Below are 144,179 nucleotides of genomic sequence, written 5' to 3'. Positions count from 1 at the left end.
TTGCTAAAACTTGCCCAAAATCCGAGCTTGGAAGTCAAAAAAAATGACCAAACTCGGACTGCTGGACATTAAATCTGTCCAGAAATTTTCGGTACTGTTCACGCGGGGCACTGTTCATGCGCGTGAGGTCACTGTTCACTGTTCACCCGCGCGGGTACTGTTCACTGCTGCAGAAAATACAGCAGCTTTTAAAAAATTTGCAGCACAGCCATTTTTCACTAAAATGGCTCTAACTCCATCATACGAACTCGGAATTAGACGATTCTTGTTCCTATGAGTTAAAAATAATAATACGAACACAACCCTTCAATCGAAACTCAATTCGGAGCTCGTTTTCCCAGTTCAATACCCATTTCGCTCGTTAAACAATTAACTCACATTTCACGTCAAAAACCCAATCGCGACCCGATGAAATTAAACCAAAATTTCCAGATCAGTCCTATAATTCATGATTTAAATTTTGGAAGTCTAGAAATCAAATTTGGATCTCTAGAACTAAAAATGAACCTTTAGATCATTACATTTATGCTCAAAACGGCAAAAAGCTTCCAAAAATGACCTGTTGGGCATCCGAAACACACCCGAGGCCCCCGGGACCCCAACCAATAATACCAACCAGTCCCAAAATACATTAAGGACTTGATCGAGGCCTCAAATCACATCAAACAACGCTAAAATCATGAATCAACCTCCAATCCAAGTTTTATGAACTTTAGAATTTCCAACTTCTATTTCCGATGCCGAAACCTATCAAATCACGTCCGATTGACTTCAAATTTTGCACACAAGTCCAAAATGACATAACGAAGCTACAGAAATTCTCGGAATTCCATTTCGACCGTCGGATCAAAATTTCACCTATCAACCGGAAATCGCCAAAATACTAACTTCGCCAAAATGAGCTAATTTCTTCACCGGACCTCCAAAATTAATTCCGATTGCGCTCCTAGGCCTTAAATCATCCCCCGAAACTAACCGAATCATCGGAATTCAATTCCGAGCCCTCTAACTCACAAGTCAACGTCCGGTTGACTTTTCCAAACTAATTCTTCCTTAAAGAGACTAATTGTCCCATTTCATACCAAACTCGATCCGAATTGACTCAAATTCACCAAGTACACATATTGAAACATGAATAAGCATTTAACGGGGAATACGGGACGAAAATACAGGAAACGACGGTTCGGGTAGTTACATTCTCCCCAACTAAGACAAACGCTCATCCTCGAGCGAGTTAAGAAACATACCTGGAGTTTCAAATAGGTGCGGGTACCTGCTCCGCATCTCCTGCTCGGTCTCCCAAGTATCCTCCTCCACGGGCCGACCCCTCCACTGTACTTTCACTGATGCTATATCTTTTGATCTCAATTTTTGAACCTGTCGACTCAAAATAGCCACTGGCTCCACATTATAAGTCAAATTTTCATCTAACTGTACTGTACTGAAATCTAAAATATGAGACGGGTCCCCAATGTACTTCTGGAGCATGGACACATGGAATACCGGATGAACACCCAACAATCTAGGCGGCAAAGCAAGCTCGTAAGCCACCTCTCCAATCCTCCTAAGTACCTCAAATGGTCCAATAAACCGCGGACTCAACTTCCCTTTCTTTTCGAACCTCATAACACCCTTCATCGGCGAAACCTTCAGCAAAACCTTCTCGCCCTCCATAAATGACACATCTCGGACCTTCCGGTCCGCATAACTCTTCTGACGCGACTGAGCTGTGCGAAGTCTTTTCCTGAATCACCTTCACCTTTTCTAAGGCATCCTGGACCAAATCTGTCCCCAACAACCTAGCCTCACCGGGCTCAAACCAACCCACTGGAGTTCTACACCGCCTCCCATATAAGGCCTCATACGGTGCCATCTGAATACTGGACTGATAGATGTTGTTGTAGGCAAACTCTGCAAGTGGTAAAAATTCAACCCAAGAACCTCCAAAATCAATCACGCAGGCACGCAACATATTCTCCAATATTTGAATAGTACGCTCGGACTGTCCGTCCGTCTGAGGATGAAATGCTGAACTCAACTCCACCTGAGTGCCCAACTCGTGCTTAAAAGTCCTCCAAAACTGAGAAGTGAACTGAGTACCTCTATCCGAAATAATAGTAACTGGAACACCATGCAATCGCACAATCTCCTGAATAAAGATCCTAGCCAGCCGCTCCGTAGAATATGTGGTACACACCGGAATGAAATGCGCTAACTTGGTCAGCCTATCCACAACGACCCAAATCGAATCAAAATTCTTCAAAGCCGAGGAAGGCCACTCACGAAATCCATAGTAACTCTCTCCCATTTCCACTCAGGAATAATTATCTGCTAAAGCAAACCGCCCCGTCTCCGATGCTCATATTTCACCTGCTGACAGTTGAGACACCGAGCCACATATCCCACAATGTCTTTCCTCATTCTCCTCCACCAGTAATGCTGTCTCAAGTCCTGATACATCTTCGCAACACCCGGATGGATGTTATATCGCGAACTGTGGGCCTCCTCAAGAATCAAATCTCTAAGCCCATCAACATCGGGCACACAAATACGGCCCTGCATTCTCAATACGCCATCATCACCTATAGTCACATCTTTGGCATTATCATGCTGAACTATGTCCTTAAGGACAAGCAAATGCAGATCATCATACTGGTGCTCTCTGATGTGATCACATAAGGAAGATCGAGAAACCACACTAGCCAATACCCGACTAGGCTCAGAAATATCTAACCGCACCAACTGATTGGACAAGGTCTGAACATCAACTGCAAGAGGCCTCTCCCCAACTGGGATGTAATCCAAACTCCCCATACTGACTGCCTTTCGGCTCAACGCATCGGCCACTACATTGGCCTTTCCCGGATGATATAGAATGGTAATATCATAGTCTTTAAGTAACTCAAGCCATCTCCGCTGCCTCAAATTAAGATCTTTTTGTTTAAATAAATGCTGAAGACTGCGATGATCAGTGAATACCTCACAAGATACGCCATATAAATAGTGCCTCCAAATTTTTAAGGCATGAACTATAGCAGCCAACTCCAAATCATGAACAGGGTAGTTCTTCTCATGGGGCTTCAACTGACGAGAAGCATAAGCAATAACTCTACCCTCCTGCATTAGCACACAACCAATCCCAACTCTGGAAGCATCACAATATACCGTGTATGAACCTGTAGCTGATGGTAACACCAACACTGGAGCTGTGGTCAGAAGTGCCTTGAGCTTCTGAAAGCTCTCCTCACACTCGCCGGACCATACAAATGGGGCACCTTTCTGAGTCAACTTGGTCAAAGGCGATGCAATAGAAGAAAACCCCTGAACAAATCGGCGATAATAGCCTGCTAGCCCAAGAAAACTCCGAATCTCTGTGACTGAGGACGGTCTAGACCAACTCTGCACTGCTTCTATCTTCCTTGGATCAACTTGTATACCCTCGCTGGACACTATGTATCCCAAAAATGCCACATAACTTAGCCAAAATTCACATTTGGAGAATTTTGCATAAAGCTTCTCCTCTCTCAATCTCTGCAACACTACACGCAAATGTTGGGCATGCTCCTCCTGGCAACGTGAGTACACCAGGATATCATCAATGAATACAATAACAAATGCATCCAGATAAGGCTGAAATATACTGTTCATCAAATGCATGAACGCTGCTGGGGCATTGGTCAGCCCGAAAGACATAACCCAAAATTCATAGTGACCATATCTAGTCCTGAAGGCAGTCTTGGGAATATCCGACTCCCTGATTTTCAACTGGTGATAGCCCGAACGGAGATCAATCTTAGAAAATACCCTCGCTCCCTGAAGCTGATCAAATAAGTCATCAATGTGAGGCAAAGGATACTTGTTCTTCACTGTTACCTTATTCAACTGCCTATAATCAATGCACATTCTCATTGTGCCATCTTTCTTCTTAACAAATAAAACAGGTGCACCCCACGGGGACACGCTAGGCCGAATGAACCCCTTATCTAGGAGTTCCTGAAGCTGCTCCTTCAATTCTTTCAGCTCTACTGGTGCCATACGATATGGCAGAATAGAAATGGGCTGAGTGCCCGGCACTAAGTCAATGCCAAAATCAATATCCCTGTCCAGCGGCATGCCCGGCAGGTCTGCAGGAAATACGTCAGGAAAGTCCCTCACAACTGGGATAGAATCAATACTAGGAGTCTCAGCTCCAACATCCCGCACAAAAGCCAGATATGATAGATAACCCTTCCCAACCATACGCTGGGCTTTCAAGAAAGAAATTACTCTGCTAGAGACATAATCAGTCATGCCACGCCACTCGATCCTCGGAACACCCGGAATAGCCAAAGTAGCTGTCTTAGCATGACAGTCTAGAATAGCATGATATGGAGATAACCAATCCATGCCTAGAATAATATCAAAATATACCATGCTCAACAACAGTAGATCAACTCGGGTCTCCAGACCCCCAATAATCATAGCACATGACCGATACACACGGTCCAGAACAATAGTATCGCCCACCGGGGTAGATACATGAACAGATAAAGAAAGAAACTCCAGGGGCTTACCCAAATAATGAGCAAAATATGAGGACACATAAGAATAGGTGGAACCGGGATCGAATAATACAAAGGCATCTCTGTGGCAGACTGGAACAATTCCTATAATGACATCATCTGAAGCAATAGCATCTGTCCTTCCTGGAATAGCATAAAAATGGGCCCGGCCACCGCCTAATCGACCTTAAATCTCCGTAAGCCATAACTGACTCACCAACACGCCTCAAACTGGAACCAATATAGCACATAACCGTGCAATTGACTTAATTAATAGCAAACTCCCCAACTTGGCTCAAAGCCATAGATCAAAACACACTCAATAATTCACAACGCATATACTCTATTGTTGCCGTAATACCATAGTGAGATTAAATTCACTCCTTCATAAGCTTGTGGAAACACGAATCATCTAGAATTTTAACTCTTCTGCAATTCTTGCATTCACTCACACAACAGTTAAGCCCACTCTTTAGGAGGCCCAATTTAGATTTCAATGCATATTCTTCACTTGTAAATGAGATCTTCTAATAGACAACATAAGGATCGCACCACCTTAGGACACTCCTCAGGAGATAACCCACTTGCTTCACCTCCAATTAACATTTTTGTATACCTTCCACCATCATTCACATTACACAATCAATTAGTCTTCTTGAGTCTAAACTCATACCGTAACATGAAATTTACTTCACTCCAAATAGGAGACATGAAAAGATTCTTCACGCGCCCATAACTCGGGGCTACACATCAGATCACAATGAAAATCAAACACTTAATAGTTCATGTATTATCCTGATGCCCTTCCTCGTCACCTCCAAGTCATATAGATGTATCTCGCAGTACTAACATACTCATCACGTGGCTATCCAACCATCATTCCCACTAATAGGGACAATACCGGACATATAATTTCAAAACTCTTGCTCGCACAATCAGCACTTCGGTGCTCAAGCCATAGGCAAGGATCCAGCCTCAAGTCCTCCAGACTGGCCTAACATCAAACTCATAGCGATTACGTCTCGCCCTTCGTCCGGGGAATTACAAGCCATCAAGGCACATCTAATACTGAGCGCTCGTTCGCGCATACGAACATGTGGATGGAATTGTAAGAGTTACTTTTTTTCCAGCTGAATCAAGGACGCACGATAAGAATTCAAGAATATGAAGTTTTCCTAAAGGTTCTGCAGCCTCTCGAGGATAAATACAGACGTCTCTGAACCGATCCGCGAGACTCTACTAAACCTGCTCATGACTCGCTAGACCTAGTAACCTAAGCTCTGATACCAACTTGTCACGACCCAAAATCCCAACCCGGTCGTGATGGCGCCTCTCGTGAGGACAAGGCCAACCAATCAACAAAACAGTACATCTCTTTATAATTACTTAGCAGGAATAAGTCTAAATCATGGGCAATATAATCTTAAATGCGAAATAAACGTGATAGAACAAGGAAAACCCTCCCAACTCAGCCCGAAATCGGGGTGTCACAAGTCATGAGCTACTACAGAGTTTACTAATATTTTACAAAGTCTGGAATTATCATAAATAACAAAGATAAGGGAGAAAACGGGGCTGCGGACATCAACAGCTACCTCGTTACTCCTAGTCACCGCCTGGTCTGGAAAGAATCAGCGCTCAGGAGCGAACTCAGCTTTGCCTGTATCTGCACACATGGTGCAGGGAGTAATGTGAGTACTCCGACCCAGTGAGTAATAAAAATAAATAACGACTAAAGACATGAAATCTCATAAGGCACAATATAGCGCTATCCCGCGCAGTAAAATCAGTTATACAGTAAAATAGTGAGTATCAGATAATTCTTCTTTTAAAACAGTAAAGAGAAATAATCTTGTCACGGCCCAAATCCCGGTCGTGATGGCGCCCGGCATACTACTAGGCAAGCCCGACCATTATTCAACACTTAACCCAATTTATCAAAAATAGCGGAAAGAAATATCAATTAAGCAAGATTAAAGTATTGAAGAATTTAACAAAATACACAATATAATCTCACTAGGACCCCGTGTCACGAATTTGAGCCTCTAGAATACAGAATATCATCCTAATACATGGTATATCCAAAGTCTGATAATGCGGAAATAAAGAGATAGGATAGGAGGGAGAAGATCAATGGCTTCGAACGCCGTGCAGCTACCTCGATACTCCAAGAAGCTGGATCTGCTGATCAACTGGATCTATTGAGCCTGAGACTGCCTTGGATCTGCACACAAGGTGCAGGGAGTAAAGTGAGTACTCCGACCCAGAGAGTAATAAAAGTAACTACAGTCCGAAGATAAGAAAATCCAGTAAATACACAAAGTAAGCTAAAATCCAAATATACAGCAACATATGGAACTGAGCAGCTAAACAATAGTATAAATAGAAATCCATGAATGCAATGCAATGCATATGATGGTACATTCCAGTACCCACTGCGGCGTGCAGCCCGAGCCATCCATATTTATTTATCGTCGACGACGCTCACTGGGGGTGTGTACAGACTCCGGAGGGGCTCCTACAGCCCAAGCGCAATATCTTGGTCAGTCATTGTTACCTGACCGGTCAACCATTGTTACCTGACCAATTTATATCATACAGTGCCATTGTTACCACTGTTCAAGTATATCATCCAGTGTCATTGTTACCATTATTTCAAGTATATCACACAGTGTCATTGTTACCACTGTTTCAAGTATATCACACAGTGTCATTGTTACCACTGTTTCAAGTATATCACACAGTGTCATTGTTACCACTGTTTCAAGTCACTTTATAATCAGTCCAGAAAATAATATAATAAGCCCCTTGGGCATTTACAAAACAGAAGTTTCCAGCCCGGAATACATTTAAAAATATCATTTAAGTTTTCAACACTTAGAATTATGGCTGAGTTTGCAAAACAGCATTTAAAACCTTTGACTGAAATTATATGATATGCAAATCATGCTAAGTAGTAATATCAATCCTCGAAGGATTTTACAAATCGGCACAAGGCCCCAAACATGGCATCAAGCCCAGTAATATCAATGAAGTATGTGTATCAATCACCAATATAGTATAAACATCACACGGGATGGACCAAGTCACAATCCCCAATAGTATCCGACCCCACACTCACCATGTAGTGCGTGTCACGCCTCAATATAGCGTTACGATGTGAAAGTCCGGGGTTTCAAACCCTCAGAACAGCATTTACATCTATTACTCACCTCTAACCGGCCGTAGACTAGTCCGCAATACCCTTTCCTCTTGAATCGACCTCTTCGCACGTCGAATCTAGTCAAAACCACAACGAATACGTCACAATAGGCTAAGGGAATACAACCCAATCGAAAAGACTCGAAAAATGTCGAAAATCCCGAAATTAGCAAAACCCGAGCCCCGGGCCCACTTCTCGAAAAATTACGAAAGTCACATCACCGGATTCCTCGTCTCTCCACGAGTCCGTACATATAAAATTTACCAAAATCGAAGTTCATTTGACCCCTCAAATCACCAAATCTTATTTTCAAATCCCTAGGCCTAAATCCTCAAATTTTCTACAATTTTCATGCTCAAATCCATACATAATTGATGTACTTAACTCAAAATAGGTGGGGATAACTTACCTTCACATTGATGATAAAAATCCCCTCTTGAAGCTCCCCAAAAATCGTCCATACTTTGAAGAAATGAAGAAAAGTGAGCTAAATCCGTGTATAAAAGAATTTGTCTGTGCTTCGTCGAGTTGTACCTTGCACTTGTGCTATACAAGTTGTACATCCTATTAAAATTGTTCCTTGTCGGACACCTTCTGTTTAAACACCCATAACGTCTTGTATAAATATCCAAATGACAAACGGTTTGAATATTTAGAAACTAGACTCAAATATCTTTAATTTGATAGGTTGTACACCACATAACTCTTTATATATACCGAGATATGAGCTTCTAAAGTGCATTGTAAATTCTGCCGAAATTGCTCCAGCAGCCCTTTTCGATCCATCGTAACTTTCTGAGATTATATCCAAATCATGAATGGTTTAACTTTCCGAAAACTAGAATATATGGGCTAGAACTTTTGTGTTTTGCACTTTTTTTGATTTCATATAGATTACAAGATATGAGCTTCCAAACTGGACTACTCGCAGCAGAATTTCTGCAATTTTCTGCAATTTTTCCTAAGTCCGAAATCACTCCGAGACACCTCCGAAACACTCCCGAGCCCTCGGGGCTCCAAACCAAATATGAACACTGACTCTAAAACATCACACAAACTTGCTCGAGCGATCAAATCGCCAAAATAACATCAAAATCAATGATTTGAGCCTTAAATCCAATAATTCTTTCAAATTTCATAAACTTTCAAATTTTCCAATTTAAGGCCGAAACCTGTCAAACAACGTCCGTTTGTAACCAAACTTTACAGGAAGCGCTTAACCAACATATATGACCTGTACCGGGCGTCGGAACCAAAATACGAGCCCGATACCATTACTTTCTGATCAAATTTCATTTTCATTTTCCTTAAACATTTTCAGAAAACAATTTCACGAAAAAATTCATTTCTCGGGCCTGGGACCTCGGAATTCGATTCCGGAAACACGTTCAACTCCCATATTTTTCTATGGACCTTTCGAGACCGAAAAAATCAAGGGTCCGGGTCCGTTTACCAAAAATGTTGACCAAAGTCAACTTTAACAATATTAAATATCAAAATTCTTCAAATTTTTCACATAATTCATATATTTCAACACAAAAATATTCCGGACACACTCCTAAGTCCCAAATAACCTAACGAAGCTATCCAAACCATAAAATTCGCATTTCGAATCCGATATCAAAATTTCCACTTCCGGCCAAATTTTCTCAAAAACCTTCAATTTTCCCTCTTTAGCCGAACGGCTCCAAAATGACCTACGGACCTCCGAATTCACTTCCGATCGCGCTCCCAAATCCAGAATCACCATACGGAGCTACTCCCAGTCTCGGAATCCCAAACGGACATCAATAACACTGAAATGCATTTTAAACCAAACTGATGCAATTTCTTCTAAAATGCTATCTTCCACAATAGGCGCCAAAACGCTCCCGGGTTATCCAAAACCCGATCCGGGCATACGCCCAAGTCCGAAATCATCATACGAACCTGCTGGAACCTTCAGATCCCAATTCCGAGGTCGTTTACTCAAAATTCCAATCCTAGTTCATTTCTTCAATTTTAAGCTTTCAAAATGAGAATTTCCATTTAGATTTGATTCCAAACTTCCTGAATTTTAATTCTAACCATACACACAAGTCAATATACCTGAGATGAAGCCGCTCTTGGCCTCAAACTGCTGAATGACGCGCCGGAGCTCAAAACGACCGGTCGGGTCGTTACAATCTCCCCCACTTAAACATACGTTCGTCCTCGAACGTGCTGAGAACTACACTGAAGTAGTCTGAAATAACTTGTTTAACATATCATGCACCTTCCCATGCTACCACTACTCCGTTGAGCACATTAGCTCGATAATTCTGTAGATATACTTATTTATTCAAGCAAATAAGCCATTAGGCCCAATTCCAACATCCTGAATTTCCCTGCCAAGCCTGTTTCCATCATACGACCACCATATCAATCTCCACACGCTGTACCCAAACATGACTGCATAACTTTGCTGAATTCACACTTTGCATCACTTTACTCATAGAACCACAATAACATTCTTTAAACATAATAGTCGGAATTCCATGAATCTGATGCTCCCATTGCATCTCATGATCTATACAGGTCTTGCTCTAGTTTATTTTATTATTATTATTATTTTTTACACCGATACGACTGAAGAGATGTGTCGAAATTCACAACCAACTGCTGAATCAACAATTCATTGGATCTACACTCCAACAAGTTCCATTACCTTGTCCCAAACCAAAGAATGAACTTTGCTCTATAATATACTTCATATAATCAGTTTGCACTGACCCCAAATCTAGTAACCTCGTCTCACCCAGTACGAACTGATCAGGCAATAAGCTACCTCAGACATAATCAAAAATCCCACAAGACACCACAATGTGCCAGTATGCTATCAATTCGAACATGATACAAAAGGAAGGCGAACTCTAGAAGGAACTACTCAACTCGCACACTAACATAGACTTCCTCAGAAAACAGGGAAACAAAACACACAAAAGCAAATATGGGCACTGAACTAAACATCGCATTGTTGCGGCATGCAACCCGATCCAAACAACATACCCATGGCGGTGTGCCACCCGATCCATATATAGAACTCACATAAGGAAATATACGTTGAGCTGAAAAGCTCATCACATCAAAACACCGGATATCGGTCATAAACACACTAAGGTGCATAATACCATTCCCAAGGAAACATATAGCTCTATAGGCTACAAACTCAAGCACAACTGAGGTGCGATACATGATCTAAGTCTCAAGAGCCATCCTGCTCATATAATATCACCGCTGAGCAGAACCTCAACACAAAAGGAATTTACCAAGTCGTCTCACAACTCATACGGCACAATATATCTTTACATGAATTAACTGACCACGAAATAAGACCGCGACTATCCTTCCATAAAGAGCGCATTGCTGAAATAAACACAACTGGCCTGACGTAAGGCTCACTTCCACATTTAAATCTATCCACCGACCTCAAGTCGATCCTGATCGTGCCAAGCTAGGCCAATAATCTTTCACAGGTCCATAACCCAATAAATAGAGTGCCCTCTAGGAATAAATTCTCAAATGGATGATATTACCAAAATCCTCATACTTGGTTTAAATTTCTAATTAATCAAGTGACTACATGTCACACTTATACAATATTCCAGTGGGACAAGCTCCCACCATCTTTCGAAATAATTAACGGGTCTGCACATCCAAACCACCGGCTGCACTAACGCTGAAAAGCGATCAAGAATTCCTAACCAGGATGCAAAGCCTTTCTCACAGAACACCGACCTCAGGTGATACTGACGTCAATACCCATCTTAGTCGAAACACTGAAACTCATATACTGCTCATCCGAGATCGTGACATTACAGTCATTGACCAAACTGCAACATTGGTCCTTACTTCAAATTCCATACCACTCACTGCACCTCACGTGCCAATATACGATAGACGCAATTTCCATCACAACTCTTGAACCGCCGATAGGCTAATACTTCATCACATAAGACCTTCCATTTAACTCACTTCAGGAGAACTATAGCAACATACATGCGAATTCTCATAACCGTCGAATATGCCAATCTCTAAGTAGTGGTCCAAGCCGCCATAACCCTTTCCGGGATCCGCCTACTCATAACAGGCCCTAACAGAAGAATGATTCAGAATAACATCAATCACTACGGCCGACAAGCCTCACACGCACCGCCACAAATCACATGCATAACTCGATCATGCTGAACGAACCGATCACTGACACCAATATGCCAACTCAACTATGGCTAATCAATCTACTTCCTTCCAGTTTATCCTTGATTGCCTTAGAAATAATAATATCTCCCTTCAACACCTAACTTATTCCAACCGCACTCACCCCGAGTGACCTTAAATCATGAGACCATGCTGTCTCAAAAACCATGACCATTTCATGTCTCTCAATGCTACACCGCAAGTCAAAACATCATAGAACATTCTGTGTCTTTCTTCATAAGCTGCTTCAAAAGCTTGACTCTTAATTGTACTTATAGACTCAGAATCATCAGGCACCACACTCTGCCTCTTGAATTCACTAGGACCGCTATTGAGAGCCACCCAGCTCTGACTTGGCCCCGAATGTAACCAACTCTACTGAATTTTATAACATATGAATACCATCTCGATAAAGCACCCAACGGAATCACTTCCCTCGAAGCCTGCACCTATACGAGGCATAAATCATGAATCTTCCCTCAAGTCTAAATATGAGCCAATAAGGCTAACCATAGCATGCATCCAACAATTCATTTACTCAAATTACCACTCATGGTCCTTTTCCGTAGCTGCAATAACCCACCAATACGCCAATAACCAGAATTCACGCAGGTAATAAACCGTGCAATCAGCTAATCAACAGCAAGCTCCCCAACTTGGCTCGAAGCCATAGATCACAACACATATACTCTATTGTTGTCGTAATATCATGGTGAGATTAAACTCACTCCATCATAAGCTCGTGGAAACACGAATCATCTGGAATTTTAACTCTTCTGCAATTCTTGCATTTACTCACACAACAGTTAAGCCCACTCTCTAGGCGACCAATTTTTTTTTTTACTAAGTCCTAAATTTTTCAAAAATTTCGGCAGAGCCTCCTTTGTAATTGGTCCTATCCACCTGCCAGAGAATCACCAAAACCATCCTAACAACACATCCACAACTTGACAAAGCATCACAATGCATATCAATTACATAAATCTAAATTGATACATGGACATGCGTTGCACCTATTTGAATCATAACACATAGAAAATACCCTTCAACCCTCCATTATTGGGCTATTCAACCAAGTAGGAACATATTCTTTCTTTAATATTTTCGACCTTCAAGGTGGTCTCCTTGACTCAACGATTTCGTCATAATACATTTACGGAAGCGATCTCAGCTCCCAGACTTATCTAACTAGGAGACACGAAAAATATTCTTCACGCGCCCATAACTCGGGCTACTCAACAGATCACAATAAGAAACGAATCACTTAACAGTTCATCTACTATCCAGTAGGCTTCTTCGCCACTACCAAGTCGTACAAATACACCTCGCAACACTAACATACTCATCACGTGGATATCCAACCGCCATTCCGGCTAACAAGGACAATAATGAACATATGAGTTCAAAACACTTGCTCACAAAATCAGCACCTCGGTGCTCAAGCCATTGGCAAAGATTTGGCCTCAAGTCCTCCAGACTGGTCTAACTTCAAACTCACAGAGATTACACCTCGCCCCTCGATTGGGGAATCAAAGCCATCGAGACACATCTGATACTAAGCGCCCGTTGGTGCATACGATCACACGGAAGGAATTTCAAAAGTTTCTTTTCAAGCTGAATCAAGGACGCACGATAAGAATTCAAGAATGTGAAGTTTCCTAAAGGTTTCGAGGATAAGTACAGACGTCTCCGTACCGATCCGCGAGACTCTACTAAACCGGCTCATGACTCGGGAGACCAAGTAACCTAGGCTCTGATTCCAACTTGTCACGACCCAAATCCCGGTCGTGATGGCGCCCAACACACTACTAGGCAAGCCCAGCCATTATTCAACACTTAACCCAATTTATCAAAAATAGCGGAAAGAAATATCAATTAAGCAAGATTAAAGTACTGAAGAATTTAACAAAATACATAATATAATCTCACTAGGACCCCGTGTCACGAATTTGAGCCTCTAGAATACAGAATATCATCCTAATACATGGTATATCCAAAGTCTGATAATGCGGAAATAAAGAGATAGGATAGGAGGGAGAAGATCAATGGCTGCGAACGCCGTGCAGCTACCTCGATACTCCCAGAAGCCGGATCTGCTGATCAACTGGATCTACTGAGCCTGAGACTGCCTTGGATATGCACACAAGGTGCAGGGAGTAAAGTGAGTACTCCGACCCAGTGAGTAATAAAAGTAACTATAGTCCGAAGATAAGAAAATCCAGTAAATACACAAAGTAAGCTAAAATCCAAATATACAGCAACATATGGAACTGAGCAGCTAAACAACAGTATAAATAGAAATCCATGAATGCAATGCAATGCATATGATGGTACATTCCAGTACCCACTGCGGCGTGCAGCCCTAGCCATCCATATTTATTTATCGTCGACGGCGCTCACTGGGGGTGTGTACAGACTCCGGAGGGGCTCCTACAACCCAAGCACAATATCTTGGTCAGTCATTGTTACCTGACCGGTCAGCCATTGTTACCTGACCAATTTATATCATACAATGCCATTGTTACCACTGTTCAAGTATATCATCCAGTGTCATTGTTACCACTATTTCAAGTATATCACACAGTGTCATTGTTACCACTGTTTCAAGTATATCACACAGTGTCATTGTTACCACTGTTTCAAGTCACTTTATAATCAGTACAGAAAATAATATAATAAGCCCCTTGGGCATTTACAAAAAAGAAGTTTCCAGCCGGAATACATTTAAAAATATCATTTAAGTTTTCAACACTTAGAATTATGGCTGAGTTTGCAAAACAGCATTTAAAACCTTGGACTGAAATTAAATGATATGCAAATCATGCTAAGCAGTAATATCAATCCTCGAAGGATTTTACAAATCGGCACAAGGCCCCAAACATGGCATCAAGCCCAGTAATATCAATGAAGTATGTGTATCAATCACCAGTATAGTATAAACATCACACGGGATGGACCAAGTCACAATCCCCAATAGTATCCGACCCCGCACTCGCCATGGAGTGCATGTCACGCCTCGATATAGCGTTACGATGTGAAAGTCCGGGGTATCAAACCCTCAGAACAGCATTTACATCTATTACTCACCTCTAACCGCCCGTAGACTAGTCCGCAATGCCCTTTTCTCTTGAATCGACCTCTTCGCGCGTCGAATCTAGTCAAAACCACAACGAATACGTCACAATAGGCTAAGGGAATACAACCCAATCGAAAAGACTCGAAAAATGTCGAAAATCCCGAAATTAGCAAAACCCGAGCCCCGGGCCCACTTCTCGAAAAATTACAAAAGTCACATCACCGGATTCCTCGTCTCGCTACGAGTCCGTACATATAAAATTTACCAAAATCGGAGTTCATTTGACCCCTCAAATCACCAAATCTTATTTTCAAATCCCTAGGCCTAAATCCTCAATTTTTCTACAATTTTCATGCTCAAATCCATACATAATTGATGTACTTAACTCAAAATAGGTGGGGATAACTTACCTTCACATTGATGATGAAAATCCCCTCTTGAAGCTCCCCAAAAATCGTCCATACTTTGAAGAAATGAAGAAAAGTGAGCTAAATCCGTGTATAAAAGAATTTGTCTGTGCTTCGTCGAGTTGTACCTTGCACTTGTGCTATACAAGTTGTACATCCTATTAAAATTGTTCCTTGTCGGACACCTTCTGTTTAAACATCCATAACGTCTTGTATAAATATCCAAATGATAAAAGGTTTGAAGATTTAGAAACTAGACTCAAATATCTTTAATTTGATAGGTTGTACACCACATAACTCTTTATATATCCCGAGATATGAGCTTCTAAAGTGTATTGTAAATTCTGCCGAAATTGCTCCAGCAGCCCTTTTCGATCCATCGTAACTTTCTGAGATGATATCCAAATCGTGAATGGTTTAACTTACCGAATACTAGAATGTATGTGCTACAACTTTTGTGTTTTGCACTTTTTCTGATTTCATATATATTACAAGATATGAGCTTCCAAACTGGACTACTCGCAGCAGAATTTCTGCAATTTTCTGCAATTTTTCCCAAGTCCGAAATCACTCCGAGACACCTCCGAAACACTCCCGAGCCCTCGGGGCTCCAAACCAAATATGAACACTGACTCTAAAACATCACACAAACTTGCTCGAGCGATCAAATCGCCAAAATAACATCAAAATCAATGATTTGAGCTTTAAATCCAAGAATTCTTTCAAATTTCATAAACTTTCAAATTTTCCAATTTAAGGTCGAAACCCGTCAAACAACGTCCGTTTGTAACCAAACTTTACAGGAAGCGCTTAACCAACATATATGACCTGTACCGGGCGTCGGAACCAAAATACGAGCCCGATACTATTACTTTCTGATCAAATTTCATTTTCATTTTCCTTAAACATTTTCAGAAAACAATTTCACGAAAAAATTCATTTCTCGGGCCTGGGACCTCGGAATTTGATTCCGGAAACACGTTCAACTCCCATATTTTTATATGGACCTTTCAAGACCAAAAATCATGGGTCCGGGTCCGTTTACCAAAAATGTTGACCAAAGTCAAGTTACCAATATTAAATATCAAAATTCTTCAATTTTTTCACATAATTCATATATTTCAACACAAAAATATTCCGGACACACGCCTAAGTCCCAAATAACCTAACGAAGCTATCCAAACCATAAAATTCTCATTTCAAATCCGATATCAAAATTTCCACTTCCGGCCAAATTTTCTCAAAAACCTTCAATTTTCCCTCTTTAGCCGAACGGCTCCAAAATGACCTACGGACCTCCGAATTCACTTCCGATCGCGCTCCCAAATCCAGAATCACCATACGGAGCTACTCCCAGTCTCGGAGTCCCAAACGGACATCAATAACACTGAAATGCATTTTAAACCAAACTGATGCAATTTCTTCTAAAATGCTATCTTCCACAATAGGCGCCAAAACGCTCCCGGGTTATCCAAAACCCGATCCGAGCATACGCCCAAGTCCGAAATCATCATACGAACCTACTGGAACCTTCGGATCCCAATTCCGAGGTCGTTTACTCAAAATTCCAATCCTAGTTCATTTCTTCAATTTTAAGCTTTCAAAATGAGAATTTCTATTTAGATTTGACTCCAAACTTCCTGAATTTTAATTCTGACCATACACACAAGTCAATATACCTGAGATGAAGTCGTTCATGGCCTCAAACTGCTGAATGACGTGCTGGAGCTCAAAACGACCGGTCGGGTCGTTACAAATTTCCAGAGAAAGGATAAATCAAAAGCTTGCCCCTCGGGCTCAATATGTAAATCTCAGTATTGTATCAGCCCCTCGGGCTCACTCCCAACTCACCAGCACACAATATCAGCCCCTCGGGCTCACTCCCAACTCACCACACACAAGCAACGGCCTCTCGGGCCCACTCCCAACTCTCCTGGGTACCCTGCGCTCACTGGGGGTGTGTATAGACTCCGGAGGGGCTCCTACAGCCCAAGCGCAATATCAATAGGCCTGAAAGCCTTCACACATCACACACGAGGCCTAAAAGCCTCCTCATATAACACTCGAGGCCTGAAAGCCTCCTCACATCACTCAACATTTCCTCACGTATGGCCCTCGGCCTCAATCAGTCCAGAAAATAATCATAAGCCTCTTGGGCATCAGTAAAACAATAGTGCTCAGCCCAACAGCATATAAATATCATTAAATCTCGAGTTGAGTATAAATGTAGATGAGTTCACAAAATAATATAATTCAATTGGACTGAGTTCAAATAATATTTCAATTCGTGAGGAAAATAGTGATGTAAATTCACAAAAGATTTCAAATAACTGGCACGAAGCCCAAATATGGCAATAAGCCCAATCATAGTGAAAAACAATAAATCTTTATCAATTATGCGGTAAAAATATCAACTGGGATGGACCAAGTCACAATCCCCAATAATAAATGACCCCGCGCTCGTCATACAATGCGTGTCTCATCTCAACATAGCAGTATGTTGTTCAATCCGGGGTTTCAAACCCTCAGTGCATCATTTAAAATCATTACTCACCTCAAGACGGTCCAACGTCTACTCCGCTATGCCCTTGCCTCTCGAATTTACCTCTTCGCGTGTCGAATCTGGTCAAAACCACAACGAATACATTACAATAGGCTAAGGGAATATAACCCAATCGAAAAGACTCGAAAAATATCGAAATTCACGAAATTCGCAAAACCCGATTCCCGGGCCCACTTCTCAAAAAATTACGAAAGTCACATCACCGGATTCCTCGTCTCGCCACGAGTCCATACATATAAAATTTACCAAAATCGGAGTTCAAATGACCCCTCAAATCTTCAAATCTTATTTTCAAATCCCTAAGCCTAAATCTTCAATTTACTCCTCAAAAACATGTAATCTAGTCGGATTATTCGATGATAATTCAATATTATGGAGTAGAAATAATCACAAGTGACTTACCTCAAGATTTCCCAAGACTTCTTGCTAAAAATCGCCCAAAATCCGAGCTTGGAAGTCAAAAAAAATGACCAAACTCGGACGGCTGGACATTATATCTGTCCAGAAATTTTCGGTACTGTTCACGTGGGGCACTGTTCATGCGCGTGAGGTCACTGTTCACTGTTCACCCGCGCGGGTACTGTTCATTGCTGCAGAAAATACAGCAGCTTTTAAGAAATTTGCAGCACAACCATTTTTCACTAAAATGGCTCTAAGTCCATCATACGAACTCGGAATTAGACGATTCTTGTTCCTATGAGTCAGAAATAATAATACGAACACAACCCTTCAATCAAAACTCAATGCGGAGCTCGTTTTACCAGTTCAATACCCATTTCGCTCGTTAAACAATTAACTCACATTTCACGTCAAAAACCCAATCCCGACTTGATGAAATTAAACCAAAATTTCCAGATCAGTCCTATAATTCATAATTTAAATTCTGGAAGTCTTAAAATCAAATTTGGATCTCTAGAACTAAAAATGAACCTTTAGATCATTACATTTATGCTCAAAACGACAAAAATCTTCCAAAAATGACCCGTTGGGCATCTGAAACACACCCGAGGCCCCCGGGACCCCGACCAATAATACCAACCAGTCCCAAAATACATTACGGACTTGCTCGAGGCCTCAAATCACATCAAACAATGCTAAAATCATGAATCAACCTCCAATCCAAGTTTTATGAACTTTAGAATTTCCAACTTCTATTTCCGATGCCGAAACTTATCAAATCACGTCCGATTGACTTCAAATTTTGCACACAAGTACAAAATGACATAACGAAGCTACAGAAATTCTCAGAATTCCATTTCGACCGTCGGATCAAAATTTCACCTATCAATCGGAAATCGCCAAAATACTAACTTCGCCAAAATGAGCTAATTTCTTCACCGGACCTCCAAAATTAATTCTGATTGCGCTCCTAGGCCTTAAATAATCCCCCGAAACTAACCGAATCATCGGAATTCAATTCCGAGACCTCTAACTCACAAGTCAACGTCCGATTGACTTTTCCAAACTAATTCTTCCTTAAAGAGACTAATTGTCCCATTTCATACCAAACTCGATCCGAATTGACTCAAATTCACCAAGTACACATGTTGAAACATGAATAAGCATTTAACGGGGAATACGGGACGAAAATACAGGAAACGACGGTTCGGGTCATTACAAAATGTTTCCCATAGATGTCATTGATATGTCATCTCCTATTTTTGCCTCGAAATTTTTTGCAAGATTTTTCTTTATTTCCTCGAAGTATGAAGCGAGGATTTCTTTCTTGGATATAACTCCTTTTTTCATTTGGATCTTTCTGGTAACTTGTTGGAAGGGGCTTATTTCATTTTCATCAATATTCGTTTTCTCTTGTTTGACATAGATTTCAATTTTGTCCTGGATTTGCTGGATTAATTCTTCGTCAAATAATTTTCCTTGCTGATTTGTTTGAACTAATTTGGTCCAGAACTTGTTATAAACAATTCTTTGAAGGCAAGGAATTCCTTCACTAGTATAACCAGTTTCGACATCCCATTTCATTATCCAGGGAACTGAAAATTCTATAAGAAATACATAGCAGCAATACCATCGTAAAAGATATTATCTTTTTGTAAGGAAATAATTTTGGGAGATATGTCTACCCATTGAGTATATAAACTCTTAAACAAAGGAGGAAGTATTTCTAATGATAGACCATATAATTTCCACCAATTTGGAATATGTTGAATGTTCATATTGGAACAGAGCTTAATGAACCATGAGTATCTCCTATTAGGATTCTCATAAAGAAAAGTTTTATTAAAACTTTGAACATAGTCCCAATAATTAAATTTGACTGAGACTTTTTGATCAGGATGAGTGTATTCGATCCTTAAGGGTACTAATACCCCATTCATCTGAAGGTATTACCTTCTTAATAATAATCTTTGAAAAACTATAAATTTTCCTGGTGTTCGCAGGATAATAATGCTGAATTTCAGCTGATCCTGTTGTTGCGAGTATAATCTCATAGTGCATCCTGTATTTATAAGCAGGAGTAGCGTATGACGCTGTATCAAAATACCTAGCCATTAATTGCCAAGGGTTATCCTTCCATTTAAGATCGGATTGTTCCAAAAGAATTATTAACTCTTTTGTGTCCTTTCGGTTATAAACCTCAAGGTTCTCATACTATCCTCTGATATGACTGAGGAGTAGGTTGGTATATTTGATGATGTATCTTCATCTTTCCTGGATTTTATAAAATCCATGAACTCCTTGTATAAAGGATGGTCGGTATTACCTCCTGTTATATTAACAGCAATTAGTTTATGGTTTCCCATTTGGGCGAGAATATTATTCCCTCTACCATCGGTAGATGCCCTTCCTCTTCCCCTTTGTCGAGGAGGTCTGTATGTAGGCCTCATAATCTGTGGAGCAAAAGAGAGAACTATCAGTTCAAGTATTCTCTTGTAAGAAAATCAGGAAGGGTATTATCAGACCCTTTTTTGTATATTATTTCAAAATCAAAAGGAGCTAATAAAGCTTGCCACCTTGCAAACATTTGTTTGGAAATATCATGTTTAAAATCTTTATCAAAGATAAACTTTGCAGCTTGATAATCAGTTTTAATCAAAAATTTCTGATTGCATAAATCAGTTTGGAATTTCATCACAAATTTAACTATAGCAAGAATTTCTTTAGCTATAGTCGCATAATTCTTCTGGGATTCATTCCATTTTCCAGAATAAAATTGAACAAGATATTCTTGTTTATCTAATAGAGAACATTACTTCAATATCCCACCATAACCAATATTAGAGGCATCAGTTTCTACAACCTTTCCCCAAGTGGGATTAGTTAGAGTCAAACAAGGAAGGTTATTAACCTTCTTCTTTATTCTCTTGACTGATTCAGTATGTCTATCAGTTCAAGCCTTTGGGTTCTTCTTTAATATATCATAAAGAAGAGCAGTATCCTTTATAAAAGGAGAAATATAAATCAAGCTCCCTAGAAATCGTTGAAGCTGGGTCTTATCAGTAATATTATTAGGGAATTTAGAAGCAAACTCAATACTTTTATTAATGGGAATAATTCTACCCTTTTCGATATTATGACCGAGAAATCTAACATTGTTTTGAAAAATCATCATTTTTGGTTTGGATATAACTAAACCATTTTGGATAATAATTTTTCTAAACAAATCAAGGTGTTTAAAATGAGACTCAATATTTTTTGAAAATACTAAGATATCATCAATATAAACAATTATGAAATCCGTATAAGGAAGGAAGATATCATTCACGATTTTTTGAAATTCGGAAGGTGCATTTTTCAATCCAAAGGGTATCACATTCCATTCATACTGACCCATTGGAACATTGAAAGCAGTTTTATACTTATCCAATTCAGATATTTGAATTTGCCAATAACCTGATTTTAAATCAAATTTCGAAAATATGATGGCATCATGGAGTCTGTCTAATAAATCCTTTTTATTAGGAATAGGGTATCTGATCCATTTTAACACCTTATTAAGAGGTTTGTAATTAATAACTAATCTAGGAACTCCTCTTTCCTGTTCAGCATGCTTATTAACATAAAAAGCAGTACAAGACTATTTGGACTTTGAGGGTCTAATCAAACCCTTATGCTGTAAGGAATCAATTTTTTTTTGCACAACTCCAAATAATTGGAGTTCATTTGACAAGGCCGAGCCTTTGTTGGGATATTATCCTCAGAAAAGTCTTCTTCATAAGGAAGACTTATGATATGCTTTTTCCTACTCCAAAATTAATTTGGATGGTCACCACAGATAGAAGCAGAAAATTGGTTTTTAAGAAAATCAATTTTTTCTACCAATTTAGGATTTTTTTTTAATCATGTTCAATAATGATGGACCAAATCTCATTTTTCAAAAATCAATTTGATTGACTTTAGAAGAAATTTTATCGAAAATAATTTTATTTAGAAATCTTTGGATTGGTTGAGTTATAAACTCAAAAGTAATACTATTACCATTATAGATACCAGTAAAAAAATTTGTATCCCAATGTGAAAAAGACATCAATTTGTGGAAAAATGGGACACCTAGTATTACATCACGGTCAATATCTTTTACCAAAATAAAACTTTCTGGTATACAAATATTTTGTTGGCAAATATAAGCTTTAGGTAATTTATATAAAATACTCATTTGACCACCGCTGGCATTCTTTAAATGGTGGGTAGTTTTATGAAAATATCTGGAGGGTATTACTCCTTTTACACAACTCAAATATACTCCACTATCAAATAAAGCAACAAACTCTTTTTTGAAATTATAATCGATCGAAAGAGTTATTTTTATTAAAAACTTGAGTGGTAAAATATTGAATTTTCTGCAAAAATTCATCTTCAGAAAAATCCATGGCTGCTAGTAAAGTATTTGCAGTAGCTTCTTCCGAAGAACTTGTGACAGTATTTGTCTCAGTAATCTTGAAACTGAGGTTTTTGTCAGAATTTTCTAATTTGAAAATTCTTTCATCTAAGGCTACATATGAAGCCTTTAATTCCGAGATTTCTTTCTTGAGATAATGTATCTCAGTACTTAAATCTTGGACAATAGCCATCCTTTCAAGCTGAAATTTATTTTTCACCATCTTTCTGATTTCAGACATGGTGTAAGGTCTTTTTTGAGATGGAATTTCTTCCATCTCTGTTCCTATTTCTGAGCTCATAGGAAGTTTATCAATGATTTGGGACCTTAATTCAGGGTCCTTAATAACCCTTAATAATTCCCACATGTTATCATTGGTCAAGACATTGATTTTCAAGTCTGTGAACTGGGAATAAATATTATAGAGATCATTATCAGTGTTACAACACTGTTTTGAGCATTGTCCTCTATCAGAGGATTCTTTCTCATCATTAGAAGATGAGATACAATCTTCTTCTTGGAGGACTCGTAAGTCTTCACTTGTTGAAGAATTTTATTCATCTTTGTCAGATATTTCAGGTGAAGAGTATAAAAGAATCTTATATAACGATTCTTTGATATTATCATCTAAATCAAGGTCTTTGATTTTATCTTTGATCTTGCAATCTTTTGCATAATGGCCTATATGTACACATTTATAGCAGGCCTGAGGGATTTTTGATTTGATATAACCCTTTTTGGCTTTATGAAAAGCCTTTCTTTTCTGGGTTCATTCATAACGTTTCATACGTTTTTCAGGCGAACCCTTTTTCCTCTTGAAATCCTTTTTCTTATGGGATTTCTTCCTATTATAAGGTATGTCAATGGCGAATTGTTAACAGAATTCGCCTAATTGCTCTCTCTTAGTGAGACGATGTTTCTTAATTTGTTGGTTTAGCTTAATCTCATTATACAGAGCTAAACCTTCCTGAGTGCATACACTAAAGAGTTTACCATATGAGTAAGTATCATAATTGATACTCATCCTTGTGCCTCTAAGGACCTTTCAAATCCTTTCAGCAAATAAGGGAGGGAGTCCATCTATGAATTTAGACTTCCAATGAGTACTATTACTCTCTGGTAATTTCATCACTCTGGATAAGAAAATATCTTTATACCATCTAAAAGATGTGAGGGTTTTACACCTCAGATTCTGGAGCATCGTTCTAATGGTCTCACTATTATCAGACCATCTTCCAGAGAAGTGTTCGATGATATTCATGACTAAAGAATAGACTGAATTTTGGATAGTCTTATCTTCTTCGGTCTTAGTCGCATTCATTATTTGAAAGCGTTGGTCATGGGTATTATAGATTAACACTACACTAAGTATTAGTGCATTAGCTAAAATTATATCGAATATAGCATATATATATATATATAACCAAAATAGAAAAAAAAGTTATTTATTTATTTTTTTAGAAATAGCGACCAACTTTGGTCGCTATTTTGGTCAAATAGTCAAAAGTAGCGACCAATGTTAGTCGCTATTTTGGTCAAATAGTCAAAACTTAATTAGCTACCAAAATAGCGACCAACGTTGGTCGTTCTTTTGTAAATCCAGACTAAAAAACGGGTCCCCCCCACACACACATTCTCTTATTTTCTTCCCAAAATTTCCCCAAATTCTCTCTCAACACATTCCCCTCCCCTTCTCTATTTCCCTCCCACAAATCAATTCCCTACCCCGCGCCACCACTGTGACCGCCTGAGCCACCGCCGGAGCCGCCGCTGCCACCGGTGCCACTGCCCCTTTCTCTCCTTCTCCACCTAAAAAAAAACTAGGTTTGAATTATAACCTTGAATCTTTGTTATTTCTAGTTTTTGTTTTACTTATTTCTATATTGTAGTTTAAGGATATGAATTAGTGTTTAAATTCTTTGAACATTGTATTTTATTAAGGATTAGGGTTTAGGTCTTATTTTAGTTAGCTTTGTTAATTAATTTTATTAACTAATTAGTTTAATTAGTGTTGAATTTAGTTTAGTTAGATTTGAATTATACTTTGTATTCTCTTGATAGTTTAGTTAGAATCTAGGGTTTAGTTTATGTAATGGAAGTTTAGTTTATAAATTGAAATTTTAGTTTATAAATTGAAATTTTTGTGTATGAATTGAACTTTTAGGATATGAATTAAACTTTTTGTGTATGAATTGAACTTTTGAGATATGAGTTGAACCTTTAGGATATGAATTGGACTTTTAGTTTATATATAGGAATTTTAGTTTATAAATTGAAATTTTATGATATGAATTAAAATTTTGTGGATATGAGTTGAACCTTTAGGATATGAATTGAAATTTTTATGTATGAATTGAACTTTTGAGATATGAGTTGAACCTTTAGGATATGAATTGGACTTTTAGTTTATGTATTGGAATTTTAGTTCTTAAATTGAAATTTTAGGATATGAATTGAACTTTTGTGGATATGAGTTGAACCTTTAGGATATGAATTGAACCTTTAGGATATGAATTGAAATTTTTGTGTATGAATTGAACTTTTGAGATATGAGTTGAACCTTTAGGATATGAATTGGACTTTTAGTTTATGTATTGGAATTTTAGTTTATAAATTAAAATTTTAGGATATGAATTGAACTTTTGTGGATATGAGTTGAACCTTTAGGATATAAATTGAAATTTTTGTGTATGAATTGAACTTTTAAGATATGAGTTGAACTTTTAGGATATGAATTGGAATTTTAGTTTATGTATTGGAATTTTAGTTTATAAATTGAAAGTTTAGGATATGAATTGAACTTTTGTGGATATGAGTTGAACCTTTAGGATATGAATTGAACCTTTAGGATATGAATTGGACTTTTAGTTTATGAATTGGACTTTTAGTTTATGTATTGAAATTTTAGTTTATAAATTGAAATTTTTGTGTATGAATTGAACTTTTGTGGATATGAGTTGAACCTTTAGGATATGAATTGAACCTTTAGGATATGAATTGGACTTTTAGTTTATGAATTGGACTTTTAGTTTATGTATTGGAATTTTAGTTTATAAATTGAAATTTTAGGATATGAATTGAACTTTTGTGGATATGAATGGAACCTTTAGGATATGAATTGAACTTTTAGGATATGAATTGAAATTTTTTGTGTATGAATTGAACTTTTGTGGATATGAGTTGAACCTTTAGGATATGAATTGCAATTTTTGTGTATGAATTGAACTTTTGTGGATATGAGTTGAACATTTAGGATATGAATTAAAAAATTTATGTATGAATTAAACTTTTAGGATATGAATTGAGCCTTTAGGATATGAATTGGACTTTTAGTTTATGTATTGAAATTTTAGTTTATGTATTGGGATTTTAGTTTATAAATTGAAATTTTAGAATATGAATTGAACTTTTGTGGATATGAGTTGAACCTTTAGGATATGAATTGAACTTTTAGGATATGAATTGAAATTTTTGTGTATGAATTGAACTTTTGTGGATATGAGTTGAACCTTTAGGATATGAATTGCAATTTTTGTGTATGAATTGAACTTTTGTGGATACGAGTTGAACCTTTAGGATCTAAGTTGAACCTTTAGGATATGAATTGGCCTTTTAGTTTATGTATTGGAATTTTAGTTGATAAATTGAAATTTTAGGATATGAATTGACATTTTGTTGATATGATGAACCTTTAGGATATGAATTGAAATTTTTGTGTATGAATTGAACTTTTAGGATATGAATTGAGCCTTTAGGATATGAGTTGGACTTTTAGTTTATGTATTGGAATTTTAGTTTATAAATTGAAATTTTAGGATATGAATTGAACTTTTGTGGATATGAGTTGAACCTTTAGGATATGAATTGAACATTTAGGATATGAATTGAAATTTTTGTGTATGAATTGAACTTTTAGGATATGAATTGGACTTTTAATTTATGTATTGGAATTTTAGTTTATAAATTAAAATTTTAGGATATGAATTGAACTTTTGTGGATATGAGTTGAACCTTTCGGATATGAATTGAACCTTTAGGATATGAATTGAAATTTTTGTGTATGAATTGAAATTTTAGGATATTAATTTAGCCTTTAGGATATGAATTGGACTTTTATTTATGTATTGGAATTTTAGTTTATAAATTGAAATTTTAGGATATGAATTGAACTTTTGTGGATATGAGTTGAACCTTTAAGATATGAATTGAACCTTTAGGATATGAATTGAAATATTTGTGTATGAATTGAACTTTTAAGATATGAGTTGAACCTTTAGGATATGAATTGGAATTTTAGTTTATGTATTGGAATTTTAGTTTATAAATTGAAAGTTTAGGATATGAATTGAACCTTTGTGGATATGAGTTGAACCTTTAGGATATGAATTGAACCTTTAGGATATGAATTGGACTTTTAGTTTATGAATTGGACTTTTAGTTTATGTATTGAAATTTTAGTTTATAAATTGAAATTTTTGTGTATGAATTGAACTTTTGTGGATATGAGTTGAACCTTTAGGATATGAATTGAACCTTTAGGATATGAATTGGACTTTTAGTTTATGAATTGGACTTTTAGTTTATGTATTGGAATTTTAGTTTATAAATTAAAATTTTTGTATATGAATTGAACTTTTGTGGATATGAGTTGAGCCTTTAGGATATGAATTGGCCTTTTAGTTTATGTATTGGAATTTTAGTTGATAAATTGAAATTTTAGGATATGAATTGACATTTTGTTGATATGATGAACCTTTAGGATATGAATTGAAATTTTTGTGTATGAATTGAACTTTTAGGATATGAATTGAGCCTTTAGGATATGAGTTGGACTTTTAGTTTATGTATTGGAATTTTAGTTTATAAATTGAAAGTTTAGGATATGAATTGAACCTTTGTGGATATGAGTTGAACCTTTAGGATATGAATTGAACCTTTAGGATATGAATTGGACTTTTAGTTTATGAATTGGACTTTTAGTTTATGTATTGAAATTTTAGTTTATAAATTGAAATTTTTGTGTATGAATTGAACTTTTGTGGATATGAGTTGAACCTTTAGGATATGAATTGAACCTTTAGGATATGAATTGGACTTTTAGTTTATGAATTGGACTTTTAGTTTATGTATTGGAATTTTAGTTTATAAATTAAAATTTTTGTATATGAATTGAACTTTTGTGGATATGAATTGAGCCTTTAGGATATGAATTGGCCTTTTAGTTTATGTATTGGAATTTTAGTTGATAAATTGAAATTTTAGGATATGAATTGACATTTTGTTGATATGATGAACCTTTAGGATATGAATTGAAATTTTTGTGTATGAATTGAACTTTTAGGATATGAATTGAGCCTTTAGGATATGAGTTGGACTTTTAGTTTATGTATTGGAATTTTAGTTTATAAATTGAAATTTTAGGATATGAATTGAACTTTTGTGGATATGAGTTGAACCTTTCGGATATGAATTGAACCTTTAGGATATGAATTGAAATTTTTGTGTATGAATTGAAATTTTAGGATATTAATTTAGCCTTTAGGATATGAATTGGACTTTTATTTATGTATTGGAATTTTAGTTTATAAATTGAAATTTTAGGATATGAATTGAACTTTTGTGGATATGAGTTGAACCTTTAAGATATGAATTGAACCTTTAGGATATGAATTGAAATATTTGTGTATGAATTGAACTTTTAAGATATGAGTTGAACCTTTAGGATATGAATTGGAATTTTAGTTTATGTATTGGAATTTTAGTTTACAAATTGAAAGTTTAGGATATGAATTGAACCTTTGTGGATATGAGTTGAACCTTTAGGATATGAATTGAACCTTTAGGATATGAATTGGACTTTTAGTTTATGAATTGGACTTTTAGTTTATGTATTGAAATTTTAGTTTATAAATTGAAATTTTTGTGTATGAATTGAACTTTTGTGGATATGAGTTGAACCTTTAGGATATGAATTGAACCTTTAGGATATGAATTGGACTTTTAGTTTATGAATTGGACTTTTAGTTTATGTATTGGAATTTTAGTTTATAAATTAAAATTTAAGGATATGAATTGAACTTTTGTGGATATGAGTTGAACCTTTAGGATATGAATTGAACTTTTAGGATATGAATTGAAATTTTTGTGTATGAATTGAACTTTGAGGATATGAATTGAGCCTTTAGGATATGAATTGGACTTTTAGTTTATGTATTGGAATTTTAGTTTATAAATTAAAATTTTAGGATATGAATTGAACTTTTGTGGATATGAGTTGAACCTTTAGGATATGAATTGAACCTTTAGGATATGAATTGAAATTTTTGTGTATGAATTGAACTTTTAGGATATGAATTTAGCCTTTAGGATATGAATTAGACTTTTATTTATGTATTGGAATTTTAGTTTATAAATTGAAATTTTAGGATATGAATTGAACTTTTGTGGATATGAGTTGAACCTTTAAGATATGAATTGAACCTTTAGGATATGAATTGAAATATTTGTGTATGAATTGAACTTTTAGGATATGAATTTAGCCTTTAGGATATGAATTAGACTTTTATTTATATATTAGAATTTTAGTTTATAAATTGAAATTTTAGGATATGAATTGAACTTTTGTGGATATGAGTTGAACCTTTAAGATATGAATTGAACCTTTAGGATATGAATTGAAATATTTGTGTATGAATTGAACTTTTAAGATATGAGTTGAACCTTTAGGATATGAATTGGAATTTTAGTTTATGTATTGGAATTTTAGTTTATAAATTGAAAGTTTAGGATATGAATTGAACTTTTGTGGATATGAGTTGAACCTTTAGGATATGAATTGAACCTTTAGGATATGAATTGGACTTTTAGTTTATGAATTGGACTTTTAGTTTATGTATTGAAATTTTAGTTTATAAATTGAAATTTTTGTGTATGAATTGAACTTTTGTGGATATGAGTTGAACCTTTAGGATATGAATTGAACCTTTAGGATATGAATTGGACTTTTAGTTTATGAATTGGACTTTTAGTTTATGTATTGGAATTTTAGTTTATAAATTGAAATTTTAGGATATGAATTGAACTTTTGTGGATATGAGTTGAACCTTTAGGATATGAATTGAACTTTTAGGATATGAATTGAAATTTTTGTGTATGAATTGAACTTTTGTGGATATGAGTTGAACCTTTAGGATATGAATTGAAATTTTTGTGTATGAATTGAACTTTTGTGGATATGAGTTGAATATTTAGGATATGAATCAAAAATTTTATGTATGAATTAAACTTTTAGGATATGAATTGAGCCTTTAGGATATGAATTGGACTTTTAGTTTATGTATTGGAATTTTAGTTTATGTATTGGAATTTTAGTTTATAAATTGAAATTTTAGGATATGAATTGAACTTTTGTGGATATGAGTTGAACCTTTAGGATATGAATTGAACTTTTAGGATATGAATTGAAATTTTTGTGTATGAATTGAACTTTTATGGATATGAGTTGAACCTTTAGGATATGAATTGCAATTTTTGTGTATGAATTGAACTTTTGTGGATACGAGTTGAACCTTTAGGATCTAAGTTGAACCTTTAGGATATGAATTGGCCTTTTAGTTTATGTATTGGAATTTTAGTTGATAAATTGAAATTTTAGGATATGAATTGACATTTTGTTGATATGATGAACCTTTAGGATATGAATTGAAATTTTTGTGTATGAATTGAACTTTTAGGATATGAATTGAGCCTTTAGGATATGAGTTGGACTTTTAGTTTATGTATTGGAATTTTAGTTTATAAATTGAAATTTTAGGATATGAATTGAACTTTTGTGGATATGAGTTGAACCTTTAGGATATGAATTGAACATTTAGGATATGAATTGAAATTTTTGTGTATGAATTGAACTTTTAGGATATGAATTTTTCCTTTAGGATATGAATTGGACTTTTAGTTTATGTATTGGAATTTTAGTTTATAAATTAAAATTTTAGGATATGAATTGAACTTTTGTGGATATGAGTTGAACCTTTAGGATATGAATTGAACCTTTAGGATATGAATTGAAATTTTTGTGTATGAATTGAACTTTTAGGATATGAATTTAGCCTTTAGGATATGAATTTGACTTTTATTTATGTATTGGAATTTTAGTTTATAAATTGAAATTTTAGGATATGAATTGAACTTTTGTAGATATGAGTTGAACCTTTAAGATATGAATTGAACCTTTAGGATATGAATTGAAATTTTTGTGTATGAATTGAACTTTTAGGATATGAATTGAGCCTTTAGGATATGAATTGGACTTTTAGTTTATGTATTGGAATTTTAGTTTATAAATTGAAATTTTAGGATATGAATTGAACTTTTGTGGATATGAGTTGAACATTTATGATATGAATTAAAAAATTTATTTATGAATTAAACTTTTAGGATATGAATTGAGCCTTTAGGATATGAATTGGACTTTTACTTTATGTATTGGAATTTTAATTTATAAATTGAAATTTTAGGATATGAATTGAACTTTTGTGGATATGAGTTGAACCTTTAGGATATGAATTGAACCTTTAGGATATGAATTGGACTTTTAATTTATGTATTGGAATTTTAGTTTATAAATTTAAATTTTTGTGTATGAATTGAACTTTTAGGGTATTAATTGAACATTTAGGATATGAATTGAACATTTTTATGTATGAATTGAACTTTTAGGATATGAATTGAGCCTTTAGGAAATAAATTAAAATTTTGTGGATATGAATTGAAATTTAGGATTGCGGGAGGATTTTGTTGAAGGGGTTGATGGCTTTATTATACATGCAATGGAACTTCCACCAAGAATAACGTAGATACAGTACCTGGCAGAGTGGTTCTTTAATTGTTGTTCTCATTAGCGACAATGATAATGAGAAGGCAATGTCATGTGTTTCAAACAGTGATGGTGTAGGTAGGAATTTAACATTTCCTAAGCAGATAAAAGAAGAGGTTATAGAGGAATTCTCTACTTCATTTTCCAAGAGGAAAATAAGTTTAATTGAGAGTGAGAAGGTTGATGGTAATGGAAAGTTGTCCGTTGCTCATGGAAGCTCCCATAAAACGGGGATCATAAGATTTTGTGATGACAAAGACAAAAGGAAGTTTTATTCTCAACTTTCTTCCAAGTCTGATCCGTAAAAGCTTAATAGGATTGGTGATATTTCTTCAGATTCAGACAATGATTTGAGTGAAAAAAGTATGGAGATGCTAATCAAACGAATTAAAGGTAAAACGCTTCTCTAAGGAAGAGAAGTTTGGAGAAATCTGCTGCCTATAAAGTGCACATATCACGTTCATGCAGAGTTCAACATCCTTCTCTTCCAAGAAAAACGTTTTACCTTTAATTCTTTTGATAGAATTTCCATACTTTTGTCACTCAAATCATTGTCTGAATCCGAAGAAATATCACCAATCCAATTAAGCTTGTACGGATCAGACTTGGAAAAAAGTTGAGAATAAAACTTCCTTTCGTCTTTGTCATCACAGAGTCTTATGATCCCCGTTTTATATGAACTGTCATGAACAACAGACAACTTTTCATTACCATCAACCTTGTCACTCTCAATTAAACTTCTTTTCCTCTTGAAAAATGAAGTAGAGAATTCCTCTATCACGACCCAAAATCCATTAAGGGTCATGATGGCGCCGGACACCGCTGTCAGGCAAGCCAACCAAATTACTTAATTTAAATTCCAATTTTTGGTATTGTTTAAAATCATTTTTCTTTATACATTAAATAACGAATAATAAAATTTACAGAAATAACCATGAAGTCTTTAACAAAACTTAACACTTAATAATCCAAAAATCGTCCCAGAACCCGGTGTCACAAGTGCATGAGCATTTCTAGGAAATAATGTAATACAACAATCATCCGGAATACAATATTGGACAGAAATAAATACAGAAATTTGAAAGAGGCTCTGCTGCCTGTGGGTCGCCTTGAGAAGTGCATCTCACCTAAGTCTCTGTATCAACCATGCTGTCATGCCCCCTAGGCCACTAGAGACGCATGTGCCTGTGCAACAAAAATGCACAGAAGTGTAGTATGAGTACGAAACAACGTGTACCCAATGAGTATCCCATCTAATCTCGAAGAAGTAGAGACGAGAGGTCGACTTCGACACTTACTAGTGGTCCAATAAGGATGTATTATTAATGCGAATAATCAAGGATTTATTAAGAATGACAGTGATTTCAAGTAAGTCATGAACAAGTGAAAGCTCCTTTTTATATTAAAAGTCTCTGGATTCATAATCCAATAGCTTCCAATTATCTCAAGTCAGGGAGAGCAAATATCAATCTCAAATAATCTCAAGGCAAACAATACAGCATGCGCAAATCATGCCGAGGACGTACGACCCACTCCAACAAAAATGTAAACTGTGCACTGCCGAGGGTCGAACGGCTCGAACCATAGATGCATCTATTACCCCGCTCGCGAACTATCCTTTGACGCGGTCAACATAAAATAAATAAATACCCTGCTCACGAATAATACATGCGATGCAGGCACACATCGAAATACATGCTCAAACAGCCAATTAAGGATTTATCAAGGAACATTTATCCAAATAAAAGCCAATCCTCTTTTAAAAATTTAAGAAAAGAAGTTTAATCCTTTTAGAAATTCATTTACTAATTCAATGTGATTTAAGCAATTCAAGTTGTCAATAAGTTTACAATTAATCCAAGTATAGGATACTTTTGGGTCCTAAACTACCCAGAAAATAGCATAATAGTAGCTACGCACGGACTCTCGTCACCTCGTGCGTACGTAGCCCCCACAAATAGGAGCACTTAACCAATTAACTCATCTATGAGGATAATTCCCTCTTACAAGGTTAGAAATGAGACTCACCTCGCTCTGGAGATCCATAACCGGCATTCCACGCTCATCCGAAGACTTAAATCGACGCACAATGCTCCACAACTAGCCAATGATTATACAAATCCATTAAGATATGCTAATGTACTCATTATAATCCAATTTATAACAATTCCTAACCCCGATCGAAAAATTGACAAAAACGCCCTCGGGCCTATGTGCCCGGATTTCGAAATTTTTCGAAGAAAAAGTTTACCCATGAACTCACGAACTCAAATATATAATTTTCTCTTAATTCTATACCCAAAATCGTGGTTAAATTCCAAGAATATAAATTCTAGGTCTTTCTACCAAAACCCCCATATTTCTACCAATTTACATGCTAAAATCCATACATAATTGATGTATTTAACTCAAGATGGATGGGATTAGCTTACCTTATCGCTGTTGATGAAAATCCCACTTGAAGATCTCCCAAAAATCGCCCAAGCCAAGAAAATATGAGAGAAAATGGCCAAATCCCGATTTTTTTAAAATACCTCTCTGCCTCCAGCTCTTTCCGCACCTGCGGTCCCCCTACCGCTTCTGCGGTTCCTCAGGTGCGAGCCAATCCACCGCTTTTGCGGTTCTTCCCCAGGCTCCCATTTTCCGCTTCTAGTCCCGCAGATGCAATTTTGCTTCTGCGGCCAAACGACAGCATCTGCGGTCCCAACTCTCTTTTGCCAAATCCGCATCTGCGACTACTAGGCCGCTTCTACGGTTCCGCACCTGCGGCCCAATTCTCGCAGGGTACGGTTATGACAGCAACCAGCTACTTCAGCCTTCCAAAAATTCCATTTCTGATCCATTAACCATCCGGAATCCACCCGAGGCCCCTGTGACCCTAACCAATCATACCAACCAGTCCCAAAACACGTTACAGACTTGCTCGAGGCCTCAAATCATATCAAACAACGCTAAAATCATGAATCGACCTCCAATCCAAGCTTTATGAACTTTAGAATTTCAAACTTCGACTTTCGATGTTTAAACCTATCAAATCATGTCTGATTGACCCCAAATTATGCACACAAGTCAGATTTGACATTACGAATCTACTCCAACTTCCGGAATCGGAATCCGACCCCTATATCAAAAAGTCCACTTCCGGTCATATTTGACATTGCGAACCTACTCCAACTTCCGGAATCGGAATCCGACCCCGATTTCAAAAAGTCCACTTCCAGTCAAACTTCTCAAAAACCTTCAAATTCCTATCTTTAGCCAAATGACTTCAAGATGACCTACGGACCTCCGAATTCACCTTCGATCGCGCTCCCAACTCCAGAATCACCATACGGAGTTACTCCCAGACTCGGAATCCCAAACGGACATTGATAACACGGATATGCACTTCAAGCCAAACTTATGAAATTTCTTCTAAAATGCTAACTTCCACAATAGGTGCCAAAATGCTCCCCAGATCATCCAAAACCCGATCCGAGCAAATGCCCAAGTCTGAAATCATCATACGAACCTGCTGGAACCTTCAGATCCCAATTCTGAGGTCGTTTACTCTGAAATACAATCTTAGTTAATTCCTTCAACTTTAAGCTTCTGAAATGAGAATTCCCTTTCCAAATCAACTCTGAACTTCCCGAAATTCAATTCCGACCCTACGTACAAGTCATAATGCCTAAAATGAAGCTTCTCATGGCCACAGAATGCTGAACGACGTGCTAGAGCTCAAAACGACCATTCGGGTCGTTACATTCTCTCCCACTTAAACATACGTTCATCCTCGAACGTGCTCAGAACTACACTGAAGTAGTCTGAAATCACTGCTTAACACCTCATGTACCTTCCCGTGCTACCACAACCCATTTGAGCACATTAACTCGATAAATTTTGAGATATTCTCTTTCATTCAAGCAAATAAGCCTTAGAGCCCAATTCCAACATCCGAAATTCTATGCCAGAACTGCTTCCAACATACGCTCACCATAACAATGACTACACGCAGTACCAAAACACGACTGCATACCTTAGCTGAATTCACCCCTTGTACCATTTTACTCATAGGACCACAATAACATTCTCTGAGCATAGTAGTCAAAATTCCACGAATTTGATGCTCACAACGCACCTCCGGATATACATAGTTCCTACTCTAACTCTTTCAATATCGCCACGATGGAAGATAGGCGTAGAAATTTATAACCAGTTGCCGAATCAACAAATCATCGGGTATATAATCCTGACAAGAACCCTCACCTCATTCTGAACCAAATAATGATCTTTGCTCCTTAATATATTCCATGTAATCAGATTGCACTGATCATAAATACAATAGTCTCGCCTCACCCAGTACGAACTGTTCAGGCAATAAGTCGTCCCGGACATGATCAATAAGTCTGATATAATGCCACAATGTGCCAATAGGCTACTAATTAGAGTGTGGTACAAAAGGAAAATGAACTCCGAAAGGAAATTCAGTTGCCCCGCTCGCGGATCATACATGCGACGTAGTCAACATACTAAACAGACACCCTGCTCGCGAATCATACATGCGACGCAGGCACATAGTTAATATGAGCTTTCCTCAGAAAATAGGAAACAAACGCATAAAATCAGATATAGGGAACTGTATTGAACATCACACTGTTGCGGCGCGCAACCCGATCCAAATAGCGTAACCATGGCAGCGTGCCACCCGATCCACACAACACAACCATGGCGGCGTGCCACCCGATCTAAATAACATACCCATGGTGGCGTGCCACCCGATCCACACGTAGAACTCACATAAGGAGATGCACATCGAGCTAGATTGCTCATTTCAATGAACTACCGAATATCGGTCACCAGCACACTAAGTACATAATTCCATCCCTGGGGAGACATATAGCGCCATAAGCCACAAAACTCGAGCACAACTGAGGTGCGATATACGATCTGAATCTCAAAGCCATCCTGCTCACATAACATCATTTCTACGCGGAATCTCAACACCTAAGAAATTCACCAAGCCGTCTCACAACTCGCACGGCGCAATACATCATTACATGAAATAGCTGACGACAAAATAACATCCACATCTGAATACTCATCCATAAGGAGTGCTATGCTAAAATGAACACATTCGGCCTGATATACGGCCCATATTCATATTTAAATCCATCTACAGACCTTAAGTAGATCCGGATCATACCGGACTAGGTCCATAATTCTTCATGGGGTCCATAATAACCCATGTTTCCTCATAAAACATAAGAATAACAATCATAACTAGAGTAATCCTCCACAGTCCACAACCCAATAACCGAGTGCCCTCCAGGCACCAATTCTCAAATTAACGGCATCACTAAAATCTTCATGCTTGGTTTAACTTTTCCATCAATCCAGTGGCTACATGCCACACTTATATAACCTTCCTGTGGGGAACGCTCCCACAAACTTTCGTAACAGATAACAGGTCTGAACATCAAAACTATCGGTCGTACTAACGCTGAAAAGCAATCTTAACCAGGATGCAAAGCATTTTCACGAAACACCGATCTCAGTTGACGTTGAAGACAATGCTAGCTTACTCTAAACATTCAAATCCCTTTCCTGCTCATCCGAGCTCATGACAACTTTGTCAAAACTGAATCGTAATCTTGATACTCACTTTCAAATTTCCATGCCGCTCACTGCACCTAACAAGCCAATATGCGATAGTACAAGAATTTCATCATAGCTCCTGAACCACTAATAGATTAACACTTCATCATATAAAAAAAACTTTTCACTTAACTCACTTTAGGAGAACATAGCAAAACACAGGTGAATTCTCATAATCGTGGAATGTGCAAATCTCTAGGTAGTGGTCCAAGCCACTATAGCCCTTCCGGGATCTGCCTACACATAACAGGCCATAACAGTGAAATACTTCTGAATAAAATCAATTACGGCGGCCGACAAGCCTCACATGTACCGTCACAAATCACTTGCATAACTCGATAACGCTGAAGGAACTGATCACCGCCAGCAATATGCCATTCAACTATGGCTAACCAATCTATCCTCTTTCAATTTACCCTGATTGCCTTAGAAATAATCATAACACCATACAACATATAGTACACCCCATCTCCACTCATCCCGAGTGACCATGAATCACGAGACCATGCTATCTCAAATCCCACAAACCATTTCATACCTTCCTTGTGCACACATTCGCACCCTCAACTGATATGCCCATTCTGCTAATCCTTATACGAATCCAAAGCCTTTTTCTCATTTTCCTTCCAAATGCTGCACTGCACGCCAAAACATCATAGAACATTCTGGGCCTTGTCTCATAAGCTGCTACAAAGCTTGATTCTTAACTGTACCTATAGGCTCGAAATCATTAGGTACTATAATTTAACCTTTGAATTTACTAAGACCATTGTTGAGAACCACCCGCTCTGACTTGGTCCCGAATATAATCAATTCCATGAATCTTCTAGCACATGAACACCCTCTCGACGAAACACCTGGCAGAATCACTTCCCTTGGAACCCGCATCTATACAAAGCACAAATCCTGAATCCTTCCTCTAAGTTTGAACATGAGCCAACAAGGCCAACCATAGACCCCTTTAACAATTTCCTGCTCAAATTACCACTTATGGTCTTTTCCCGTAGTTGAAATAACCCATCAACATGCTAATAACCAGAAACCTCGCAAGTAGTTAACCATGCAACCCAATCATAGGTGGTAGGACTCTCCCACTTAGTTCGAAGACACAATTACACAACTCTGGAATTCACCAAGATTCTTAAACTTTTATTGCCATAACCTTGCACAATCAACCGCCAAAATTCTCGGAATCCTTCTGTAAAACCCCTTTTTATACTCTGAATCATCAACCACATTTGCACGACCGATCTCTTTGCTGAATAACCAATAGAATTCTTTGCAGAAGCCTCGCTAACCACGCGACCGCTAACCTGCTCACAGGGAATAACCCACCTATAGAAATCACTTTCCGACATCTCCCAACGCTGCTGCACGGGGTACACTCACTACGACATCAATAACCCATCCTGAGTCCGAGCTCACTCTCTAGCTGCACAAGTTCATTCACCCCTCGTGGACATCGCTTAAATATGCGGCAACATCCTTCTTTATTTCAAGCAGCGTCTTTTCGTTATATCAAACCTCCTGCCGCATAATAGCCCCTGCTCCAAATCAAATCTGTAGGCAACAATCACCAATCTCTAAAATTCCTAATTCATTCCAAACTCTCCTCAAGGCGCGTGGTCATCCTACCACCAAGCCCATATGCAACTCCGCCACTCTCCCACTTTGGTGGAACTCACCCCTTTAATCGACTACTCGACCTTCGCTCATTATACCTGGTCTTCTAGGAATTTTAACCACCACTGAACATTTCCCATATGTCCTTCCTCATGCTTTGATGCTCCGTTATTGCCTTAGACCAAAATTTAACTTGGTAGTGTTTGAACCAATAGACCGCTACTCACTTTTAAACCCTTCCGAGGATCATCTTTCTCGAACTGTCGACATTAAGAACATTGATTCAATCCTAAACCACCGCACCCCGCGATATCTAACAGTCGTCTCTCCAATACCATTTCACAATATTCTACCCAAAGGGCGAATTGCAGAAGTTCACATCACCAGCGAACCTAGTACATTCCATAAGGACAACAACGCTTCATCATAGAAAGAAAACTCCACCACACTCGCAAATACCAAGTCTCGTTACTCCATCAACCCAAATCGAAACGTTCTTAGTCTGATTGCCTTTCCCCTGCCGGGAATAAAATACCGAATCTCTGGATCGTGCACTGAGTAAACCTCCCCTCAAGTCATTCACTGCCCCGACACGTAGGCAAACATCCTACCATCATAACAACACCACAGAACAATCGTTCATAGGAATCATGGCAACTTGTGCCTAGCCTCAGAGCTCTCAGGAGTACCGCTACTGAGCTGAAACAATAGAATATCCTTCCATAAGCGACGATATTAGCTCAAACAGCCCTATAGGGAGAAACACCCCACACCATATTCGCAGTACCATTACAAATCCTTAAATTCTCGATTTATAACTAGCGGTTCACGTCGCATAAGATTGAGTAGAAAGGAAAACAATGGCGTAAGCCTTAAGGAATCAAATCGCACGATAAGGAATCAAGAAAGGAAGTACTCCTAACAACCCTGTAGCCTTCCGAAGATAAGTACAGACGTCTCCGTACCGATCCGCAAAACTCTACTAGACTTGCTCATGACTCATGAGACCTAAGGGAACCTAGTGCTTTGATACCATGTTGTCACGACCAAAAATCATTTAAGAGTCAAGATGGCGTCGGACACCGCTGTCAGGCAAGCCAACCAAATTACTTAATTTAAATTCTAATTTTTGGTATTGTTTAAAATAATTTTTCTTTATACATTAAATAACAAATAATAAAATTTACAGAAATAACCATGAAGTCTTTAACAAAACTTAACACTTAATAATCCAAAAATCCTCCCAGAACCCGGTGTCACAAGTGCATGAGTAATTTCTAGGAAATAATGTAATACAACAATCGTCCGGAATACAATATTGGACAGAAATAAATACAGAAATTTGAAAGAGGCTCTGCTGGCTGCGGGTCGCCTTAAGAAGTGCAGCTCACCTAAGTCTTCGTATCAACCATGCTGTCATGCCCCGTAGTCCACTAGAGACGCATGTGCCTGTGCAACAAAAATGCATAGAAGTGTAGTATGAGTACGAAACAACATGTACCCAATGAGTATCCCGTCTAATCTCGAAGAAGTAGAGACGAGAGGTCGACTTCGACACTTACTAGTGGTCCAATAAGGATGTATTATTAATGCGAATAATCAAGGATTTATTAAGAATGACAGTGATTTCAAGTAAGTCATGAATAGGTGAAAGCTTCTTTTTATATTAAAAGTCTCTAGATTGATAATCCAATAGTTTCCAATTATCTCAAGTCGGGGAGAGCAAATATCAATCTCAAATCATCTCAAGGAAAACAATACAAGCATGCGCAAATCATGCCGAGGACGTATGACCCGCTCCAACAGAAATGTAAAATGTGCACTGCCGAGGGTCGAACGGCTCGAACCATAGATGCACCACTCGCGAACTATCCTGCAACACGGTCAACATAAAATAAACAAATTCCCTGCTCGCGAATCATACATGCGACGCAGGCACACATCGAAATACATGCTCAAATAGCCAATTAAGGATTTATCGAGGAACATTTATCCAAATAAAAGCCAATCCTCTTTTAACAATTTAAGAAAAGAAGTTTAATCCTTTTAGAAATTCAGTTACTAATTCAATGTGATTTAAGCAATTCAAGCTGTCAATAAGTTTACAATTAATCCAAGTACAAGATACTTTTGGGTCCTGGATTACCCAGACAATAGCATAATAGTAGCTATGCACTTACTCTCGTCACCTCGTGCATACGTAGCCCCCACAAATAGGAGCACATAACCAATTAACTCACATATGGGGACAATTCCCTCTTACAAGGTTAGAAGGGAGACTCACCTTGCTCCGGAGATCCATAACCAGCATTCCACGCTCCTCCGAAGACTTAAATCGACGCACAATGCTCCAAACTAGCCAATGATTATACAAATTCATTAAGATATGCTAAGGTACTCATTATAATGCAATTTATAACAATTTCTAACCCCGATCGAAAAGTTGACAAAAATGCCCTCGGGCCCACGTGCCCGGATTCCAAAAAATTTCGAAGAAAAAGTTTACCCATGAACTCACGAACTCAAATATATGATTTTCCTTTAATTCCATACCCAAAATCGTGGTTAAATTTCAAGAATATAAATTCTAGGTCTTTCTACCAAAAACCCCATATTTCTACCAATACATGCTAAAATCCATACATAATCGATGTATTTAACTCAAGATGGATGGGATTAGCTTACCTTATCGTTGTTGATGAAAATCCCACTTGAAGCTCTCCCAAAAATCGCCGAAGCCAAGAAAATATGAGAGAAAATGGCCAAATCCCCATTTTTTTAAAACACCTCTCTGCCTCCAGCTCTTCCGCACCTGTGGTCCACCTACCGCTTCTGCGGTTCCGCAGGTGCGAGCCAATTCACCGCTTATGCGGTTCTTCCCCAGGCTCCCATTTTCCGCTTTTGCACTTCTAGTCCCGCAGATGCGGTTTCGCTTCTGCGGCCAAACGACCGCATCTGTGGTCCCAGCTCTCTTTTGCCAAATCCGCATTTGCAACTACTGGGCCGCTTCTACGGTTCCGCACTTGCGGCCCAATTCTCGCAGGTGCGGTTATGACAGCAACCAACAACTTCAGCATTCCAAAAATTCCATTTCCTATTCTTTAACCATCCGGAATCCACCCGAGGCCCCCGGGACCCCAACCAATCATACCAACCAGTCCCAAAACACGTTACGAACTTGCTCGAGGCCTCAAATCATATCAAACAATGCCAAAATCATGAATCGACCTCCAATCCAAGCTTTATGAACTTTAGAATTTCAAACTTCAACTTTTGATGTTTAAACCTATCAAATCATGTCCAATTGACCCCAAATTTTGCACACAAGTCATAATTGACATTAGGACCTACTCCAAAATCCGGAATCGGAATCCGGCCCCGATATCAAAAAGTCCACTTCCGGTCAAACTTTTCAAAAATCTTCAAATTCCTATCTTTAGCCAAATGACTTCAAGATGACCTACGGACCTCCGAATTCACCTCCGATCGCGCTCCTAACTCCAGAATCACCATACGGAGCTACTCCCAAACTTGGAATCCCAAACGGACATTGATAACATAGATATGCACTTCAAGCCAAACTTATGAAATTTCTTCCAAAATGCTAACTTCCACAATAGGTGCCAAAACGCTCCCCGGGTCATCCAAAACCCGATCCGGGTATACGATCAAGTCCAAAATTATCATACGAACCTGCTGGAACCTTCAGATCCTGATTCCGAGGTCATTTATTCTGAAATCTAATCTTAGTCAATTCCTTCAACTTTAAGCTTCCGAAGTGAGAATTCCCTTTCCAAATCAACTCTGAACTTCCCGAAATTCAATTCCGACCCTGCGAACAAGTCATAATACCTGAAATGAAGCTGATCATGGCCTCAGACTACTGAACGATGCGCTAGAGCTCAAAACGACCGATCGGGTCGTTACATCCTCTATAACCTCTTCTTTTATCTGCTTAGGAAATGTTAAATTCCTACTTACACCATCACTGTTTGAAACATATGTCATTGCCTTCTCATCATCATTGTCGCTAATGAGAACAACATTTGATCAAAGACACACCCTGTCAGGTATTATATTCAAGTTATTCTCTGTATCTAAGTTCATCCCGAGTAATAGTACCACGAGGATAATCACCAAAGCCACCAGACAGCTTTATGATGCCAATGAAGCAAGATGAGCTATTCAATAATACTCTTATTATAAAGAAGAAGAAAGAGACTGATCTAGAAAGGTGGGTCGAGGGCCGAGCCTCGACTATACATGTATGTTTTTTGCTTTTCATTAAGTATTTTGATATACTTTTGTATAAATTTTGAAATACTAATTCAATGTAATTTTTGTTATAGGTTTGCTTCACAACTGACGTGGAGGAATTCATACGCAGTCATCCACCTAATGAGTCGGGCGAGGAAATCCAACTTTCGGATGAGGATGCTGAAAGAACACTCCTTGAGTACTTTATATACTTTGAACTAGACAATAGAACCGGTTTTTGAATGGGCTTGTAATAAGCATTAACTTAGTTTTGTTAGCTTAATGTGTTAGTTGTATTAAACTTTATACTTTGTTGGTTTTAATGTTGTTGTTGTTGTTGTGTTGTTGTTGTTGCTTGTAATAGGGAATTTGGTATGCTGGCAGGTGGTGTAGTTGCCAAAACAGGCAGTTTCTGCCAAAATTATACCCAAAAAAGCGACAAACTTTGGTTGCTTTTCTTATTAAAAAAATATTTTTTGGGCAATAGCGACCAAGGTTGGTCGCTAATTACCCCAGATTTCTTAAAAAGCGACCAACTTTGGTCGCTATTCTATTAAAAAAAATAATTTCTGGAAAATATGTTTAAAAATAATTAAATTCTTGCAATTAGCGACCAATTTTGGTCGCTTATGTTTAAAAAAAATATTAAAAAAAGCGACCAACTTTGGTCGCTATTTTCCAAATTTTAAAATATAATATTTGGTTTACAGACCAAAGTTGGTCGCTATATTTTGATTAATAATAAATAAATAAATAAATAAACGTAATTTAAATATAGAGACTAACTTTGGTCGCTAAATTTAAATTATTAAAATACTAAAGCGACCAAAGTTGGTCTCTATATTTAAAACCAGAAATATTTGGTCTCTAAGGTAAAGCGACCAGCAAAATAGTGACCAAGCCAGTTTGGATGCTTTTTGGTCGCTTTTTGACCTATAAGCAACCAACTTTGGTTGCTTTTTGTGATCGCTTTTTTCCGAATTTCTAGTAGTGTGAGCAGATAACAGTGGAAGCATACCTCTTTTGTTTTAGTGTGGCGTGATGTGTCGAGGCGTGACGTCAGCATGTCGTGGAGGAGGCGGGATGGATGCCCGGATGTAGGGTTGATGCCTCTCTCGATTGAAATGGGATAGTTGGTCCCTTCGACCATCGTTGCGTCGATCTCTCCTTGTTTCGGTTTGGACCGATGTTAACCGTTGGATCGGACCATTTAGGTCATCCTTGTCTGCCCTTACTTCGGCGCAATAGGCATTATGGATTTCTTTCCACGTGGTGGGGGGGACTTCATGAGTCTACTTAGCAGCTTCTTGATTGTTTTTGACCCATTTCTATTTAACCCATTTTGGAAGGCTACTACCGCCATCCCTTCTGATACATCTGGTAAGCTCATTCTTACCTTATTGAATCGGGCTAGGAAATCCCGAAGCCCTTCACCTGTCGTCTGCCTGATGGTGAAGATGTCATTTACCCCGGCCTCCGCATTTTTCGCTCCCGTGTGAGCGGGGACAAATTTGTCTGCCATTTCTTCGAACAGTGATATTGATCGTGCGGGTAGTTGGGAATATCATATCAGCGCTCCCCCTGTCAGAGTTTCGCCGAACTTTTTCAACAGCACCGATGGCACCTGTTTTTTCGATAGATCATTGCCTTTTACTGTAGTGACGTAGTGGATTATGTGATCTTCCGGATCCGTGGTGCCATCATATATTTTCAAATATGGCGACATTTTGAAGGTTTTCGGAATAGAGTGGGGAGCCGCCCCTTCACTATATGGTTGTTCGACAAATTGGCCTACATCATGTTTTGGTAGCAGCTTCGGAGCGCCTGGTATTTTATCGACCCTTTCCTGATGCTCCTTCATCTGATCGTGGAGGGTTTTGTTCTCGTTTTCCATCTCTTCCATTTTCTTTAAGATGGCCGTAAGCGCATCGTTACCTACATCAATGACAGTATGAGTGTTACCTGTTCGTGGAGTTTCTGGCTCATCGACGACATTTGCGGTTTCTGTGGGTATTGTGCCTCCAATATCCCTTTGAGCAGGTTTGTCGAGTATGTTGCTCAAGATGTTTGTCAACCACTCTTCTAATAGCCTTTTCACAGCCGGTGGTGCTTCTCCTGCTGCGGATGTTGAGGTTTCTCTCTCGCGCGAGACAGTCACGCCTTCGTGTGGGGGAGGGGGAGAGGTGAGATCTCTCCCTCAGGTGTAGCACTTGGCGTTGCGTTTTCATTGTCTTCCCTACCTGCTTTGTTGAGGGAATCCAGAAGGTTGTTCGTGGCACCTACTATTGCCTTTAATCTTGCTTCTCCCTTTCCTGCCATTGTTGGCCTTTGCGAGGCTAAGAAGAGGTGATTTTTTCTTTCAAGGATCTAGACGAAACTAAGATCTCAGCTATAGAAATCTCCACAGACGACGCCAAATTGTTTGACTCAAAAGATATTGGAACCTTTTTGAATAAATCAATCAAAGAAAATGAAGGGGTAAATCTTAGCTAAGTATAATAATCTTTAGAACAAAAGGTATACAAGGTGAATACTGGGGGTAATATTTCTTGACCTTATCAAGATGAATCATCAAACAATAATGGTATTAATCGTTTATGTAAGCAAGTGTTACAGAGAGTGTTCTTAGTTGGAAAACCCGAAGAAGGCCCTTACAAGGTTGTTTTTACGCTATATATATAAGGGACAAACTCCTTTTAAGCCCCGAAAGACAAATCATAGAGAATATTCGAAAGAATATTCCTAATGCCCCCTAATGGACCTACACTACTGTGAAAGTCGTACAGTCTCTTGCTTGCTTGTCTATCATCCCTGCAGGATGTCGAGCTACGAGGATCTCGTCGCTTGTCGTATTCATCAACGGTCGTGGTCGTCCAAATTTGGACCCATACAGATATCAATGTTAGATCAAAATAATCTCTTGATCATTTCTTCATGGGTTGAAGAATAGAGTTGGCCGTTAATTTTCTTATGTTATTATTCACCTATTCTATTAAAAAATAATGACTTCTTTTCCCTTTTGTCAACTTAAAACATAAAAGTAATAACGCTTTCCTCGTAACTTTTTGTCGTTTATAATTAATATGCAAACATTCCTGGCCAAGCCAAATTAACACTTTGTAACTTTACATCCAGATATGGATACCATAAAAGATGAGACATTAATAGAAATAATCGTCGTTAGCGGCTAAAACAATCAAAGTTTATGTTGATGAGGTAGAAAAACTAGGACAGAAATGGCAAGTGTTCGCCTAAGAAAATCCACCCAAAAGAACCGGTCATTTTCTTGTGTAATTGGTCACGTAAAGGGAAAAAAAACATATGAGATTAGAAAGATTTGTGGTGTAGCATGAGAATTATGAAAACCACAAGATTTCCTACGTAGTAGGGTTCATACTTGTCTATATATAGAATGAAGTTTCCCTTAAGTTGAATTTCATAGCTGCCTAGCCTACCTTACATGTAAATAAAATGGATCGGTCAAGTAAAAAGGGGTCCAAATTGGCCTGTTGTTTCCCTGTTATCCTTGACCGATCCATGAAAAGCAGCTTCAAGCTATCTAAGAGTTCTTCTTCTGATAAGCTCAATAAAAGCAAGAGCTCTATCTGTAAGCTTCTTTCCCTATTCCTTTAAATTTGAAATTTCATCTTCATTTTTATATTCATAACATAGATGCATGTTTTGGGTTCTCAGTTGAAAGAATGAGTTCTGAAATATATATTTAATTTTATCTATATTTTTTATTTTTTTTGCATATATATAAAAATAGAACTAATTCTACCACAAAACACTAGGTTTTATCGAATCTGCGAACCCATTGCTAGATTGGCCAGTGCTTGACATCAATGTACTCATTCATGTGTTGTGTTCTTAAATTTTCCATGCTTAAGCAAACCGTATAGCGAGGGTGTCGACGGGATTTTGATCTATATATAACGAAAGAACGACATGGTTATCTCGTGAGTCAATAATATACATTCTCTCATAGGCGATTAGAGTCACCAGATTCACAAAGAATATAATCTTATTATATGTATACAATTCAAATGCTTTTCTTCATGTGTATATATCGAGCTAAAAGCAATATGTTAAGTTCCACATACAGAGCAGTTTGCCCTAGATTCGCCTCTATTAACATTCTCACATACTCATGTTTGCATCAAATGCATATATCTTGTTAGTGAATATTGTGTGTATCTTTAACATTATTGTAACATCTCTCCAAATTTTAGGTTCACCAACATCTCTATCCATGAAGAAAAGGGACCAGGAAAACAATCACCTGGTTGTTTGTTTCGGGGAGTTGTTGATTGACTTCGTTCCTACTGTATCTGAAGTTTCACTTGCAGAAGCGCCTGGTTTTAAGAAAGCTCCTGGTGGAGCTCCAGCTAATGTTGCAGTTGGTATAGCAAGATTAGGAGGTTCTTCCGCCTTTATTGGCAAGGTACTATATATTATAGTCACGTAAAGAATTTTTACACTTCAATATATTTTTACATGTTGTAACTGTCGTATTATCTAAGTTTTGTTTTTGGTTAAAAAGATCATAACAAAATACAGGGTCGATAACGACCAATATATTCCTAGAACTATCACTTAAACAAAATTTTCATTTGATGCATGCATTTGAACTTGTATTAAATTTTCCTCTGCATTTCATTTCTGTTGCAGGTGGGTGCAGATGAATTTGGTTATATGTTATCTGATATATTAAAACAGAACCATGTCGACAATTCTGGCATGCGTTTCGATACCCATGCAAGGACAGCATTAGCATTTGTCACTTTGAGAGCAGATGGTGAGAGAGAATTCATGTTTTTCCGCAATCCAAGTGCTGATATGCTTCTTACAGAGGCAGAGCTGGACAAAGATCTCATTCAAAAGGTAAATAAACATGCTTTTATTTTGCTAAAAAACTGATCACAAAAATGTTTTATTTTTTCTTTTCTTAATATTTGCAGGCAAGAATATTTCACTATGGGTCAATCTCTTTGATTGCGGAACCGTGTAGGTCAGCTCATCTTGCAGCCATGGAGATTGCCAAAAAAGCAGGCTGCATTCTCTCTTATGACCCAAATCTAAGGTTGCCCTTATGGCCATCCGCAGATGCTGCTCGTAAAGGCATCTTGAGCATTTGGGACCAAGCCGATGTTATTAAGGTACTTAATTTTTATGTACGGACAATATAAAAAGTTACATTACTTGATAAAAACACTTAAATATATAAACGTAACAATGTTGAGTATTAAAGTTATATATACATTCCGGGTTGACGTTTTTTGTTTTGATTCGACATGAAAATTGTAGGTAAGCGAAGACGAAATCACATTCTTAACAGATGGTGAGGACGCCTACGATGACAATGTGGTGATGACTAAGCTTTTCCGCCCTAACCTTAAGCTTTTGCTGGTAACCGAAGGTGGAGAAGGTTGCAGATACTATACTAAGGTATAGTGTAACCTTAAGTTTGTTTATTTTCTTATTATACAGGAAATGTTTTGGTTTGATTTCTAGAAAATACTTCAATTTTCTGGTCCAACCAGTTCTTCTTTTTAAAATTTAACAAATGGAAATTAATTTTTTTCCACTTTTTCATTTAATTTTGAAAACTAACGAGCTAGATAACTTATTGCAGAATTTTCATGGGAGAGTGAATGGCATTAAAGTAACAGCAGTTGATACCACAGGAGCAGGTGATGCATTTGTTGGTGGACTTCTCAACAGTATGGCCTCAGATCCAGACATTTATCAGGTAACAGTCCGACTCTTATAATTTCTTTTGTATTATCAGTGTATATAAATTATATTCTAATATTCAATCCTTATAAATGAAAGTTAAGTTTGTAATTGTCTTTTAATTTTTGGTTACAGGATGAGAAGAAGCTAAGGAATGCACTCCTTTTTGCCAATGGATGTGGAGCTATAACTGTAACAGAAAAAGGAGCAATTCCTGCGTTGCCAACAAAAGAAGCAGTGCTTAAAATCTTGGATGGTGCCACATCAAATCAAATTTCCCCCACCCACTGAAAAGCTTCCTTATTCCCACCCCTTCTATGACTAGTACTTGTGTAAAAATTATCATATATTCTGGAATTTAGTCCATTGCTATCCCGGTAACAAAAGCAAATATAATTTTTTTTTATATATATTACGGGGTGCACCTACTAATTATTGCGGAAGCCAAATGTATATAGTGTGAATGAGTCACAACTACTATACCAAAATTTATGGCAGCCACTAAATAATAAATAAGACAATAAAACAACAATAAAAGGAACACCAGAATTTATGAGGTTCGGCCAATTTTGCCTACTTCCTCGGACACAACCAATATTTTATTCCACTCCAAAAATACAAGTGAAATAATACTAAAGAGAGAAGATACAAATGCCTTAAGAAGATAAGAAGGCAAATGAGAGGTGTGTTTAAATATTAAACATTAGCCCTCCTTTTATAAGGGAAAAATCCCAACAACTTTTCTCCCCAACCGATGTGGGAGTTTGACAACTTCAACAAATCTTCACCTTGGCAAAATTCCACATCTTCAATTTTCTCTTAATAACAAATTTTGGTTGTGTCTTCATCCTCAATCTTCAATGTTCAACAATGTTGATCAAATCCAAACAATGTTGAAACTTGACCGCAGTCACCACTTTTGTCAGCATATCAGCAGGATTCTCTGTAGTATGAATTTTCTTCACCGTGACTCCACCTTCTTTTATGATTTCTCGTACGAAATGATACCGAACATCTATGTGCTTCGTCCTTGCATGATAAACTTGGTTCTTCGCTAATTAAATAGCACTTTGACTATCAGAAAAAAAATGTGATACTTTTTTGTTCAACACCAAGCTCCTTTAGCAATCCTTGAAGCCAAATTGCTTCCTTCACAGCCTCTGTAATAGCCATATACTCTGCCTCTGTTGTAGACAAAGCAACTGTTGACTGCAAAGTAGACTTCCAACTAACTGGTGCCTTTGCAAAAGTAAACACATAACCAGTAGTTGATCTTCGTTTGTCCAGATCACCCGCAAAATCTGAGTCACAATATCCAACTACAGACTGATTGTCTTCCTGCTCAAAAACTAACCCGACATCTACAGTATTATGAATATACCGTAGAATCCACTTCACAGCTTGCCAATGCTCCTTCCCTGGATTGTGCATATATCTGCTAATAACTCCAACAGCTTGTGAAATGTCAGGCCTTGTGCAAACCATTGCATACATCAAGCTACCAACAACATTTGCGTATGGTACCTTTGACATATACTCTCGTTCAGCTTCATCCATTGGCGACATAGTAGTACTTAGCTTAAAATGGGAAGCAAGTGGAGTACTAACTGGCTTAGTCTTGTCATCTATGCCAAAACGTTGAAGTACTCTCTTCAAATATTCCTTTTGAGATAAACAGAGTTTCTTTGAACGTCTATCTCTAATTATCTCCATGCCAAGAATTTTCTTTGCCTCACCCAAATCCTTCATCTCGAACTCCTTCTTCAGTTGAATCTTCAACTTATCAATTTCTTCCGAATTCTTGGAAGCTATCAACATATCATCAACATATAGGAGAAGATATACAAAGGAACCATCTTTAAGCTTGTGCAAATACACACAATGATCGTATTTGCTTCTCTTGTACCCTTGCCGCAACATAAACTCGTCAAATCGCTTGTACCATTGTCTAGAAGATTGTTTCAATCCGTACAATGATTTTTCAAGTTTGCACACCATATTTTCTTTTCCAGCAACTTTGAATCCTTCTGGCTGAGTCATGTAGATTTCCTCCTCCAAGTTTCCATGTAAAAATGCAGTTTTTACATCCATCTAAACTAGTTCCAAATCCAACTGTGATACCAAAGCCAACATAATTCTAATGGAGGAATGTTTTACAACTGGAGAAAACACTTCATTGTAATCAATTCCCTCCTTTTGAGCATATCCTTTGGCCACCAATCTTGCTTTGTAGCGAACATCTTCTTGGTTAGGAAATCCTTCTTTCTTTGCAAATACCCATTTGCACCCAATTGCTTTCTTTCCCTTCGGGAGATTGGCCAATCTCCATGTATGATTCTGATGAAGGGACTGTATTTCATCATTCATGGCAATCCTCCACTTATCTTCTTCTGAACTTTGGACAGCATCTTTATAAGTGGTAGGAACATCATCAGCTACAATTGAGGTTGCACAAGCAACTGTCTCTATGAGACGAACAGGTTTCGTTATTGTTCCTTTTTGGCCTGCTGGTTGCTACTGATTCAAGTTGTTGTTGAGATTCCTGAGTTGGAATCTCCCTCTCTACTGGCTCTTCTTCCAGAGGATAATCTTCATTTGTTTCCTCCTCTGCTTCTTGTGTAGGAAAAATAAATTTTCCCTCAAACTCCACCTGCTTAGAAGCACCCTCATTTTGTTTGGTATCTTCTGTTACCTTATTTACCATAGCAGATTCATCAAAGGTAACATCCCTGCTGAATATTACTTTCTTTGTCATAGGACACCATAAGCGATATCCTTTGACTCCAGAAGTAATCCCCATAAAAATAGCCTTTTTTTGCTCTTGGATCCAATTTTGACTCTGTCACATGATAATATGCAGTTGAGCCAAACACGTGCAAAGAGTCATAATCTACAACAGGCTTTCCATACCATTTTTCAAATGGTGTCTTGCCATCAATAACAGTAGATGGTAGACGATTAATGAGGTGGCATGCATATGTAATTGCCTCAGCCTAAAATTCTTTGCCCAAGCCAGCATTGGACAACATACATCGTACCTTCTTCAGCAAGGTCTGGTTCATACGTTCTGCCACTCCATTCTGTTGTGGTGTATGTCTGACAGTGAAGTGTCGGACGATGCCATCATTTTCACAGACCTTATTGAAATGATCATTTTTGTATTCACCTCCATTATCTGTGCGAATACACTTGATCCTCCTGCCTGTTTGATTCTCCACCATCGTCTTCCATTTGAGAAAAATTCCCAGCACTTCATCTTTGCTTTTCATTGTATACACCCACACTCTTCGGGAAAAATCATCAACAAAGGTTACAAAATAGTGCTTCCCACCCAATGAAGGTGTTTTGGAAGGACCCCAAACATCAGAGTGTACATAATCCAAAATGCCTTTAGTATTATGGATCGCTGTACCAAATTTAACCCTTGTCTGTTTCCCTTTGACACAATGCTCACAAAACTCCAAGTTGCAAGTCTTTACTCCTTTTAACAATCCTTGATCTGATAGAGTTTTCAAGGATTTTCCTCCAGCATGTCCCAAGCGCATGTGCCATAGCTTGGTTGCTTCTGCCTCTTTGCCGTCACTGGATGCCACTGTCGCTGTCCCAATAACTGTACTACCACGATAACGGTACACAATCATATTATTGTTCTTCCGATTAGCCTTCATTACAACTAGTGCAACGGAGCATACTTTCGTCACTCCATTTTCTACAATGATTTTGAACCCTTTTGATTCTAGGGCTCCCACTGAGATGAGATTCTTCTTCAAATCCGGTACATATCGAACATCTGTTAATATTCTGATCATTCCATCATGGTTCCTTAATCATATTGAACCAATGCCATATAAGGTAAGAGGACTGTTATCCGCTGTGTGGACGACTCCATATTCTCCTTCTTGAAAATCCATGAACCAGTCCCTATTGGGACACATATGATAGCTACAAGCCGAGTTCATCAACCATATGTCTGATGATGTTGATGGCTTTGTTGTAACTAATGAGAAGTCTGAATCATCACCATCACCTACATTTGAATCCATAATGGCCTTTCCATTGTTATGTTTGGCCTTATTCTTCAACTTCGGACAATCTTTCTTCCAGTGTCCCTTTTCTCGACAAAAGACACATTCATTTTTGTTGGGTTTAGATCTTGACTTGGATCTTCCCTTCTTTGTCCTCATTTGATTTTGAGGATGACCCCTCACAACCGGTGCTTCTCCTTCTCCGCCCTTCTGTTTTTCTCCCTTTCTTTGTTCATAGCTGTACAAAGCCGAACAACTTCTCTGAGAGAAATTTCATCATTCCCATGGAGTAGAGTAGTTTCAAGGTGCTCGTACTCATCAGGAAGTGACTCCAACAACATCAAGGCCAAGTCACCATCATCAAAAGTTGCATCCATATTTTGCAAATTTGTGACCAACTTATTGAAACTGGTGATATGTTCATTCATCGTGGTACCAGGAACATAGGTGAAGCGAAACAGTCTCTTCTTCATGTATAATTTATTTTGACTGTTTTTCTTCAAAAATTTATCCTCCAGTGCTTTCCATAATTTACTTGCAGAAGTTTCCTTTGTGTATGGATATTTCTGCTCTCTAGCAAGGTAGGATCGAATGGTACCGCAAGTAACACGGTTGATAATTCTCCAATCTTCTTCTCCAATAACATCTGGTCTCTTTTCTTCAATAGCAAGATCCAGCCCTTGTTGAAAAAGGACATCTAGAACCTCACCTTGCCACATCCCAAAATGTCCTAACCCATCAAAAATTTCTACCGCAAATTTCGCATTTGACACAATTCTTGTCATAAGCGAAGATGTCAATGATGACGTATTGTTGACACTTGATGTAGATTCTTCTTGTTTATTGTCTCACATCTTTGACACAAATATTATTTAATAGCTGACGACACAAATCAAGATTATTTCCTTTTCTGGTGTGGAAGATCAGACTAAGCTGCAACCACAGAGCATACTCAGACAGAACCTTGACTCAGTTACCAAGATAAATCTTTTCTGATATGGAAGATCAGACTATGCTGCAATCACATAGCATACTTAGACAGTACCTTGGCTCTGATACCAATTGTTGCGAAAGCCAAATGTATATAGTGTGAATGAGTCACAACTACTATACCAAAATTTATGGCAGCCACTAAATAATAAATAAGACAATAAAGCAACAATAAAAGGAACACCAGAATTTACGAGGTTCGGCCAATTTTGCCTACTTCCTCGGACACAACCAATATTTTATTCCACTCCAAAAATACAAGTGAAATAATACTAAAGAGAGAAGATACAAATGCCTTAAGAAGATAAGAAGGCAAATGAGAGGTGTGTTTAAATCCTAAATATTAGGCCTCCTTTTATAAGGGAAAAATCCCAACAATTTTTCTCCCCAACCGATGTGGGAGTTTGACAACTTCAACACTAATTTTAACTTATGGATTTGTATTTTGCGTGTAGATATTTATACCCGAACGTCAGATCATTTGATAGGATGGTGAACATAATAAAATACGGTTCACCTCTCAATTATTTTGTATGTTATATGGCCCAGGACAAGGTAGCACTTGTAATATTTCGGCATGTGATGCATTTTATTTGGGTGGTGAATCCTTTCGTGTGAGGAAAATCATGTGAACTCTATTTAACTGCATGAAAGATTTCCAACCAAATCAAAAACACTGATAAGCAACATCTATTTTGTCTTAATCCAATAGTAGTTGGAGTTGGCTACGTAAATCCTCAACACCTAACACGGTAACAACATATAAGATATTTACTACCAAATGGTCATAGAAATTTACTACACAGCGAAATGTGTCATTTAAATTGAAATAGATGAAATAACATTTATTTTCTGGAAATAAAATGCCCTCCAAATGGTTCTTTCTAGTCAGAAATTAATATCTGAAAACAAGTTTTCAAATTCGTAATGGTGTTGGGGAGTTGTATAGAGAGTATTAAATGAACTGTCGTATACATCCAAGTAAAAAACAGAATATATTAGGAGTAATTAAAGTACCATCAGCAGCGCACCAAGAGAAAATTAAAACTACTCATGAGTTGGAGGACTATTTCACAACTTATTATTACATATGGATTTAACGGATATACACCGACGATATAAAGAATTTTTACACTATCAGTGTACTTTAACCCAAACATTATGTATGTATAACTGCATAAGAGGGACAATTCTCTTATCAATTCTGTAGGGGGCGCTTTGTTCTGCATTCTGGTAGTCCAATAAATAATTCAGTCTCAACATCCGATTTTTCACTACCTTCTACTGAAAGTGAAAGGTCTTCTCCCTGATCTTCTCCACTTGACGCTTTTGGCTGTTCAAGATCACCACACTAAAACAAAAGGGCAAGGCAATTATATAGTTTCCTTTTCTCAAATAATTAAACTGTGAAGAAGGAAACAATCTTGAAGCTGTCTGTAAAGGAATAGTAAAAATGGGCATTTGAGTATTTTCAATACGTTCCCTATGTAAACCTATAGGGTATTCAATTTAAAATAACCAGGGGTGGATATATTGAGTAATATATGGAGTCAGATAAACTCAGTAGCTTCGGCTTAGACTTTGTATGTGTTAAAAATCCACTAAATAAGTTGTGATAGAATCCCGAACTCTAACACATAAAGTTCATATCGTGAATTCGTCTATGGCTTTGAGATAACCATTAGAAAACCATATGAATTACAGTACTTCATAGGAAGGCCCTTTGAAGATCTTTTGGCACAGAGAGTTGGTCATGTTTGACTAAAGAAAAGCTATATTTTTATCAATCTTAATAAAAATAATTCTCGAGAAATATTTTTCATGCGAGAAATTTACCTACCATGTTCATACTAAAGTAAGAAATCATACTAATAATTAATCTTTGTTGTATAGAATTGAAAGGACTCCTACATAAGGTGTTTTGATCCATACAACAGTAGTTTTCTTGATCTCCTTCTTACTTTTAAAAGGTTCCATCTTTTAGTATTCTAAACATTCAGGCTGAGGGAAAGAAAAAGTACCTTCTCCAATAACATTGCATTTTCGGATGAAAGGTCTTTCACCTGGATTTAAGAGACAGAAAAGCATGAGGCAAACAATTATAGTACTAATATAAATTCTTCAAGTAGTAGCATTGCTTGAAATAAGTGATGCTGTGCAAAAACGCGCTATGTGCTATTAAACTTTGTTTTTCGGTTCTTATTATCCCTATCGCTGCTATTACATTTTGTGCACAAATAGTGTATAGAATTTTAAAACAGTCTAGTAAAAATCATATTATTACATTGAAATAGATTAATAGCAAGCTGGCTATAACTTAAACTCCTGCTACTTTTATAATTTATATATACATGAGGTTCATGGGAATTGCAGCTTGAAACAAATCATGAGTCACTGTGACCTTACATTTTCTTTCAATCTCCCAATCTGTTCCCTAAAGACTTCCATCTGAGTACAAACAAGAAAAGGATATGTCAAGTTTTGCTGAGCTATATATACAGGTATAGAGAGATAGATATATTGCTAACACACTACGTGATTGTAGTATGTTTGCATTTTGTCTTAGAATAGACCACTGCATGATGTTTTATGAATAAACCTTTCTTGCACGGATAACGTTGAGACTCCGTTCCAACTGACGCTCTATCTGTTGTATTTCTTCAAGGCTGCAAGATCCTAAACCTTCTCCCAAGAGCTTCCTAATGGAAATGGAATTTATGTTGGAAGGACTTCAAAGTACATACTGGAAGTTGTTTTTTTGATATAACAAAAGTCATTTTTCATGAAAAATATTTCCTGAAAGATATTTTCTCATTCTTGATCGGTTAGTAGAAAATATTTTAAAAACATGCTATTAATTAAAGATTAATAGTAATGACATTAGCAAATTGAGAAGTGTCTTGGTGAAATTTGTGAGTATACTAAAGGTTAATAATTAACAACGTCTAAGTGTTAAAGTGTTAGTTGAACAAGTAACATGAACTTAAAAATTAAGGTAGTTGTTAAAAAAAAAAAAAAAGAGAGTTACGCCCATAAGTGGCGGAAGTTATTTTATCCCTTTTGATGAAAAATATCTTCATTAATAATCAAACACAAGTTTTCTTGAAAAATAACTTCTATCATACCAAACACACAAATAAAACAACTTCTAGCTAGAGTAGGAGGAAACCTTTTAGATGTTTCAAGAAGCTCAATCTTCTTCATCAAGGTGGTTGTTTCATGCTTCAAATTCTGCATTATTATATAATGTACGCTGAATCATTAGAAAGTTTTGTAAGACAACAGCAACAATAACGACCAGTAAAATTTCACAAGACATTAATATCAGTTCATCTCATGAGAAGACATTAAAGAAAGACCAAAACCTGCATATTATTCTGTTCCACAGGTGGTATTTCTCCCCGAACATCTTCATTATGCTTCCGGTAACGCTCCATAATCTCCTGCATGCTGCATTTCTCCAGAAAAACACTAACACAATCAGCTTCTTTTTACCTTTTATGTGGTATTTGGCCGTTCCTACATCCTTGCACATACTCGTACCAGATACATACCCATAACCAAACCCGTGTAACATAACTAGAGGCAACTCTTCTTGTTGGCAAGGATTGGATATATGTATTACGTGACGACGACGACAACAACAACATACCCAGTATTATTCCACATCGTGGGGTCTGAGGAGGATAGTATGTACGCAGATCTTACCCCTACCTTATGAGGATATAGGTGAAGGGAGGCAAAATGAAAATAACCATGGCCATAAAGCAATCACAAACTCGTGCAAGCCAAACTATTATCTTTTTCTTTTTCCTCCAATATTTTCATCCCTTCTTCTTTTTTTTTTTTTTGGAGGGGATGGGGATGGGGTGGGGGAGGAGATGAGGGGAAGTTCAATTAAATTACTAGTCCCCGTCACGGTGCTCCAACATTGAACGCTTCATAGTAGCATATAAAGTTATTTCAAGAAAAGTGATCAATAAACATGAATGCTTGTACACGTTGTAATCCATGTCTATATACACACATACAAACCAAGTTTTTTCCTTTCTATTTTTCATGCGGGACTTTGTTTACACATCCAACACGGGCCTGGTCCCGATTTTGGGTCGGACCAGGCTGCCATTAAGGGGTCGGGTTTGGGTGGGAAGTCTGTCCGACCCTGCCCTCGTACCCGATTTTGGGTGTTATTCAAGCGGTACTGACATGAGTCATTTTTCATAAAAATTGTATTATTCTTGTTGAAGTAAATATTGAACTTTCTAAAATGGACAAAGTTTTTAAAAGATATTTCAATCTTCAAACTTCAATTGATAATAATAACATCATAAATATAAATTCAAATTTCAAAGCTTATAAGTTTCAAAGTGCAAATGTGGTTTTTCTTATTTAATTGACTTAAAAAAATAAAGAGAAGCATAAAATTAAAGTCTGGACGATTTTATGCTGTAGTAACCTTTGCTTCTTTGTTCTGGCTTCTGATCCAATTCAATCTCTGATCCTATAGGGCCTCCTACTTTATCTCTCACATGTGGGTGCTTGTGACGCAAGTAGGGGTGTAAATGGATATTCGAAAACCGATCGAACCGTATCGTATCGAACCGATTTTTAGGTTTCCTTTTAAGAAATCATAGGTTTTTATATAAATCTATAACTGCACCGATAATTAGGGTAGGTTTTCTATTTTATAAAAATAAACCGAAAAATAACCGAACCTTACCGAATAAATTTTACACGTGAAAAATATATTTATTTGGTAAGTTTAAAAATAATAATGCACTAAATTTTCTTTCGGCCTTGGAATTATGAAAACTATTACAAGCCAACAAGTAATTAAACTCAAACTACTAATTCCTAAAACTTATTATGCTACTTCTACTTAAACTAAATTATTTCAAGTCTCTTTATTAGCAAGACACAAAGTATTTTATCGATTATGAGTAGCAAACTACAATGTATTGAATATGTTTTCTTTCATATAATTTAGATTTATCTGTTTGAATATTTTATCTTCTATAGACTTTATTCTTGAGTCTCATCTTGGTATATCTTTCAACTCGTGTGATTTATATTTTTTTTGCCTTTATTTGATTTCTTTTACATTGTTGTAGAATAGTTGATGGATCTATATTCTAGCCATCTTTTTTTTTTTAAATTCATCACCCTTTAAACAGTAAAAATGTCTAGAGAGTTTTGCTAAATCCTATAAAAACTTATGTTATTGCATTCTACTTCTACTAGTGAATTTTATATAATATTTAAAAAAATACCGAAAATTAACCGAACCGTATCGATACCGAAGAGAAACCGACATGATTGGGACGGCTTCGAAAAGTCTAATTTTAGTTATACATAATAGAATAACCGAAAAAATGGTATGATACAAATTTTATAAAATAAATATCCAAACCGAACCATTGACACCCCTAGACGCAAGTATTGAATAAGACGACCCGTCCCCTCTCTATTATTTTTGTCTTTGTGTACAAAGTTTATATTGAACCGTAATTGTATCTATTCAATCTAAATAATTCCATACATGACTTGTTGTTGCTCGGACCAAGACACACGAGGAGGACTATCTATTATGCAAATTATTTTTTGAAAGAAATTTAAATGTGTGTGAGAGAGAGAAAGAGCGAGAGAGAGAAAGAGCGAGAGAGATAGTAAGTAGAAGTATGAACATAAAGAAAGATTATGAGTATTTAATTATTTTATAAACTTCAAAGCTAAAACTAAAATTTAGGGGGGGGGGTATTGGGAGGCCATTTTAGTCTCTTTTTAAGCTAATAGTCAAATTGCAGAAATGACCGTTGGCCAACGATCAGAAAATGGCTATGTTTTCTTATAGCAAAGGTTGATATCTTATTTATTTTAAATAAATACCCTTTTAAATAAACATATTATATAGCTACCTTTTGATTTTTATAAGCACCAGTGATCACTATTTCCCGTTTCCCCCAATCTCAAATAGTTGCACCGCCCAAACATCTCATTCCTCCCTTCTTTGAGATATTCCATTTATCTTTTTCTTTCTTTCTTTCGTTTTATTCTTTTTCCCAACTTTTCTTTCTGTCAAGACTTAGATGAAGCCGCAATTTTCTATGTCAAAGTCAAGATCAAGATGAAGATTTAGTGGTTGAAGAGTCTGTTTAGAAATCAATGTCTTATGTTTCGTATCAATGTCGAAATCTGGCATAGGGTAAATTGGGGCTGACAATGGAGGTTCGAAATCTGCTATCGACGAGATGACATTAGGGTTATTCTTGAATAAAGAAGACGGAGTTTGGGGCTGAGCAACTTGAAGAGTCTGTTACCTTTTTTCGTTGTATTTCAATGTATCTCGCTATATTTTATGTATTTCATTATATTCATTGTCTTCTTTTTTCATTATATTTCAATGTATCTCGTTGTATTCCATGTATTTCATTGTATTCATTGTCTCGCTATATTCCATCAATATATTCATGTGTTTTTTTAATTAATATTATTTATGTATTTTATGTATTCAGATTTATAATTGTGTTTGTTGAGTTATATTAGGAGTCTATTGTGTTAATTGATTCACTTTTCGCTTAAAAACAACTGAATAAACCGCGAATTGCACTATTTACGTTATTGCTTTCACAAATACATATCGTGAATACAGTCGAATACAATAATCTGTCTAGCTGTAATCCCCTGTTTCACGCCGTGAATACAGTCGAATACAATAATCTGTCTAGCTGTAATCCCCTATTTCACGCCGAGAAATGCTACTGTATTCATGAATACAGTAGCTTAAATACATCGAATACACTCTAAAAAACCTGAAAACATAGCTATAGGAAGTAATATAGTAAATGGTAGCTACAACTAGCTAATAACCACTAAAACATAGTGGTTTCTGAAAGTTTTTCTATAATATACAGATCGTAACGGGCTGAGCCGTGCCCGAGCACATGCCCAACCGGCCATTTGAATTTGGGTTTTGACAGGGCCAAACTGCTCCAAACATGGGACAACCCGGCCCAATTGACAGGTTTATTTCAAACTACCAAGAAAGGAGCTCAAACCATGATTTACTATCCCTAGAAAATGAAGATTATCACGGACAACCTTGTTGCACCTCCCGATCTAGTTTAGAAGATGACTTGATTCTCTACATACTTTGATGTTTAGGGCCTTAATAAGATACCCTAGTTGTCTCAGTGACATCTCAGGCAGAGCCTATCAAACTTACAGATCATCATATGCTTCTATATATTAAGTCCTAAATATCGTTAATGTCACTGAATAAACCATTGCTAGTCAAAATAAAACGAGTCAAGAAGAGGGTTTTCTAATCAATATCAATAAGGGAGGAATAAAGGAGGTCCTGGAAAAGGTGGACGTGGTTTTCATGGTCAGCAACATCAACAAACATCCACAATCCAATGCTAAGTATGTAACAAGTTTGGTCATTGCTGCAAATTGTTACCATAGGGTTTTATCATGCCTTTCAAGTCGGAAACAAGCAATAACTCATAGAATTTATTGCACAAGTTGATCCTTTTTGGTCAGATTCAGGTGCTAGGACCAAATCATAAATGGTCTCAACAATATAAACATTGGCGGATATTCTAGTGCTAAAATTTCATGTAGGGAATGGCACAATTCTAAAAAAAGCTCACAGTGGTGATTTTACTTTGCCTACTTCTTTTCGACCCTGCTCAATAGTAAATAGTTTACGTATTCCCAAGTATACAAAGAAATTTGTTAAGAGTGGCTCAGTTTACTGTTGGTAACAATGTTTAATTTGAATTTCATCCTCATGTTTGCTTTGTGAAGGATCAAGCAACACAGAAGGTTCTATTGCAAAGGACATGAGTAAGTCCGGCTAAGCCTATTCTGCTCAACATCAAGGTCTTCGTACGTCATAATCTTCCATAGATTTATGGCGTAGTCGTTTTGGACCCTTCGATAAACATTGTTAGACATGTAGTGAATAGACATTATTTACATGTCTTTAGAATTTCAAGTAAGTATTTGTTCTTCTTACCATTATGGCAAAATTCACAATTACCTTTCTCTAGATTTAGTTTATTCAGATGCATTGGGTCCTACCCTTATCTTGCATGCTATAAATTTCATTAGTATGCTTCATTTTGTTGATGATTTTAGAAAATACACTTGGCTCTATCCTATTAAGCCCAAACGCAAAATTCATACATGTCTTTCTTTAGTTTAGGAATCAGGTATTGAAATATTTTTTTAAAGGAAGATCAAATCTTTCCAACCTGCTTAAGGTAGTGAATGCAGAACGTGCTCAAAATTACTTCAGAAATGGATATCACTCGTCAATTTTATTGTCTCCATACACAACATGAACAAAACAATAATATTGAAAGAAAGCATCATAACAATGTAGGAACCAGCCTAACACTCTTAAACTATGCTTCTTTTGCCCTTAGATTTTTTTGATGAAGCCTTTCTCTCGGCTGTATACCTCATCAATTGGAGTCTATACTAAGCTCAAAACAATATTTCTCCTTCTCCTAACTATCAATTTCTCAAGGTCTTTGGTTGTATATATCATCCTTATTTATGGACTTATAATAAACACAAATTAGAATATTGTACCTAAGGTGTTTTCTTAGGGTATAACAACAATCACAAAGGTTATAGATGTGTTTTTTTTTTTTCACCCAAGCATACACAATCTTCTTCAATTGTCCTTCCTCAACCCTAGTCGCACCTATATTATTCTTGTCATTGAATAATTTGTCTCAAGGAAATCCAACCTTGCTCCCAAATAGTCCTTGAACCCTAAATTCTGTTGAACCTTCTTCTACTCCATTAGCCACTTTCAATGTTCTTTCTATAGAGAAACTCGAAGGACATCATTACTGAATTTTGTTGAGTATGATTATCGTACGAGACAAAGTGGGTATGTTAATTCTTAGAAGTTTGGGTTAAATCAAACCATTGAGATTGGTATAGAAGGTTGTATATCAAATTTGATATCATCTAAAGTTGATTTGGATCTATTTGAAGCAAAAACATGTAAAATTTATGAGCAAGTCTTGCCGACCCGTCAGGTTTTGTGAACAAATTATACCAAATTTGTGATACAATTTGCTATGGAGTTCTGACGATCTGCCAGAATTCATGGCAAGGCCTATCCATCAGAACTTCTAGTAATCTTCTAGGACTTGCGATCAATTTGTTTCAAAGTTACTGTACAATCTGCACTAAAGTTATGACGAACTGATAGGATTCGTGGAAAACCAAGTCTTCGCCCATCCATCAAAACTTCTTGTGATATGCTAAGACTTGCGGCCAAGTTCTGACCCACAATTTGCTACACTTATTTAAACATGATCAAAACTTAAACATTGACATGGAAATAGCCTATTTGTTCAAACTATCCCTACATTACTTATTGCCACATTGGACCAAAATCAGTTGTGTTGTGAACCATCTGTTATAAGAAAATTCAGATTACGATTCCATCAACGAGGCAAGATAAAAGAACCTCAATGAGTAAACAAACAAAGATATGAAGACACGTATATTTTTTAGCAAATAAAGGGTGTATATATGGATAGTAAGTATATTTTATATATGTTTAGGAATGGGAGATTTTTTTTTTTTTTTCATATTGTTTAGGACTTGGTTTACTACTTGATTTGTATATATTGTTTTGTTGTTAACCAATAGAAGAAGGTAAGCATTTCTCTTCCACACTTGGCCACTATGTGTTTGCGTGTATTGCATGGTAGTCGAGCCAAATCATAAGAAACTTAGAGTGATGTACCAATGACATGGGACAATGGTAAAGACGTCGCCATTGCCGGTGGGAGCGGTGGTGGTGACGAAACATACAATGAAAGACCATCTCTCCGTACGATATAACATTGAGTGATAATCCTGGAATTTTGATAACTTAGGTGGCACTGAAGGGAGAAAACTATAATGAATGAGCAAGGTCCATGAGGAACACCTTCAGGGCGAGGAAGAAGTTCGATTTATTGACGGAACAATCAGAAGACGGATGATAAGTCTCCAGATCTTGAAGATTGGTGGACCATCAACTCTTGTCGGTTTTTTGGATTCAGAATGCTATAGAGCCTACTTTGCTTCGTCTATACCACATGTAGAAGTTGCTAAAGATTTATGGACTAGTATTAAAGAACGTTTCTCGGTCTCTAATGGTCCTAGAGTACAACAGTTGAAGGCTGATAACGCAGAAGTACCCCCGTTTCGTGTATAAAATGAAATTTTGAAATAAGTCTGTGAAAAGGCTGAGAAATAAAATACGAAGAGGGGCAGCTAGACTGAGTAGGGGTTCGAATCTATCTCTTCGAAAAGGTTGAACACCGTGAAGTCCATCCTTTTAGCCTAGAGAAAATTTTTAAATAACTTTGTGATGAATTAACAATTGGCGGGACAATGAGTGATGATGTTACAACCCATATTCACGTACGTTAGTTCATGCAATAAGGTAGTCGACGTAAGTCCATGAAGAGATTATCTTTAAGATGATAAGAAGTTAATCCTATTGGTCTTAAATTATACAAAAGTGTATGAGGGTGGTTAACAAGTATTAGAAGTTAAACGAATTAAGGATGTTGTCAGCCATATTTTTGGGTAAACCTAGAGGTGCTTAATACATTCAAGAGATTGTGTTTTAAGGTATTTGAATCATATAATATCCGTATCATAAGTCTTGAAGTCAAACGAGTTATGAAACAAAAGTCGACAAAAGTTGTCGCAAATTAGGTTCATAATTTTACTTAAACATTAGGTCAAATGTTACTAAACTTTTATCCTAATTTACAAGGAATTACGAGGTGATCTACCCACCAAATTAAAGATCTATGAGTCTAGTTTCCAACGCATTAAACCATTTGTCAATACAATCTCGGAATATAGAGATATTTAAATTTTTGCGAGCCTGCGCAGATTGGTAGGTGACAAGTAGGTGCATCACCTACTTGCCAAAATGAGAGGACAAAATTAAAAGCCCCAAAGTCAGCCAAGAGGGGAATTTTAATAGATTATCAACTCAGTTATTTCATCCATATTTCAGACCTTCAAAACCAAATTGTTCCCTGCAACTCCTCTCCCAAAAATCCCACACAAACCCTAATCGATTTTCCCTCTCTTTCAAGCTCTAATTGGGGGTAAAACTTAGAGTTTGAAGAACCAAGGGAAGGGATGAGTTATCCAACAAGTAAGGTAAGTTTACTGCTCTCTTTCATACATTTTTTCTGCTATGAATTCATGGAAATTTGTTCTATACATGTAAGAACTCACGGGACGGTGATCGAAAGCCATAAGTTCGAGTTATTCACTTGTAGCGGACTGTTTTGTGTTTCTGTTGGGCTGCGTGTTTTACTACTATTTTGTGGAGTTTTGGAGGAGGAAAGGTGTGGAGAAACACCATATATATATAGGGTTGTGGGCTGGTAGTTCTTCGTAACATTTCCGGGTCGTTTGACACGACTACGGTGGCCGTCGTATGTATGAAGTGATTAGGTTGTGCGTGGACTGTTTTGGGAGGCTCAATGTGATTATTATTGATGTTGTTTGGGCTGTTTGGTGATTGTTTTGAATTGTGTGAAGTCATATATATAGGGGAGGTGTTGTCTGTTTCATCATAAAATAGGTTGTGGTCATAATAGTTATGACGCTTAAATGATAACGATAGTATCGTTTCTCTTATTGTAGACTAAGGAGTCGTGACAATTCCATAGCTTGAGATTGGGGCAGTATATACAAGGTATGTGGGGCTATCCCTTTCCTTCTTTTGCACGACTCCGATCGTACATAATGTAATGAACGAGCTTCCAAAGATACTCTACTCTTAGAAGCTAGCAGTACTTACATTGTTTCCCTCTTATGGAACGATTGATGTTGATGTTGCTTCTCTTATTCTTATGTTATCAATGTTGTTGGTACTTCCTGATTCTTATAAGGTTCATAGTGAAGAGTTAGTCCTAATAACGTGTATAGAAGCTCCCGAACTTACATCACTCCGAAAGGTTTAAAACGTGATTCCATGAGTCAAGCATGCATTATATATATATGTATCTATTTTACTCTACCGAGCCGTGCTATAGTCGGTCGGGTACGACACCTATTGTGCAACCACTGATCAGTTGGATTTTACCGAGCTCCACGTGGCCGAGTATGATACTACCGAGCCTTATGATGGCCGGGTACATTTTTTTACCAAGCCTATTACGGCCGGGTACGATATGATGATGATGCCCACAGAGGCGTATGTTTTAAAAGTTTATGTATATATACATATGTATTATGCATTTCATGTCAGTAGCCCTTAGAGGTACACAGATGTTACAAGTTGTATATTCTCTATCCCTGCTTACATTACTGTTCGTACTTATGGTTCCCTGCCTTACATACTCAGTACTTTATTCGTACTGACGTTCTTTTATTTGTGGACGCTGCATGTCGTGCTGCAGGTCCTGATAGACAGGCAGGTGCAGCTCCCCCACCACAGTAGGCTGTCTAGTTTAGCGGTAATTGGCGATATCCTTTCTTCGGACTTGTTGTGGTCTTGGTATGCATTTTTATTATAGACATTATGGGTATGTTAGGGCCCTGTTCTGGCTATGTTGCAGCACTTATGTTCCTTTAGAGGCTCATAGATAGGTGTCAACTCATATATAGTTTGGTATGCCTTGTCGGCTGGTTTTTGTTGTATAGTCTTTCATGGTAGCGTGGTACCTCGTACCTTATATATAGTTTCTTGATTGTCTAGTCATCCCATGTTATGTATGTTCATGCCATCATATTTTATTGTTAGTTGTCCATGATCCATGTCTACCATTTATATTGATCTCGTCAGCCCTAAAAGATAATAAAGAAGGTTAGATAAAATGTACGTTGGTGCTCGGCAAGTATGGTCGAGTGCTAGTCATGGCCCTCCAGTTTGGGTCGTGACAAACTTGGTATTATAGCCAGCCTGTGCTAGGAATAGTCTATGAGCCGTGTCTAGTAGAGTCTTGATTATTGATGTGTAGCGCGCCACATTTATAATCAGGAGGCTACATGCCATCTAGGGTTGTTATCTTCTTCCTGAATCCGGATCGTGCATAGAGTTGAGTCGTAAGTGTTCATCTCTAATATTCACCTTGTTTTCTTTCAGCGATGCCTTCGACTAGGAAGTAAAAAATTAGTAGACAACTTGATACAGCTACGGGAGATGGTACCAGTCAGGTGCCCCAAGCCAGAGCAGGCCAAAGTGAGGCTTAGAGTGAGATGTCGTCTCATACCTCATCTACTCCGTCTCCTCCAGAGGAAATTAGGAGGCACCCAGCACCACCTGTTCCTCCGTCTGGCACTACAGACCAGGATATGCGGAATGCGGTGCAGTTGTTGACTAGTTTGGTAGTTGCTCAGGCTCAGAGGCAGAATACCAGTGTTGTTGATAAACCGGTTAGTACGAGAGTTCGTGATTTTATTAATCTAGACCCTCCAGTGTTTACCGGACTAGACCCCAAGGAGGAATCACAGACTTTTATTGATCAAGTTCATCATACACTGCGGGTTATGCATGCTAGTGATACAGAGGCAGTAGAGTTCACTTCTTATCGGCTACGGGATTTAGCGGTTCTCTGGTATGATAGTTGGGAGAGATCCAGGGGTCCGAACCCTCCTCCAGCTGTGTGGAAGGAATTTTCTGAGGCCTTTCTTCGTCACTACTTGCTAGTTGAGATACGACGAGCTAGAGCTGATAAGTTCTTGAACCTTAGACAAGGTAATATGAGTGTGCGAGAGTACAGTATGCAGTTTGATTCTTTAGCAAGGTATGCTCCCCATATGGTGGCCGAGATGAGTGATAGGGTGCATCTATTCGTGAACGGGTTGGGACCACATTTGATAAATGAGTGCACGACAGCCTCCTTGGTGGAGGGCATGGATATTTCTCGTATTCAGGCTTATGCCCAGACCCTAGAGGATCGTAAGTGCCAGCACAGGCAGATAGGGAGCAGGATAGGGGCCAGCATAAGAGGGCGAGAATTACAGGGTATTCTGATGACTTCAGAGGCAGCGTCAGGCCCCAGACTTCAAGGAGTTCGGCACCTCCTATAGCTAGTGCTCCTCCACAGTTTCAGAGGCCTCGATATGATCGATTTACCTATTCTAGTCCAGGTTAGAGTTCACGGGCATCAGGCTCGCAACATCACAGGGATACTAGTCAGACGAGGCCCCCAATACCACATTGTGATTGGTGCGGTAAGGCCCAATTTGGACTGTGCCATCGAGGTTCTGATGCGTGTTATTCTTGCGGACAGCCTGGCCATATGATGCGGGATTGTCCTAAAAGAGGAGGTGGTGGTATGGCTCAGCCGACTAGATCTGTGTCTGGTTTTTCCTCATCAGTTCGACCTCCAGCACAGGGTTTTCAGCAGTGGACAAGTCATGGTAGAGGTAGAGGTGCAGTGCCGAGTTCGAGTGGTGCTCAAAATCAAACATATGCTCTAGTAGGTCGACAGGATCTCGAGTCGTCTCTAGATGTTGTTACAGGTATATTGTCTGTGTTTTCTTATGATGTATATGCGCTGATTGATCCGGGATCTACATTATCATATGTTATACCCTTTGTGGCTAATAAGTTTGCGTTGAACCTAAATTGATAAGTAAACCCCTTGCGGTATCTACTCTGATAGGAGATTCTGTGATTGCTAGAAGGGTATATAGAGGTTGCACTGTGATGATTTGTAGTCGTCAAACCTCGGCAAATTTATTTGAGTTAGAAATGGTTGATTTCGATGTGATAATGGGAATGGACTGGTTGGCCTCATGCTATGCAAATGTTGACTGTCGTACGAAGATGGTTAGGTTTCAATTTCCTGGTGAACCCGTCATTGAATGGAAGGGAACATTGCTACACCGAAAGGTAGGTTTATTTCCTATCTTAAGGCAAGGAAAATGATCTCAAAAGGTTACATATATCATCTCGTTCGCGTTAGGATGCGGAGGCGAAGCCGCCTACTCTACAATCAATCCCCGTGGTCAATGAATTTCCCGATGTTTTCCCAGATGAACTCCCATGCCTTCCTCCTGAAAGGGAGATTGAGTTTAGCATTGATGTGTTGCCTGACACTCAACCGATCTCTATCCCTCCATACAGAATAGCCCCGGTAGAGTTGCGAGAGTTGAAGGCGCAGTTGAAGGACTTGCTAGATAAGGGCTTCATTAGGCCTAGCAATTCACCTTGGGGTGCGCCAGTTTTGTTCGTGCGGAAGAAAGACGGGTCGTTAAGGATGTGTATAGATTATCAACAGTTGAATAAGTTTACTATAAAGAACAAGTATCCACTTCCAAGGATTGACGACCTTTTTGACCAACTCCAGGATGCCAAGTATTTCTCCAAGATTGACTTACGTTCAGGGTATCATCAGGTGAGGGTTAAGGAAAAGGATGTTCCAAAGACAGCCTTCCGGAAAAGATATGGGCACTTTGAGTTCTTGGTGATGTCGTTCGGGCTAATAAATGCCCCAGCAGCTTTCATGGATCTCATGAATACTGTATTCAGGCCCTATCTTGATGTGTTTATGATTGTATTCATTGATGACATTCTGGTGTTTTTCGTTTAGAGGAAGAACATGCGGGCCACTTGCGGATAGTATTACAGATGCTTTAGGATCGTAAGTTATATGCTAAGCTCTCCAAATGTGAATTTGGCTGAACTCAGTAGCATTCCTTGGCCATGTGATATCTGACAAGGGTATTAATGTCGATACTCAAAAGATCGATGTAGTAAAGAATTGGCCGAGACCTACAACACCATCAGAAGTCCGCAACTTCCTGGGACTAGCAGGATATTATAGGCGGTTTATAGAAGGGTTTTCCTCTATATCATCACCATTGACAAAGTTAACGCAGAAAGCTACCAAGTTCCAGTGGTTTGACGCTTGTGAACGTAGTTTTTAGGAGTTGAAGAATCGATTGACATCCGCACCAGTGCTCACTCTTCCTGAAGGGACAGAAGGTTATGTGGTATATTGTGATGCCTCAGGTATAGGTTTGGGGTGCGTATTGATGTAGCGTGGAAAGGTGATTGCTTATGCATCAAGATAATTGAAGAAGCATGAAAAGAATTATCCAACCCATGAATTGGAATTGGCTGCAGTAATATATGCTTTGAAGATATGGCGGCACTACTTATACGGCGTCCATGTTGACATCTACACAGATCACAAGAGTTTACAGTACATCTTCAATCAGAAGGAGTTGAATTTGAGGCAGCGTAGGTGGCTTGAATTACTGAAAGACTACGACGTCGAGATATTGTATTATCCCAGTAAAGCCAATGTTGTGGCAGACGCTCTCAGCCATAAGTCAATGGGAAGCTTAGTACATATTGAGGCAGGTAGGTGGGGGTTGACTAAAGAGCTTCATCAGCTAGCCAATATGAGTATCAGATTGTTAGACTCTGATAACGGAGGTGTTACGGTACAGAATACATCAGAATCATCTTTGGTAGCCGAGGTAAAAGCACGCAATATGAAGATCCTATCTTAGTATGATTGAGAGAGAGCATTCAACAATAAATTACGGTTTTTGAGATCGGAGGAGATGGGGCACTAAGATACCAGGGTCGATTATGTGTGCCTAATGTGGCAGGGTTGCGAGAGAAGATTATGAATGAGATTCATCAATCCTGATATTCCATCCATCCCGACTCGACAAAGATGTATCATGATGTCAAGGAGCAGTATTGGTGGGATAACATGAAGAAGTCCATTGCAGAATTTGTAGCCCAGTGTCCCAGTTGTCAACAAGTAAAGATAGAACATCAGAATCCCGATGGATTGCTTCAGAATATAGAGATTCCGACCTGGAAATGAGAGGTGATTAATATGGACTTCATTATTGGATTACCTCGCTCTTATCATAAGTTTGACTCCATCTGGGTGATAATTGATCGACTTACAAAATGTGCCCATTTTCTGCCAGTTAAGACAACTTACACGGCTGAAGATTATACGAAGTTGTATATCAAGGAGATTGTTAGGCTTCATGGTGTGCCGGTATCTATTATATCAGACCGAGGAGCTCAATTTACGGCTAAGTTATGGAGGTCTTTCAAGAAGGTTTTAGGCACACAAGTGAATCTCAGCACTGCATTTTATCTGCAGACTGACGGGCAGGCTGAACGTACTATTCAGACACTGAAAGATATGCTACGAGCATGTGTTCTAGATTTTAAGGGGAATTGGGATGACCATCTTCCACTCATAGAATTCGCCTACAATAATAGCTATCATTCCAGTATTAAAATGGCCCCATACGAGGCACTATACGGGAGGAAATGTAGATCACCAGTTGAATGGTTCGAAGTCGGTGAAACAGAATTATATGGGCCAGATTTGATTCACCAAGACATTGAAAAGGTGAGAGTGATACAGGAGCGATTAAGGACGGCACAAAGCAGGCAAAAGTGTTATTCCGATATCCGATGTCGTGATCTGGAGTTTGAGGTTGCTGATTGGGTTTTCCTGAGGATCTCACCAATGAAGGGTGTTATGCATTTCGGGAAGAAAGGTAAGCTGAGTCCAAGGTATATCGGGCCGTATAAAATTCTTCGACGAATTGGACAGGTTGCTTATGAGTTAGAATTGCCATCTGAATTGGAATTTGTCCACCCGGTATTCCATGTATATATGTTAAGGGAATGTATTGGAGACTCTTCTCGAGTCGTCCCTATCAAAGATGTACAAGTTACAGAGGATCTATCGTATGAAGAAGTTCCAGTGGCTATAGTAGATCGACAAGTCCGCAAACTGAGAATAAAAGATGTAGCTTCCGTCAAAGTATTGTGGAGGAACAAGAATATGGAAGAAATGACATGGGAAGCAGAAGAGGAGATGAAGTCTAAATACCCTTACCTATTTAAGAATGAAGATAACAAGGATGTTGGTGGAACACAGGATACATTAGAAGGTGAAACGACTCTGAGGTAAGCAATAACTTGATAATATTCTTCCTTAATACAAAATGGTGATATGCAGATAATATACATATCCATAATGCTTTGTGTAGCATTGTGAGGCCATACGTTGGGCTTAACTACTTGCAAGCTTTGCTAGTGACCATTTTATAGGGGGAAATTGACCAAATATTTCCGTTGGAATCCAGGATGATTTGGAATCCCCATAAACCCTTACATTCGAGGACGAATGTTCTTAAGGGGGAGGGTGTTACAACCCATATTCACGTACGTTAGTTCATTTCATAAGGTAGTCGACATAAATCCATGAAGAGATTATCTTTAAGATGATAAGAAGTTAATCTTATTGGTCTTAAATGATACAAAGGTATATAAGGGTGGTTAACAAGTATTAGAAGTTAAACGAATCAAGGATGTTGTCAGCCATATTTTTGGGTAAACCTAAAGGTGCTTAATACATTCAAGAGGTCGTGTTTTAAGGTATTTGAATCATATAATATCCGTATCATAAGTCTTGAAGTCAAACGAGTTATGAAACAAAAGTCGACAAAAGTTGTCGCAACTTAGGTGCATAATTTTACTTAAACATTAGGTCAAATGTTACTAAGCTTTCATCCCAATTTACAAAGAAATAATGGGGTGATCTACCCACAAAAATAAAGATCTATGAGTCTAGTTTCCAACTCATTAAACCGTTTGTCAATACGATTTCGGAGTATAGAGATATTCGTATTTTCGCGAGCCTGCGCAGATTGGTCGGTGACAAGTAGGTGCATCACCTACTTGCCAAAATGAGAGGAGAAAATTAAAAGCCCCAAAGTCAGCCAAGAGGGGACTTTTAAGGGATTATCAACTCAGTTATTTCACCCATATTTCAGACTTTCAAAACCAAATTGTTCCCTGCAACGCCTCCCCAAAAATCCCACACAAACCCTAATCGATTTTTCCTCTCTTTCAAGTTCTATTTGCGGGTAAAACCTAGAGTTTGAAGAACCAAGGGAAAGGCTGAGTTATCCAACAAGATAAGTTTACTACTCTCTTTCATACATTTTTTCTGCTGTGAATTCATGGAAATTTGTTCTACACATGTAAGAACTCAGGGGACGGTGATCGGAAGCCGTGAGTTCGAGTTATTCACTTGTAGCGAACTATTTTGTGGATTGTTTTGTGTTGCTGTTAGGCTGCATGTTTTACTACTATTTTGTGGAGTTTTGAAGGAGGAAAGGTGTGTATAAACACCATATAGATGTAGGGTTGTGGGCGGGTAGTTCTTCATAACATTTCTGGGTCGTTTGATACGACTACAGTGGTCGTCGTATGTATGAAGTGATTAGGTTGTGCGTGGACTATTTTGGGAGGCACAATATGATTATTATTGATGTTATTTGGGCTGTTTGGTGATTGTTTTGAATTGTGTGAAGTCATATATATAGGGGAGGTGTTGTCCGTTTCATCGTAAAATAGGTTGTGGTCGATACATAATAGTTATGACGCTTAAATGATAACGATAGTATCGTTTCTCTTATTGTAGACTAAGGAGTCATGAAAATTGCATAGCTTGAGATTGGGGCAGTATATACAAGGTATGTAAGGCTATCCCTTTCCTTCTTTTGCACGACTTCGATTGTACATTATGTAATGAACGAGCTTCCAAAGATACTCTACTCTTAGAAGCTAGCAGTACTTACATTGTTTCCCTCTTATGGAACGATTGATGTTGATGTTGCTTCTCTTATTCTTATGTTATCAATGTTGTTGGTACTTCTTGATTCTTATAAGGTTCATAGTGAAGAGTTAGTCCTAATAACGTGTACAAAGGATACCGACCTTACGTCATTCCGAAAGGTTTAAAACGTGATTCCATGAGTCGAGCATGCATTATATATATATATATATATGTATCTATTTTACTCTACCGAGCCCGCGCTATAGTCGGTCGGGTACGACACCTATTGTGCAACCACGGATCAGTTGGGTTTTACCGAGCTCCATGTGGCCGGGTACGATACTACCGAGCCTTATGATGGCCGGGTACGTTTTTTTACCGAGCCTATTACGGCCGGGTACGATATGATGATGATGATGCCCACAGAGACGTATGTTTTAAAAGTTTATGTATCATGCATTTTATGTCAGTAGCCCTCAGAGGTACTAAGATGTTACAGGTTGTATATTCTCTATCCTTGCTTACATTACTGATCGTATTCATGGTTCCCTGCCTTACATACTCAGTACTTTATTCGTACTGACGTCCTTTTATTTGTGGACGTTGCATGTCGTGCTGCAGGTCCTGATAGACAGGCAGGTGCAGCTCCCCCACCACAGTAGACTGTCCAGTTCAGCGGTGATTGGCGAGATCCCTTCTCCGGACTTGCCTTGGTCTTGGTATGCATTTTTGTTATAGACATTATGGGTATGTCGGGGATGTTCCGGCTATGTTGCAGCACTTATGTTCATTTAGAGGCTCATAGACAAGTGTCGACTCATGTATAGTTTGGTATGCCTTGTTGGCTGGTTTTTGTTGTATAGTCTTTCATGGTAGCGTGGTAGCTCGTACCTTATATATAGTTTCTTGATTGTCTGGTCATCCCATGTTATGTATGTTCATGCCATCATATATTATTTTTGGTTGTCCATGATCCATGTCTACCATTTATATTAATCTCATCAGTCCTAAAAGATAATAAAGAAGGTTAGATAAAATATACGTTGGTGCTCGGCAAGTATGGTCCGGTGCTAGCCATGGCCCTCCAGTTTGGGTCGTGACAGATGAACCTGTAGAAGTGGTAGTTATAGGTAAGAAGAGTCATCATCCCGATCATATACCCGCAGTGAAAGCAATTAACATAAAGTATGCAGATTGAAGAAAGCCATGTATGGATTGAAGCAATCCCTGATAGCGTAGTTTAAGAAGTTCAGTAAGTCCTTAGTTTAGTTTGGCTACAAAAGGTGTGCTTCTGATCATGCACATTTCGTAATAAAGGATGAGAAATTGAGCCTGACCATAGTAAATGTTTATAATATTGTGGTCATTAGTGATGATGATGATGATGATATTGCAACATTGAAGGCTTACCTGAGCTGCACCTTCAACATAAACTTGGCATGCTAAGGTACTTATTGTTTGGGACGGCGGACTTGTAGTATCTTTCTAGATCTGGAAAAAGCGAAAGACCCTAACATAATTCGAATAGAGGCTTACCGTTGAGCCCAGTCTAGCCTCGCGGAGTGGATCCCTATGGTTGCGAGCTAGATTTGCCATAGCTTATGGCTTTCACAATGGAGGGCCTTAATAGAGAGAAAAGTCAGGATAACGAGCACTCCACCCGCCAAGCGGGCGACAGGAGTAGCGAGCAAGTGCTTGGTAAACCAACCACCTAGTGAACCGGGGAGGGGGGAGCGGAGCATTTGAAAAAGTCGGGCTGATCGGATGTTTTCATTTCAGCGAGTACAGGATAAGAATGAAACGAACTGAGAGGCCGGGGGGAGGTAAAAGAGTCGAGTCTATCAGGCTCGACGATTGGGAGAAGCAAAACGAAATCAGGATCTGGCCGAAAAAAGGCGGAACTTGTGAAGTGCAAAACAAAATGACATGACCATAGTTAAATACTCTAAAAATTAACAAAACTGTAAGAAGAATTTGCTAATTATGATCAAATACCGACTTGCACGTGTGGTAAATACACATGCGATCTTTGTGCAATATTGGAAAAGAAAGGGATGAGGATAAGGTGCACCTTTTTTTTGTGGTTAGATGAAACACAATATGGAACAATAAGGTCAAACTTTCTCGCTCAAAATCTGTTGCCAACTTTGAATCGAGTTTACTTGAAGTTGGTATAAGACGAACACGTGAAAAGGATGGCTCGAGGAACAGATGAATGTGGCGATGCTATGGCCTTTGTTGTACAAGGGACATCCCTCGATAGAGGTCAGAATGAAGTAAAAGACAAAAATACGTGCTACTACTGTAAGTGAACTAGATATGGTTCAGAAAGTTGCTTCTAGCTTATTAGGTATCCAGAATGGTCAAGAGACAGACCTCGTGGTGATGGTAAATCAAGTGGAAGCGGTATAGGAAAACAATATCATCAGAGGAGTGGAATCAATGGAGGCCGTGGCCGTGGCGCTGCGTATCGCGCGAATGTTGCACATGCCACTGAAAGTGGCATCTTTGTTGCTGTGAGGGGGAAAAAAGGCTAGGCCACCGGTGTTGAGTAATGAGCAATGACGAACGTTGATTGCTATGTTGAACAACCAACAGATAAATTGGAATGAGAAGATGATCGGAAAGCAAAATTATGTGCCATCGATACATAGAAACAAATCATATGACATGGTGATTAAAATTATTGTATAATATGGGGAAATTTGAGCAATGTCCTATTAGTTGGAGTAATGATGTAACGACCAGTCACCACTAAAAATGGGGAATCCCGATTGCCAAATATATCGATGTTGGTCAGTAATTGGCAAAAATCGACCAAAAATTGACCGATTTGAGACATTCGGTAAAGTGTGGTCAGTAGAGCCAAGTGCAAGTGATCGACTTCGGTCGGTCAATTAAATTTTACAAACGATCAAAAAATAAAAAACTTGCCGAAAAACCGACTAAAGTCGGTAGACATTTTTAATTATATATAAAAATACCATCTGAAAATCGAAGCGGGGTCTATACTCTCGCACGATACTATTTTACCACTACACAATTAGTGGTCATATTAAAAAACGACCGATTTTTGGTCGATTTTTTGAATATTAATTTTAATTTATTTTAAATAAAAAAATGATTGAAGTTGGTCGGTTTCTTGAAAAATAAATTTCGCGGGATGCAAAGATAGTTTCCCGCATTTTTGCGCCAACAAATTAAAAAACCGATCGAAGTTGGTCGGTTTTGTAAAAAAAATTTAAAAATAAAATATTTTGAAAAACCGACTTCGATTGATTTTTTGGCCCGTGTCTTTGACCGACCGAAGTTGGTAGGTCGACCAAGGTCGGTTTTGGCAGAATTATTACTAGTGTATGAGGTTAAACAAAACTTGAAGGAAATTTGGTCCGAAATTTTTTCCTTTATGTGGCCAGCTTAATGTGCAACTTGACTTCCGTACCTTAATTAGTTGATTACTCAAATTGTTTGATCCTTTTTAGTAAACTTTTATGTATTATGCAGGAACGTACCCCGAGGATGCTGGTTGGAGTGGGTGAGCGAAAAAATGGACTCTACCATTTGTGAAACAAATAGAGGGTATGTGCTCTAAAGGTTGGTGGTGTGGGCTTGCTGGATCTTTGGCACAATGTTTGGGTCATCCCTCTCTACAAGTAACCAAATTAATTCTTGACATATATTTTAGGAAAAATAGTGATACTTTGAATAGAAGTTGCGATGTATGTCATCGGGCTAAACAAACAAGAGACAAATTTTCTTTGAGTAATAATAGAGCTTCTAGCATTTTTGAGTTGAATCATTGTGATTTGTGGGAACCTTATCGAACAATTTTGTCTTGTGGTGCATCATATTTTTTGACTATTGTAAAAGATTACTGACATGCTATGTGAATTTCTTATTGATGAGAAAGAAGTAATGCAAACTATGAAGAATTTATTTGCTGTGATAGACAGACAATTTGGTAAGTGAGTTAAAACCTTCAGGAACGACAATGGAACAAAGTTTAGATGTATGAGAAATTACTTTCTTGAATATGGGATTATTTTTCAAACATTGTGTACATGAACACCCTAACAGAATGGGACAGTGGAAAGAAAGAAAATCATATCTTGAATGTAGTCCAGGCCTTTCACTTTCAAGGCAACTTGCCCGATTAATTTTTGGGGGAATGTTTTTTGATGGCTTGTCACTTGATTAATCAAACTCCATTTTTAATCTTACATGAAAATACACCTTATAAATTATTATATGGTCGAGTGCCTGAGTATGGACATCTTCGATTATTTGGCTCACTATATTGTGCTTGATGTTTAGGGAGAAAGGGTGATAGATTTTCGAGTAGAAGTCGTAAGTATGTCTTGGTGGGATATCTCTATGGAAAGAACGGTTGTAAGGTGTATGCTTTAGAGAAGAAAGAATATCTTGTTTCATGAGAAGTAAGAATATATTGTTTAATGAGACACTGATCTAAGAGACTGAATTTCCTTTCGCTTCATCAACACATAACACTATCACGAGTTAAAATTAAAAATATACATGCGGAGGAACTGAGAGAGGATGAGGAGTCTGAAGCGGGGGGAAGGGGGAGGGGTAGTGAATCGGTCCAAGCTCGTGAAGACGAGCTTGACATGGAGGATTACGACGAAGCTGAGATAGAGGAAAATGTTCACCACAAAGTAGTGGCTGAAACTGAGGTAGATGAAATGATAGAGGAGGAGCAGTTGGGATGCAGACACCAGCAAAAAATACACACTTGTCCGATTAATTATATTATTAATGTTGTCAAGAAATTGAGTCCATTTTGTCCTCCATCCACTTTACACCAGTACTCAAGTAGGCCTTATCGTTTAACACAATATGTGAATTGCAATAAGTTCTATGTACAACAAAGGGCTTTCTTTGCAGAAATCACTGCAACATGAACTGGCTCATTTCTCTAAGGCTGTGAAAGATGGGAAGTGAAGAAAAGCAATTAGGTTAAAAATACAGCTCTGGAGAACAATAGAATGCGGGTAATAGAGGATCTACCTCATAATAAAAAAGTTCTCGGTTGTAGATAGGTTTACAAGATAAAGTACAACTTTGATGGTACAGTTGAGTGACACAAGGGCCGGTTTGTTATTCTCGAGAATCATCAAGTAGAGGGGATCGACTATAATAAAATGTTTGCCCCAATGGAAAAGATGGTGATTGTCCACATATTTTTTGCTATAGTAACAACAAAAAATTAAGAGTTATATCAAATGGATGTACATATTGCTTCCTGCACGGGGATCTTCAAGAGGAGGTATACATGTAATAGTCTTTAGGTTTTCAAGTTGCAAGTCCAAGTAAAGTGTGCAGACTTCGAAAGTCCCTTTACGGGTTAAAGCAGGGGTCGAGGTGTTAGTTTGCTAAGTTGTCGGATGCCTTAGAGGACTATGGGCTAAAGCATTCATACTCTGATAACTCTCTTTTTACTCTGAAAAAGGGTGAAGTTCGAGTAAATGTCCTTGTGTATGTTGATGATTTAATTATCTCTGGCAATGAGCCCAAGGCTATCCATGAGTTCAAAATATATCTTTGCAAATGCTTTCACATGAAAGATTTTGGTAAATTGAAATATTTTCTACAAGTGAAAGTCTCTTGAAATTCAGAAGGCAGGTTCTTAAGACAACAAAAATATGCCTTTTTGGGTATTATCTCAGCTGTTGGGTTATTAGGTGTTAAGTCTGTAGGAATACCATTGGAGCAAAATCCTCGGCTGGCATTGGCGGATAGACAGGCGCTTTGACCCTGAGCGCTATCATCGTTTGATAGATCGACTTATTTATCTGTGCTTCACTCGGCCGAAACTATCCTTCAATGTTCATATTTTATCTCAATTCATGCAACAACCAAAAGAGGAGCATTGGGATGTAACTTTATAGGTTGTTCGCTACTTGAAGTGGACTCACGAATAAAGTATTTAGTTGAGAAGCAAATGTGATCTACGTTTCTATGGATGGTGTGACTCTGAGTGGGCTGGTTGTCCTTTGACTTGATGCTTTCTCACGGGTCGGTTTATCTCGTTAGGTGACTCATCCATATCTTAGGAGACTAAAAAGCAACATACCGTCTCTCGATCATCTATGGAGGTTCAATACTGCTCTATGGTAATGAAAATATGTGAGGTAAAATGATTGTAGGAAATTTTATCTAGTTTGGGAGTGCTTGCACCTCCCTTATTCATCTTTATTGTGACAGTCAAGCAATGTTGCATATAGCCAAGAATTCAGTCTTTCATGAAAGAACTAAATATATTGAAGTGGATTATCATTTTATTCTTGACGAGATTGATAGTGAGAACATTCGTCCTAGCTTTGTGCCTTCACATAAGCAATTGGCAAATATCTTTATGAAGACATTAGGAAAATCTCAGTATGTTTCTCTCTTGTGCAAGTTGGGCATTTGTAATCTGCATGCGCCAACTTGAGGGTGGTATTAAAGTGTGCGTATATTTGTTAGTAAATAAAGTGTATATATGGATAGTAAATATAATGTATGACTTTTTTTTCCGTATTTGTTAGGACTAGTTTTTCATATTTGTTAGTAGTATGATTTACTACTTGACGTGTATATATTCTTGTTAATTAATAGAAGAAGGCAAGCCTTTCTCTTCCACACTTGGCTACCATGTGCTTACGCATTTGGCAAAGACACAAACTTAAAACAAGATTCTCTTGTGGCCCCGGTAGTCATAAAATCTTGTAGAAGGTTTAGTTGGATATTTCCATGTAGCCATGGATGGATTAAAACAAAGACAGTTTGGGAAGCAAGGGCGGAGTATATGGTCCAAATTAAAGGGATTCAATTGAAGCAAAATCTGTGTGTATTTATAAATTGTTGATCTGCTTAACATAAGTAAAATTTCTATTGTAGTAATAAAGGTGACTCAAAAAATGTTAAGTTGTAACTTTGAATTCCAAGCACGACAGTTTTATGTTTTTTAAAATCCATTTATTGAAATTTCTGGCTCTAATTTGTGAAATATCAAATAACAGAAAGGATATTTGAAAGAGGGGAACTACCGTTGGCTTCTCGTTTGTTCCCGTGTTTGTTGTCATGGCAGCATGACTTTTGAGGGATATCTTGACATTGTCAAAGTTGGATTCTCTGGCATTTTTTATGGATGTGGGGTGTACATGGGTATACTCGCCCCAAAGAACATTGAAGACAAGAAATGACATGGAGGATTCAGCAAGCATTAATAATATTATATGGATTTAACTTATATATACATAGTATTCTTATATTATCAGTATATTTTAATATGTTGTAACATGTAAAAATCCATCTTATGTTTTAGAATTCATTGTTTGTGGAAGGTTACTTATAGTTATCTTTTAGGTGATCGGATTTTTTTACGCTCTCATGTATACAAATGAAACTCAAATTAATTTGTACACACTATCATTGTAGCTTTACCTCGTGTAGCAGGTTATTTGTCTTATTTTATGTAACTAATTCTACCTAACGTGAATAGTTATTTGCAGTATTCTTTTAGGATACAAGTTAAACTCTAAGCCACATAGTGATTTGGGATCTGGATTGAATGCCGTACAAATAATTCTGCCCAAAAGATTCTCAAGGTGTGTTTATATAATGGAAACAGCATAAGAGTAAGGAAGGACAGTGATCATGAAACCAAGTACTAACTTGACAACTGGCTCCCTTACACTTAGCTTTGAAGTTCACAGAAAGTACTAACTCTCTACCCCTTTAAACAATTAATGAGACAGTATTCTTTTTACTTTCTCACGCTGTATTTTATTAACTTTGTCAGTAATTTATGGTTATTTTATCAAGTTTAATGTAAAGAAGGACATTGATGACCACACTTGTTAACCCTAAGTGAGAAATGTCTAAACTTTAAACAACAGTACATAAGATGAGGGCCTCATCATGAAGCACATTTTTCCACTGTCACTAATCGAATGGAACAAACCACACATGAGTTACTGAAAAACAATGTATATTATTGTACCCTAGTGCAGAGGCACAATAGTCATCGAACTTATAACTTGTTATAGTTAATTAAGTATTTATACATATTTAATAAATTTTCAAATGCAAATGCAAAGTCTAAGCAAAAGCTTCTGAGTTCGTGTGAACCCTCTCTGAATGTTGTAGCTCTGCCTATGCCCTAGGGTTTATTTTATGGTAAGAACTATCTTGAAAACTTGGGACTTGTGATATTCACTTTGTTGACTTCGAAGTAGCATAAGCAAGAATTCATGTGGAAAAAAATGATACTTCTCCATATTGAGTGATAAAATGACATTCTAGAGCAATCTTTTAACTAGGATTGTTTGACGGACAGATTCAAAGGACTTAGAAATTAAATAAAAGGATGAGATCTGTTTAGAAACGGAAAGAAAATCAGATTTCAGGAGCATGAGTATATAATTAACATAAAAAAATCATTTTTCTTTGATATGAAAACAGTAGCTAGATGGACAGCAGAGAAATGGAAGAAAATATGTTACCTTGAGCTAGCAAATTCATAGAGCTTGCCTCTAGGAGAGAAAATAATCAATCCAACTTCAGCATCACAAAGAACTGAAAGCTCAAAGGCTTTCTTTAACAACCCATTTCTCCTCTTAGAGAAAGTGACTTGCCTGCTTGTCGCGTTTTCGATACGCCTCATCTGAGTCTTCCCTCTCACCATCTCCTCTATAACCCTGAAATCACAAAGATGGAGGAGATAAAGTCTTGTAAGAATTTCAAAGAAAGAATTAAAGGAGAAGGGTATAATTAGCATAGTTGGTGGAGGAATAGTGAGGACTTACAAAATTGGCAAAAACCACAGAGAATCTTTTGCTTGCAAAAATAGGAGTACTGTCTAAAAAGATGAAAGTCACAAATCTGATGAATAAAATGTGTGTTTGTGTGTGAGAGAGAGAAAGCTAGTAACCTAGAAAAACCCAAAAAAAGGTCTCTAAGGTAGGAGCAAGTTTTCATCCATGTTCAATTTGTCAGCACTTTCAAATCCATAATTTGTATAGATTTATGTAAAACATATTCATATAATTACGTTACTTAAAAGGTGATTGAAAGTAATTCGATTTTACAGCATTGATTGATAACTTAGAATAAATAGTAAGTGACGTGCTATAATAGATTAAATTATATTGATGGTATAAAACACTATTAATTTATATAATTTTAATCCATGTTTTACATCATCAAATTAAATTGATCGACCTACCATAATAGGTAGCTCTTTATATTAAATTTGACATAGTGATCTAAAATTAAAATAATAATCTGTTATATTGAACATATGCACAATCAACATACATAACTTAGAATTATTTTGGGATATATCATCAAAAGAAAGAAAGGGCAATGTCAGTATTTCACTTAATTTCTCTCCTTATTCATGTGCACATTCTTATCTCTCTAATATCCTTTATTAAGCTCTATTAGGTTCTAGGCTTCTGGCTCCAGACCCCACAGGCCACCATGAAAAAGGAAAAAAGAGAGAAAAAGTATAATAATATTGCAGTGGAGAACCAAAACATCATCCGTTGCTAGTTTTGGCAAACCTAGAAAACTACCTAAAATAGAAAAATGAGATAAAAATGGAAAACAAAAGCATAGATAAACTCTGGGAAATATCGAAATAATAGTGTAGAATATTTAAGCGGAAAAGGAAAGATAGTGTGGTAACTCCACCAAGATAAATAATAAAAATTATTATTATTACTATAATATTTACCTTACAATGTTTGATACACGTCAATGAGTACGTCCCAATGAGAACTCGAAAACACATACTATTGCTTTTTGGTTAATGAGTAGCTGTTTTTGTGATCTGAAATTTCTTATCTCTTTTCCTTTATTGTAAGCTATGCCAATATGCCATGTTTGTGTGAAGGTGGGTGGAGCTTGCTGCCTCTTCATCAATGCCAAATAGCGTCTCCATAATTATCAAACCCAACAAATATCTCCATTCTCACATCTCTCATTCTGCCTAATTTCTTTCTAATACACACATGTGCACATAGTTTAATTTCTTTATACTCGGATCGTTTGGTACACAGAATAAGGTGTGAAATTAAATTTATATTGTATTTGATTGGCGGTATAAAATTATTGCATTGTCAATCAAATATAGTATAATTTTAATTTCAGACTTAATCCTGGTTAGTGGATATCATACCTTATTCTATCAAACTTGAGATTATTTTATCCACCTCTCAAGTGGGATAAATTAGTTCAGGAATTATAATCTCAAACTATAATTTCGAAATAATTTAGTCCGTGTACCAAACGACTCCAATGATATAACAAAATATTTATACAATCAGATAATCTAAAAGATAATTATAGATTTTTGTTCATAACAAATAAAATTAGTAATCTGAAAATTAATAAGGAATATCTACATGTTACAAAAAGACAATGTAATAATTTATATATTATCAATATAAATAAGTTGAATACATATATATTTGTTCAAGCTACATGCAGTCAATTCTGCCAAACTCCCGTCTAGTCTAAATTTTACACTACTTTTGTCCTATTTCATAATATAATACATCTAGAAATGAATGGAGTGGCACACCAGAGAGAACAAATAGACGAGCATAATAAAATTTAAATTATATTACATATAAATAAATAAATAAGGACAAGCATACTTCTTGGACAATTGGTGGTTGTCAAAAGAGCCAGAATTTTAAGATTATTGGTTCGAGATTTTATTCGTTTGAAGTTAGTGGGTTTTAAATTAATAATTTATATATGTTTAATGGTAGTTTTAAAACAAATACAGGGTTCGAATCAAAACTACTGAATTTAGACGCCAACCCGCTTCCTACATTCTAGCTCCGCCCCTGGTCGTCAATGCTACCCCAAAAGGACGAATTAAAACAAGAGTGGCATTTTCGACTATTTTTTGTTGCTATTAATCGACTAAAAATTCTAGATGACTATCTCAAAATAGATAACCAAAAGCTCTTTATATATAATACGTTATGTAGTCTTCTCCCACGTTGTCTGTCTTGGGGAACCAATAATTCCTTCAACTATATTATTCAGGAACCTGATTGAAGTGAACAAGTGGAACAATGAGATTGCAGCAGTAAGGACCTTGAAATCAATGCTAGTTCTAGACTTCTAATATAGGGAATTAATAAAGGTGTTTTAAGTCTAATAGAATAAAGCTACGGCTATAGTAAGAAAGAGATGGCTCCAAAGTATACATTCTGAGTGTGAAAAGTAGATATGCTCACGAATCAACATGAAACATAAACAAGTTTTATATGAAAACTTATTATGTGCATGCACTAAAGCTTTTATAGCTTTATTAAAGGGAATAAAACAGAGAAAATACGTGCACATAACCAGCAAAACACTCAGAGGCGAATCTAGAATTTAAATCCTATGAGTTCAATTTTAAGGGTTTTAGTATTGAACCCATTATTTTTTTAAAGTTATGGGTTCAAATCTACCTTTTTGTAATTTTATTAAATTTTTATATATAAATTTTTACTCCGCGTCGAAAGTTATGAGTTCAATTGAACTCGTAGTTACCACACTGCATCCTCCCCTAAAAACACTCAGTATAAATTTATCACTGCTCATAAAAATTAGTACGAAGACCTATGCTAATATCTGACTATTTTTTAAGACACTAACAAGTATATATGAAGTTTTTGTCAAAATTTCTAGATGTCTTGGCCCCTCGACCTATAGCATGTGTCCGCCTCTGCCATCATAATATTTCCTTTCCACTTCATCGTGAATAACGTTATGCAGACAATAACACTATTGGATTGGAAGTAGAGTTAGCTTAGAGGGAATTGATAGTGAGAAAACTCTAAATGGGAGTTAACCTTATTTTATCATGTTTTTGTTCAAAATATCAAGGCTACACTAATCCGAACATGCTAAGGCAATTCCTTTATCAAATCAACCCAAGCCAAATTGGCACAAAATTGAAGGGTGGGGTCCGCTCAGACACATATATATAATGGGATCGACAAATTCCAATATTGTTGCCATATGGAACCAATAAGCTAAGGTTTCAATCCAGATAGTAAAACTCAAATAGGAGCAACATTAGCCTCATGCTTTGGATTAAAATCCTTTAATTGTGTAAAAAAAAAAAAAAAAAAAGAAGAAGAAGAAGCGCATAATAGAGTTGCGAATTGTCGCTCCCAAATGTACACGCAAGTATACATGGTTAACAGTAGTAAAGTGACATAGCGTCGGATGTCGAACTCATAAGGACATATCATTAACTGCTTACTAAGAATTTTTTATTTGTTGGAGCTCACCAAGATTAAAGTGTGTTATTAATCTACGATTGCAAGAATTAAACAACTAATAAAAATATCAAACAAGAGAAAATCCATGTTTATGAGTCCGGATTCAGATGAGATGAATATGTCAGGATTGTGGTTATTTTACCAATCCTATTGAGTTTGTTCCGATTATCGCCATTTTTGAATTACCTCTGGTTGCTAATTTTTTCAGATTAGAATTTCTCATGGTACTCTCTGGAATACTACTCTCATATTCAGTAGATTTGTATGATATGGATAAACGAGCTTATATCCATGGTTTAAATGTTTCAATAGGTTTGTATGATAATATTTTACAACGTATATTCAGATTGAGACTCAAGGGGCTCGGGTGCAATCCCGCACTAGTACTTAAGGAAATGGAACTTGAGGATTTTAAGGGTTCATAAGTTTGAATTTGTCACGACCCAAATTTCCATCAAAGGGATCGTGATGATACCTAACACCATTTGCGAGGCAAGCCAATACTTAGCGAAAATAAAAGATCAAAACTAGACATAAAACACCATGATATCATAATAAAGGATAAAGCTCAGTAATGAATAACAAGACTAAAACCAACAATTGTCTAAAACCTACAAGAATTGGTGTTACTGTGTACATGAGCTTCAACAGAATTACTAAATACAACGTCCAAAATGATAAATATACTTTTGGTACGAATAAACAGTAGAAAGTCTAAAAGATGAGTGACATCAAGGCATGCGGATGAGAATGCAGTACTACCTCGAGTCTCTTCAATCAAGCAAGCTAGTCCGTCCCCTGAGTACAATTGTTGCCTCACTTCCGAATCCATCTCCGTAGCACTTGAACTAATAAATTACCACCAACTCTAAGCCTCCTAAAAATCATCCATCTCGAGCCATCAACATTAGAAATACCCATTTGGTTCCGAAATTGCTACACTTCGCTATCTCTGACAACCACTTCTCAGGCACCATTTCAAAATACCCTGCCCTAAAGGCAAATTGATGAAGACCATAACACCGGCATTCCTTAACGCGTTCAACAAGGTTGGTGACACCACATCACAATTGAAAATTCCACCACACTCAAAAATACCAAGTCTCGTCACTCCATTAACCCAAACCTGAACATGCATAGTCCAATAACCTTTCCTCTACTGGAAATAAAATGTTGAACCTCTGAATCATGCACTGAGTAAAACTTCCTTTCAAGTTATTCACTGCCTCGACACATAGACAAGCACCCTACCATTACACAAGCACTGTGCGATAATAATGTCTGAACATTATAGAAACCTGTACGTAGCCTTGAAACCATTGAAAATACAGTTACTGAGCTGAAATGACAGAACCTCCTTCCACAAGAAGAAGATAATAGCATGCTCGAATGCGCATGTAGAAACACTCTGCTCCCCTTCTGTAGTACCACTGCAACTCCGAGATGCCTAATTGACACAAGCGTTGAACATCGTATAAGAATGAGTAGGACAGATATAAAGGCATAAGCCTCAAAGGAATCAAACTGCACGATGAGGAAATCAAGACGGGAAGTGCTCCTAACAGCATTGTAGTCTCTCAAAGATAAGTACAAAGGTCTTCGCACTGATCCGCAAGACTCTACTAGACTTGCTCATGACTCGTGAGACCTAAGTAAACCTAATGCTCTGATAACGAGTTATCATGACCCAAAATCTACTATAGGTCGTGATGGCGCCTAACGTCGTCATCTGGCAAGCCAACATTGATTGATCCACTTAATTACTAATTTTTATTACTGTTGAAATCATAATTTCCATTAATTAAATAATATAAAATAGAATTTGCAGGGTTAACAAATGATAATTACGTGAACTACCATACTAAATATCCAGTAGGAACCCCAAATACCAAGTATCACAAGTGCATAAGCATTAACTAGGAAATATGATAACATACAACACCTGTCTAGAATACGAATTAGATAGAAGAATATAAATAATTTTGATAGGGACTCTGTATGTGTGAGCACGTGATTTTTGCCTTACGAAAAATTACTCCAAAATAAATCAAAATAAATTTCTTGTACTGTGTAATTTCTGAATTTGCGTGGTGTTAAATATTTGTTTATGCCCGTAAAATGTTTGCTTTGTTATAATTAAACAAAATTAAAATAAAATACATGTTGCATGCATATAGGATTTAATTATGCATTTAAGAGATAATTTAAATAAAAAACACAAAAATATGCATTAGTTCTATTTTAAATGTTTCACTGTGTGATTGATGTTTTGTCTATGTGTTAAATAATTATTATAGAGTAATTAATATTTTTTGTGTAAGGTTAAAAAATTGTTTATAATTTTATTAGGATTTTTTTTTATTTACTAATAAAATTAGAAAATAATTGAAAAGGGAATAAAAATTGGACCTGGATTTAAATCCAGGCCCAAAACAAATTACACTTCCTCAGCCCAATCCAAACAACCTGTCCGGTCCAGTCCCAAGCTAAGACCAAACGACGTCGTTTGGTCACCTCTCATCAAGAAACCGTTCGATCAAATCCAATCAACGGACAAGATACATTACCCTTACCCGTAACCCGTTACCCGATCCATTAACCCGATTCAGTCCGACCCCAACTTTAAACCAAACGACGTCGTTTGATTTAATGAATTAATCTCAGCCATCCATCCTTCCTAATCCAACGGTCCATATCCACCCACCATTCCCCTATATAAACCCGTAACCCTTTACCCGGCCCCCTAACTAAACACCCTCCCCTCTCCGCTCATGTTCATCATCGTCCCAAACCCCCACTCTTAACCCTAGCCGCCCTAGGATTCCTTCGCCTGAAACCCGGCGGCATCAACGCCGCCGGTCACCAAATTAACACCCTAGGACCTCCTGAACCTCCCTTACACAAATCCAACCTTAGTTTCCTTCGAATCAGGCCACAACTCTTCGAATCTTAAATCGAAGGTTGGCCTGAAAACTTGATCTAAACCAATCAGCCCCAAATTAACACCATGGCTTCCCCTAGTCATCCTGAGTATGGATCTGTTGGTTGTTAGGTTCGAATCCGTTCGGAACTTCTCGAATCTTCTTTTGAAGATTCGGACCAAACAAAAATTTACCCAGATCTGTTTCAAATCTTTGGTTCTTCTCGAATCTGACCAGAAATGGTTAAATTCCAAATCGTGTTTTTAAGAACCCTAAAAATACCAAACTTCCGGATTCTGTGCCTATTAAATGAAGATTGAGGTTTAATCGACCTTAGTCGAAGTATTTTCAGTGGAAAATACTTCGACTAAGGTCAGTTTGATTTCAAACAAAAAGGTCCAAATCCAAGTTGAGTTCGAGTGAAGATTCAGAGGTATTTTTTCTATTTCTTTTGTGTATTCTACGTGTATTGTTGTCTGTTTTAATAGCTTTTTAATTTTTCATATTCATTTTTGATCAATTCTGTCCTTTCTGTCTCCTACCTATTTACTTGATCCGAATGTGAATAGTTTCTATTGTTTGTGATTGTTTGCAATGTGTGTAATCGACTCGATTAAGTTCGTCGATTAGTTATATTACGAATTTTTCATTTCTGAAAATGTTGACTGAAACAGTCTGATTCTATTGTTTGGACTAATTATTGACAAATGTTGTAAATAGTCAATTGATTAGTATTCGTCAATTAAATCATGTTTGTTTATGAATTAGTGAATTCAAATGTATGCTGTATTGTTGTTTTCTAAACGGGACATTGTCAGTATATTGACAATGCTCCTGTATTTGTTTGCTTTTAATTCAGTTTTGAATTCCAGTTGAAAGAATCCTGCATGTTCTGTATAATGTTAAGTTTGTTTTATTCAGTTGATAATTCCCTGTTTTAATTCAGTTTTTGTCAGTCAGCTATTAGAGATGTAATACTGTTTCAAAATCATAGGATTGGTTATAGCTGTAAATCAGGAGATAACTAAGTTTGTACAGATTTTAGAAACTGTTTTGCTATAGGTTCTGATTTTTCAGTAATAACATTAGGATTTCAGGGGCATTTCTGGGAATGAGCAGTAAAAAACAGGGTGTTAGTACTAGTATATTATAATGTAATGTTAGTTGCTATTAGTTAATAATACTAATGGGGAACAAGGGATAATGGGCTGCTGAAAATCAGGGAAAAGGTTTTACATAATGGGATTTTCTGTTTTTAAAAAGAAGAAGGGGGTCCAAGAGGCACTTAAAGTGCCTAGGACCAGCCCTGTATAAATACAGGAGCTGGACAGACAGTTAAAGGAGAGAATTTTTAAGAGAGAAAGAGAGAATTTTTAAGAGAGAAAGAACAGAATTTTTAAGAGAGAAAGAACAGAATTTTTGAGTGAGAAAAAACAGAATTCTGAAGAAAAACAGAATTTTCAGAAGAGAATTTCTAAGGGCAGAAAATTTTCAGAGGGAAGATTTTAATAAAGAAAAAGAAAGGCAGAGAGAATTTTTAAGAGAGAATCTTTAAGAGATTTTGAGGGCTGAGATTTTAAAGAAAGGAAACAGAAAATAGCACATTCACATACACACTCACATACAGATACAGCAGCAGAAACAGAAAATCAGAAACAAACTGAATTTGAAACTGAAAAAAAAACTGAAATCTGAAATGTTGTTCTTTTGTTGAATCTGTTCAACTTTATGTGATTCCACTGTTCAGTTAAAATCTGAAGTGTCTTTCAAAGTATCTTACTGTGAATCTGGGCTCTTCGAATCCTATTCTTGATCAGATTTACTGTGTTATCAGTATATTCTACTGAATTTGTTACTGCTGTAACTGCTGAAACTTACTTCTTCTACCTCCATTTTCAGGTATATGTCTTTTAAATTTTAAGTCGGAAAGAGATTTCAGCATGACCCGTCAATGAAGCTTGAATTGAAATGTTATTTTCCAATTGTCCAAGTTCATTAGTTCTAATTTTATTTTTATGTTAGTTAACTAATAGTGAATTCAATTTGATAGCTATGAGTTAAATTGTCTTATTTTGAAATTCATATAAAGTTTTGTAATAATGTTAGCTATTCCGAAATCTCATTGGTATAGATATACGTGAATTGTCAAAACAGGGAATGAGGCATAAAAATGGGCCATTGATTACATCCCATAATACCATTAGTTGAATGTAATGATTAAGAAGTTACATTAGTAGAATATTTTGTAACAAATATGATTTTTTGTTTAGGTTGGTATAAGTTATTATATGGTATGATGACAGGTATAATCATATGAGTAAAGTAAGTTGGTATAGCTCATCATGATGTTAAAACGTTATGAATATTTACGCCAAATAGTTAGGTTATATGTAAGGTAACTTTGTTGAATTAACTTGCATAATAACGCCTTTTCTATAAATTTGATGCTTATCTACTTTCCTAAAATAAAGTGACCAAATAATTAGGTCTATTAAGATTAAAACGAGCATGTGAGAATAAGTTGATTTGTATATACACAAATGGCAACTTCTTAAATCAATGGTAATAAAAAATAGAATTTGCATTAAATAATCATGAAAATTCCCGGAAAATATTTCCTTCCTTTATGAATCATTTATTTTTGGTTTCAAATGCAATTTATTCTTTGGCATATATATATGTCACATTTGTTTTAAAGTTAGTATTAATCATATTTTTATTCTGTCCTTTGACTTTGAATAATTGGAATGAATATGATTTATATTCGGAAATTATAGTCAATGGTCAATATTTAATAAATTGTGGTTTACTTTCCAAAGTTTAAAGAATATCTTAAAACAAGATTTTTCGTGATATAACAAACATTTTTTTAAAAAATTCCTTAATATCATTGCAAATATTTTTGCGCAATTAGGGATACGTTCGCGTACCCTGATTATATTTTAGAAGCAAAAATTCGGATTATGCGTACGCGCAATTTCGAACAAATATTTAGTAAAAGGATTTTTCTAAAAGCATTAAATCAATTTCATAAAAACCCAATATGTATGGTTCACCATTTAAGAAAAAAATAAATATTCTTGATTCAACACAATTCTCGGAAAAATGATTGCTTAAAATATTATCAAAAAATTATTGTGTACACGTACGCGTGACACAATTCCGCATTTTTAAATTTGTAACACGAATATACGTACGCGTAATTCGATTCGAAGAAGGGTCCTTAATCACGATAAGTATAAGCGGTAGCAAAATCAGATAACATCAATATATTTAATAAAATCAAGATGATTAAGCCAATAATAAAAACAGTTAAGCGACCGTGCTAGAACCACGGAATTCGGAAATGCCTAACACCTTCTTCCGGATTAACAGAATTCCTTACTCAGGATTTTTGGTTCGCAGAAAAATAAACAGAGTCATATTCTCCTCGATTCAGGGATTATAATTGGTGACTTGGGACGCCTCAAAATTCCCAGGTGGCGACTCTGAAACAAATAAACAAATCCCGTTTCGACTGTCCTTTAATTGGAGAAAACTCCCCACGCGCCCCGCGGGCGCGGGAAAAAGGAGGTGCGACAGCTCTGGCGACTCTGCTGGGGACTAAAATGTTGTCGTAACCCAGAACCATTGGTTCAGGGTTTAAAGAATTCGAGCTTAAAATATCTGTTTTATTGGCTTTACTTACTATATAATTTTCAACTGTTTATATGCTAATATGCTAAATGTTTTTTTTACCGCTTTAATATTATTTGAATTGTGAATATATACAACTGTTACGAAACCCCCTTCTTTCTGAGTCTTCTGAATTTATGGTGTACACGTGCGCGTGACCCACCTTTCTGTTAAAGTCATACCAAATAAGACGGAGTTGGGACAAGTAACTAGGCCGGGCAGACTTTCGTGCTCCCGGTACATTACCCCCGCTTCGGCTCAAACTGTCCGTTTGGGTAAGCCAGGTTTAGAACAATCAACCTAAGGTTTTACACTTAGAATAACTCAGCCATGTACCGGATCCCTAGTAGGAACGAATATTTGCATCATATGCATTTGGCCTTGGAGACTCAACACAGGGGTTGGGTCTGTCTAGGACAGGTGAACCAAAAATTAAAAGACCATCATGATGCATCCTACTTGTTATTTGTGCATTCATTCGCCTCGAACATGCTTGTTGACCAGCTTAAATAAAATCATGGTGAGAAGCAAGGAATAAAATGGGTTGCCTTAAAATTTTCGAAAAATATAGTTTTAATTTTTTTTTTTTTAAAAAAAAAAATTCGAAAATAAATTTTAGTATAAATTTTCCCAAAATAAATTTTGACTTTATTAAAATTAAATTTCAGATACAAAATGAGCACCACACAAAGCCCCTCATCCACAAGTACGGAGGAATTTCTATGTCAGCTTCAAATGTGGTGGTATGATTTGGGCGAAGACGGTCAAAAATGGGTCGTCAAGCATTTGGGAAATCTCACGGACATTATGAAAGTTGAGCCTCGGGATGATCTGATTACGGCATTAGTAACTTTCTGGGACCCTGTTCACAATGTTTTCCGTTTCTCTGACTTCGAGCTTACTCCTACATTAGAGGAGGTAGCTGGCTATGTTGGTTTTGACGGAAGTTTAAGAAATCAAAGCTTGATATTCACAAAGGCTCCTTCAATACATCGATTCTTCGGTCTTCTGAACATCAGCAGTCAAATCAGGAAAAGCAATGTCATCAATGGATGTTGTTCCTTCAACTTTTTGTATTCCAGATTTGGAAAGTCAGATGGGTTCGAAATTCATGAGAAAGGCCTTACTAATAAGCAAAACAAAGACACTTGGCAGATACACCGACGATTTGCTTTCATGGTGGCTTTTCTAGGAGTCATGGTCTTCCCAAATAAAGAGCGAACAATTGATATTCGCACCGCAAAAATTGTGCAAATCCTCACCACTAAAGAAAATCACACCCTTGTCCCCATCATTCTGTCAGATATTTATCGGGCTTTGACTTTATGCAAATCAGGGGCGAAGGTTTTCGAAGGATGCAAAATTTTGTTGCAAATGTGGGTGATTGAACATCTCCAACAACAACCCAAGATCATACAGTATGGGTCGAACAGAGCTAATTGCATCGAGAGCTATGAGGAAAGAACAAAAAATTACCAAGCTCCAGAAGGGATAGAAGCATGGGTATCTCATCTAAAGGCTTTAACGGCAAATCAAATTGAATGGACTCTGGGATGGCTCCCGATGAGAGAAGTAATACATATGTCAACCTCAAATAGTTATCTACTACTATTGGGATTGAGAAGCATTCAGCCATATGCACCACTAAGAGTCCTAAGGCAACTAGGGAGATATCAAATAGTTCCTGATGAGGAAGATTTGAGTATGCAAGTAATCGAATTACACCCAGAAGCCACTATTCCCGAAGCTCTACTTCAGCAGATGTGGAATGGGTGCCGATACTTGAAAAGTGATACTCAAGTCCTAGACGCTACCAAGGGTGAGATAAATCCTGGATATGCAAGGTGGTTCGAAAAGCGGTCCCGCGTGGATGATGCACCGGAACCTGAGCTAAAAAGGCCAACAAAAAGACCCCATGTTCAAAATTTCAATGATAAAATCCAAGAGCGGTTAATCTGGGGAGAAAAAGAAAAAGGGTACAAAGCCACTATCCATGCCCTAAAAGAAAATCTAAGAAGCCTCAGTTTGGAGAAAGATTTGCAAGAACAAGAAGCCAAAGGCGAGAAAAAGAGTCTAGCTTGTGAGAATGAAAATCTTCATGCTCGATTCCAAAAAATGAAAAGAGTCTCTGAAACGCCAAAGAGAAGCTGGAAAGATCAAAAAACCATCGCCAATCTCTTCGAAAAAATGCAAGATTTTGACTCCATTCTTGCAGAAAACGAAAGGGCATTGAGCAAAGCAAAAGAAAGGATCCAACAATTAAATGAAGAAGCCAGATCTAACAAGGAACGCCAGGATAGGCAATCCGAAAAAGACAAGGCTCAATTCAAGAAGGAAAAAGACTATTGGATGCGATCAGAAGACCAGCTTCGTGCACAACTAGAAGAGGCAAGAAGATGCAACAGAGAATACCAACAAGCAGACCTCGACAGGGAAAGATCACAAGCAAGATTAGAGCAGGCCAGACTCCGAGCTCTATTAGAATCAGCTTTAGATCGTGAAAACCGTGTCAGAGACATAGCCACCACTCGTCAGCAGCAATTGCAAGACCAAGACCAACGTCTCCAAGGTTTCAGGGCACAAGTCCACGACTTGGCAGTCTTCACATCTCAAAGTTATGTAAACTGCCAAGGAATGGATTATGAAAGGTTTACAGAGCATGCGCCCACTTTTGCTCGTCATCTAGCAATAGAGTTGGAAAGGATGTATCGTACGCTGGGAGGCCATCCAGGTCAAGCCCCACATTGAGCAGATAATCCAATATTAGAGAACAAAAGTGGAAAGTGGGGCATTTTGTGAGATGTTATGAATTGTATCTTTTATTCTGATTTAAGTGTGTGTGTTTCAAGCTATTTTCTTAAAGTTTTCGAATGTAATTCCATCTTTGTGTAATAAATAAACATGATTGACTTTGGTCCGAACTACGCAAGGTCTGATTCATGTTTGACATAATACATAGGCAATCTCTAAGAGTCGACCACCACGATAAAAGATATATATAATAAATAAAAATGAATGACAATTTTTCAATTTCAATAAAGCTGGGACGATACAAGCAACCGAGCGAATGCATAATAGAAAGGGATTATTTGTCTAGGAGCATTGCATCTCAACGTGTGATTATATATGTGTTAAACTCTCAAAACTAACAAGTTTGTCCATTTTCAGAATTCAACCAGTTAGTTTCTCTAAAGAGTATACTGGCATATTATCACTATCACACAAGATCAAAAGGACCAATACCCGAAAGTATGTCTATCCCAGATGTTGACACAAGTATGGAGATAGAAGAGATGGATGTCGGGAAAATGAAAGAAGAAATGCTTAAGCTCAAGCAGCAAATGGCAGAAATGTACCAAGCTTGGTCTACAGGACAGTTGCCCCCATCTTACCCAAATAACCCTGCTCCATCAATAATCCAAACTCAGGATAATATCACCACTGAATTATCCCCAAGTTTCCCCATTTATCAGCACTACCGAGGCACCACCTCTCAGACACCACAGTCTCCACCTCCAAAACCAGTTCCGTACCTTCCTCCACCTATGACTCCTGTTTTTGTAGCACCTCCCCCTGCTACATTTCACAAATCTCCTAGTGAGCCTACATTTCAGGCCCAAGACAACCAATATTACCCCCGGAGCCCACCTTCAAAGCCTCCGAAATCAATTCACCTGCTCCTCGGTTTGATCTCCCAACCGAAATTGACAAGCCAGCCAAAAATGCTGAACAAGAAGAGATGTTCAGGAAGGTCAAAAGTCTAGAACAGTCGTTCCGAGACATGCGAGGATTAGGTGGGCAAGTCAGTGTAGCCTACAAAGATTTATGCTTATTCCCTAATGTACAATTGCCATTTGGCTTCAAGATGCCCAAATTTGACCTATACAGCGGGCACGGCGACCCAGTAGCCCACTTAAGGGGTTTCTGTAGCAAGATGCGAGGAGCTGGGGGAAAGGATGAATTATTGATGGCTTACTTCAGTCAAAGTCTAAGTGGATCAGCTTTGGAGTGGTATACACGCCAAGACCATGGAAGATGGTACACCTGGGATGACCTGGCACAGGCATTCGCATACCATTTCCAATACAATCTGGAAATCATCCCAGATCGATTATCTTTGACCAAATTTGAGAAGAAACACAATGAAAGTTTCAGAGAGTATGGTTTTCGGTGGAGAGAACAGGCGGCAAGAGTGGATCCTCCTATGAAGGAGAGCGAAATGGTAGACTACTTCCTCCAAGCCTTGGAACCAACTTACTACGCCCACTTGGTTTCAGCGGTTGGAAAATCATTCAACGAGGTAGTGAAGATGGGAGGTATGGTAGAAGAAGGCCTCAAGACAAACAAAATCATGAGCTATTCAGCAATTAAGGCAACTACTCAAGCTATTCAAGGCGGGGTAGGAGGAATCGGAAGAAAGAAGAGGGAGGAAGCAACCGTAGTTGATTCAGGAATTTAGCCGGGACCCAGGGGTTCACCGCTTTACTATAATCAGCAACGACCTCGCCAATCAGCTTACCACCATGATTCATCCCAACATTACTATCACCCTTCAGAGCCTCATTTCGCCATTAACCACGCTCAAGCATACAATCAGCCACCTGTTCACACCAATTGGCGTGCTCCTGTCACACCAAATACCTACCCCCGAGCTTATCCCGGACCAGGTTTCAGGCCTAGGCCAGCATTCAGGGGAGAAAGGGAACAGAAAAAGAAAACTTACACTCCATTGGGAGAGTCTTACACTAGTCTGTTCCACAGGCTGAGACAGTTAGACATGTTGAGACCAATACAATCCAAGCTACCCAATCCTCCACCAAAGAATCTGGATTACACCATTAGCTGTGAATATTGCTCCGGTACACCAGGCCATGATACGGAGAAATGTTGGCATTTGAAAAATGCAATACAAGAGCTGATTGATACTAATAAAATCGAGGTTCAAACCCCTGAAGCTCCAAATATCAATAGAAATCCAATGCCAGCCCATCAAGAGGCTAATATGATAGAAATCATACAAGCTGATGGGGAGACAAAGAAGCCGTCACAAACTGTCATGATGATCAAGTCTCATGAAACCAAGCCAGATAAGCAGTTAATGGAGGAGAAGCCGGTGTCTAAGCATAACAAGAATGGTGGTGAACCGTCTATGATAGTCGATGAGGGATCATCGAACAAAGTTGCCGCAAAACAAGAGAGGACAAAGGTGATAGTACCAGGGGTTGCTAACAAACCCGTCGTAATTGTGGAAGGAGCACGTACAGATCGAGTTATTATTGCACCTGTAATTCAGCTGCCAATCATCAACAACAAAGCCATCCCATGGAACTATGAACGGGTGACCGTAATGTACAAAGGCAAAGAAATCAAGGAAGAAGTGTGTGAGGTACAAGGCTTGACTCGTTCGGGAAGATGTTTTACTCCCGAAGAGCTGAGAAAAACTAAAAACAATCCAATGCCCACGAAGAAAGCTGTGACGGAAGAAGAGGCGGAGGAGTTTTTAAGAAAAATGAAGCTCCATGATTATTCTGTTGTGGATCAATTAAAGAAGACCCCCGCTCAAATTTCATTGTTGTCATTACTGATCCATTCAGAGGAACACCGTCTGGCATTGATGAAAATCCTGAATGAAGCTCATGTTCCTGAAAAGATCTCTGTAAATCATTTGGGCAAAATAGCCAACAGAATCTTTGAGACGAACAGGATTACATTTGCTGATGATGAATTACCTGTGGAAGGTACCGAGCACAACAGAGCTCTTTACCTCACCGTGAAATGTGAAAACTCCGTAGTAACCCGGGTATTGGTCGACAATGGGTCCAGTGCAAACATATGCCCTCTCTCCACTTTAAACAAATTAAAAATTAAAGAGGAGAGGATTCAAAAGAACAGTATCTGCGTACGAGGATTTGACGGTGGAAGTAGAGATTCATTTGGCGACATAGTGTTGGAACTAACTATAGGGCCAGTTGAATTCACAATGGAATTCCAAGTTTTGGACATGACTGTTTCTTACAACTTGTTGTTGGGTCGACCATGGATCCATGCTGCTAAAGCAGTCCCGTCAACATTACATCAGGTTGTCAAGTTTGAATGGGACCATCAAGAAATAGTCGTGCATGGAGAAGAAAATTTAAATGCTCACAACAGCACCATTGTACCAGTCGAGGGAGCAGAAATTGACCAAGGACCATGGGTATACCAAGTGTCAGACACAGTGTCGGTAGAGAAAATTCCAGAAGGAAAATACCTTGCGAATCCAAAGGTATCCTCTACATCAGTCATGGTAGCTTATGAAATGCTGAAGAATGGCTTTATACCCGGCAAAGGTCTGGGCTTATCTTTGCAAGGAATTGTACAACCAGTATCTCTCCCCGAGAACTGGGGAACATTCGGTTTAGGGTTCACACCTACCGCCAATGACGTGATAAGAGCCAGGAGGTTGAAACACCAAGCATGGGTTCTTCCAAAACCAGTACCACAGCTGTTGAAGTCTTTTGTCAAGACCGGTGCTAAAAATCGCCCGATAACAACAATTCCTAAATCCCAGGTCAATCCTGAGGAGGAATTAATTGAAAGGTTCGAGAAATTGTTTAGTGATGTAAATATGCTGGAAGACGGAGAAGGGTGTAGCAACGCAGAAGTTCAATTCGTTGGACCAGAAACAAAGCTCAATAATTGGAAAGCCACTCCTCTCCCAATTCGAAAGGAGTCTTGGTAGTTTATTTTGATTTTCTTTCAGTTTGTTTGGGATATTTCAAGGTTGTAATCCCAAAATTTATCTTACAGTTGGTTTGAAGCGTGCAAAACCTTGTTATCTTTCATTATCCAATAAAAAGCAGTTTCCTTTTTATTATCATTCCTAATAGCTTTCTTTTCTTTTTCTTCTTTTTTGTACAGTTCTTTTTATGCTGGCTCTAGTGATATGGCATGCATGAGGAATCTTCAGCCCAGTCTTAAAAATCAATCTGATTCCGAAATATTAATTCAAGAAACATATTGTGATTATGAATCAGAATATGATGAAGATGAGGTTTTTGAAGAGATTAGTAAAGAGTTAATTCACTTTGAGGAAAAAATCAAACCTAACTTGAATGATACCGAGGATGTCAATATAGGGGACACGAGTAATGTCCGAGAAACTAAAATAAGTGTCCATCTCGAGCCAAAAATCCGAGAGGAGTTAATTAAAGCACTCATAGAATTCAAAGATATTTTTGCATGGTCGTATGACGACATGCCGGGCTTGAGCACTGATTTAGTGGTCCACAAATTGCCCACCGATCCAACAGTGCCTCCTGTCAAGCAGAGGTTGAGAAAATTCAAGCCTGATATGAGTGTGAGAATTAAAGAAGAAATCACCAAACAATTGGAAGCAAAGGTCATTCGAGTCACTCGATATCCTGTTTGGTTAGCTAATATCGTTCCTGTGCCAAAGAAAGACGGCAAAATTAGAGTATGCGTCGACTATCGCAATCTCAACAAAGCAAGTCCAAAGGATAATTTCCCATTACCCAATATCCATATTTTGATCGACAATTGTGCCAAGCATGATATAGGATCTTTCGTGGACTGTTATGCCGGATATCATCAAATTCTAATGGATGAAGAAGATGCAGAAAAGACGGCATTCATCACACCATGGGGAACTTATTGCTACAGGGTAATGCCATTCGGTTTGAAGAACGCCGGAGCAACCTATATGAGAGCAATGACCACAGTGTTTCATGATATGATACACAAGGAAATTGAGGTATACGTGGATGATGTAATCATAAAATCAAAGCATCAGACCAACCACGTTGGGGATTTGAGGAAGTTCTTCTTAAGACTTCGCAGGTACAACCTCAAGCTTAACCCTGCCAAGTGCGCATTCGGAGTTCCATCTGGAAAATTGCTGGGATTCATAGTCAGTCGACGAGGCATCGAGCTAGACCCATCAAAGATCAAAGCCATCCAAGAACTGCCACCCCCAAGAAACAAAACTGAAGTAATGAGTTTGTTGGGAAGGTTAAATTATATCAGTAGGTTTATTGCTCAGCTCACAACAACCTGCGAGCCAATTTTCAAATTGTTAAAAAAGGATGCTGCAGTCAAATGGACCGATGAGTGTCAGGAAGCGTTCGATAAAATAAAAGGGTACTTATCAAACCCACCCGTGTTGGTCCCGCCAGAGCCAGGAAGACCTTTGATTCTTTACTTGACGGTTTTGGAAAATTCATTTGGTTGTGTATTGGGGCAGCATGACCTCACTGGCAGAAAAGAACAGGCCATCTACTACCTTAGCAAGAAGTTCACAGCTTATGAGGTTAAGTATACTCATCTGGAAAAGACATGTTGCGCCCTAACATGGGTAGCTCAAAAATTGAAACACTATTTGTCATCCTACACTACTTACCTCATTTCTCGGTTGGATCCATTGAAATACATTTTTCAAAAGCCTATGCCAACAGGAAGACTTGCAAAGTGGCAGATATTGCTCACAGAATTCGACATCGTCTATGTGACTCGAACTGCAATGAAGGCTCAAGCACTGGCCGATCATTTAGCCGAAAACCCGGTCGATGAGGAATATGAGCCGCTGAAGACTTATTTTCCTGATGAGGAAACAATGCATATCGACGAGGTGGATCAAATTGAAAAACCTGGCTGGAAACTTTTCTTTGATGGAGCTGCTAACATGAAAGGAGTCGGAATAGGAGCTGTAATCATTTCTGAAACAGGGCATCACTATCCTGTTACGGCTCAACTACGATTTTATTGCACCAATAATATGGCTGAATATGAAGCTTGCATTTTGGGGTTAAGGCTAGCTGCAGACATGGGTATCCGAGAAATCTTAGTCATGGGAGATTCGGATCTTTTGGTACATCAAATTCAAGGAGAATGGGAAACCCGAGATTTGAAGCTCATACCATACCGACAATGTCTACATGATCTTTGTCAGCGGTTTCAATCAGTGGAATTCCAACATATTCCAAGAATCCATAATGAAGTTGCTGATGCATTGGCTACTCTAGCATCAATGTTGCACCATCCAGACAAAGCTTATGTGGATCCAATACATATTCAAATCCACAATCAGCACGCTTATTGCAATATGGTTGAAGAAGAATTTGATGGAGAACCATGGTTCCACGACATCAAGGAATATATCAGGATGAGCATATATCCCGCACAAGCCACAGGAGATCAAAAGAGGACCATCAGGCGATTAGCAAATGGATTCTTCTTAAGCGGAGGAGTTTTGTATAAAAGAACACCAGATCTTGGATTATTAAGATGCATAGATGCCAGACAAGCTACAACTGTCATGACTGAAGTACATTCAGGAATTTGCGGACCCCACATGAGTGGATATGTGTTGGCAAAGAAAATCCTCCGAGCTGGTTACTATTGGCTTACCATGGAGAGAGATTGTATCAATTTTGTGCGCAAATGTCATCAATGCCAAATACACGGAGATTTGATTCATTCTCCACCATCCGAGTTGCACACAATGTCGGCACCATGGCCTTTCGTTGCTTGGGGCATGGATGTGATTGGACCAATTGAACCGGCAGCATCCAATGGGCACAGATTCATTCTGGTAGCTATTGATTATTTTACCAAATGGGTTGAGGCCAAGACATTCAAATCAGTGACCAAGAAAGCTGTGGTCGATTTTGTCCACTCAAATATCATATGTCGATTCGGAATCCCGAAGGTGATCATCACAGATAACGGTGCTAATCTTAACAGCAACTTAATGAAAGAAGTATGTCAACAGTTTAAGATTACACATCGTAACTCTACCCCATATCGGCCCAAGGCGAATGGAGCAGTAGAAGCAGCCAACAAAAACATAAAGAAGATACTGCGGAAAATGGTAGAAGGTTCAAAACAATGGCATGAAAAATTACCCTTTGCATTATTGGGATACCGCACTACTGTTCGCACTTCAGTAGGAGCAACTCCTTATTTGTTGGTATACGGCACCGAAGCAGTAATTCCTGCAGAAATTGAGATTCCTTCCCTTCGGATCATTGCCGAAGCAAAGATTGATGATGATGAATGGGTCAAAACCCGTCTAGAACAGTTAAATTTGATTGATGAAAAACGATTGACCGCAGTATGCCATGGTCAATTATATCAAAGAAGAATAGAAAGAGCATACAACAAAAAGGTGCGTCCCCGGAAGTTCGAAGTAGGTCAGCATGTGCTGAAACGCATTCTTCCACATCAGGTTGAAGCAAAAGGCAAATTTGCTCCGAATTGGCAAGGACCATTCATTGTGACCAGAGTATTATCGAATGGTGCACTATGTTTAACAGATATTGAAGGCAAATGCATAGATATGGCGATCAATTCTGACGCGGTAAAGAGATATTATGCATAACTTTTTGAATGTTTGTATTTAGCACTATTTCGAAGATTGAAATGACAAAGGCAATTTATTCTGCTATCCAAACACTATACCATTTGCTTCCCCTTTGAGCCATACTTGTTTCTTTCCTACCCTCTCTTGGAATCAATAAAAAAAAAAAAAAAAAAAAAAATCTTCACTATTATGGAGTGAACTACGTTTGACCTGATTCCTCAAAAAAGGATACGTAGGCGCCTCACGGCTCGGTCATAGGGTGCACAACATGCACAATGTGCACAGAAAAGAAATATCAAGAGACCCCAATCAAGAAACTGGGGCAGGAATTGTATTGGAAATAAGAAAAGATTCCAAGAGTTGTAATTTTAAACCCATACCACAGCTATTTAGCTTTTAATACCTTTTCCATTCCTAACCTTATACCAAAAAGACCTTTCGATCAATCTTAGAAAAATGCTGATGCAAGCAAATGAAGTGGTACAAACAAGGAAAGAAAGTAAAAATGAGAGAGTCTTATAGGTGAAAACCCACACGGGCACCATAAGGCGACGGAAGTTGAGAGAAAAGTAAAATGAGAGAGTCTTATTGGTGAAAACCTTCGCAGGCACCATAAGGCGAAAGGGAAGTAGAGAAGTGAAAAATGAGGAAAATTGATCAATGAAAACTCCTTGAGACAATTGAAAGGAGATTGATTAAAAGACTGGGTTGATTAATCCGAAATGCATACCCTGATCATTGGTGCCAGTAATTCCAATCAGATAAGTCTTTTATTCCTTTTCCAACAGTCATCCAAAAATTGGATTTTTCTTTTCATTCTATAATTGTCGAAATCAGCGTATTTCGCTACTAATAATCTTACTTTCTCCAAGCTTTGAGATAAATTTTATTCTAAACAAATAAGAAAGAATGTCAAGGTATACTACCAAGATTCAAGGTTACAAAATACAGCCACGAAAGGTGGGAGATAAAAGTACGGGTGTAAGAAAGATGAAATCAAAAGAGGATCAGCAAAGTCAAAAGAAGCACATGATTACAGTTGAAAGATTTTGAAGGAAAACACACAGAGGGAAATCCTATAGTCAAGGATCAATTACAAAGACAAAACAGTCTTTTCAATCATTCCAAGGCAATAAAGAAAGACGAAGAGAAACATCACCATCGGCAAGAATACCACAACCAGCCACCCTGCTTTAAACTAACGAAGTTTTCTTTGATTTAAAACAGGGGCAAATACAATATTTGTGTCTGGAAATACCTGGTAAAGAAGAAGAAATCAGGCGTCCACCTGGAGAACGAGGACAAAGAATTGAAGAAATCAGGCGTCCACCTGGAGAATGAGGACAAAGAATTAAAGAAATCAGGCGTCCACCTGGAGAATGAGGATAAAGAATTGAAGAAGTCAGGCGTCCACCTGGAGAATGAGGACAAAGAATTGAAGAAGTCAGGCGTCCACCTGGAGAATGAGGATGAGAAAAGAAGAAGTCAGGCGTCCACCTGGAGAATAAGGACAAAGAATTGAAGAAATCAGGCGTCCACCTGGAGAACGAGGACAAAGAAAAAGAAGAAGTCAGGCGTCCACCTGGAGAATAAGGACAAAGAATTGAAGAAGTCAGGCGTCCACCTGGAGAATGAGGACAAAGAAAAGAAGAAATCAGGCGTCCACCTGGAGAATGAGGATAAGAAAAAGAAGAAGTCAGGCGTCCACCTGGAGAATGAGGACAAAGAATTGAAGAAGTCAGGCGTCCACCTGGAGAATGAGGATGAGAAAAGAAGAAGTCAGGCGTCCACCTGGAGAATAAGGACAAAGAATTGAAGAAATCAGGCGTCCACCTGAAGAACGAGGACAAAGAAAAAGAAGAAGGCAGGCGTCCACATGGAGAATAAGGACAAAGAATTGAAGAAGTCAGGCGTCCACCTGGAGAATGAGGACAAAGAAAAGAAGAAATCAGGCGTCCACCTGGAGAATGAGGATAAAGAAAAAGAAGAAGTCAGGCGTCCACCTGGAGAATGAGGACAAAGAATTGAAGAAGTCAGGCGTCCACCTGGAGAATGAGGATGAGAAAAGAAGAAGTCAGGCGTCCACCTGGAAAATGAGGATGAAGAAAGAAAAGAAGCAGTCAAGGCACCCACCTGAAGAACGATGGAATGCAATTGAAGTGTTGAAACCAAAAGCCCACTCATGTGAGAAAGGAGCACACTTAGAATCAATAAAGCAGAGGAGTCCAACAGAATCCCCAGCAAGAAACAACAAAGAGTTCCAAGAGGAATACGGAATAAGCCAAATGCCCAAGATTCACCAAGATATCAAGACAACAAGAAACAAGGGCATGATCTAGATAAGATTTTTATAATTCTTGTACCATAATCTAGCTTAATTTTGTATTTCCTTTAAAGTAAGGTGTAATAAGGAGGTCAGTAAGCAGTAAAAACAGCACGAAACAGCAGTAACATCACAGTCCCACGGTAGTCCCAGCTACCAAAAATTCCCGAACTACATTGACCTGATTCCTTTATAGCCAAGGATATGTAGGAAACCTTTGAAGCAGAGGTTCGGTCAAATCTTTCTAAAAATGCTTCCCACGGAGTATTCGAACGGGCAAAAATCGCTCGTGTCCGCTCACTTTATCTTTGTACGAAAACTCTTCGAGTTTCCGCACAAAGAGGGGCAGCTGTGAGCACGTGATTTTTGCCTTACGAAAAATTACTCCAAAATAAATCAAAATAAATTTCTTGTACTGTGTAATTTCTGAATTTGCGTGGTGTTAAATATTTGTTTATGCCCGTAAAATGTTTGCTTTGTTATAATTAAACAAAATTAAAATAAAATACATGTTGCATGCATATAGGATTTAATTATGCATTTAAGAGATAATTTAAATAAAAAACACAAAAATATGCATTAGTTCTATTTTAAATGTTTCACTGTGTGATTGATGTTTTGTCTATGTGTTAAATAATTATTATAGAGTAATTAATATTTTTTGTGTAAGGTTAAAAAATTGTTTATAATTTTATTAGGATTTTTTTATTTACTAATAAAATTAGAAAATAATTGAAAAGGGAATAAAAATTGGACCTGGATTTAAATCCAGGCCCAAAACAAATTACACTTCCTCAGCCCAATCCAAACAACCTGTCCGGTCCAGTCCCAAGCTAAGACCAAACGACGTCGTTTGGTCACCTCTCATCAAGAAACCGTTCGATCAAATCCAATCAACGGACAAGATACATTACCCTTACCCGTAACCCGTTACCCGATCCATTAACCCGATTCAGTCCGACCCCAACTTTAAACCAAACGACGTCGTTTGATTTAATGAATTAATCTCAGCCATCCATCCTTCCTAATCCAACGGTCCATATCCACCCACCATTCCCCTATATAAACCCGTAACCCTTTACCCGGCCCCCTAACTAAACACCCCCCCTCTCCGCTCCTGTTCATCATCGTCCCAAACCCCCACTCTTAACCCTAGCCGCCCTAGGATTCCTTCGCCTGAAACCCGGCGGCATCAACGCCGCCGGTCACCAAATTAACACCCTAGGACCTCCTGAACCTCCCTTACACAAATCCAACCTTAGTTTCCTTCGAATCAGGCCACAACTCTTCGAATCTTAAATCGAAGGTTGGCCTGAAAACTTGATCTAAACCAATCAGCCCCAAATTAACACCATGGCTTCCCCTAGTCATCCTGAGTATGGATCTGTTGGTTGTTAGGTTCGAATCCGTTCGGAACTTCTCGAATCTTCTTTTGAAGATTCGGACCAACCTAGGCTACCCTCACCATTGTGTCATGTTTGGTTCTTCTCGAATCTGACCAGAAATGGTTAAATTCCAAATCGTGTTTTTAAGAACCCTAAAAATACCAAACTTCCGGATTCTGTGCCTATTAAATGAAGATTGAGGTTTAATCGACCTTAGTCGAAGTATTTTCAGTGGAAAATACTTCGACTAAGGTCAGTTTGATTTCAAACAAAAAGGTCCAAATCCAAGTTGAGTTCGAGTGAAGATTCAGAGGTATTTTTTCTATTTCTTTTGTGTATTCTACGTGTATTGTTGTCTGTTTTAATAGCTTTTTAATTTTTCATATTCATTTTTGATCAATTCTGTCCTTTCTGTCTCCTACCTATTTACTTGATCCGAATGTGAATAGTTTCTATTGTTTGTGATTGTTTGCAATGTGTGTAATCGACTCGATTAAGTTCGTCGATTAGTTATATTACGAATTTTTCATTTCTGAAAATGTTGACTGAAACAGTCTGATTCTATTGTTTGGACTAATTATTGACAAATGTTGTAAATAGTCAATTGATTAGTATTCGTCAATTAAATCATGTTTGTTTATGAATTAGTGAATTCAAATGTATGCTGTATTGTTGTTTTCTAAACGGGACATTGTCAGTATATTGACAATGCTCCTGTATTTGTTTGCTTTTAATTCAGTTTTGAATTCCAGTTGAAAGAATCCTGCATGTTCTGTATAATGTTAAGTTTGTTTTATTCAGTTGATAATTCCCTGTTTTAATTCAGTTTTTGTCAGTCAGCTATTAGAGATGTAATACTGTTTCAAAATCATAGGATTGGTTATAGCTGTAAATCAGGAGATAACTAAGTTTGTACAGATTTTAGAAACTGTTTTGCTATAGGTTCTGATTTTTCAGTAATAACATTAGGATTTCAGGGGCATTTCTGGGAATGAGCAGTAAAAAACAGGGTGTTAGTACTAGTATATTATAATGTAATGTTAGTTGCTATTAGTTAATAATACTAATGGGGAACAAGGGATAATGGGCTGCTGAAAATCAGGGAAAAGGTTTTACATAATGGGATTTTCTGTTTTTAAAAAGAAGAAGGGGGTCCAAGAGGCACTTAAAGTGCCTAGGACCAGCCCTGTATAAATACAGGAGCTGGACAGACAGTTAAAGGAGAGAATTTTTAAGAGAGAAAGAGAGAATTTTTAAGAGAGAAAGAACAGAATTTTTAAGAGAGAAAAAACAGAATTTTTGAGTGAGAAAAAACAGAATTCTGAAGAAAAACAGAATTTTCAGAAGAGAATTTCTAAGGGCAGAAAATTTTCAGAGGGAAGATTTTAATAAAGAAAAAGAAAGGCAGAGAGAATTTTTAAGAGAGAATCTTTAAGAGATTTTGAGGGCTGAGATTTTAAAGAAAGGAAACAGAAAATAGCACATTCACATACACACTCACATACAGATACAGCAGCAGAAACAGAAAATCAGAAACAAACTGAATTTGAAACTGAAAAAAAAAAATGAAATCTGAAATGTTGTTCTTTTGTTGAATCTGTTCAACTTTATGTGATTCCACTGTTCAGTTAAAATCTGAAGTGTCTTTCAAAGTATCTTACTGTGAATCTGGGCTCTTCGAATCCTATTCTTGATCAGATTTACTGTGTTATCAGTATATTCTACTGAATTTGTTACTGCTGTAACTGCTGAAACTTACTTCTTCTACCTCCATTTTCAGGTATATGTCTTTTAAATTTTAAGTCGGAAAGAGATTTCAGCATGACCCGTCAATGAAGCTTGAATTGAAATGTTATTTTCCAATTGTCCAAGTTCATTAGTTCTAATTTTATTTTTATGTTAGTTAACTAATAGTGAATTCAATTTGATAGCTATGAGTTAAATTGTCTTATTTTGAAATTCATATAAAGTTTTGTAATAATGTTAGCTATTCCGAAATCTCATTGGTATAGATATACGTGAATTGTCAAAACAGGGAGTGAGGCATAAAAATGGGCCATTGATTACATCCCATAATACCATTAGTTGAATGTAATGATTAAGAAGTTACATTAGTAGAATATTTTGTAACAAATATGATTTTTTGTTTAGGTTGGTATAAGTTATTATATGGTATGATGACAGGTATAATCATATGAGTAAAGTAAGTTGGTATAGCTCATCATGATGTTAAAACGTTATGAATATTTACGCCAAATAGTTAGGTTATATGTAAGGTAACTTTGTTGAATTAACTTGCATAATAACGCCTTTTCTATAAATTTGATGCTTATCTACTTTCCTAAAATAAAGTGACCAAATAATTAGGTCTATTAAGATTAAAACGAGCATGTGAGAATAAGTTGATTTGTATATACACAAATGGCAACTTCTTAAATCAATGGTAATAAAAAATAGAATTTGCATTAAATAATCATGAAAATTCCCGGAAAATATTTCCTTCCTTTATGAATCATTTATTTTTGGTTTCAAATGCAATTTATTCTTTGGCATATATATATGTCACATTTGTTTTAAAGTTAGTATTAATCATATTTTTATTCTGTCCTTTGACTTTGAATAATTGGAATGAATATGATTTATATTCGGAAATTATAGTCAATGGTCAATATTTAATAAATTGTGGTTTACTTTCCAAAGTTTAAAGAATATCTTAAAACAAGATTTTTCGTGATATAACAAACATTTTTTTAAAAAATTCCTTAATATCATTGCAAATATTTTTGCGCAATTAGGGATACGTTCGCGTACCCTGATTATATTTTAGAAGCAAAAATTCGGATTATGCGTACGACGCAATTTCGAACAAATATTTAGTAAAAGGATTTTTCTAAAAGCATTAAATCAATTTCATAAAAACCCAATATGTATGGTTCACCATTTAAGAAAAAAAATATTCTTGATTCAACACAATTTCGAAAAAATGTGCTTAATAAATATATTATCAAAAAATTATTGTGTACACGTACGCGTGACACAATTCCGCATTTTTAAATTTGTAACACGAATATACGTACGCGTAATTCGATTCGAAGAAGGGTCCTTAATCACGATAAGTATAAGCGGTAGCAAAATCAGATAACATCAATATATTTAATAAAATCAAGATGATTAAGCCAATAATAAAAACAGTTAAGCGACCGTGCTAGAACCACGGAATTCGGAAATGCCTAACACCTTCTTCCGGATTAACAGAATTCCTTACTCAGGATTTTTGGTTCGCAGAAAAATAAACAGAGTCATATTCTCCTCGATTCAGGGATTATAATTGGTGACTTGGGACGCCTCAAAATTCCCAGGTGGCGACTCTGAAACAAATAAACAAATTCCGTTTCGACTGTCCTTTAATTGGAGAAAACTCCCCACGCGCCCCGCGGGCGCGGGAAAAAGGAGGTGCGACAGTATGTTGTGGATTCGTACATGTAATGCAGCTCACCGTAAGTCCCCGCAATAGCCGTGCCTCTGCGCCCACAAGACTACTAAACATATATGTACCTGCAAAAAATGTGCAAAAAGTGTAGCATGAGTACGTAAATCAACGCGTACCCAGTAAGTATCTAGTCTAACCTCGAAGAAGTAGTAACGAGGGTTCGACTTCGGCACTTACTATGGGCTAACAATAAAGTACCAAAATTATAATTAAGCATGGATTATATAAATACACTTGAAAACTCAATAACAAGAAATACATAAACAATTCTTTCACTAATGGTAAATTCCGGATTAATTTTCATCATTTAACAAGTTAATCTCTCAAGCCAATGAAACAATATCAATTATAATTGGGCTTCAAGAATTCTTACGCACGAATTATGCCGATGTCGTACAGCCCGATCGAACATACAAATATATAACTTGTTCACCCCCGAGGGTCGAACGACATGAACCATAGATGTATCTATTAACATGTTGAGGCGAACAACCCGCTCCCATGAGAGTAGTGGAATTTACCTCGCTCGCGGAATATACTTGCGACGCGAGTGAACATAGATTTCTCAAAGTTATCGCAAAATTCCTCAATTCTTTCCAAAAATAAGAAATTCAAACTGAAAACTTTGAAATCTTGAAATCCTCAATCTCACCTATATTCAAGGCAAATAATAAGCATAATCAAATAACAGTGTCAACAAGGCATGGTGTAAACCAAAGACTACTCGGACATAAGCATAATTAGTAGCTACGCACGGATTCGCGTTACCTCGTACATACGTAACCCCCACAATTAGTAGAAAACAATAATTCAAATCACATATAGGATAAATTCTCTCTTACAAGATTAGACAAGAGACTTACCTCGTCTTAAAACCCACTTTCTGTTCACAATTTCGCTCAAAAGCCCCAACTTAGTGTCGTTCAATCCGAAACTAGTTAAACAACTGCAAATTAATCAAAAATATACTCAAATGCTTGAAGTTTAATAATTTATAAAAAATTCCAATTCCACTGAAAAAGTTGGCAGTGAGGCTCACGTCTAGGAACCCTATAAACTCATAAAATTCAACCCATTCAATTACAAGTTGAACCATACTAATTTCATTCAAATCCCACTCCGAATCGGTATTCAAAACTCAAAAATTTATTTTGTGAAATTATAGAAATTTCTCCAATTTTGTTGTGACAAATCAATAATTTAACGCTGAAAATGAAGATTAATCCATGAAATATAATCACAAGTGAGTCAAGAATGCTTACCCCAAGTTTTGTGGTGAAATTCCTCTCCAAAATCGCTAAATCGCGAGGTTCCCAACTAAAAATATGAAATAATGGCTCAAAGGTCCGAAATAGAGGACTTATAACACTACCCTGACTCTCTTCTTCGCGTTCGCGATGAACAAAATTCTCAAAAGCCATTTCCAAACTCTTCTCATACAACTCCTAATATAATGGTCATAATATTTTGTACAAAACTCCAAATGACAAATGGTTTACTTTTATGAAAACTAGACACAATATCAACAACTTTCATGTTTTGGTCATCTCTTAATTCCTTATAGATTTCGAGATATAAGCTTCCAATCAGCCCTGTGTAACACAAATTTCTTCTTCGCGATTTCCAAACACCTTCCCGGACAGACTGTAGTGTACCAACCATAATGTTACACAACTCCAAATGCCAAATAGTTTAATTTTCTAAAAACTAGACACAAAGGGCTACAACTTCCATTTTTGAATCATCTCCAAATTCCTTATAGATTACGAGATATAAGCTTCCAAAGTTAGACGACGGACAACAAGAATTTCTTCTTTGCGAATGCAAGAATCTCTTCACGAACGCGAAGAACAAAGTCCCAGCAGCAAAATCCTTCATCGCGAACACGAAGATCAACACCAAACATAAGAAAACCAGTACCTAAAGTAGCCCAAAATGATCCGATAACACCCGAAACACCCCCGAGCTCCCAGGACCCTGTCCAATCACACCAACTTGTCCCAAAACATGGCATGAACTTGATCGAGGCCTTAAATCACACGAAACAACATCGAAATTATGAATCTCACCCAAATTCAAGCTTAACGAACTTTAGAACTTCAAAATTTCTACATTCAATGCAGAAATCGGACCTACTCCAAATTTTGCACCCAAGTCACATTTGACATTACGTACCTACTCCAACTTTTGAAATCGAAATCCGAACCTGATATCAAAACGTCCACCCCTGTCAAACTTCCTCAAAACCTTCAAATTTCTAACTTTTGCCAAATGACCCCGAAATGACCTACGGGCCTTTAAATCTACATCTGGACGCGCTCCTAAGACCAGAATCACCACATGGAGCTATTCTCAGGCTCGGAATCTCAAACGCACATTGATAACATTAAAATACACTTCAACCCAAATTTATAAAATTCTTCTAAAATACTAACTTTCCACAATAGGCGCTAGAACGCTCTAGGTCATCCAAAACCCGATCCGGAAAAATGCCCAAGTCCAAAATCATCTGCGAATATGTTGGAACCTAAAAATCCTGATTCTGAGGTCGTTTCCTAAAAACTCAAACCTTGGTCAACCCTTCCAACTTAAAGCTTCCGAGATGAGATATTCCCTTTGAAATTGACTCTGAACTTCCCGAAAGTCAATTCCGATCAAACATGTAAGTCATAATACCTTAAGTGAAGCTACTCAAGGCCTCAGACCGCCAAACAACGCGCTAGAACTTAAAACGACCGGTAGGGTCGTTACAATTAGCCTCATGCTTTTGATTAAAATCCTTTAATTGTTTAAAAAAATGAATAATAGAGTTCCAAATTGTCGCTCCCAAATGTACACACAAGTATACATGGTTAAAAGTAGTAAAGTGACATAGAGTCGGATGTTGAACTTATAAGGACACATCATTAAACTACTTACTCAGAATATTTTATTTTTGTTGGATCTCACCAAAATTAAAGTATGTTATTAGTCTACAATTGCAGGAATTAAACAACTATTAAAAATATCAAACAAGAGAAAATCAATTTTTGTGAGTCCGGCTTCAGATGAGATGAATATGTTAGGGTTGTGGTCGTTTTACCAATCCTGCTAAGTTTGTTCCGATTACCGCCATTAATTTTAATTACCTCTGGTTGCTAATTTTCCAGATTAGAATTGCTCATGGTACTCTCTAGAATACTACTCTCATATTCAATAGGTTTGTATGATATGGATAAACGAGCTTAGATCCATGGTTTAAAAATTTCAATAAGTTTGTATGATAATTTTTTACTTGTACGTATATTCAGATTGGGACTTAAGGGGGTCGGGTGCAATTCCGCACTAGTACTTAAGGAAATGGAACTTCAGGATTTTAAGAGTTAATACGTTTGAATTTTTCACGATCCAAACTTCCATCAAAGGGTCGTGATGACGCCTAACACCGTTTGCGAGGCAACCCGACACTTAAAAAAAATAAAGGAACAAAACTAGACATAAAAAACCATGAAATCATAATAAAGGATAAAGCTCAATAATGTATAACAAGACTAAAACCAACAATTGTCTAAAACCTCCAAGAACTGGTGTTACTGCGTACATGAGCTTCTACAAAATTACTAAATACAACATCTAATATGATAAATATACTTTTGGTACAAATAAATAATAGAAAGTCTAAAAGATGGATGAAATCAAGGCATGTGGATGAGAGTGCAGTACTACCTCGAGTCTTCTCAATCAAACAAGCTAGTACGTCCCCTAAGTACAACTAGGTTCGATGACAAAATCTGCACAAGAAATGCAGAAGTATAGAATGAATACAATCGACCCAATGTACGTCATAAGTGTCAAGCCTAACCCTAACAACGTAGTGTTGACGCTATGACAAGACACCTACATATAAATTGGAGCAGTCATATATTGAGGAAAACTATTGAGAGATATAGAAATTAAGGAAATGAAGGAAAAATAGTAGGTACGAAAGCTAAGTAAATAACAAGTGTAATAGCAAGAAGTAGTAATGAGAGGGATAATTAATGAGGCAACTAAGGAATGTAATGAGTATAATTTCAAAATAACAAGCCTTCCACAATAACTCAAGACCAAGAATCAGGCAAAGCAACCATGAAACAACACAGACAAGTTCTCCATCTATATAGTAAATGCAAAGAATAAGAGATAAGAATCAAATGGTATGGCATCACCCTTCATGATTTTTCTCTCATCCTCACAAACATGGAAATACCATTCGTGCAATAGTAATAATATAAAGAAATACGGAAAACCCTTTGTGCATGATCGGTATTTCTCATAAGTATGAAAACACTCTTCGTTTAATTTATTGCTCCTTTCCAAATATAAATATGTAAAGAAGTACCAAGCAAGATGGGAAGCACAAACAATATGTAGAAGAGTGATTAAACATAACTCGCCATATAAAAAATAGTCATCACTTAGAACTAATAGCCAAATTAATATTTCAATGGTCTTACTGACCAATATCACAACAAGCTCAATACGGCTATTAACATGAATAAGAACAGTCAAAGAGTTTCACAATTTAGTTAAAGTATGAAAGATATAATACCTGAAGCAACAAGATATAAATAATCTAGTTCTACCCGAATGTTTAACCCTTAGGAAACACATATATACTCGCATCTTGCATATACGGTGCTCTCAACGCATAATACACGTAGCAATTAGACATATTTACATCCTAATTCTCTCAAATCAAGATTAACCAAGATACGTTTTAGCATAAATCAGACCCTCCAATACCGTATTTCCTTTAGAACAAGACTCTAAAACACTCAAATCTAGCTAATTATAATCAAATAATTCAAAACAAGCTTTAAAAACTGCTCCAGTTTAAAAAAAAGATTCAATCTTGGACATCTTTGGAAAAATTAACAAAAAGTCAATTCAGGCCTACATGGTCAAAATCCAAAAATAAGATCAATTTACGTTCACACATTTTCCCCCGAGTCCAAATATGTTATATGTATTGAGGTTAGACCTCAAATCAAGGTCCAAATTCTCAAAATTAGCCCTCATAAGAGTTTTCCCGAAAAACCCCATTTCTAAACTAGAAAACGCTAGATTTAAGAATAAAAATCTATAGGTATTCATGAAAATAAATCAAAATAAATAATAATTACTAAGTTATAAAGTTGGAATGAAAATCCTCTTAAAAATTTCCTCAATCTATTCTAGGTCTCAAAAATAGTGAAAAGTGGATAAATCCTAATTTTCAGCTCTTTATATACCTTGGCAAAGGCCTCCTCTCGTTCGTGAAGCTTGTTGGCCTCCAAGACTACGCGTTCGTGACCCTATTGTCGCATTCGCGATGAAAAAGATCCACCAGCCCCCAAGTGCCCGAGCCTATGTGTTTGCGAATAGGCAGTCCCATTCGTGAATTCCAAATCCCCCTAAGCCATCGTGTTCGCGAACTCACATTCGTGTTTGCGTAGAGTAAAACCTCCCAGGACAAATAAACCTTCGTGAACGCTAGACAAGCTCTGCATTTGTGATGCACACCACACCAGCAGCAGATCAGCTGCTGCAACTTGTGTAAAAGTGCCGGAAACCACCCTGAAACTCACTTGGGCCCCTCAAGCCCCCACTCTAAATATCCACACAAGTATATAAATCTTTTAAGAACTTGCTCATAAGCCCAAAACATAAAAATAACATCTACAATCAAGAATTAAGTTTCAAAACTTAAAGATTTAAAAGTTCATAAACTCATTTTTTCAACTTTCTACAATAAATGTCGAAATGGCCTCGATTCACTCGGGACCCCAACCAAATATTTATACAAGTCCAAAATTATCATACAAAACTACCGTAATCATCAAAGTAACAATCTAAGGTCGTTTACCAACAACTCCTAAGTTTTAAAAATCAAGTTTTCTTTGAAAAATCACATTTAAACTCCTCAAAAAATCAAAATGAACCACACACGCAAGTCATAAATCATCAAATTAGTCTATGCAAAGTCTTAAAATATAAACGGAAATCTAAAACTTAAAATACCCTAGCGGATGGTTACATAATTGAATCTTGATTTTGACATATGGTGTTTTTCTTTGTGTTTTGGGCCTTTTGATAATTCCATATAGTTTATATGGACTTTTATGGATGTTTTGGAGGGTCTCAGGGGACTCAAATGAGTTTCGGCATGTTTGGAGAAGTTTTAATGGCAAAAACAGCAAAATTAATTGCACCATCAACTAATTTTTTTTTATAGTTTCAGCCATTAATTTGCACTTGTATAAATAGCTTCATTTCATACTTAGAGTTTATTTCACCATTTTCGAAGCTAAAAACTCGATTAAGGTAATCTTTGCGGGAGTTTTTATCTACATCATTAGGTTAAATAATTCTAACTTGGACATATGATTATTACATGAATCTATCTTCAATTTTTCCTTAGAATCAACGAATATGAAGGTAGAAAAGAGGAATTTTTACTTAAAGATAAGAAAATGTATTTTGAATTTTCGAACACTAATTTGGACTCCAATTTAGAAATAAATTATATATTTGGACTTAGAAGATTACTAATCACTAGAAATTGACTCCCTTTTTGTGATTGACTATGTGAAACCGAGTTGAATTTTAGTTGACTCTTGAGATTTAGATTGTAACGATCTGACCGGTTAATTTTATATATTTTAGCCCCGTTTCCTAATTTTATGCTTTCCATATAATTTTTTATTATTTTGTGACTTGCGGGGATAGTTGGTTTGCTTCTGGAAAGGTTTTAAAGTGAATTGGAATACTTAGTTCCATTGTTAGAAGCTTAAGTTGTAAGAGTCGACTAAGGTTTGACTTTTATAAAAATAACTTCGGATTGGTGATTTGATGGTTCTAATAGGTTCGTATAGTTATCTTATGACTTAGGCATATGTTCGAATTTGAATTTAGAGTTTCCTAGGATGTTTCAGCTCTATTTTCCTAAAATTAGCAAATTGAAGGTTTGGAAAGTTCACAAGTTTTACTGGAAGTTGACTCTGATGGTATTATATTAAGATTTTTATTCCAAAACTTAAAATAGGTTCATTTCGTCATTTGAAACTTGTGTTCAAAGTTTGGTTGCATTATGAGTTAGTTAGGTATGAATCAGACGCTTTATTGTGAATTATTAAAGTTCTTGAACTTGAATGCATGCAACATGAGTTTTGATGCTTGATTCCTAGTTGTGGATATTATTTTTATTTTAGAGCTTAAGAGCGAGTTTATATGAGGTTTATATACGTGTGTGCATTTTGGAGTGGGGCCCAAGGGGCTCGGGTGAGTTTCGGATTTGTTTCGTATTGATTTTGGAGGTTGAGAATTTGGTTGGCGCAACAGACATCTCATTTGCGATGTTCTATTTGCATTTGCAAGGTCTGCATTTGTGGAATTTGGATCAAATTTGCGACATATGCGAAACTGGTGTCATTATTGCGGCATCCGCTTTTACGAAGGGTACTTCGCATTTGCAACGACTCATCGCTTTTGTGAGGTTTTTGGTCATGTTAGAGACGTCTGCCTAGTTCGCATTTGCGAGGGTCGCATTTTCGAACTCTTGGTCTCAAATGCGACACCTGAAGCTAGATATATAGAGCCATTTTGGGATTTTGACTCATTATCTCATATTTCAACCCTAGACTTGGGGGAGGCTACTTTGGTTTGGAGATTTTCACACAAGGCTTTGGGATAAGTAATTTTTACTTATTTTTGGTATTATTTCAAGAATCTACATGAATTATTAACATCCCAAAATATAAAATTTAGAGGGAAATATGGGAGATTTTCCTACAAATTAAGAAAAATAATAATTAAGGATTTGAGCTATGATTTGAAACTTGATTTTGGAATCTAATCACATCTTTGGACTTGTAGGGTTATGGGTAGTCGTGATCTATCCATTAACTCAGATTTTGATCATGTGGGTCAGGATTTGACTTTTATTGGCTTTTTGGAAATTGAATAAATGTCGAAGCTTTGTGTCACAAAATCCAACTAGTCATGATGGCACCTAACACAATCCGCTAGGTAAGTCAAACAATAATAAACCACAGTATAATGATATTGATAAGAGTAAAAAAAAATAACTGAATTTTATACAACTCCCCAAGGACTAGTAATATAAATCACGAGATTCTAAGATTTAGAGTTTACAAAGCTGGTATGAAATAAATATATCATTTGTTCGAAATATGCATAAACAGATTTTTAAATTTAAAGCTAACAAGAACAAGAGGCAACTATAAAGGAACGTAAGTACATCTTTAATGCCAGCTTCTGCCATACACATCAACATCAGCTCCAAAATCTACACGCAAGGTGAAAAAGTGTAGTATGAGTACAACCGACCTCATGTTCTCAATAAGTAACAAACCTAACCTTAGGTTGAAAGCAGTGACGAGCTCGGGAGAAGGTCGGAGTCCAACACCAACGGCCAAGAACAACTCGTAACAATATAATAAAAATAGTGCAAGTAATAATTTAAAGATATTATTTTCAACTCGTTCATAGTTACGAAAATGGCACTGCTTTTCAGGTATAGCAGTAAAACCCAAATCATTCACTGAAATCACAAAAATATTAGTATATTAGGAAGCTATGATTTTTTCCAAAACCTTTCAACAAATGATAAGATATTTTAATATCAAACAGCATGAGGAAAGTACATCTCTATGCCTACATGTCAAGTCATGAATGTCACAATTCCTAATAACATGAGAAAATGCATCTATATGCATATATGCCAAGTATGCATGTCAAATGTAATGTATCGCAATGATAAACTCATGTAGTCACACTCTCAGAGTACTCAATATTACTATCTCCACTCCCACTTAACATACTCAATCAGTCAGAATACTCAATCACTAAGTACACTCAATCACTCGGCACACTCAATCACTCAGCACTGTACGGTAACTTGGCTCATTGCTGGTATGTCAGACACCGCAGGGGCGGATCCTTCCCAAGAACTAATATAAGCCAACATGGCATGCAGCAACATGCATCCCGATTCCATAATGAGTCAATAAATCCTGCTGCGGAGGGAACCCGATATCATAAATGTCACTCATAATTCGGCCCTCAGGCCCCAACTCAGTCATTAATCTCTTCAGTCTCTCGGGCTTACAAATCTCATGCCAATCAGCCCAAACAATGAAAATATGATGTAACAACAAATGATAACAGAGACTGGGATATGATATGCAAATGAATGAATATGACTGAGTATATAATTGCAATTTAAGCAAATAACTCAACAACAGAGATGACCTCTGTGGGTCCCAAGAGAATAAGCATATAACCTAATATGATTCACAACTCATATAATCAAACAAGTAGGGAGAACATGGATGTAACAAGATATAACAGTAAAATAAGTCCGGTCACAGTCTAATAGTCAACTAGCATCATGCTTTCCCAGATGCATGCCCACACGCTTGTCACCTAGCATATGCGTCACCTCAATGCATCTCGTATAACATAGTACATAGGATTAAATACCCTCAAATCCAAGTTTAGATATGTTACTTACCTCGAACAAGCCGAATCTAATACCGAGCAAGTCAAACAACATTTTAGAAATATCATCCGCGCGTAACAACCTCAGAACCAAAAGCAACTCAAAAACATCAAATAATGCCAAAGAAAATAATCTCAATCAATAAAGGTTGAATCTTTAATAAAAAGCCCAAACCCAACAAAAAATTCAAACCAAAGCCCGCACCTCGAAAACTGACAAAACTTACAAAATCTGACAAACCATTCATTTACGAGTCCAACCTAACTAATTTTATTCAAATCCAACTCCGAATCGATGTTCAAACCTCAAGAATTTATTTTAGGGAAATTTAGACAAAACCCCTCAATTTCTCTTTTGAAATTATCAATCAAATGCCAAAAACGAAGATGGAATCACGGAATAAAATCAATACCGAGTACAAAACATTTACCACAATTCATCTGATGAAAATCGCCTCAATCCTAGGTTCATAGCTCAAAATATGTTCAAAATATTTGAACCTTCGAAATAGAGTAATTATAATTCACTGAACAATCATACCCATCGCGATCGCGAAGAACATTGCAACTTCCTCCAAGAATACTCTTCGAATTTGTGATTATTCCCACTAATAAGTTAGGATTTTAACATGTTTTATGCCCCTTCATGCCTATTCTTTGATCATATATTGTTACAAAATAGTCCTAAAAGGCTCACAAGTTGTGCTTGGTTGCAAGTTTGATCAACAACATGACGAAATGTCAAAGATCGGCTAAAAAAAAGGAGTGAAACTTGCTCAAGTATCAAAGACCAAGAAATTTAAGAAAAGAAGGCCTAGTGCGGACCGCGCAAAGTGGAATGAGGCCGCACTAGGTGGTTCAGAGAGTCGGTGAATCAGGCTAGAAGAAGCGCGGTCGCGGTACACATCTCGCGGTCCGCGGTGAATGCTCCACGGCCGCACTACTCTTTTGTGCGGTCCGCAGTCATGAAATTCAGAGAGATGAAAGTCTGCAAAGCCAGTGCCATGTGGTCCGCGGTCGTGATTGCGCAGACCGCGCCAGATCCCTCCGCGGTCGCGGTCCATTCTACGCGGTTCGCGGAGTCTAAGTTCAGAGAAGCAGAAGTGAGCCCAGTGTGGCCACGGTGCATTTAATGCGGCCCGTACTGATCCCACAGGGGTATTTTTGTCTAGATTTTCCAGCCTAGTATAAATAGAACATTTCACCATTTTTTAGGGGAGGAGAGAGATCAGACAAGGGTTGCGCTCGTGAGAATGAATTTTGTTGCCATTTTGGCACTTTTGCTTTATATTTACAATAGATTCTTGTATTTTAATTTTAGCAATTAATTAATATTCTTAGTTTTTCATGTATTTCTGTATTTTATTCTTCAAGCATGAGTAGCTAGGGTTGTGGCTCAACCCTAGTATGGGTAATTGATGGGTGTTGTCATCTAATGTTAGATTGACTATGGGTGTTTGCTAATTGGGTTGATTTTATGTTTTAATCTAGAATTGGTGGTTGCAAACACTGATTCAAGCTTTGTAGGTTGAACTCTTCTTGAGACAGAGAGTCTATGACCCCAAAATTGACCCAACAAGGAATTGGGATGGACTCATGATAAATGATAGTTCCAATTAACGGATTAAACCTCGAGAGAGTAATTACCCTACTTGAACCCTAGTTGCTTGGACTAATTTGCCTACCCATTTGGTCTCGAGAGAGTCAATTGGACAAAGTCACTTTCTCTACCGAGAGGTGTGAGAGTGGGTAAAATTGTGCAACGGTTATAGCATAAGCCACAATTATGTCAATCGAACCTTAGTAACATCTACCCGTCAATTAGCCACCTAAGTAGTGTCATGACCCTAGTGTCCTTCTTCCCATTAGATACAACTTAGCAATATTCTCGTAGCATAATTTAGTGTTAATCAATAGTTTTATAAAAATAGTTTTAATTCGAAAACCCAAAAATGTTTGAAGTGACATTAGGAGTACAAACACATCTCTAGGCTAGACGGACAATCCAACTCCACTGCTAGCTCCCTAAGGAAATCGATCTCGACCCTCATATCGGGTAAAAGCTATTGCAACCTGCTCTACCTACCTTAGTGTAGCATCGAGTTGGCAGCGATCACTTTTTGGCACCGTTGCCGGGGAGCTTACGGTGTTGACTATCTGTTTAGTTAGTTTTGTGTTTTCCTTCTCTTTCCTTCTTGTTTACTAATTCTGTTTGTGTCGATCAATCAGGTACAAATGACTCTTAATGCAAACGACCCTCTCGGCAATGTGATAGTGGGGGAGGAGGTAGAGGATCTAGAACAAGGTGAGGTCTTACCTCAAGTTCCACAGAGGGGCCGAAATGCCAATATAAATGCAAATGAGAACAACAATATTCCAGACCCTCCTCCGCAACCGCCGAGAGTGGATCCCAAAGTTTTACCAAACCAAAGATACGCCAGTGCTATTGTTCCTCCCCGAATCCGGACGGGGAACTTTCAAATCACAAATGTTATGTTGACATTGCTCGAGCAAAGAGGGTATTTCATGGGCGCCTCCGATCAAAATGCCTACAAGCACTTGAAGGGGTTCGTGGATACATGCTGGGGTAGCAAGCAGACAAACGTGTTCGAGGATGCATTGAGATTGAGGCTTTTCCCGTTCTCTCTCCGAGGTAAAGCATTGGATTGGTTAGAAAGGCTCTCCAATCATTCTATTACAACATGGGATGAATTGGCGGACAAATTTATTGCCAAGTTCTTTTCTCCAAGTCATATGGAGACTCTTCGGGATGAAATTCTAGCCTTCAAGCAAGAGCCAACGGAACCTTTGCACGAGATATGGGAAAGATATAGAACAATGGTGAAAGAGTGTCCTAATAACGACATGACCGAGGCTATGATTCAACAAACCTTTTATCGGGGCATCAACACCACGAATCAATGCATTGTGAACCAATTGGCCGGAGGGAACTTTATGAAACTTTCTTACCAAGAGTCATGTGATGTACTTGATGAAATAGCCGACACCTCTTCGGCATGGCAAAGCTGAGCAAATGTGCCCAAAGGTGACCCTACGGTCATCCATTTGCACAAGTAATTGCACGATCATGGCCAAGCTATTGCCGAGCTTACAACAACTATGAATCAATTGGCAAAGGCACAATTGCAACAAGTCCAAAACCCGCTCCAAGTCAATGTAATGGAAGGTGTTTCTATGTTGAAAAGGAGGCAAAGAGGGCAACATCCTCAAGGTAATTGTTAACAATATGACAACAACAATGATGGTGGTGGTTATTCAAATGAGTGATATGATGACCAAAGCGAAGAGGTCCAATATGTCAATAACTACTAAGGGAATAGAGGAAACTCTTCGAATCAACAATGGCGTCCTCAAGGAAATTGGGGCAATCAACAACAAGGCAGAGGTAATTGGAATAACAACAATCAACAACAAGGTGGTGGCAATTGGAATAATAACAACCAAAACAACAATTGGGGTAATCAAAGAAACCAAGGGAATTGGAATGGTAATAACAATAATTGGGGCAACAACAACAATTAAGGAGGGTGGAACAATAACGGGAACCAAGGCAACCGGGGGCAAGGCTTTCTAAGGCTCCCATGTACCAACAATCGAATAATCCACCCCCTTTCCTTCTCAAGGTCCGAGTTCTTCCGGGAGTGATATGGGGAGAATTGAAAGCATGTTCGAGCAAATGATGAAAAAGAACCAAGATTCCAATGCCCAATTATCTTCTCATAATACATCTATCCGGAACTTGGAGGTGCAATTAGGCCAAATCTCTCAAGCGTTGAACACTCGTCCCAAGGGTATGCTACTGAGTGATACGATAGTGAACCCGAAGGGTGGGAATAATAATCATGTGATGGCGGTTACAACAAGAAGTGGGAGAGGCGGTGATGCGAATGCCTCAAAGCAAAAGCAAATTATGTAAGAAGATGTTGAATTGCGGGATGATGATGTACCTTTGATTGTTGATGATGTGGTTAATCAAAATGTGAACAATGATGTGTGGATTGATATTGATGGTGAAGACGAGGAAGAGACTCAAGATGTCGTGAACCCGTCTAGGGAACACGTGATTGACATGCCCGAACCGGTTGTACAAAAGGCCAAGGCACCTTTGCCTAGGCCACCTCCACCTTATCCTCAACGGTTAGGAAAGCAAAAGAGTGACAATCAATTCAAAAAGTTCATCGACATGATGAAGAGCCTCACAATCAATGTGCCTTTGGTGGAGGCACTTGAGCAAATGTCGGGGTACGCTAAGTTTATGAAAGATTTGGTAACAAAGAAGAGGTCGATGGAGTGTGAAACAATTAAAATGACTCATCAAGTGAGTGCCATAGTGCATTCAATGGCACCCAAGCTTGAGGACCCCGAATCTTTTACTATCCCTTGTACTATCGGAAGTGCGGATTTTGCCAAGGCCCTTTGTGACTTGGGGGCTAGCATAAATTTGATGTCGTACTCGGTCTTCAAGACTTTGGGAATTGGACAACCTCGACCCACCTCAAAGAGACTTCAAATGGAGGATCGATCGATGAAGCGACCTTTGGGCATAATCGATGATGTACTTGTCGGGGTGGATAAGTTTATACTGTCGGCCGCCTTTGTCATATTGGATTGTGAGGTGGACTTTGAAGTGCCGATTATTCTTGGTAGGCCTTTCCTAGATACGGGGAAGGCATTGGTTGATGTTGAAGCTAGTGAGTTGACTTTCTGAGTGGGGGATGAGAAGGTGGTATTCCATGTTTGCAAATCAATGAGGCAACCCAATAGCACGAAGGTGTGTTCATTTGTGGACATAGTCACAGCTGTGATAGTGGATGACACAAGTTCCATGATCCATGTTGAAGATCCCCTTGAATTCGTGCTTCTTAATATGGATGTCAATGATGATGCTAGTAGAGTGGAATGCGTGAATGCATTGCATGGTATGGGTTCATATTCATATGAGCCTAGGAGGCTATCCTTGGATCTTGAAAAGCGCAAAACTCTACCAATAAAGCCATCGATTGAGGATAAAGCCATCGATTGAGGAGCCACCGGTGTTGGAGTTGAAGCCACTTCCTCCACACCTCAGGTATGAATTCTTGGTATCAAATTCTATTTTACCTATTATTCTTTCTTCTTGCCTTACTAACATGCAGGTTGAGGCCACCTTGGCGGTTCTTCAAAAGCGGAAAAGGGAAATCGGATGGACTCTAGCTGATATTCGGGGAATAAGCCCTGCATTTTGCATGCACAAAATCATCTTGGAGGAGGATGCAAAGCCTTCCTTGGAGCATCAAAGAATACTAAATGAGGTGATGCAAGAGGTAGTGAAGAAAGAGGTTATCAAGTGGCTAGATGCAGGGGTGGTTTATCCTATTTCTGACAGTTCGTGGACCTCTCCGGTGCAATGTGTGCCGAAGAAGGGTGGTATGACCGTGGTGACCAATGATAACAATGAGCACATTCCCACTAGAACGGTCACCGGGTGGAGAGTTTGTATGGATTACCGGAAGCTGAACAAGGTGGCTAGAAAAGATCATTTCTCATTGTCATTCCTTGACCAAATGCTTGATCGTCTTGCGGGCTGGGCTTTCTATTGTTTTCTGGATGGTTACTCAGGGTACAATCAAATTCTAATTGCCCCGGAGGACCAAAAGAAGACCACCTTTGCATGTCCTTATGGCATATTCGCTTTCTCTAGAATGCCATTTGGATTATGTAATGCTCCAGCGACCTTCCAACATTGCATGATGGCTGTTTTCACCGACATGGTGGAGGATATCTTGGAGGTCTTCATGGATGATTTCAGTGTGGTTGGGATTTTTTTGAGGAGTTCTTGGTAAACTTGGATAGAGTGTTGTCCCGATGTGAAGACACCAACCTTGTTCTCAATTGGGAAAAGTGCCATTTTATGGTAGAAGAAGGTATAGTGTTGGGTCACAAGATCTCGAAGCGAGGAATTGAAGTTGATAAGGCCAAGATTGAGGTTATTTCGAGGGTCCCTCCCCCTACTTCTGTCAAAAGGGTGAGGAGTTTCCTTGGGCACATGGGTTTCTACCGGAGGTTCATAAAGGGTTTTTCTAAAGTGGTACATCCGTTGTGCAAGTTGCTAGAGAAAGATGCAAAGTTCTTGTTCGATGAGAGTTGCATGCAAGCATTCAAGCTTCTTAAGCTCAAGTTGACTTCTACCCTCATCATTACCGCACCAAATTGGAGCTTGCCTTTTGAGCTCATGTGTGATGCTAGTGACGGTGCAGTTGGGGTTGTTTTGGGCCAAAGAATCAACAAGATGTTTTATTCGGTGTACTACGCAAGCAAGACCATGAATGAGGCTCAAAGAAACTATACAATCACTGAGAAAGAATTGCTGGCTCTTGTGTTTGCTATGGAAAAGTTTCGACCTTACCTTATGGGGGCCAAAGTTATAGTGAACACCAATCACGCCGCCCTTAGGTATTTGATAACCAAGAAGGACTCCAAGGCAAGATTGATGAGATGGGTGCTACTTCTTCAAGAGTTTGATCTAGAAATTGTTGACCAGAAGGGTTGTGAGAATCAAGTGGCGGACCACTTGTCCCGTTTGGAAGAAATACTTGTTCAAGATTTGCACAGATTGTGTGATTCGTAGATGTGTCCCGGAGAAAGAACAATTGAGTATCCTAGAGTGTTACAACCCATATCCACATGTGTTAGTTAATGCCATATATTAGTTAACATAAATACAAAAAGGAATTATCTTTTAGATGATAAGAAGTCAATCCTTTTGGTCTTAAGTGATACAAGAGTGTATAAGGGTGATTAACAAGTATTAAAAGTTAAATGAATCAAGGATGTTGTAACTCGTATTTTCAGGAAATCTAGCGGTGCTTAATACACTCAAGAGGTCATGTATTAAGGTATTTTAATCATATAATATCTGTATCATAAGTCTTGAAGTCAAACGAGTTATGAAACAAAAGTCGACAAAAGTTGTCTAAACTTAGGTTCATAATTTTACTTAAACATTAGGTCAAATGTTTCTAATAATTTCTCCTAATTTACAAGGAATTACGGGGTGATATACCAACCAAATTAAATATCTATGAGTCTAGTTTCCAACTCATTAAACCGTTCATCGATACGATCTCGGAGTAGAGAGATATTCGCATTTTCGCGAGACTGCGCCAAGCACCTCTCTATGGGGCCCACTAAGGCGGTTTAAGATATTTGGACCTATATAGGATGCCTCCAACCCGTTTTAAGTCATTTCTTCTCACTATTTTCAGACCTTAGAACCCTAGGAACATCCTCTCAAGGTTCTCTCAAGATTCAAGACCCAAAAAAGGGCAAACAACACAAATCAAGTGTCGGGAATTCCGTGGCGCTAGTAAGTCTCTTGTTCTTCTTGTTGTTGCTCATTTTTGTGTCGTTCCAGCTCGTGTGGGAGGTTGTTTTAAAGGGTTTATGTTCTGTAAATACTCCCTCATGTTCTTAATATCAATCCTAGGTGATTTCAAGCCTTCTAAAGTGATTCTAGTGCCGAAAAACACTAATTGATCGCTAGTTTCGCTTTTTTGTTGTTGTGGCAGCATTGGAGGGATATTTCATGGAAATTTAAGGTCAAATTGGAGTTGTTATTTCTGTATAAAGGTAAGGAACCTCTTACTCTATATGTATTTAAGATTATCCAAGTTGCGGCTAAGCCATTGAAGCTAGAACTTGTGAAATATATATCGAAAGGCTTGGTAGTAATGTTATTGTTTTGTGGACTGTTTTGCGTTGCTGTTGGGCTGCGTATTTTACTACTGTTTTGTGGAGTTTTGGAGGAGGAAGGGTGTGGAGAAACACTATATATATGTAGGGTTGTGGGATGATAGTTATTCGTAACATTTTTGGGTCGTTTGACACGACTACAGTGGTCGTCGTATGTATGGAGTGATTAGGCTGTGCGTGGACTATTTTGGGAGGCTCAATATGTTTATTATTGATGTTGTTTGGGCTGTTTGGTGAATGTTTTGAATGGTGTGAAGTCATATATATAGGGGAGGTGCTGTCCGTTTCATCGTAAAATAGGTTGTGGTCGATACATAATAGTTATGACGCTTAAATGATAACGATAGTATCGTTTCTCTTATTGTAGACTAAGGAGTTTTGACAATTGCATAGCTTGAGATTGGGGCAGTATATACAAGGTATGTGAGGCTATCCCTTTCCTTCTTTTGCACGACTCCGATTGTACATAATGTAATGAACGAGCTTCCAAGATACTCTACTCTTAGAAGCTAGCAGTACTTACATTGTTTTCCCTCTTATGGAACGATTGATGTTAATGTTGCTTCTCTTATTCTTATGTTATCAATGTTGTTGGTACTTCCTGATTCTTATAAGGTTCATAGTGAAGAGTTAGTCCTAATAACGTGTACAGAGGATACCGACCTTACGTCACTCCGAAAGGTTTAGAATGTGATTCCATGAGTCGAGCATGCATTATATATATGTATCTATTTTACTCTACCGAGCCACGCTATAGTTGGCCGGGTACGGCACCTATTGTGCAACCACTGATCAGTTGGGTTTTACCGAGCTCCACGTGGCCGGGTACGATTCTACCGAGCCTTATGATGGCCGGGTACATTTTTTACCGAGCCTATTATGGCCGGGTACGATATGATGATGATGATGCCCACAGAGGCGAATGTTTTAAAGGTTTATGTATTTATACATATGTATCATGCATTTTATGTCAGTAGCCCTCAGAGGTACTAAGATGTTACAGGTTGTATATTCTCTATCCTTGCTTACATTACTGATCGTATTCATGGTTCCCTGCCTTACATACTCAGTACTTTATTCGTACTGACGTCCTTTTATTTGTGGACGTTGCATGTCGTGCTGCAGGTCCTGATAGACAGGCAGGTGCAGCTCCCCCACCACAGTAGACTGTCCAGTTCAGCGGTGATTGGCGAGATCCCTTCTCCGGACTTGCCTTGGTCTTGGTATGCATTTTTGTTATAGACATTATGGGTATGTCGGGGCCTGTTCCGGCTATGTTGCAGCACTTATGTTCATTTAGAGGCTCATAGACAAGTGTCGACTCATGTATAGTTTGGTATGCCTTGTCGGCTAGTTTTTGTTATATAGTCTTTCATGGTAGCTCATACCTTATATGTAGTTTCTTGATTGTCTGGTCATCCCCTGCTATGTATGTTCATGCCGTCATATTTTATTGTTGGTTGTCCATGATCAAGGTCTACCATTTATATTGATCTCGTCAGCCCTAAAAGATAATAATGAAGGTTAGATGAAATATACGTTCGTGCTCGGCAAGTATGGTCGGGTGCTAGTCATGGCCCTCCAGTTTGGGTCGTGACATAGAGGCTTGCCATTCTTCACCCTATGGTGGCCATCATGGCAGGGCGAGAACGGCTTCTAAAGTGCTTAGTTGCGGATATTATTGGCCCACCTTGTTCAAAGATGCGGGCGATTTAGTGAAGAGATGTGATGAGTGCCAAAGAGTTGGCAGAATTTTTAAAAGGGATGAGATGCCCCTCAATACAATTATCGAAGTGGATATTTTTTATGTTTGGGGCATCAATTTCATGGGTCCTTTTGTGAGCTCTTGTGGGAACACTTAATTCTTGTGGCGGTGGACTATGTCTCAAAATTGGTTGAAGCCGTGGCTTTGCCCAACAATGAAGCCCGGAGTGTTGTGGCATTTTTGAAAAAGAGTATCTTCACAAAAACTCCTCGTGCTATCATTAGTGATGGGGGTCTTATTTTTGCAACAAGGCTTTCGACACATTGCTTTCTAAGTACGGTGTCAACCATAAGGTCTCGACCCCCTATCATCCTCAAGCTAGTGTCCAAGTGGAAGTCTCCAACAGAGAAATTAAGAGTATCTTGTCTAAAGTTGTCAATGATAATAGGACCGATTGGTCGAAAAAGTTGGACGACGCTCTTTGGGCTTATCGGACGGCTTACAAAACTCTGGTTGGTATGTCACCATATCGGTTGGTGTTTGGGAAAGCTTGTCATTTTTCGGTGGAATTAGAGCACAAGGCCATGTGGGCTTTGAGGAAGTTGAACTTAGAATGGGATGTTGTGGCAAATTTGCGGGTTGAACAACTTAATGAGCTTGATGAGTTTAGATTCCATGCCTACTCCAGCTCGTCCTTGTACAAGGACAAAATGAAGTATCTTCACGATAAATATGCTCGGGGCAAGGAGTTCAAGGTTGGATATATGATTCTCTTGTTCAATTGCCGGTTACGTTTGTTTCCGGGTAAGCTCAAGTCAAGGTGGAGTGGGCTGTTTGAAGTTGTGTTCGAGACCCCATTTGGTGCTCTTGATCTAAGGAACAAGAATGGTGAATTATTCAGAGTCAATGGACATCGGGTCAATCATTATCTTAGGAAATTTTATGATATCCACATGGTGGCACTTCTCCATCTAAAGTGATGTGCTGGTAACATGCGTCGTGCCGCGACGTTAAATCAGGCGCTGCTTGGGAGGCAACCCATGTCTTTTTTTTCCTTTTTGTTGTTTTCTGTGTTTTCTTGGTAGTGTAGGTTTGATTTTTGAGCTAACTGAATGTGAGATGTTGCATGGATTGAGTTGATGCAGTGCAAAATAGTTTGAAAAAAGAGTTGAATAGTCTCTGAAGATTGCCAGTGCGACCGCGGTTGCTTTTGTGTGGTCTGCATCGGTGATGGTCAAAAGTGGTGCTCTCTAAAGTTTGCCACCACGGCCGCATTCCATTTATTGCGGTCCGTGGTGGACCTCCACGGCCGCGGTCTATTTCTCGCGGTCCGCAGAGGTTGCCTACTCAAGCTTCATTTGAACAAACCCAGCACGGTCCGCGGTCGGTATTGTGCGGCCTCGCTGGTAGGTAAGGCTGGGTCCCATAGTTTTTCTATAAATAGATCCCACAGGTCACTATTTACCCTTTTCGAACTTTTTACACTCAGGGACATAATAGTATTGTTCATAACCTCTTTTGACCGTGATTCTTGCTTGAGATTAACTAATTACATTTCATCTTCTCATCTGGTAATGTTTTACTCAGTCCTTGTGCATTCACTTGATTAATTTTGTTTTATTTTTTAGCTCATAACTTATTTTTCTTCTCGTTAATTTCATCTTCTTTATTTAGTTGTTAGATTAGGGTAGTTTTAAAAGCTGAGTTTGTGTGGTGGATATGCATAATGGTTGGGCAAATGAGTAGGGACAAAGTAGGTGAACAAATTTGAACAATTGTGCAAAAACATGAAACCCTAACTTAGTTCCTGTGCAAAATACTCTCCGCGGTCCGCAGTCGCCTTTGTGCGGCCTGTGGTGCCCTGATGTTGTCCGCATTACCATTTTGCGCGGAACACGGTGCCCAAGTGATTGAAATTGAACCTATGCCCAGCGCGGCCGCATTGCACTTTATGCGGTCCGCGCTAGCCCACCGCGGTTGTGGTGCTACTTTGTGCGGGCCGCGGTGGTTGGATTCAGAGAGGTGGTGTTACAGTTCTTACATCAGTGCGGACCGTGATCACTTTTATGCGGTCCGCGGTGCCCCAATGCGCCCGCACTACTTTTTGTGCGGGCCGTGGTGGGGAGAATCAGAGAGATGTTGTCCAGGGCTTTATCCCAATGCGGACCGCGGTCGCCTTTGCACGATCCGTGGTGCCTCTAGTGCTGTCGCACTCCTGTTTGTGTGGGCCGCGGTGCCATCTTCTGCAACTGTTTCTACAACATTTAATCTGCTGTCTGCAATTCAATTTCAAGACTTGTTTCACTGCCTGTGCTGCTACTAACCATGTTAGATGTGTATACTTGCAGATAATTGTCAAACAATGAGGTAAAGGTGCCAAGCAATCCGACCGAGGTAATTCCTCCCGGGGAGGGAAATAACGGATGGTAAAACTCACTCCCCAGGCTAGACAAAACATAAAGGACATGAGGAAAGCAATCAAAGCAGCTGATAGAGCCCTTGACACCTCGGGAAGTGAGTACGAGCCCTCCCGGGAGATCTCTTCAGACTCAGTCCCTTTATACATCCCATATCCGGAGAATGCCATACATAGAGACACTCCCCCATCTTCCCCCGATGCTCGAGCCTCAATCAACATTTCTTATGGGTCGTCTGAGGGCTCAGCAGCAGGTAGTGGGGATGAATACTCTACCTCTCCCACAACATCAATATCTGGAGAGGGTGCTAGAGGTGATGAGGGAGATGGGGAGTTACCGGGGGTGGTGTGCCGCAGGTTGGGGGTGTTGACCGGACTAGGAATCCTGCTGTTTGGGAGGATAAATTCGTCAGCCAGGTGGCGTTCCACAAGTTTAGGGAATGGTGGTCGTCACGAAAATTGATTCTTGAGAGGATCTTCATTGACAAAGACCTCTTACCCCTACACCCCAATGTACATAGACAGTTTCAGGCTCGAGTGGGTTGGGAGTTCTTTAAAGATAATTGTGCGAAGGCAAATGAGCATATGGTCAAGGAGTTCTATAACAATATGGCCGACATCTTGAAGGGCATTAAGGTGACCAAAGTGAAAAACAAAAATGTGGTATTTACCAGGAAGGCAATAAATGAATACCTGGGGTTCAATGATGAAGATGAGTCCCTTTACAATGAAAAGTTGGAAATGGGCGAGGAGGTTTGTCTGTGGTTAGCTTCATACCTAGCAATCCCAGGTACGGTTCCAGAGTGATTACAAGCAGGGACCAAAATACTTCGGAGAACCTTTAACCTTGAGGCTAGAGGGTGGTTGACTTTTGTATGTAGTTGGCTCGACCCCACTACCCATGATCAGACTATTCAACTCGCCCGGGATGTTCTTATTGCTTCTATTATGGCGGGTTATCTTATCAACGTGGGCAATGTGATGTACCGCGTCATTTCTGCAGTGAGGGTTGAGCATGACCGGAACTACCCTTTTCCTAGCACCCTCACTATGTATTTCCAGGATCTGGAGGTGGAGAAGAGACCTTTTGATGTCAAGGTCAAACCCGTGGCTCCGTTTTCATGGTACAGTTTGAAGGGGTCAGATAACCCCAAGGACAAAAATTACAAGCCACCTGCTTTTGCCCCAACCGGCAGTCTGAAGAGGCGATTGCGGTAGAGCCCTCCACTCAGCCTACTTCCACAGTTGCTTACATGCCTCCCGGACCTTCCATTACTGTTGGTCCCTTTACTTTAGCTGGACCGGGGATTCCATCTTCCCGGGCCCATCCTATCACCGCCCACCAGCTGAGCTAGACACTTCATAGCTTGAACAACTGGATGGCGACTACTTCATCCAAGTTGTCCACTTTGACTTCTACCATTGCGGCTCAATCGGCACCATAACCAGTGCAGGTGCCTCAGTCTATCGAGGATTCACTTAAGGAGATTCTTGCCAACCAGCAAAAGATCCTCGATTCTTAGGCTGCCTTGGCTAAGGCGGTGGATTCACATGGCAAGGCCCTGAAGGAGCTTGCTAGGGATCACAAAAAGCTGCGCAAAACACGGGCTTCCAAGGAGTATGTGAAGGTGCTGAGGGAGGATATTGACAAACTGAAGGCAGACCAGCTGCCTTTAGACTTGCTATTCGAGGATCCAACCCCAGCAACAGCACCAGTAGTAGAGCCATAGCAGGAGCAAACACAGCAGTTTCCAAAGAAGAAGAGGAAGCTCCCTAGTGCAGATGAGGCGATCATCCAGTTGGCGGACACACTGGAGGCTTCCTCCAGTTAGCCACAGGATGTTCCTGATATTCAGCTCGTACAGGTCCGGGCCCCAATCCCAGTAGCTGAGCAGCAGGAGACCGGGAACCAGTCTGATGTTCCCGTACATACAGAGGACCCGGGGACCACTCATGTTCCCATGCATACAGACGAGGCTTTTGGAGCTCCTATATCCTTTCATCTTGATTTTTTGACACTTATTTGTTTAGTTGGCATTGGGGACAATGCCAGCTTTTATTTGTGGGGGTGCGCCCTAATTATTTTTTATCCGGATGATTGTATATATTAGTTGACTTAGTTTATGTTTCTGTTGATTTTTTTATTTGGTCTGTATATAACTTTACATTTAGTCACTTTTATTGCACTTTTTATCTTCTCTTTGGTCTATATATAAAGTTACATTTTTGTATATATATTCATCCCCCGTTGTATATTCTAATCCCCTATTGTAAATATTCATTCTATTTTCTATTTTCATACAAAGTTTTCATTTTTAGCTTAGTAGATAAGCTCGCAACCTTTTTGTTTCGGTTTTGGTGCTTTCAATAAGCCCTTGGTTTTCTTAATGTCACGGTTCTTTCCAAGGGTGGAGTATTGTGCGAACCGAGTGGCTCTTCCCGATGATGGATGGCGTGACAGTCTTCTTAAGGGTTTGAGTCCGTTTTTTATTTTTCTTTTGTTTTTAGTAGTTTATATTTAAAGGTACCTCAAGCAAAGTTTCACTTAGGCCTAACACATTTGCCTTTGATCCCATGGTCAAAGATAAGTGGTTGTATTTAGGATGGTGAAAGTAGTGACCTTGAGACTCTTGTTTTGACCAAACAAACATCATGTGGTCTTTCGAGACTATTGTGTGCTCAATCGTGTCTAAGGTTTGGGTCCTCGACTCTACGTCTTTAGCAATCCTTGAGTGTGTGTGGTGAGAAATCCAATTATGAGTCCAAGTCTTGAGCCAATGGTCTAGAACTTGCCCTGAATGTTTGTTGAGGCGAAATTTTGAGTGAAATTCGACTTGAGAAGTGATTATAGGCTCTCCTTGATCCAAACAATAGTCGAACAATTCCATAACATACCAATAATATAACCCCTAGCTAACCCTTTAGAGCGTTAAACCTTTTTTTTCTTTTACGAACCAATGCTACATGCATATGCCCGTTCTAAATTATACCCTCTCTTGGCACCCAAATCGTCCCTTAAGTAATGGCAAAAGTCTATGTTTGGGGGGGAGAGACAAGAAAGGAAACAAAGTGATAAAAGGTACAAAAGCAAAAGGAAAGGAAGGCGATGAAAAAGAAAGAAAAGGAAAAGACAAAAAGAAAGCCCAATGTGCAAAGAATAAAACGGGATTCAAGAAAACCAAAAATGAAAAAGGTGTGGAAAAAGTAGAGAAAGAAGAAATGCTTTGAATTGCATAAGAAAGAGTGACAATGTATCTCTCTAACCCCTTGAAAAGAAGTGAAATACTCAAAGAGTCAAAGAGAATTATGCCAGAATGAATCAAAAGAAGTGCTTAAGGGAAGATGGAACCCATATAGACTAACAACATTTCTTACCCTGAGCCAAAAGCCTTCACATTGACTCCACAAAAGCCCTATATGATCTTGAGTTTGATGACGCTCGCATTAGTGGATACTTACATGAGGGTCAAGCATATGGTACTTAGAGCCGGACTTGTGACCTTTCCTTGAGAGAGACGAGTGAATCCCCATTAACCTTGGTTTATGTTCTTATACTCTAAAAAGTGAGGTTTGCTTAGGGAGAGTTGAGGATGTGTGAGTTTGGGTTCCACAGTGACCAAAGTAATTGAGAGAGTTCTTTGATGTAATGAGTCAATTCTTGATTCTCTTGTGTCACACTTGATCCATAGTTTTTCACAGTTTAAATTTTGTTAATGATCCATTCGTATTAAGGGCAATTGTTAGTCCCAATTGATGTGTGTTGAGGTTACTTTAGGACAGCTGGAATTACTTGGATTTTCCCTTAAGGGGTGGGTCTTATTTTGTTTGTTTGAGGACAAGCAAAGGTTTAAGTTTGGAGGAGTTGATAAGTTAGGATTTTAACATGTTTTATGCCCCTACTTGCCTATGCTTTGATTATATATTGTTACAAAATAGTCCTAAAAGGCTCACAAGTTGTGCTTGATTGCAGGTTTGATTGACAACGTGACAAAATGTCAAAGATCGACTCAACAAAAGGAGTGAAACCTGCTCAAGTATCAAAGACCAAGAAATTTAAGAAAAGAAGGCCTAGTGCGAACCGCACAAAGTGAAATGCAGCCGCACTAGGTGGTTCAGAGAGTCGGTGAATCAGGCTAGAAGAAGCGCGGCCGCGGTACACATCTCACGGTCCGCGGTGAATGCTCCGCGGCCGCACTACTCTTTTGTACGGTCCGCGGTCATGAGATTCAGAGAGATGAAAGTCTGCAAAACCAGTGCCATGCAGTCCGCGGTCGTGGTTGCGCGGACCGCGCCAGCTTCCTCCGCGACCGCGGTCCATTCTACCCGGTTCGCGGAGTCTAAGTTCAGAGAAGCAGAAGTGAGCCCAGTGCGGCCGCAGTCCATTTAATACGGCCCTCACTGACCCCACAGGGGTATTTTTGTCCAGTTTTTCTAGCCTAGTATAAATAGAACATTTCACCATTTTTAGGGGAGGAGAGAGATCAGACAAGGGCTGCGCTCGTGAGAACGAATTTTGTAACCATTCTTGGCACTTTTGCTTTATATTTACAATAGATTCTTGTATTTTAATTTTAGCAATTAATTAATATGCTTAGTTCTTCATCTATTTATGTATTTTATTCTTCAAGCATGAGTTGCTAAACCCATTAGCTAGGGTTGTGGCTCAACCCTATTGTGGGTAATTGATGGGTGTTGCCATCTAATGTTAGATTGACTATGTGTGTTTGCTAATTGGGTTGATTTTATGTTTTAATCTAGAACTGGTGGTTGCAAACACTGATTCAAGTTTTGTGGGTTTAACTCTTCTTGAGAAAGAGTGTCTATGACTCCAAAATAGACCCAACAAGGAATTGGGATGGACTCATGAGAAATGATAGTTCCAATTAACGGGTTAAACCTCGAGAGAGTAATTACCCTACTTGAACCCTAGTTGCTTGGTCTAATTTGCCTACCCATTTGGTCTAGAGAGAGTCAATTGGGCAAAGTCACTTTCTCTACCGAGAGGTGTGAGAGTGGGTAAAATTGTGCAACGGTTATAGCATAAGCCCCAATTATGTCAATCGAACCTTAGTAACATCTACTCGTCAATTAGCCACCAAAGTAGTGTCACGACCCTAGTGTCCTTCTTCCCATTAGATACAACTTAGCAATATTCTCGTAGCATAATTTAGTGTTAAGCAATAGTTTTATAAAATAGTTATAATTCGAAAACCCAAAAATGTTTGAAGTGACATTAGGAGTACAAACACATCTTTAGGATAGACGGACAATCCAACTCCACTACTAGCTCCTTGAGGAAATCGATCCCGACCCTCATATCGGGTAAAAGCTATTGCGACCCGCTCTTCCTACCTTAGTTTAGCATCGAGTTGGCAGCGATCACCCACGTGAACTCGATGACCACATACATGTACACTAACCGATCACGATACAGCTTACGCGATTGCGATGAAGAAGTCTTCAGCTCCCAACTCTCAGCTCAGCTCAATGCGAACAAGTACCCCATATGCGAATGCGAACAGTAACCAATACAAACCTACGCAAACACGTTCCTGAAGACGCGAACGTGAAGAATAAAATTACTCAGCTCCAAAATCCCTCGACGCGATTGCATCTCCATCTTCGCAATCGCAAAGAACGATTGGGGCATTAGAAACCAACAACAACCAATAAATGAAAACATGAAGAAAATGGTCTGAAACACTTCCGAGCCCCTTGGAACCCCGTCTGAAAATACCAACAAGTCCTAAAACATAACACGAACCTACTCAAGGGATCAAATCACGCATAACAATTTCAAAACTACGAACCACACCTCAAATCGTACTTCATGAACTTTTGAACTTTCAACTTCCAAAACTCGTGCCGAATCATATCAAATTCACTCGGAATGAACTTAAATTTTGCACACAAATACTAAATGATATAATGAAATTATTCCAATTCTTGGAACAAAAATCCGAAACCAGTATCATCAAAGTCAATTCCCGGTTAAAACTATGAACTTTCCAATGCTTCAAATTGTCAACTTTTGCCAAAATGTGTCGAAAACTTCTAGGAACATCCAAAAGCAAACCTGGGAATATGCTAAGTCTAAAATTACCATCCGGACCTAACAAAACCATCAAAACACCGATCTAAGGTCAAATACACAAAAGCCAAACTTGGTCAATTCTTCAAACTTAAAGCTTCTAAAATAATAATCATTCTTCCAAAAATTCTGAAACACCTGAAAACCAAAATCGACGATTCACATAAGTCATATACATTATATGAAGCTACTCAAGACTTTAAACAGCTGAATAGAATGCAAATGCTCAAAATAACTGGTTGGGTCGTTACATTCTCCCCACTTAAACACACGTTCATCCTCGAACATGCCAAGAGTTGACAGTTTGGAGGCTGATTTGAGAGGCAAAAGATTTTTGGAAAATTGATTATCACACATTTGAGGTAAGTATCTTTCCTAGTTTTCACTTGAGGATATTTCCCCGTAGGTTATAATGTATGCTATATGTTAGGGTGACATATATGTGAGGTGACTAGCACATAACATGCACCCTGATTATTCATGACAAGGGTAGAGTTTAGGCTATTATATGCCTTGTTTTGATATTATACTTCTTTGATATCGTATTTTCTTCACTTATTTGACTATGTGAGATATTATTCATGCAAGAAATTATGTCTTGGTTGTTTCTCATCTGTTTGAGATATGATAGGACTATATTTTTTATATATATTAAGTTATTTACCTTAGCCGTAGTCATACATGTATGTGTGTGACATGTGTTTGAGTTGAGTTATGGCATGTTGGCTTATTCCGTGCGATATTTTTATCATGGCACTGTGAGATATGCATATGTTGAGATTTGAGCGGATTGATAACTAATCTTGGGTCATAGAGCCGTGTTGATATTCATTGTGAGGTGACATTTGTGTCTGATTCCCATATTGTGCTGAGTAGCAATGATTGTTGAGTGTTGATATTGATTGTAAGGGGACCCTACATCAGGCCCCATAGTGAGCTGAGTAATATTGATCATTAGATTTTGATCCAACAAGCGCTTTTACTATAATCTGCCCCTCTAGATTCTGATATAATCCAGTGAATGCAGCCACTTAATAAGGGCTTAGTGAGGGGCATATGCCAGGCACCCGTACAACGCTGAGTGTGTATATGTGATGATTTAAGGGCTTCGAGCCAAGCATAGAGAGCATGCTAAGAGTATGATGGAGGGGTATTTGTGCTAGGCACTACGTATGTGCTGAGATTGTGTATACTTAATGATTAAACTGAGATTTTGTTGATTTTGTCATACATAATTGTCATGCATGCATAGTGTTGTATTCTCCTTATGGTAATTGATGTCTTTAAAGCTGATGCCTTGACTGATATATTTTGAAAGAATTCTTATTTTCCTCTTGTTGTGACAAGGGTGAATCCAGATATCTTCCTTTTGATATTATTATATTGTTGTTGTTGTTGTTATTGACTGGTGAAAGTGAGAATTGGACCTTGCCAATCTCATTACTACTTTTAGATTTAGGCTAGGATTGCTACTTATTGACTAGATAGATTCAGTTGTACTCATTTTATACTCTGCACTTCATGTATAGATCTAGGTGTTGCTGATCGTGGCAGTTGCCAGTGAGCCCGATCCTGACTAGTTAGTGATTTCGAGGTAGCACTGTTGTTCTATTCGCATGCCTTGAAGTCCCCTATTTTATATCATGTTATTACTGTTCAGTCTTCCAGACAGTATTGTATCAGACTCTATATTTAATATTCTATATAGCTCTTGTACTCGGTGACACCGGATTTTGGGGTGATTTTTAGTTGTATTGTTGTTTTGACTTCATTAATTTATACTATTCCACTATTGAGACTATTTAATTATGTTGTTGAACTTTATTTCTATATATTGGTTGGGGGTTTGCCTATCAAGCAATGTTAGGCTTCATTATGGCTACGATAGAATTTTTGGTTGTGACAAGTTGCTATCATAGTACTAGGTTGCTTAGATCTCACAAGTCATGAGCAAGTCTAGTAGAGTCTTGCGGATCGGTATAAAGTTGTCTATGCTTATCTTTGAGAGACTACAAGTCTGTTAGAAAAAAATTCTCTTTCTTTCATTCTCTGTCGTGTGAATATATTTATTGCTAAGTCTGAATATTTATTTTTCTATTCTCCTACAGATGGTGAGAACACATTCTTCTGGTACAACTAAGAAGGATCCAATACCCCAGGCGAGGCCCATGAGAGGCCGAGACTAAGGAAGAGGCTTGGGTGGAGCACGCATCGCAGATAGGGCCCCTGCATGAGCAGCTATTGTGGAGCCACTAGTAGCTCCCGTTTAGGAGCAGATTCCTGACTATGTTGATCCTATGGGGTCAACGCAGGTTCCCCAGGGTTTACTTGCTACACCAGTTGTTCAAGATGATTCATATAGTTGGTTTGTTTAAGAGTTCGGCTCAGGCGGGGGCATTTCCTACTGCACCAACTACTTCCCAAGTAGGGGACAAAGCGTAGACTCCAGCTATTCGTACCCTGGAGAAGATGGTGATTATCAAACGCCCAGAGTAGTACTAGTTGCGTGAGTTTAGCCTATCGTTGCCACGCAACCTGAGGATAGGCCCACGATGTCAGCTGATTAGCTGAAGAGGCTAGATAAGTTCACAAAGTTGCAGCCTCCTCACTTTAGGGGTACACCTTCCGAGGACACCCAGGAGTTCTTGGATCGTTTTCATGAGATTCTACGTAAGTTGGGACTAGTTGAGTCCGATGGAGTTGACTTCACCACTTTCTAGATGTAGGGCCCAGCCAAGAGGTGGTGGAAGATCACTTCCTCTTACTTGGTCTCAGTTCTCGAAGGTCTTTTTTGGAGAATTTTACGCCCTATACCAGGAGAAAGGAGCTAAGGAGGAAGTTTGAGAATCTTCAGCAGAGTCAAATGTCAGTTATTGAGTATGAGATGAGCTTTACAGAGTTGTCCCATCATGCTACTGTTTTGATTCCCCCTGAGAAGGAAAGAGTGAGGAGATTCTTTTGTTGTATCTATGACAATATTCGCCTTACTATGGCTAGAGAGGTACAGTCCGAGACTTCATTTTACTAGGCTGGGGAGATAGTGCATAGTATTGAGAGCATGCATAGAGAGACAAGAGAGATGATGAAGGGTAGGGACAAGAGGTCCCAACATTCAGGTTACTTATGTGGTGACTCCTCTGGAGGCCGAGGTCGATTTGGGAGAGGACATTCTAGCGGACCCATTTATCATACATCTCCACCCAATCGAGGAGCTTCTGAGAGTCTTAATTAGTGCACTTCTAGTGCAATGTTCTCATCGTGCTCCATCTATTCAGGGTTCATTGGTAATAGGTTGGTAGATATTCTGGTTCACATGGTCTGACTCAGGCCCTCTAGTGCAATGTTCTGGTTCACATGGTCTGACTTAGTGCACTTCTAGTGCAATGTTCTCATCGTGCTCCATCTATTCAAGGGTTGCTATGAGTGTGGGGATTTGGGACATGTCAAGAAATACTACCCTCATTTTGAGGTTCAGGGAAGTAAGGAAGTCAGTATGTTTCCTACACTGGTTGTTGCACCACCCGCTTAGCCTGCTCGGGGTAGAGGTCATCCAAGACGTGGTCGTCCTAGAGGGGGAGCTCGGTCTAGTGGAGGTTAGTCCAGATACTATATGTTCCCATGTATGACTGAGGCTGTTGTTTCTGATGCTGTTATTACTAGTATTAATTGTCTGTGCCACCAATATGCTTCGGTATTGTTTGATCCTAGCTCTACTTATTCATACGTGTCATTATACTTTGCTTTTTGTCTGGATAAGCCACATGATTCTCTTGTTACCCTTTTTCATGTATTTACACTGGTTGGGGATTCCATTATGGTGGATCGAGTCTTTCGATCATGTATGGTCACAATGTGCGATTTTGAGATGAGAGAGGACTTTCTATCATTAGATATGGCAGATTTTGATGTGATCTTGGGTATGAACTGGCTATATCCATATTATGCTATTCTTGATTGTCATGCTAAGATCGTGATGTTAGCTATACCGGGGTTACCGAGGTTGGAATGGAAGGGTTCTCTTGGTCATACTCCTAGCAGAGTTATTTCATTTTAAAGGCTCAATGGATGGTTGAGAAAGGATGATTGGCGTATCTAACTTTTGTTAGAGATGTTAATGCTGATACTCTTACTATTGAGTTAGTTTTAGTAGTGATGGAGTATTCGGATGTGCTTCCTATGGCGTGCAGCCCGGTCCAAATAACAATAACCAGCTCTCCCAAAGCTCACATCAACCAGACATCCATCCATTTCTCACAATCTGCGTGTACACCATCAAGAAGGATTATGATAGAGTGACCCTCAAGAGATAGATCTGTATCCATACGCTGCACGGACAACTCATGTGCTGCATGGATAATTCATGTACCAATAATATCAACCGCACGAATAACTCACGTATTGCACGGACAACTACGTGCCAGTAATATCAATATCTGGATCCGCTCATGTGCTAATGATATAACAACCGCATAGACAACTCACATTCTGTACGAACAACTCACGTGCTAGTAATCACAATCTGCCCGGTATGGTCACATGCATAATATTACAATTCGCCTGGTGTGATCACATGCACAATATCATAATCCGGCCGACGTGGTCACATGCACAATATCACAATCCGACCGATGTGGTCACGGTCACAAGCACAATATCACAATCATTCCGGCGTGGTCACATGCTACTAGTCCAAACCATATAATACATAAAATAGATATGCAAGATTACATGTACATGATCAAAGAACATCAAAATTCATGCTACCGGTCCAAGACATATCACACATAAAATAGATATGCACGAACATGTGTACATGATTAAAGAACATCAAAATTCGTAAGCCTGGATTGGTATAAGTGATATGCTAAGGTGTATGCATGTGCAAGTGTGATATCGTAGCTTAAATCATGTGAGTACATCACAAAATAGCAGCTATAAGGCTTAATAAGGAGATTAACCTCTATGCAACCTCAAACATGGTTCAAATAGCTCGCAACATGGGTACAAGTAAGAGAAATATCACAACATGAAGCTTAGAAATCAATTAAAGTATATCATAGCCTAAGCACTATCCCGAGCATGGATAATACTCCATTGCATGTACATGGGCTTAGCCCCACACATGTGCGCCACTCTAGCACGCAACTATCATAAATAATTCAGGCAACTAATGCCTCAACCAAGTTTAAGAAAGATACATACCTCAAGATATCTACGTCAATACAATAGAAGCGCCAACCCGTACGAATCGACCTCTGAATGGCTCAACACTAGCCAAAAGAAACTCAACAATATCAAATAATACCATAGAAAACAAACTCAAACGATAAAGGTTGAATATTTAATCAAATAATCAAAGTCAACCAAAAAGTCAACACGGGACCGCACTTCAAAACCCAATAGAACTCATAAATTCCAACACCCCATTCAAATATGAGTCCAACCATAATAATTTCATCCGATTCCGAATCGAGGATCAAAACTCAATTATTCATTTTAGGAAGGTTTAGACGAAAACCCCCAATTTCTCTTTTAACTTCATAATCAAAATGCCAAAATCGATGATGGAATCATGAAATATATTCAAAACAGAGTCAAAAGTACTTAGCCCAATCCAAATCGTGAAAATCCCCTCCAAGATCGCCCAAATCCGAGCTCCATAACTCAAAATATGATAAAATGAACAAAACCCTCGAAAATATAAGCTTCTGCCTAGCACTTCTGCATATGCAAACCATCGACCGCTTATGTGGAGTCGGTTGTGTGAGAAAATCCCGCTTATGTGGAGTCCACTGAAAATATAAGCTCTCGCACTTGCGGAAGAAATTCTGCTTCCACAGAAGTGAGGTAACCTCTGCATCTGCTCCCCTCTCGCTTATGTACCAACACTACCGCATCTGCATCCTCGCAGACGCGTCCATACTCTGCATCTGCAGACACCGACCAAGTACGTACTTTTTGAAATGTGCGACCAAGAATCCGCTTCTGCTACCACCACACCTGCGCAAAAGCAACCACAGATGCGCGACACCAGAATCGGCAGAAACCAGCAACCACATATGAAGGAAAAATAGTCTGGAACTCGTCTAAAACATGCCCAAACCCCTTAGGGACCCCGTCCGAACATTCCAACAAGTCCCAAAACATAACACTAACCTACTCGATGCCTCAAATCACACATAATAACACCAAAACCACGAATCACACCTCAATTCAAGCTTAATGAACTAGTTTAAATTTCTAAATTCCAAACTTACATCAAACACATCTAAACAATTCGAAATAACCTCAAATTTTACACACAACTTTCAAATGACATAATGAACCTATTCCATCTCCCGGAACAACAATTCAAACACGATAATATTGAAGTCAACTCCCCGTCAAACCTATAAACTTTGCAAACCTTTAAATTGCCAACTTTTGCCAAATAGTGTAGAAACCTTCTAGAAATATCCAAATTCCAATACAGGCATACGCCCAAATACAAAATAATCATCCAGACCTAATAGAACCATCAAAAACACGATCCGAGGTCAAATGCACAAAAGTTAAACTTGGTCAACTCCTCCAACTTAAAGCTTCCTAGTTCATAATCATTCTTTCAAATCAATCCTGAACCACTTGAAAACCAAAA

The 144,179-nt window shown here is 38.2% G+C and overlaps 2 protein-coding genes across 2 annotated transcripts; one reads left to right on the top strand and one right to left on the bottom strand.

Annotated features, from left to right (window-relative positions):
* Positions 1 to 46,680: 46,680 nt before the first annotated feature.
* On the top strand, positions 46,681 to 49,382 carry LOC104230912 (probable fructokinase-7). Its single transcript, XM_009783819.2, has 7 exons — positions 46,681 to 46,843; positions 47,469 to 47,680; positions 47,908 to 48,120; positions 48,198 to 48,395; positions 48,544 to 48,684; positions 48,872 to 48,988; positions 49,108 to 49,382. The coding sequence occupies exons 1-7, from the start codon at positions 46,708 to 46,710 to the stop codon at positions 49,261 to 49,263; spliced, it is 1,173 nt and encodes a 390-aa protein (XP_009782121.1). The 5' UTR covers positions 46,681 to 46,707; the 3' UTR covers positions 49,264 to 49,382.
* Positions 49,383 to 54,969: 5,587 nt separating this feature from the next.
* Positions 54,970 to 82,524, bottom strand: LOC104230913 (MADS-box protein SOC1-like). Its single transcript, XM_009783820.2, has 8 exons — positions 82,414 to 82,524; positions 82,111 to 82,305; positions 57,353 to 57,437; positions 57,157 to 57,218; positions 56,587 to 56,686; positions 56,394 to 56,435; positions 56,009 to 56,050; positions 54,970 to 55,338 (listed from the first exon to the last, which is right to left on the bottom strand). The coding sequence occupies exons 2-8, from the start codon at positions 82,290 to 82,292 to the stop codon at positions 55,186 to 55,188; spliced, it is 666 nt and encodes a 221-aa protein (XP_009782122.1). The 5' UTR covers positions 82,293 to 82,305; positions 82,414 to 82,524; the 3' UTR covers positions 54,970 to 55,185.
* Between the last annotated feature and the right edge of the window lie 61,655 nt (positions 82,525 to 144,179).

This window comes from Nicotiana sylvestris, chromosome 8 (genome assembly GCF_000393655.2).
Source record: "Nicotiana sylvestris chromosome 8, ASM39365v2, whole genome shotgun sequence".
Lineage (NCBI taxonomy): Eukaryota > Viridiplantae > Streptophyta > Magnoliopsida > Solanales > Solanaceae > Nicotiana > Nicotiana sylvestris.
This window is presented reverse-complemented; position numbering and strand designations above follow the sequence as displayed.

Excerpts from the sequence above, each read along its gene's own strand:
- LOC104230912 (XM_009783819.2), top strand. The coding sequence starts at position 46,708 with ATGGATCGGTCAAGTAAAAAGGGGTCCAAATTGGCCTGTTGTTTCCCT. Across the intron at positions 48,396-48,543 it reads ACCAAGCCGATGTTATTAAG|GTAAGCGAAGACGAAATCAC; the intron begins GTACTTAATTTT and ends TGAAAATTGTAG. Across the intron at positions 48,685-48,871 it reads GTTGCAGATACTATACTAAG|AATTTTCATGGGAGAGTGAA; the intron begins GTATAGTGTAAC and ends AACTTATTGCAG.
- LOC104230913 (XM_009783820.2), bottom strand. The coding sequence starts at position 82,292 with ATGGTGAGAGGGAAGACTCAGATGAGGCGTATCGAAAACGCGACAAGC. Across the intron at positions 56,687-57,156 it reads CTTCTTGAAACATCTAAAAG|GAAGCTCTTGGGAGAAGGTT; the intron begins GTTTCCTCCTAC and ends CATTTCCATTAG. Across the intron at positions 56,436-56,586 it reads ACGTTATCCGTGCAAGAAAG|ATGGAAGTCTTTAGGGAACA; the intron begins GTTTATTCATAA and ends GTTTGTACTCAG.